Genomic DNA, 143,511 nt, shown 5'->3' on the forward strand with positions numbered 1-143,511 from the left:
GTCATCGGTCTCTTTCCAGCGGTCCCTGAACGCCTGGTGAGCGGCTTTGTACTCGAAGCTGTTCGATGAGCTGCCGCCGTTGTCTTCAAGTGAAATCTCCATTTCGGCTGAACGTGTGGCCTCGTGCTGTGGCACCTCACCGAGCCGTGCTGGTGTCCTGAAGCTGTCTGACTGAGCGGTGACCAAAAGAAAAAGAACACCCCGGTGGTTGTGGCGCCCGTTTGGGACTGTGTTTCTCCAGCTGCTGCTATATCTGTCTAGCTGAGTGTTCAGCACGTCTGTGACAGCGTTAAAGTGATCGGCAGAGATCTTTTTCACGGGGCGGCGCTCGGGACGTCCCGCCAGACTTACAGATCACCTGCTCGTGGACTCTGAATTTGGCGGAGTGAGAGAGGGGGAGGCTGTAAATTCCAACCGGGTCCATACGTCCGACCTCGGGGCCTGGCAGCCGTCTGATGTGGGCCTAAAATTAGCAGCATCTTCTCGTGTTTGTATACATGGCTCCTGTTTTGTTCTGGCACAGCTCGGCACACATCAGAGAACCGTTTAGGTTTACCACAAGTCACCGATTTCTCTTAAAACACAAAAACCAAATGTGTGGGATTTTCTGTTCTCTCTTGTATAGAGACAATGTAGAATGAACTTAACATGTGCACAAGTTTTTCCTCAAGAGGATATTAAAAGACTGACACCTTCCAAAACAAGACCAAGTCCCAAGTCAAGTCACAAGTCGAGTCACAAGTCCCAAGTCAAGTTTGAGTCAAGATCAACAGGTCGCAAGTCAAGACTAAACCACTTCCAAGTCAAGGCTCAAGTAAAGACCCAAAAGTCTCAAATCAAGTTCAAGTCAAGACCAACAAGTCCCAAGTCAAGACTAATAAGTCCCAAGGAAAAGGCCAACAAGTCCGAATGTCAGGGCCAACAAGTTCCAAGTCAAGTTTGAGTCAAGACCAACACCTTCCAAGACAAGTCCAAGTCCCAAGTCCTAAGTCAAGACTAATAAATCCTATGGCCCTGCATGCCAGGGCCAACAAGTTCCAAGTCCTAAATTATGGCAAGCAAGTCCCAAGTCAAGTTTGAGTCAAGGCCAACAGGTCCCAAATCAAGACCAACAAGTTTCAGATCAAGACTAAACCACTTCCAAGTCAAGTCACAAGTCCTAAATTTGAGTCAAGACTAACCATTTGCAAGTCAAGACCAACATGTCTCAAGTCAAGACTAATAAGTCCCAAGTAAAGGCCAACAAGTTCCAAGTCAAGACCATTAACTTCCAAGACAAGACCAAGTCCCAAGTCAAGTCACAAGTCCCAAGTTTGAGTCAAGACTAACCGTTTCCAAGTCAAGGACACTATGTCTCAAGTCAAGACTAGCAAGTCCCAAGTCAAAACCATTAACTCCCAAGACAAGACCAAGTCCCAAGTGAAGGCCAAGAAAACCAAAGTCAATCAAGTCAGGGCCAACAAGTTCCTTGTCTTAAATTATGGCGAGCAAGTCTCAGGTCACATCCAAGTCTTAAACTTTGTCAGTATCCACCCTTCACCTGATTCAAACAGGGTAAAACTTGAGAAGTAATGATTTAATATAAGATAAGAGTGATTCATACATCTGACTTCAAATATGAAACTGGATTTTAAACTCAAAGTTTAGTTTTAGTCTTTACGTCTGAATGTGACAATCAGTCACGAGAAGTTTAGTTCGGTGTGATCTGGTTAAACGACTCTCTGGGTTTTCAAAAGATCTTCAGGGTTTTATCTTTCAGGGAAATAGATGCTTGGCTCAGACTAAAATATAATCATAGCACATGAGAGGCATGACTTTTATTATAGTTTATATTATGTTGACACTCAGTTATGTTATCTCTACTCTCCTCTGCACACCAGCTCTGAGTGTGTCCGGCTGACTGACCTCTTTAGGTTGACACCTTGAAATGTGACCTCGGGATGAGTTACAGTAGTTCTGTGATTTATGGAGCTGTAAGCTGTTCCCTTTCTTGGCTTAAAGAGGTGTTCTGCGCTGGTCTTTTCATAAAACTGCGCTGGTCTATGCAGGAGAAGGACACAAATATTCTTGAAATTGGCGCTTTTGTGAGAAAACAGAGACAGGGGGCTGTGATAGTCAGTTTTGCTTCAAAAGGTAGAAAACCTACAACAACCAGAATGCATTGCTCCGCTATCCTCGCTTCCTCACTTCCTGCATACGCTTTAATTCCTCCACACTGTGCTCTATATTCAAACTGTTGTCTTACAGCGGGCAGACAGAAAACGAGGAAGTACAATCTGTAGTAAGGACAGACATTAAGACGTGCATCCCTAAATCTGCATGCAAATCTTATACTGTCAAACTAAAACAAGTGATCTATATGTGTTAATAATAATCCAGTTACCGCCGTATGTGTTTGACCCCTAACATAAATGATATTCTGATATATCCATCACGAGCCTCAGGTTAAATTTAGAGCGGTGACATCAGCTGTCACAAAGGTGAGGATTGACGGGCGCTCACACATGCAGATACTCTCTGCAGAGAAGATCCACCATGTTACAGTATTAATGACACACGCTTGTCTTTTATCTGTCGCTTGATTAACTAGAACTGCTGTGGAGTTCATATGAGAAGTTGTTGTCTCAGACGTGTCATTTCATTAAAACAAGTATATTTCTGTTAGATACTCATATTATTTTTTAGTAAAATCTTGAAAAATGTGATCACATTGTTTTGGAAACAAGCTTTTGTCTTGTTTTAGGGACACAAAACCTGTCAGAATGAATAAGACGGAGGTTTTAAAGGCGTTTTTTTGCAACTTCCTCAGGTTTAAACACTTTTCCTGGTGAAAATCTCAACATAAAAACCTGGAATGGACACTAATATATACAATAATACATACATATATTAGAAGACACTATGCTTGCCTCCCTTCTGGTTTTATCTCATCTATAAAACTGCATTGATTGTGTCATTGCTGTTTTGTATTATTTACCTGCTCTGTTCATGTCCTATTCTGCACTGGTTTTATCAGCTAATTTAACTTCTGGCCAAGAAACAAACAGTTAAAATTATGTTTTTGATTTGACTAAACTGAAGCTCTCTCTCGCTTCACTCTCCTCAAAGCCACCAGACTCCACTGAGAAAAACAGTGATTTTACTTATCAGTACGTGCGAGTTGCTGATCTACCGCTACCTCGATCTGTTAGCTTGTTTGTGCTGTTGCAGGACTTTGGGGTCTTAATTGCTTAGTTCTGATCCAAATTAATGTGTTAGTTCATTGATCAAGGCAGCAGTCGACCGGCAACTCTGATATTCTGCAGAGTAAAATTACTGTTTTTGTTAAAGGAGTCTGGCGGCTTTCAGGAGAGCAAATGCCCTCATTCCTCCTTGGAAAAGTCTGTCTAACACTTAAACTGATGTTGATTATCCACAACTATCCTTTTAAGCTAAACAAGTCATACAAATTTAAAGAGAATCCTCTCGTAGGACTGAACACACAGCACGTCGTATAAATAGAAAAGAAAGTTAAAGCCAGTATCAGGTTGCATGATGAGCAGTGAGACAAACCCCACGTCCTTTTTTTTACCTGACTTCAGGTCATGTTCAGAGTTATCTAACCCGGACTCCAGACCATCCATCACACCTGCAGATACATACCTTTCTAAAAGAGGAAGAACTGTTCGATGCTCGTAGTAACACTGAAGAGGAGTCTCCAGCCTGTACTGTGACAGGAATATCAGTCACACGCTGAGCATTTTATGTACTTTGAGGAAACAAAAAGCACAAGTGAAGGAATGCAAAATTTATTACGAGGGAGTGCAAAAAAATTTCATGGAAAGCATTCCCACCGTGACCTTTAGCTCCGTAGGACGTAAGGGGTTGTAAATATTTGTGCCTCCTTAAATCCATTACAGTGCAGTGCAACAATCACACCAGTAAGTACAGAATTACTTTTTGCTTACCATGTTAGTAACCTAACTCTAAGGATGGAAGGCCGGGCAAAGGTCAGTGGGTTAAAGTTAAGGATAAAGTTAGTTATATAAGTCAAGATAACTAACTACCAGCAGGGCAAAGTTTTCACTTACCCAATAAAATACCTTCACGTACTTGGTGGGATGGCACAGACATTAATAGTAATAATAATAAGAAGAAGAATACATTTTATTTATAGGGGACTTTTCTAAAGACTCTAAGACACTTTACAAAAGGTAAAATACATGTTACACATTTAATAATCCCCTGATTATTCATCTCGCTGCACCATGAGGATCACTGTTTTTAGTCTTCTGAGTGAAATATCTCAACAACTTTTGGATGGACTGACATGAATTCTGGCTCAGACATTCATGTTTCCCTTAAGTTGAACTGTAATAACTTTGGTGACTATTCAAGTTAATTAGAATATCTAAAAATGTGTTTTTGTTGACTATTCAAATTTGTCTTTTAGCGAGTGGATGATCTCTGAAGTCCTGGATACAACCCTGCTGCTGCTGCTATCGAGCTTCAGACAGTCATGGAGGACGTATTTAGATCCTTTACTCAAATAAAACTACTAATATCACATTTTAAAAATGCAAGAAACAAGTCACTGAAAAATGTGCTGCAGAAAAACATTCCCTCAGACTGTTGTACTGTTATATATGTTATATGGGCTCACATTAGATTATTACTACTCATGCATTAATGTAAAATGAGCATTTTAGTGCTGGGGCAGGTTGTTAAAGTCAATCCTAAGTGATAATATCCTGCCTGTTTAGCACACAATTCAAAGCTAAGCTGCAGCTTCGCCCTCCGTGGCTACAGGGGGCAGCAGGGCTCATTTGCCTCCTGTTGCATGCTGGGAGCTGTGCCGCCGCCCTGGCAACAAGCCGAAGAGATAAATAACATCCGCCCTGCCTGTATCAGCATCAGCTGGTCGTGTTTGGGAAGAAAAGAATCCGATGTGCTTGTCTTTTTTCTAAAATGGACAATTTGCAAGCAGGGGATCCGCGCTATCTGAAAAGGTAAGAACCGCTAGCTTGTTTGTGCCGTTAGCGGAGAGGTTAGCGAAGTAGCAGCTGCAGGATGCTGAGGTGCTCATTCAAAACATGGCAGGCCATTTAAATGACTGACTAACAGTCTAAATATAATCTAATAGTCATAATAAAGTCAGAATACATCCATAGTGGCTGTGCCACCAGCCTAAAGTAGCTAAAGGTGGAAACCGTTAGCTTAATGCTATCTGAACTACACGTCAGTGAAGCGTGTGCTCGTTAAAAAAAATCAATAATTCACGATGCATCATTTTGAGGAGTGAAAAAAACAACAGTTGTCACCAATTAAAGGATTTGGGAAGCAATGACAACTATTAGTGTTCAATTCGGCCTTACTGTGGTGCCGGTATCAGTTTACACTGCTGTTAAAATACCGTAAACGTGTCTGCTTTGAGGAGAAATGGCTGTAAAAATATAAAGGCATACAGATACACAGCAGCTGTTGATGTTTGAGGTTTTAATTTTTCCTCATAAGGTTTAGTTTAGCTTCAAGCTGTCTTAAAAAAAAAAAAAAAACACACACAATCAGTAAAAGTTCTTTAGTGGTCTGGCCTGCGCTAAATCCTTATAATAAACAAATAGCTGTGTGTTTCATATTTATAATTGGATGCTTTCACTGAACTTTGACTATGCTTGGTGTTACACCTGCAGGTGTCCCTCTGCCATATACTCCTGTGTGCACATGTCCTGCTGCTACACTAAACTTTTAAATTTTTAGTGTTTTCTGACTCAATTTAGTTTAATTGTACAGTCTATACTTGCAGGACTGTTCTGCACCGTATCTCAATTAGACACATTGAATTTAATCAAACCACAATGAGCATTAAATCCATTAATCTTGCTTTCTTTGGCTCCGTTTGACCCACAGGAGAATGAAGGGCTGCACCCTGGATGTCCACCCCACCGAGAGAGCGCTTGTCGTTCAGTATGAGGTGGAGGCAACTATCCTGGGAGAGCTGGGCGACCCGATGGTTGGAGAACGCAAAGAGTGTCAGAAGATGTGAGATTTATACATGAAGTTCAGGATTCATAACGTACTGTCATTCTGAGTTTCTTTTAATTTTTTCCAGCTTGATTAAAGGGATTGTTTGGATTATTTGTGTGAGGTTTATGAGGAATTTTATTGCTGCTTTAACTTGCTGTCAGACAGCCTGAAGCCGTTCCTTTAAAGCCACCAGACTCCATTGAAAAAAACAGTAATTTTACTTCGCAGAACATGGGAGATGCTTGCCCTACTGCTGCTTCAATCGACGCAGTAACACGTTGGTTCAGATCCGAACTAACTCTTTAAAGCACCAAACTCACACCATAACATAAACAAACTAACAGATCAAGGTAGCGGAAGACCAGCAACTCTTGTGTACTGCGAGGCAAAATTACTGTTTTTGACAATGGAGTCTGGTGACTTTGAAAAAACAAGAACAGCAGCTTTACCTCGCAGAACGCAGGAGTTGCTGGGCCACCGCTGCCTCAGCTGCTTAGTTTGTTTGTGTCAAGGAGTCTGGTGTCTTTGAGGAGAGTGAACAGAGAGAAAGAGGGGGGATTTAAAGCAGTGAAAATATTCTAAATGTAGCGTACAATTAAACTGACTTTTGTTGTTGTAGATGGGCCTTTTTTAGGAAGGGATTCTGAAGTATCCCGATTTAAGGAATGAGATTTACACCATAATGAAAAAATACCTCGATATTGCCTCAAACAAAATCTCTTTCTGTATCATTTTGTCACTTCAATCAGAAAACCAGGTCTGAAAAGCTGTAATTTCACTGATCTGTGTGTTTTCTTCGGTCAGTATTCGCCTGAAAAGCTTGAACGCCCACACGGACACGTCCTCTCTGGCCCGGAAGGTCGTGGAGGAATGCCGTCTGATTCACCCGTCTAAACTCCGCGAGGTGGAACAGCTGCTCTTCTACTTGCAAAACCGCAAACAGTCAAATGGTACCGAAGCGCTCAGAGAGACTATTTCACAAACAGTGTTTTAATTTTATTTATTTTAAAGTCTTCATCGAGCTAAACTAAATCGTCCTCTTAACAGACAACCAGGAGAAGAAACACGTCTCACCGCGAGACTTCAGGCCGTACGCAGGAGTGGAGGTAGGACCTGTGTGTGTGTGTGTTTATATATATTATATACTATATATATATATATATATATATATATATTATATTTATATCCTCCTGCTTCCCTCCAGCTGGACGAGGAGGCGAGCATCAACAGCATCGACGAGTACGTGGAGCTGCTGTACGAGGACATCCAGGACAAGATCAGAGGAGCCACGCTCATCTTCCAGCTGGCCCGAAACCCGGACAACCTGGAGGAGCTCATACAAAACGGTACCTCAGGAAATTTAAGAAAGCTTTGGGCCAAGTTACGGAAAATCAGGCAAATTCTGTCCGTTAAATCGATGGATAAACCTACGAAATGTTAATTACAAGGATGAATGGATGACAGAAATGCTTCGACGCTACTGGTGTCGTGATAGTCTCAGGACGCAGAGAGCAAAGAAACAAAAACCTCACATTATAACGTGACTTCTGCTCTTTTTCAAGTTCATATTTGTGTCTGCAGGTCATTCTAGAGCCGATTTAATGTTCAAAAACATCAGATTTCTCTTTCTGCTGCAGCTGCTTTCCTTCTTCCTTCTTCTCCCTCGTTACCGGGAGCCGAGCTTACAGGAAGTGCCCCAGTGACATAGTGGTCAAACGGTCCAATTACAACAATGCCGTTGGTCACATGATGCCTTTTTTCCATAGACACCTATGAAATGACTTGTTTTACCATCAGAATTTGATGCATTCAGTCCCATAACATTTGGAAAGTCAAGTAGAGCTGCAAGATTGAGGTTAGCGTCGTGCTAACAGGAAGCTAGCCGGCTGGTCAGGCCAGAGACGGGTGCGTTTAAACCCGGGAAGTCAAACTTTTTTGGCTTCATGCTTCCATAAGAATTAACCAAACCTCCAACGCTGCATCCTGTAGTCTTTATACATCCATACTGGGATGTACTGCTGGTGTGAGTGAGGGGAAGAATGGACTTTTCCTCATAGTTTAGGGGTCTCTGGTCACACTGGTGAAATGACATATAAAAACTATATTTTACATAATAATGGACCTTTTTTAAATCAGTACGACCACTCACATCACAGTTAATGATGACTGAACGTTGAGTTAAACACATTTATAGTTTCCACGTCCACATGACATTAATGTGCTCATCTTCTCGTGTCTGTCAGGGGCCACAAGTGCACCGTATGTGCAGACAAGCATGCGTGAACATGTAGTATGAACGGACGCATGTGTTCGTCCCTTCATACTTTATCTGCTCGACAAAACGTTGGTGTAGCTTGATCTCCAAAACCTTTAAGTCTGCTTAGCAGGGAGGTTTTCCTGGGGAGTTTTTCCTCATCTGGATCTAGTGGGTTGTTTACTTTACAGAATTTAAAGCCCCTTGAGGCAAATTTTGTGATTTGGGCTGCGTTATTAGACTTTAGACTTTGGAGCCTTCAGCAGCGGCTCACGGTCGTCCTCAGCCGATGGAGTTCGCTCAGGTGGTCGTGGATGGAGGCAGGACGGTAGCTTCTGTCGTGTAAACGGCCTCCTTGAACTCTTTCTGGGCGTTCAATAACCAAACTCCATCTGAGAGGTGGCTGACAGCTCTGGAAAGGCCAAGGATGGACTTTCACGCTCAATTATGATCAGAATGTATTGATTTACTGAAAACAATATTTTTCCTGGCAAAAGGGGCTCAGCCGTACTCCAGACATTCAAACTAAAACTGTATTTGGATGAAAAAGGAGTTCTTTTTTTGTTGTTGTTTTAATAGAACGGCTCAGAAAACTAAAATCCCGTTGACTTTTATCAGCTCCCCTCTTAAAGAAAACACAGCTCAGCTTTAGCTCCGCTCCCTTCCGTGACAACCGGCCTGTTTCCTCCACAACAGCACGGAGCCGTCATCCTCTGCAGCCGTCCTGCGATGGCACGGCTTCATTTGTATCTGTCACAATGCGTCGTCAGCTCGCTCCGTCTGCCGCGCCGCATCAGCCGGTCCGGAGCTGATAAGAGCCGAGCGTTCGTGTGAACCGAGAGGCCTCGGGTCGGCGTGGAAACAGGAGACGAGCCCTGGGACGCACGTCGCTACGCTGAGAAGCTCCCATAGCTCAAAATCCTCAGGAGCCTCCAGCCGCCTCATCACGTGTTTTAAATGAACCTCCAGCTGCACCAGCAGTGATTCTTTCTCATCTGTAGCCTTTTGTTTCTGTCTCACCTCCACATCTGGAGTGTACGACCACTATCTTTGCTCTCCTGCGTGCAGAACGTTCACCTCTTGTTCTTCTATTCGGCAGTAAGAGGGCAGAACATAGACATAGAAACTCGGATACCTCGTTGGCTGCTGCTGTTTGTCTTCCTGTCCGCCATATTGGGGAAATTAAGATCCACCAGAAAACAAACACAAGGTGTACTGAGACTCCAAAGTCAACTATAACTCTGTAAATACTGATTTTCATGAATTTGGGTTTGTTGTTAGCATAAGAAATGGAACATGAGTCAAGTCTGCATCTCAGTATTTGTTTGCTAGTGGATCTTGATTTCCCCAATATGGCAGACAGCAGCAGCTTCTATGTCTATGGTTCGCCCACTTCCTGAGCAGGAGACCGTTTGCATGCACTCCTTTTTGATTCAGTGCGCGCTGTGTCTTTGCAGGCTGCAGTAATAATAGTACAAGCAGAGAAACTGTGTGCACGTGCTGTGAAAACACTCGCAAAAATAATACATGTGTGTATGCAGCTGTTTGAGCTGCACACACACACACGTGATACACCGTCATGTTTCTGTATCTGTGTGAGTGTGTGTGTGTGTGTTTGTGCATCATATTAATGATGTGTGTTTGTGTGTCAGAGGCGGCGCTCGGAGCCTTGGCCAGAGTTTTGAGAGAGGACTGGAAGCAGAGCATGGACCTGGCAACCACCATCACTTATATCTTCTTCTGCTTCTCCAGGTAAACCAGCATTGTCAGTTTTATATCAGGTGTATTTTGGAGCCTTTGCTTTAGTTTCCAGGTGTCGTTCTCAGAAACACACGGAGGGAATTTCTTCAGCTTGGGCACTAACTTTCACTTGGACTCGAGGATGAACTGATTAAAAAAATTCAGTCAAAGGGCTTAAAACACGTTTCTGACCACAGCTCCATGGCTTATTATGACACAGGGTAAGAAGAAAGGGCTAAAGGTCAAGGCAAAAGAGGTGTGACGGGCGTGGAGTGTGTTATTATATGTCAGGCAGTGACTTTGCATGTTCAGGTAAAGTTGAGGTAGTTGTCTCCCCATTTGCAGACAGTTTTGGTTGCTGTTGTGTTTCTTAGCTGGAGGGTCGCACATACACAACACAACACGTCATCACAACGTCACCTGCTGTCCTTTCAGAAGTTAGTATTTCCACTGCCGGCTTAAAGATGTGTCTCGTTCTGTATACACACCTTTCATACAGATCAGCGAGGCAGAACAACGGTGTAGTTCATACCTGGCTGTGGAAAAGAGGGAGAGTGTCTCCCTTTCTCGCCCTCTGCAGGCCTGCAAGGACCGTCCACATGCAGCCCAACATTTTATGCTTGTGTGGACCAAAGCGTTAATCCATAAGGCCTGAACACACGTCTGTGATCCAGTTTGAGGTCTGGGCTCCGTGCAGATTCTTTAACACCTAACTGGGGAAAAAAAACCATTAAAAAGTTCAAACAGTACTGTCTAAAATATCTTATCGTAGGCTGCAGCTTTATGATTTCTCTCCACTGGAATGAAGCGGCCTAAAACAGATCGAATTATACAAAATATTTCACAGATGCATGTGTACTTTTGGTCCTATAGAGTGGGCCCAGTTCACCAGCCGTGTGTTTGCCTGCTTGTGTGCAGCGCTTCTATATTTCAGTTTTAACAGCACTGACCCCCACAGTCAGTCGGCCCTGCTCTCCCCCTCTCTTACAGTAGTCATCCACCTTTGGCAGCGTAGCTCGGACTGAAGTTTCGCCCTCCAACTGGGGGCTAGGAAACACTAAAATTAGCCCTCGCTAGAATAATACATAAACGTCTGTCAGAGCTGATTTAGGCCGCGAGAGGACGTGTACGTCTGAAAACTGATCGTCACTCTTGGCTCGTGTCCATCGCCGTGTTATACTGTTTGGATTGTGAAACGGTTCAAGTTGGACTGATTACGAGCCGGACCAGGACATACTGTTTAACTGAATATGTTTTGACTTTGACAGTTTACTTTGTAAACTACTTCAGGGGTGACGGATTGGGTCATTTTAATGACAGCTCCCAGCTGGAATCCCAAATCTACCCCCCCACCCCTCCAAAAAAAAGTGTATTTTGACTTTTGAAAATCCACTTTTGGATAAATGGAAGTCTTTTTCTTTTTCTCTCTTATTTTCTCCTCAAGTTTCTCCCAGTTCCACGGCCTGGTCACACATTTCAAGATCGGGGCCCTGTGCATGAACATCATTGAGCACGAGCTGAAGAGGTACGACCTCTGGCAAGAGGAGCTACAGAAGAAGAAGAAGGCCTATATCCTTTTCCAAGAAGAATCTGTCATCAGCAGACTGTTTCTACTGAATAAAATGGATGACGTTGGTGTGGAAAGTATGTTTTTTGTCTATAACTCATAGTCATAGTTGACATGAAAGCTGCATTCGTGGTGCAGAATAAAAAGAACAGAGTTCCTTGACTGGTTTTCACGTGAAGAATTCTCTGACAACCAAAATCTGAAGAGAGAGCATGAGAAGTCTCTCAGAAAGTACCAGAGCCTCCTGACCAAGCAGGAGCAGCTTCTCAGAGGTACCGCTGAACCCTTTTCCTCCTCCATCATGTCACACTCAGCTTACCTGGCTGCAGGTGTTACCTTTCACACAAATTCACACTTGTGTATTTGCATGTAATTGCCTGTATTTATCAGGGCTCGGTGCTGTTCACATTTGATATGCTGCTACAGTTATGTTCATTATCCATTAATCTGTCGTTCTTTAGTCCAAAAAAATGGTGATCAGTGTTTCCCAAAGCCCAAAATGACGTCCTGAAATATCTTTCTTTGGCCACAACCCAAAAATATTCAGTTTGATGTCACAGAGAAGGAAAGAAACCAGAAAATATTCACATTTGAGGTGCTGCAATCAGAAATTTTTTTTTCTTATAAGACGGCTCAAAATGAATAATTGATGATCAGAATAAGTGGCAACTGTAATAATAAATGTATTACTGCTAGTACCTGGAATTCAGCACTGGCACCAAACCACCTTTACCCTCCAAACTAACCCTTTTGAAGCAGGTCCGTCTCTGCAGGGATCCTTTCCATCATGTTGTCAGACTCATCAAGGCCAGTAACTTGATGGTTGTCTGTTGGTTTCGGACAAAAACAGCATTTTCTAATGAGCATTTCCAGGTTGTGAGGGTCAGTGTAGTCGCTCTGGAAGACCAGGCCGGCTCTGTGCTGCAGACTTAATTGAATGTGGCGTGCTCTCAGACTGCCGTTGAATACGGTGCTATGAGAAAACAGCAGTTTACTCTCTGCGACTCCAGGTATGTTTGTTTAACCTCTCCAGCCCCTCTGTGCCACCGGTGGGGCAACCAACACACTCAAAAGAAGAAAAAATGAAAAAAAATTAGTGGAGATATCAGATATGTTTGGTTAAACCTCAGTGTTGATGGTTTCACAGTAAATGTGATATCGAACAGTGTTAACAGTGAAAGTTGCTCTGCTGACTTTGTGAGTAAAGGTTTAGGCGTGCAGCACTTTTCAGAACAAAAGTACAAGTAAATCTCTCAATTAGAAACATTTGAGCAGAAAATATCCTGTAAAAACTGTAAGAAATCAATATTAGAAGTAGTTCGACCAAACGAACTGATGCCTTAACCTTAACCGCCGCCGTTTCCATGGTAATATTGTGACTTGTAACTACGGGAACGGGAGCAAAAGCCGCCAACACTGATCCAAAGTGGCTGGTTTTGGTGTTAATGTTGATTTCTATGACTTTGATAGTAGAAATCAATTAATTAATTTATTCTTTGAAGAATATTTCACCACCAAAGCTCATTAGTTTCCTTCAGCTCTCTGAACTGTTTAGCAGCAGCTCATATTTCAGGTTCCTCTGCGCCCCCGCTGCTAACCGCCGCTGCTCGCTTACAGCTCCGCGTGAGGCTGGTGGACGTAGCGGATGAATCTGTGGATGTCAGTGATGTTTTCCAGCAGATTTCTGAGCTCCAGCAAGGAGCTTCAGTGTTTCTACCTGTGGTTTTTATTCAGTTTGGGAAATCCCTCCATCTCTAGAGAGCATCAGCTCAGCAGGGATTAGTTACCATCTCTGTTACTAGGGGTGTTACTAAGGGCCGGCCTACTAACTGGAGCGATAAACTACTGACAGGACGGATCGCAGTTATAAGTTTCCATGGAGAGCATGTTGCCCCACAATATGAGCACGTTTTACTTTGGTAACTGTTGTATAATGGTATTATAACACTTGAGTGTGAGCTTTATTGGCACAACAGTGATGCAGTCAGTGAAGTAAAGCACATCCTCCTGTTTCTGTGGTTATAGAGTCTAAAGGTATAATTTAACAGGTACCTGACAGATTGATAATTGGCACAAGATAAACAAAATTAGATGAGGGAATAAAGGTGATTTCCAGCTAAATGATTTCAATAGAAACTATAATCTCTGTGATGTATCTCACCCTGCAGTCGCTCTGTGTCTGCTGCTCAACCTGGCTGAAGACACCCGCACGGAGCTGAAGATGAGGAACAAGAACATCGTCCACATGCTGGTGAAGATCCTGGACCGGGAAGATGAGGAGCTGCTGCTGGTGGTGGTGTCCTTCCTCAAGAAGCTCTCCATCTTCCTGGAGAACAAGAACGACATGGTGAGACAGGGAGGGTCAAACATACATATGCATGGTATTCATTTTTCACTCCAACACACTGTTCAAACACTTTGTGCCTCTTAGTTTCCTCAGAGTCTTAGTTCAGCACGTCCTCTAGGAATTAACGCAGCACGTCTGCAGGATGAGATTTATCTGCTGAAGTTACAACAGAGATGTTTCGGTCTCAGTCAGGGATGAATATGTGCCTTTGGTGTTTTAACCTAAACGAACTCCTGTGTCCTGTTCTCTAAAATCCCTGTTTTAGTGAATGTAGTCTGGTGTGTGTGCAGAGAGCGATATAACGGCTGTTTGTGGTTAAACCAAAAGGATCTTCCAGGTCTCTCTCTGTAGGGATCCTTTCCATGATGCTGTCACACACTTAGAAAAACACTCTGAGCCTGTCAGTGGATCAAACATACAAAAAAACACTCTCTTAAAAGTCACCAGACTCCATTGACAAAAATAGTAATTTTAACTCACAGAACACAGGAGCTGCTGGTCTGCTGCTGCCTCCATCAGTTAGTTTGTTTGTGTTATTGTGTGACTTTGGTAATTTAAAGGGTTAGTTTGGATCCAACATAATAACTGTGTAACACACAATAACACAAACAAACTAACTGATTAAGGCAGCGGTAGACCAACAACTATCTTGTAAAATCCCTGTTTTAGTGAATGTAGTCTGGTGTGTGTGCAGAGAGCGATATAACGACTGTTTGTGGTTAAACCAAAAGGATCTTCCAGGTCTCTCTCTGTAGGGATCCTTTCCATGATGCTGTCACACACTTAGAATAACACTCTGAGCCTGTCAGTGGATCAAACAAGCTCTTTTAGTGGACCTACTGTGATCAGGTGCAGTTGTCCCAAAGGATCACGTTGCAGCCATTGCAGCCCGTTTGGTGTCTGCTGGCTGAGGTGATCTACTGGACCAGTTCCAACACTTTTACTACCTACTAGTCATTCAGACACATTCAGGATATGTGGGGGAAAAAATAGGGCCCCTTTTTAACCCTTTATGACCCACCATAGAACAAGTCCGCCAGAGCATATCTTTACATTTTTACATGCTGTAGTGCCATTTTCTATACAGCAATACAACCCTTATATCTCAAATTTTAATAATATGTACAGACTTCTGTCCAGACTGACTAAACAAATTGCTAAAAAGTGCAATAAACCATAAAAGAATATGTTTCTAAATACAGAAATGTCACAGCTGTATCCCTCTAAATTGTAAATGTGACGTGTATTCCAGCGTAGGAATACTGGATTTCTGCAAACACATTAGTGGAAGGAACACGTTGGATGTGTGATATGAAAGTTTAACTCCTCGGGTTTTATATGCAAAAAGAATTATTGCTCCGTCTTATTTGGTTGCATTGGAAAAATAGACTGATATCGACGGGTGCTCCCGTCGGGAATAAAGGGTTAAAAACACTGGAATTGGCCCTTTAATGTCTGTGGTGTTTTAATCATATGTTAAACTATCACACATGGGCAAGTGTCCACATACTTTTGGCCATGTAATGTCTATTTTTTTTGTTTTTTAATATTATTAGTATTTCCTTTGTATTTATTCCACAGCTCTGGTGCTCAGATCATATTTATGATCGATTATTAATCATGGATTTGTTAAAATAAAGAAATGATCATGCAGTGACGTTAGAAGTAAAACTACTCTTGGATCAACAAATTTTGGGCTTAATTAATTAACTGTTTGTTGGAGCGGCTCATTGTTTTGAAATTCATACTTCACGTGTCTAATTAATGCGTTCTTTATCAGCAGTGTTTAGTGACATTTAAACTCAATCAGTCAAAGTTAGAGGAAGCGATCCTTCTTTATTTGCTCTGTAAAACACTCCCAGGGTCACTTTGACAAATAGCTGTTATCCTGTAGAAATGCCAGTCGGAAAAAAACCCACGCTCATCAAATTTCAATTGAATAAATGCTCAGAGGGTCCGCTTTCGGCCACGCGTCCCACGGCGCTCATACAGGAACCCTCGCCGCTCCGACTTTCCCTAATCCAGCTCCACCTGGTTCCAATCTCACTGGGTTTGTGGGTCTTTATCAAAGCCAGACCCCCGTCAGGAACTGGTTTTATCTCCTTGTTTCCCCTTCGGTGTATCTTTGATTCAGATTGAAGAGCTCGTCAGGGAGGGGGGTGTGTGTGTGTGTGTGTGTGTGTGTGTGTGTGTGTGTGTGTGTGTGTGTGTGTGTGTGTGTGTGTGCAGCAGGAAAATGGTGGTTTCAACACTTTTGGCTTAGTAGTTGTGTGTATCCGTTTAGCCAGAGGAGAGGGTTTCCATTTAAGGACGTGTAATTCATAAAAAAAGAACACTTAATGCTGCTGTGCTGACTGCCATCAGGTTTTATTTACTCAGCAAATATGTTGTGACTTTTTCCTAATCAGATAAGACTTCACCACAGTCTGATACGTTTTGTTTTTTTTTATTATTTGTGCTGCTGTCACTAATGGAGGGGGAACGTCAGCAGTAATTGACACAGGCTGCAGTTGATTAGGCGGCTCGAGGTCTGGTCTGTGATGGTGCGACTGGAGCTGGTTTTGCACACAGTAGCAGCCAGTGCGTTTTTAACTGGGAACAGGTTGCGTCACCACCGTGGTGTCTGGCTGTGGGGAGACCGCAGGAGAGGGAAGCGGAGCATGTTAACACAGGCGGCACCGGACCGACTGTAACGCTGCTGCGTCACACCGACGGTCACAGCGACACACACTCTTTACACACACACACACACACACACCAGTGATGACTGTGTGTGTCGGGGTCGTGCTTGTAGTCATCAGCTCAACACCTCCACCTGCCTGCAGGTCGTGTGAACCTTCTGCAACACCAGGCTTAAGAAAACAGTGTTATAATTCATACTTCTTTCATATAATCATGACTTTTTATTTAAATACAGGGGTGTTACAAGGTGGTAGGACTATGTAATTTAATTTTAATTATGTAATTTAATGCAAATTTAATGCTCATCTTTTGTAGGCCAGTGGAAAATAAAATAAAAATGATTATAATATAATTATGCCATTACTTTACATTATCTTTGTTTATTTAAGTTTAAAATGGAAATAAGATATTTTGATCCTTCACTTAAGGGAAAATCCAGTGTCATTATGTAAAACTACAAATTTAAGTAAAAGTCATGTGTTTATATTTTATCTTAAGTTGAAAAATAGAAGTATAAAATGTACCTAAAGTACCAGAGGTAAAAGTATTCATTATGTAGAAGCTGGAGGTCATTTCAGTGCTATTAGCTACTTTAATCTTCATACACTGCACACAGAAAAAGTAATACTGGTCCAGTAGATCACCAGTAGATCGCCTCAGCCAGCAGCCACCAAACGGGCTGCAATGGCTGCAACGTGATCCTTTGGGACAACTGCACCTGATCACAGTAGGTCCACTAAAAGAGCTTGTTTGATCCACTGACAGGCTCAGAGTGTTATTCTAAGTGTGTGACAGCATCATGGAAAGGATCCCTACAGAGAGAGACCTGGAAGATCCTTTTGGTTTAACCACAAACAGCACACACACCAGACTACATTCACTAAAACAGGGATTTTAGAGAACAGGACACAGGAGCTGCTGGTCTGCTGCTGCCTCCATCAGTCAGTGCATTTGCTTTATTGTGTGTCCAACAAATATTGTTTTGCGTTACCTACCAGTTATTTCAAGCTTATAAATCCATAAAAAATAGGCTGCAGGTTTAAAACTACTTGAGTTGTCCCTTTTTAATAAGCAAAACAACAGTTAAGCTGCTTCTGCTGGAAATCTTTACAGCATGAATATCGTACATCACCTGAAACGATTCTCCAAACGTCAAATGTTTTAGCTCTAACTCCTGCAACAACCTCTCACCGCCTGGTGTCCCCTTAAGGCTGCAAAAAGGCAGAAATGGTAAATAAACAACAACATTGCTTTGTTTTGTACAAAAGATACAACTCCTGTCTAGACGAACGTGCTGGGCCACACAGCATGCTGCTTATTTCTAATAATTTGCGTTATTACAGATTCAGTTTCACCTCTAGAGCAGAATCCAGAAGATTTGGTTCCACGTGTTCTCTCCGCTCTCTGCAGGCTGAAGCCTTCGCCGTGGAGAAGCTGGCTCGGCTGGTTCCCTGCGAGCACGAGGAGCTCCTGAGCACCACCACTCGTCTGCTGCTCAACCTCTCCTTCGACACGGCTTTGCGCAGCCACATGGTCCAGGCGGGACTCATCGGCAAACTCTCCTCGCTGCTCGGTAATGAATCTGACTGCTTTGGTGTTCCTGCCTGTTTGTGTGTCTTCTTGTTGTTTACACCGGCTCGTTGTGTTTGCCTCTGCATCAGGGGGAAACATTATTTCAGCTTATTTCACCGACAGAAACAGACACATGTCACAGACACATCCAGCGCTGGAGCCTCTGATTTGTTATTACGGAGGCGTGTGTGCAGGTGCAGCTTTCACTCAGACCTCTGGCGACCATTAGAGCAGTGACCTCCTGAAAGGTCCGGAGCGTGCGATTGGTGCGGCGTCTCATCCGTGGGGCGTGTGACACGGTCAGAGGCATCTCTGACAGGCCTTTTGAAGCCTCTCAGGGGGAGGCTCGGGTAACGGCGCATAATTAATATAATATATTTGTTAGAATAACATGCCAGAGCCTCTGCACAAATGTTGTTTTTGTAGCAGCAGACTGGAGAGGTGGAGAGAGGTCTTCGGAGATTTAGGGAGGGCTGTTTTTTGGGAAGTGGCGGGTGGGGGTTGCTCATTCAGGAAGCGAGGCGCACACATAATATAACTTAACGCTGAAATATTACGCCTGCTCACAGTTTTGACACCGTTAAGTTCGCCTGTGTTTGTGTGTTTGCGCGTACGTGTAATTCGCTCTATATGTGAGCCGAGGCGCGTCATTAATCATCCGCTTTCACTGCCGACTGTCCTCTTTTCGACTGACACACTCCACACAGCCTTATCTCTGCAGAGAGAGGACGGAGGGGGTCCGACGGCCTCCTCTCCCCATCCAGACCTGACCTGAGGTCGTGACCCCTGCCGATAAGATGAAAGTATCATGGCCGCCTCCCACTCGATCCATCCCACCAACACCTGAACTCAGCAGAGAGGAGAACATTCCTCTTTGTCTGCTGCGTCTTCGTCGTTTCTTTTCTGTTTTCCAGCTGCTGCTGAAACATTTAATTGTTAAGTGGGTCATCGGCACTGAATCACTTCAGTGAAGTTCACTTCACGCTCTGGTTTCATCGCTTACACGCACAAAACATTCCTTCTAGGCTGTTAACATGGCTGAAGAAAGTAATTATTCCTACATGCAGCCGTGAATACTCTTGATTAACCCGCCCCCCGTGACGTATGCTGTACGGCTACATGCCTGATATCCAAGTAGGTGCGTGCAGGGCTGTCACAATATCAGATTTTCACTGCATGGTTGTCATGGCCAAAAGAATTAACAATAACACTATTAATGTGATATCTGGAGGAAACTTTAGAGGAAAAATATTATATTAATTAACCATGTTTATTGTGTGTTTTCTCTTTTAATAAATTACAAGAGTAATACAATGTCTGCTGAAACAAAAGCACCTGTTGGGTAGGAATGGGCCCTGATTTTTAAATATTTGAATAGTTAAATTCTGGTATTACACCTGTCAGCTGATTGATTTGGGGGCGATGAGATGAAGCCAGCTCTCTGTGAAGATGTGGAAACGAAGCGTCTCTGATTCTTCGTCGTTCATCCAGCACATCTTCCCCTCGACCGACGTTAGCTAGAAGCAGCCTTGACTCTTTAATCCAAACGTGTAACTCTGCTCTCAGTAAAAATCTGATGATGATGACAGTCCAGTCAGTGTCGAACAGTATTTTTGCTTGAAATCTTCTGCTCTTCATGGGGGGTCGTTGTGTGTGAGACCACAGGCTGAGAACTGATCATAAACTGTGATTTAATGTCCTCAGCTAGTTTGTGATGAACAAAGATGAGTCTGTCTGGAGGGAAACACTCTCTGAATGTGTTTTTACCACGACATCAATATTCCATTTGTAAATATCGTGGTTATCGTTAAAACCAGTACACATGGCAGCACCTGCAGGTGTGTTTGCCCCTTCCAACCAGAAATGTGGGCAGCATCTCTACCTGCAGCCCTGCAGAGTGTTGTTGGCTGGTTGGTTTGTTTCCAACACACAGAGCTGGAGGAGAGAGGGCGTGTTTCACAAGCTGTTCTGAATGTACTGCGTGCATGTCCAAAAGCTGAATAATATAATATGTGTATTAATCTGAAAACGCTGCGTATCAAATTAAGAAGTAAGCGTGTTTTTATTTTAACCTTTTCCTCATGTTTTATACTCTTGTGGCTCCAAACCTCCGTAACCTGTCACCATTTACGGCCTTAAACTGAAATCATACTTTCACCATCCGCAGAGTCTGTGTGATACATGACACTTTAAAAACAGGCAAACATAAGTAAGATCCAAAAGTTAATATATAAACAAGATGAAATGACACAAAACAGATGCCAACCGTGAGATAAAAGTCTGCATGTAGCCGCACACGTCCACTCTGGGCTGTAAACGAGGACCATGAGCTCCGTCTGTAGTGTGGATACATCCAGTGTGTAAGTGTCAAACAATATGTTTGTCTGCGACGGACGGACGGACAGACGGACGACCTCTGACGGCTGCTGTGATTCACACGTTTTAGAGAAACCTGTTTTTATCCCGTCACTCACTGCCGACCCCTCGCTCCTCTTAACAGGCCTCCTCTCGTCCGCTCAGGACTCATTCTGGGCTTCGTCGTGGCTCAAAAAGTGACATCCAGAGAAAAGTTTGGTCTCCCTTTGAAGAAAAGCCTCTGCAGATGAACTCTGTACCTCCAGTTAGGCACCATAATGCAGGAGTTAATCCACGTTTCTATTCGTTATTATGGCTTTTAGCAGTGACAGTCCATGATTACAAACACAACAGGACACCAATAGTCTGAAATAAAAAAGATTAAAACTAAAGATGTTGGATATCTTGTAAATAAGTGGTTCTAGCTTTACTGTTAGGTTTTTTTTTAGGCTGCAGTCTACAGACTAAAACAAGGAATTAACAAATAGTGATAATAACTGTTTGTATCAGTTGTATATAAAAAGAAATGATTGGATGGACAGATAACTGATCACTTATTTTCCCAGCTTTTGCTCGCTAGCAAACAGATTCTGGCCTCACATGTGAGGATCTGTTGGTTTTGTCTGTTTTATATCATCGTAAACTGAACTTTATAGTTTGTGTTTGAGTATTAGTTCACCTAGGGATTACTTTTGAATAACAGAATAGTCAGAAAAATAGTGAAAATGCTTCTTCAGTCATTGTTCGCGGCCTTCTGTCCGGTAACGTGTCTCTCCTCAGCTTTCTCTCGTCTGCGATGCAGCATGTTTGCTGTCATTATGCTGTATAAACAAATTAGTGGACGTGAATGGGGGTGTGAATGGGGGTGGGGACCTCTTTAAGAGCGTTTCAGCCTGTCATGTGGTCTGTGATGTCTCCGAGGACCAAACCCAGCTTGCTTATTTATCCCGAAAACCCCCCAATAACAACGGAGCAGTGCTGTCCGCAAACCCCAGCCCAGACGCCCCTTAATGTGTGCGGGTGTAATTTTACGAAGGTTAGGCGGTTTTAAATCAGGCTGGGGTGTAATTGGAGTTTAGCTCTCCCACTAACTGCCCATGAACAGTCTAGTTAATTCTTAACAGCTCCCCCTCACCTTTTTTTTTTTCCTCCTCTCTCTCTCTCTCTCTCTCTTGCCCCAACCCTACCAGTGTTTTGAACATTTAATGGGATCTCTCTGTTCGCCCATAAAGGATCCTCCAAGCTTCTACCAGCAAAGTGAGGGAGTTCGCCAGGTCTGGAGGAGCTTATTGCCTCTGTGTGTGTGTGTGTGTGTGTGTGTGTGTGTGTGTGTGTGTGTGTGTGTGTGTGTGTGTGTGTGTGTGTGTGTGTGTGTGTGTGTGTGTGTGTGTGTGTGTGTGTGTGTGTGTGTGTGTGTGTGTGTGTGTGCTTGTTTTCATGTGCATTTTAAGGTACTGGTTGAGGTAAAGGAGCGCTAATGAGAAGCACATGTTCTGGCCAATCGCTGGCTGCGCTGGAAGGGCCGGAGCGGCGTAGCAGCAGCGTAGCTTTAACTTATTAAAGGCAGTAAAATTGATGCTTCCTCCTGTTTTGCCAATTAAAGCTCGAGGCCGCCTCTCCTCGGCCCTCTCTCCCTCCTGTGATTCCAGGGGTTCACCGAGCACATCTGGAGCTAATCCTCGGCGATGTGGCTCGCCGTACGGCCAGCCGACCCAACGCGGCCGGGACCAGTTTTAACTGGACCTGCTCGGGGCTTCGGAGGCTGGTGGGCGTCACAGGAGGTCTGTCGCTGGTTCTGGTCCAGTGAAGAGCCTCTGCCTTAACACTTTTCTTAATGAAAAGTTCCCAGGTCAAACTCTGGTCTGAACTCTGTTAATCCTCCTCCTCCAGACCGCCACCCCCCCCCTCAACCCTCAACCCTCAGCTCTGGTCAGAGGTCAAACTCATAAAGGTCCTGGGCTCCCTGACAGTCTAACACTCAATCTATCCTGCCTGTATCTCCATCTCAGGCCTGATAAGCTCTCTTAGCTGCAGAGACAGGGACCGCTTTTATTGGACAAATACATTAAAGGGTCAGTTCACCCAAATTACAAAACAGAAACAGTCACAGCTGTCCGTGCAGATTCACGAAACCTTCTTATGGAGCAAAAAACTTCTTATTAGTGCCGTTTTCTTCTTCTTAAGACAAAAGTTAAGGGTTTTTTTTATATTCATGAACATCAAATCCTCTTAAGAGTAAATGAGATTATTGAAAGCAAACATTAAGATGACCCTACACCTCTAATAAACCTCTAAATATATTTATTTAAACACATTTTAGATCACCAGTTAGGATTTTCTTTACATTTATCCAAACATGTATTTAATGTCAACTGAAAACAAGCCTGCAGATATAATGGTGAACATTTAAAACCAAAGATAACTACAGTCTAAATATGTTCCTTTATTTGAAATTACTTTTATAAGTATACTTTATTCCTTCAATGTAATGTTACAGGCTGTTAATAGCATCTGTTAACCATTACTGTTTTTAAAGTAACGTTTCTAATAATGCAGCAATAATGTTGACAGAGAAATTTAAAAAATAATAATGTTCTTAAGAAAGAAGATAAAGAAGTTCTTATGACTGATTTGTGAATTTAACTTGAGAACAAGTTCCAGGTTTTGATGCATTTGTCTCTTATATCGTTGTCCTCAACGCAGGAGAATAGGATTTAATTAATGATATAATAATAATAACCACCAGAATCTGGATTCTCCTTCAGCTCTGCAGCAGCTTTTAGCCTCTTTTGGCTCCTAGTTTTGGTTTTGCAGCACATTTCTTATCGTTTTTATCCAACCAGCTCTGATAAACCCACAGTTCACCGTCCAGAGCGGTAACTGTGTTGCTCAGTATTATCTAAAGGTGCACTTACTTATTACACTTATCACAACTTTTCTGGAGCTTTCAGCTTGTATATTATATACAAATATATTAATGCAGCTTTAAAAAAAAAAAAACATCCAACGTGAATGTGTCTTTCCACAAACGTTGTCCCGGATAATCCGCAGACTTCGCTGTCCACAGTTTTCATTGGAACTGATTTCAGTGTGTATGTGAAGGGCTCACAGTGAGGTCTGTGTTTAGAGGGAGAAGGTACGTGTTTCCACATGATTTCATAGTTTGGTTTTTAAGGAAAGGCTCAGTAATTCCCTGAAGCAGCTGCTGCAGCAAACAGGAGGAAGTGCATATTGTTGGGGACTATTTTCAGCGGGGATGTGGTGCTCTGGTGTCTGATGTGATGATTCACAAACATCACGTTCTCCAAACAAGAGCAGCCGCAGAATAAAGGAGCGTGTTCTGAAAGATAAGTCTGGTGTTGTACTGTCCGACTTCCTGTCTGTGACTCAAAGCCCTTCGGTTCCTGCTGAAGACGGAAAATATTTGTTGGGGACTATTTTCACTGGCGGATGAATCCACATTTGGTGCTCTAGTGAGTGTTTGGCAGCAGGACGTGTTTGATTGGGACTGAGCCGACAAACACTGGACCAACACACACTGACGTACCGCAGTTTATCAGTGAGTGAATAGTTTAGTTAAAACACACAATACAAATATTGAATATCACCAGACTTCTCCCTGCTTAAACTGAATTCTATTCATTTCCATAATTTTGTGGTGAATCCAGAAATCTGGACAAATGAGACAATAAATCTTTTGTGATTTTGGGATAACGGTCTCTTTAAGCAGCATGAAGCTCCTGTAGCCTGCTGCAAGTCCACATTTACACCTTTTAAATATTGTTTTTTCCTCTGGTTTCTGCCTCTGAGACACGACAAACTGAGAAACTGCAGCCGACCGGTGCTGATTCTGCACTGGATGCCGTTCGGCCTCAAACAGGAATCGCTGTTAAAAAGGCCATTCAGCCCATTAATATTTTCAAAAAACACACGGCTCTCCCTGATGTGGTCATTGCCATCCTGCGGAGCGTTGCGGCACAACCGGTCATTCATCCATTGACTTTCCTCCTCCTCCTCTGTTTATGTTGCAGCTGACGAGGGCCAGAGACAGCTCAGCATGTGCATTCTGTACCACATCAGCATGGACGACAGATTCAAGTCCATGTTTGCCGGCACAGACTGCATACCGCAGGTAAGGCTGGCTAATGTACGCCGCCAGCAGACCACGACAGACACATTAACATCGGCAGCTAACAGCGCCCGCGAATTAATGCATGAGAAACGGAGGGAGAGGGCGGGACGCACGCCACATCTGGAGCCAAAACCCACCAGAGGACAACTTGGCTTTTCTGCCTCTTTCTCCTTCCACTGAAAAGATTCTTTTACTGCGTGTTGTGATGGTGAAAGTCTAGTTTTAACTCCCCCCCCCAGGCTGATTTTCCTCCATCTATCTCGTTCCTAACATGTCTTCTGTGGAGGTTCGTCCCTCCTGATTGAGCTGACCCGGTCAGTGGCTCCTCTCATCAGCGATTAGCTAAGTGTGCGTCGTGTTTGTTTGCTGAGATTGGGTGTAAACGCCGGCCAGATGTGGCCGCGAGAGTCAGAAGGTCACGTCAGCAGCCGATCTAACCCCCAGGCCCCCACCCACCCACCACCCTCACCCCGTGGTAGAAAGGGTGCTGGCGAGTGGCATGACCAGGAAGTGACCTCTGACCCCGCCCCGAGGGCCCACTCGCTCTCCCTCCTCCACCTCCGTCTCTCTGATGTCGTCCATCCATCCCTCCACAATTACATCTTTTTGTTAACGTGAATGTTGGAGCTACTTTCGTCACCAAGCTGATGTCCTCGGTCGTATTTGTAGGAATTCAATGAGCATTTCACATTTATTCACCTGTTAAACATGTTTTTTAGGGCTGATTCTGAAGTCCTTTTTTAGGAAAAATAAATAAATAAGTTTAAATAAAAGCAGAATTACACACTGTACCTAGTTCACACTATAACACAGAGAGCCAACATTGATTTTAATTACAAATGTTTTTTTTCTTTTAAACTAACTTTGGGAATTTGATTGATGGCTGGTCAACACAGGTTAACACTGTTTCTAAAATGTCAGTAGTTAATTTTCCTCAGAGGCGTATGTCCCATATAACATCTACACGTCCCTCCATCTGTAACATTTGTAAAAAATACATCCTCAACAAACTGCTTCACCCAGTTTCCCACCTTTTATCCTCTCTCACCTATTTTGCACTTTTAGACCCCTCTCTTTTATCACTTTCCCAGGCTGGTGGCTGACCTGCCCCTTTCCCTTCTCCGGCTTTTAATGGGGTCACCGCTTGTATGCTGGATGTGGGCTTTCCAGCGCGGGGATGTCAGGAGTGAGAGAGGTGGAGGTGGAGGTGGAGGTGGGGGTGCGTTGGACGGACTGCAGCGTGGCGCTGCGGCCCTGACTGGGCCTCCGGTGGCTGTCTGTGGTAAATAAGCAGAGGCAGGTGCCAGAGAGTCTAGACGGGGCTGATTTGGGGTCCGGGGCCCCTGGTATGTGATACCTAACCCAGGCCCGGCCCGGCCTTTCTCTCCCTCTTTCTCTCTCTGATTCCTGACTCCTCACAGTGAAGCAGTGCACCCCCGCCACCACCACCACCCCCCTCAGCTCAAAGCTTTTCCTGTTTAATGTTAAATCAGTGCAGGAGAGACGGACAGACAGACGAACGAAGGGAGGGAGGAGGGAGGAGGGTGAGGTGTGGGGTGTTAAGGAGGTTAAATGGTCGCCTTCCTTTTATCTCTAACACACTATTTCTCTTCCTAACCACAGAATGCATTAAAAAAGTGGACGTAACCTCCGGGTGTGAAAAGTAAAACATGCTGAAGAGCCTTAAAGCTGCGTTCTCTCTAATGTCCAGCAGGGGGCGACTCCACTGGCTCCAAACAGGAGTCTGATTGGATGGAAGTCAATGAGGAAATGAGCCGACTTCCTGCTTGAATTGTTTTCCTGATGAGTTTATGATCTCAGTTGGTAGTTTCAAGTCTTTTTCAGTAAATTATCGTCCCATTTAGAGGAAAATAGACCAGAAAGAGGGGGGGCTTTAGGCCATGACACTGGGCTGACTGTGTTTTTATCTGAGATCTTTAACCCTTTCACAGCATGTTTTTACTTGCTTCACTTTACTTTTTACTTTGAAAATGTCTTGTTCAGCATTAGGTGGTACTAAAAGGTCTTCTTAGGTCACTGCTGTTCAGTTTTTCCAGAAAGTACTTACCTAAAACAGCCCTCACATCATGTTCTTCAAAGCTACCAGACTCCATTGACAAAAACTGTAATTTTAACCTCACAGAATGCGTAGTTGATGTTCTACTGCTGTCAGTTTGTTTGTGTTCTTGTATGTTACACAAATATTGTGTTGGATCTGAACTAACCAATAGCACAATAATAAATAACCCAAACTAACTAGTAGAGGCAGCAGCAGAGCAGCAACTCCAGTGTTCTGCAAGGTAAAATCCCTGTTTTAGTGAATGTAGTCTGGTGTGTGTGCTGTTTGTGGTTAAACCAAAAGGATCTTCCAGGTCTCTCTCTGTAGGGATCCTTTCCATGATGCTGTCACACACTTAGAATAACACTCTGAGCCTGTCAGTGGATCAAACAAGCTCTTTTAGTGGACCTACTGTGATCAGGTGCAGTTGTCCCAAAGGATCACGTTGCAGCCATTGCAGCCCGTTTGGTGTCTGCTGGCTGAGGTGATCTACTGGATCAGTTCCAACACTGTTACTGCCTACCAGTCACTCAGACACCAGGATGTGGACACAGAGAGGAACTAGGTTTAAAAGTACCAAACATTCCTTTAACTGACTTTGGAACTTGTGATCGACAGCTGATGAGGATGGTGTTCGACTGTGGCGAGGAGAAGATGGACGTGGAGCTCAACTCGCTCTGCATCAACCTGGCGGCGAACAAGAGTAACGCCCAGGTCATCTGTGAAGGTCTGCGCTCCATTTAAAGGGACATTTTATCCAAATTTATGCTGTTAAAGTCTAAAATGAGCTTCCTTCCTTTCTCCCTGCTGCTCCAGGAAACGGCCTGAAGATGCTGATGAAGCGTGCCGTGAAGATGAAGGACGTTCTGGTGATGAAGATGATCAGAAACTTATCTCAGCACAACGGACCGACGAAGAGCCTCTTCCTGGTCAGTAAGCTTGATGTATTGAGCTCAGGTTTTATTAATCTGTTTGTTTTTCTATTCTCATCAGACACTGTTGTGGTGCAGAAGCAGGATCAGTTGATTGATGAGTGTTTTGATGTAAAGAGTTAATCATTTTAATGGATTACTGTCAGGCTCCGACACACAAGCTGCTGGAATCAGCAAAAAAATGACTGTACATACATTTCCTTATAACTTTGTATGCTAATGTATTTATTTTTATTTATTTACATTTAATTTTTTAAGGATTTTATTGTCTTTTACTTCTTTTATTGTTTATTGATCTTCTATCGTCCGTCGCTCTTCTTCCTGCTACGTTTTCACTTTATCTTAACTCGACCTTAACAACGCGTTAAGTATTATTATTATCATCATTATTATTAGTGTCATTTCTAGTGTTATTGTAAATTTATTTTTCTTTTTTTAATGTATTTACTATTTTCCTGAGAGCGAAATCCCAAAATGCATTCGTTTGATTAGAAAAGAAAAACAAATTTGTGACAAAATCAATAGAAATTCGCTTTTCTGTTTTACTTTTTCAGTGTTTTTTCAGTGTTTGTTTGTACTGAGGCTCAGAATATTCAGTCAGCTCAGGCCTCAGACCTGGAGTGATGACTGCTCTCCTCTATCCATTCATACGTGGAGGTTTACTGTGTTGTGAACACCTGTAGATCATGTGGTGACACACCACGAGCCTCTGAATGAAGGTAAAGAGTGTGAAAACCGACCGAAATAGCTGTGGGTTCTAGTTGAATTATGTTTTCCAGTATCAGGTTTGTCCGTTTCAGGCCTGGTTTAAAAAAAAAAACTCATCGATCTAAATGTTTCTCTGTGTGCCCGTAGGACCACGTCGGTGACCTGGCGGCGCAGATCAGCGAGGAGGAGGCTGAGGAGTTCGTCATCGAGTGTCTGGGCACGCTGGCCAATCTGACCATCCCCGACCTGGACTGGGCACTGGTCCTCAAGGAGTACAACCTGGTGCCCTACCTGAAGGACAGACTCAAACCAGGTGTGTGTGACGGTCATCTGATGCAGCCCTCTCATCTGTATCCCTTTGAAACCAGCGGCCAGGCCTCTCCCGTGCCTTAACCTCTCTCTGCTCCCCCTAAATCACGCTATCAGTGCGGTGTCACTGGTCATGGATGATGTGAGGACAGAGCCCCCTCATTAGGGAATGGCCCTTATCTTTACCTTTCATAACCACTGACCTCCCAACCCTCCGTTTCCCTTTTTTGTCTTCATCAAAGCAAAACTGAAAGTCTAGCGCAACATTTCTGGTTATTTAATTGACTTTGTCTGATAGTAAATAGAGAAGAATGACCCAAAAGTTGGAGAAACTAAATGATAACTTGGGTGTTTTCAAACCTAGGCCCTATATTTTTTATATTTTGGGTTTAAAATGATAAAGTACGTTGACCAAAAGTGCGTGTTCTGTGTGATTTTGTTGTTAAAGTGATCCAACAATATATTTATTGTATAACACAAACAAGCTAACAGATTGAGGCAGCAGCAGATCAGTAGCTCCTGTGGTCTGTGAGCTAAAATCCCTGTTTTAGTGAATGGAGTCTGGTGTGTGTTCATGCTGTAAAGATTTCACAGCAGCAGCAGCTTAACTGTTGTTTTGCTCAGTAAAAAGGGACAACTTAAGTAGTTTTAAACCTGCAGCCTATTTTTTTATGTATTTATAGGCTTGAAATAACTGGTAGGTAACCCAAAACAATATTTGTGTAACACATAATAACACAAACTAACTAATGAAAGCAGCGATAAACCAGCAGCTCCTGTGTCCTGTTCTCTAAAATCCTTGTTTTAGTGAATGTAGTCTGGTGTGTGTGCAGAGAGCGATATAACGGCTGTTTGTGGTTAAACCAAAAGGATCTTCCAGCACTCCTGTCCTCAGAGGCCCAACATTTTACAGCATCAATGAGGTTTCTTTGCCCGATAGCCACTCAGCGTTGTACTTTTCCCTGATGTCAGGCTCTGCAGAGGACGACCTCATTCTGGAGGTGGTGATCATGATTGGCACCGTGTCCATGGATGACTCTTGCGCAGCCTTGTTGGCCAAGTCCGGCATCATTCCTGCTCTCATCGACCTGCTCAACGGTAAGAAAACGGCTTAAATATTAATAGTGAAATACAGGACAGTGATGGAGAATTGATTGTGAATGACTTAATTACTTGTGTGTGCAGAGAGCGATATAACGACTGTTTGTGGTTAAACCAAAAGGATCTTCCAGGTCTCTCTCTGTAGGGATCCTTTCCATGATGCTGTCACACACTTAGAATAACACTCTGAGCCTGTCAGTGGATCAAACAAGCTCTTTTAGTGGACCTACTGTGATCAGGTGCAGTTGTCCCAAAGGATCACGTTGCAGCCATTGCAGCCCGTTTGGTGGCTGCTGGCTGAGGTGATCTACTGGACCAGTTCCAACACTTTTACTACCTACCAGTCACTCACACACCAGGATGTGGACAGAGAGGATTTAAAAACGCCAGTCACCCTCTAAGTTGCTGTCAGTGGCAGAGCTCGTCAAAACTTTGTTGTTCACCAGAACGGATGAATCATTTTTAATTCTTCTTCCTCTCCGACTGTTTCCTTCGCAGCCCAACAAGAGGATGATGAGTTTGTGTGTCAGATTGTCTACGTTTTCTACCAGATGGTCTTTCACAAAGCTACCAGGGACGTCATCATCAAAGACACACGTATCCTTGTGCTTATTTGTAGACATTTCCGATCTCAGGAGATGTGAGACATCAGCAGGAATGTTACGAGCAGTTTCTGTGCTCGTAGCCTCATTCTGTGTGTATCTCTAATCGTGGTTTATTCCCATCTACATCTCCACACGCTTTTTTTTTTTAACCTTCTGCAGTCGTTCCTTCCCTCAGCACCACCACATCCCCGTCTGTCCCCTTTTCCACTCATTTAAAGACAGGCAAGTGACAGAGGACCAAATGTTTTCTTTTCCTTGAGTCATGATCTCAGAGGCCCCGGCTTACCTCATCGACCTGATGCACGATAACAACGCAGAGATCCGCAAAGTCTGCGACAACACGCTCGATATCGTCGCAGTGAGTATCCGAGATATTTCAACTCTTCAGCTGTAGGAACTCAGGTGTCGCTCACTTTTCCAGCAGGTACTTGGGGGGAAAAGTTTGTTTTAATTAAACTCCAAGGTCGCAAGACTTGAGGAAATAGATTAAAATAAGAGAGTAATTATCTAAACAGTGGCATGACAGTGTTTTTGGTTTTAAATGGCCGACACAATACCAGAGTTATTCAGTGTTTTAGAAGAGGAAGAAATAAATAATCTGGCTGGAATAACGAGAACTTTTTCACAGATTCCTCCCGTCTATAACAAAAGAAACTCAAACCGCAAAAAAGAGAAACAACAACAACGACGAATGCAGAAAAGCGAAATCCATATAAATTTGTTTTTAATGTCGATTTAAAGGAAATATAGAAGTTATCAGATGAGTTTTGGGGTCTTGAATGCTTTACATCATACACACATACTCTGCTGTAGTTTTACTGGAGCTTCAGGGCAGTTTTACACTTTGTCCGGTTGGCAGTCCGGCCCTGGACACGAAGCTACTTGTTCCTGGAATGATGTGAAGAGAAAGTGATGCTGCTGCAACGTGAGACAAGTAAAACAAAAGTCAAGACGTTTAAACATTTTCATTCAGATGATTAAAACACAATCCCACAGGTGAGAGCGGCTCGCAGGGCCGGTTATGTCTCCGGTATTCTCCTGTTTGCTCAAGTCAAATTTGACATCAGCGATTAGCTAAACGATGAATTCCTGACTCACCTTGTGACTGACAGGTGTGGTCAGCTCCCAGTCAGTGCGTGATCGCTGCCAGACCTCAGATCAGCGTAATTAGCGGTAGATTATAACCAGGCAGCGTAGCGGGGAGGAGGAAGTGTTTCATTGAAATTATCAGTGAGACCTATTAAGCTGTGAACCACATGAAAGGCGGCCGGCGGGCTCTGGAGTGTGTCAGCGGCCGGACAGCAGAGGTGGGAGAGAAAGCAGAGCTGAGGACACACACACACACACACACACACACACACACACACACACACACACACACACACACACACACACACACACACACACAATCCTTATGACTTGGCTCCTTTTGGCAGCACACGCCATAACTGTGCAGTCCTGAAATGTTCGCCTTTGATCATCGTGGCCCTGCTCATGTACAAACACACACACTGAGACACACACACACACTGAGAGATACACACACACACACACACACACACACACACACACACACACACAGGGCTTCACAGGGAACTTTGTAGATGCTCCAAGTGGGACAGAGGCCTAATTCACAGTGATATTCTTAGCCCGGCCATATTTTCCTGAGGAATATGTTGAAAAGCTCCCAAAACTTCAGTGCGCTTCCTCCCCCTGCTGCGATGAGCTCATCCTGTCGTGAGCTCAGCTGCTAATAACTGATTAGTCATATTAAACTAATACGAGACCCTAATTGCCGACTCATGACGCCATTTCGGCCCGTGATGGTCGGCGTGCGGCGGAGGGCGGCGGCCGGTCAATAGGCCCGATTGAGTCCGGGGCCTCGGGTGGCTGTCGAGGCCCGCGGGGCTCTGCTTTGCATCTGAATGATTAATCTTTTCGGCCGGGGGAGTCGCAGTCTCAAAGGCCGCCTTTATCCCCCCCCGCCCTCCCCCTACTCACCCACCACCTCTCTCCCGACTCACCCCTTCAGGCCCTGCAGGGAAAAGAAAACAGAGCGCTGTGGTCGTCCTCCTCCGGACAGACAGGAGGACGGAGGTTTTTATTAGCTGTGGGGGAAGAGGACACGCATACATCTACCTGCACACACACTTCCTCTCTTCACACACACACACACACACACACACACACACACACACACACACACACACACACACACACACACACACACACTCTCAGCGTGAATCAGAGCAGTTTCTATTTCAAATTCAACAATTTATACATTAATATTCACAATTCTTCAATTTTTTTTTGTTTACAGCTGTATCTATACGTGTACAAGGATAGGCACAGTAATAGAATAAATTAAAAAGGAAACCCAACAAGACAGATATAACTTAACTCTATCATAGGAAAAAAAAAATATATATATATATATATATATATATATATATATATATATATATAAGAGGTGTATAGAAGTCCAGATAAATAATAATAAAAAAGGAGGCAAGAGTCAGGGAGAGAATTCGTGTGTGTGTGTGTGTGTGTGTGTGCGTATACGTGTGTGTGTGTGTGTGTGTATAAGTATTTGGTAGCGTAAAGGACTTTTCAAACACACAAGACGTTTCACAAAGTGCTTTACGGCATGAAACGATAACCGCGCTCACACATAAAGCAGTAAATGAGTTTGTAATGAATAAAACTCTCTGAGGAAACTGAGGAAACGCTGCTGTTAATGTCATAAATCTGCAGTGAGGAAACTCCAGAGGTAGGAAATAAAAGATCATTTAAGATGAAATGATGAAGGAGAGGAGATAAAACCAGAAATAAAAGATAGCATGTTTAAAAAGAAAAGACTAAAATACATCAATAATAACCAAAGTAAGTTCAGTTAAAAGCCGGGCTGTCCCACACAAACTTAAAAACTGATTTACTTATTCTGAATTGTACATATGTGTGTCGCATTAATTGTTTTTAATTCTTCTTCTTTAATTCTTCTTCTTCTCTGTATTTAATGTTACGTACCAACATACCAAGTCAGGCTCTTCGTGCTGTGAATCCTTCAGCTAAACTCGTCTTGCGTCTCGTTTCGACTGCAGTTTGGTTTTGTTTCACCTGGTTTGGTTAACTTGTCTGCACTCGGTGTTATAATTTGATAACTGATCAGATGCAACTTGGCAATAAAACCTCAGCTAAAAGCTTGTAGAAGTCAAACCATAGTCGTTTATAAGAGTAGTGATATTGGGTCATAAACTGAGCCCACTGCTGAACTAAAAGCTTAAATACAAATGAATCTGCAGCTTTTCCTCCTACCTGCTGTGCATTTTGACAATGATTTGTGGGCTAATCTGTCTGGTTTTTCTGCCTCCCTCCACCCGACCCTCTCCATGACTGCAGGAGTATGATGAGGAGTGGGGAAAGAAGATCCAGACCGAGAAGTTCCGCTGGTACAACGGTCAGTGGCTGGAGATGGTGGAGAACCGTCTGATGGACGAGGCCGGAGAGCCGTTCCTGTACGGGGAGGACGGAGAATCCTTCATCGGGGACGGAGACATCCTGGAAAGACCTGACCTGTTCTACAGCGCTGGTACGAAGGGCTTTAAAGGAGGACTCCAGGAGTTTTAAACTTAGGGCCTCTTAGCACCAACCAGTCATTTAGACACCAGGATATGTAATAAAAGTGTTGGAACTGGTCCAGTAGATCACCTCAGCCAGCAGCCACCAAACGGGCTGCAATGGCTGCAACGTGATCCTTTGGGACAACTGTACCTGATCACAGTAGGTCCACTAAAAGAGCTTGTTTGATCCACTGACAGGCTCAGAGTGTTATTCTAAGTGTGTGACAGCATCATGGAAAGGATCCCTACAGAGAGAGACCTGGAAGATCCTTTTGGTTTAACCACAAACAGCACACACACCAGACTACATTCACTAAAACAGGGATTTTACCCCACAGAACACTGGACTTTGTGTGACTTTTTGTTTGTGTTTTTGTGTGACGTTGGTGTTTTAAAGGGTCAGTTTGGCTCCAACACAGTATTTATTTAACACAATAACACAAGCTAACTAACTGATTCTGGCAGTGGGAGACAATAAACTCATTTGTTCTGTGAGGTAAAATTACTATCTTTGTCAATGGAGTCTGGTGGTTTTGAAGAAAGATAGATAGATATAGTGCAAACACACCAGACTACATCCACAAAAACAGTAACTTTGCTTAGCACCAGAAGGGAGTTGCTGGTCTGCCACTGCCTCCTCCTGTGCTCTGTTCTCTAAAATCCCTGTTTTAGTGAATGTAGTCTGGTGTGTGTGCAGAGAGCGATATAACGGCTGTTTGTGGTTAAACCAAAAGGATCTTCCAGTTGCCCCAAAGGATTACGTTGCAGCCCTGATATCAGCGCTGAGTTGTTAACGTAGAGTATCCAGTTTGTTTAACCTCTATGTGTATATTAACCTGTGTTTGTAATGTTTCATCCAGATGGGATCATCTCAGCGGACGGAGCCATCAGTCCCGAGTTCTACACGGACTTCCAGAACGGAGAACTGGGTCAGACCGGATACATGAGCAGGTATGGAGATCTGTTTTCACCTGAACCTGCACCAGAGCCACGTGATTTTTAGAATGAATTAAACTACCATCAAAGCCATCTGCTGAATCATGGAGGCGGCCAAACAAGTGATGCCCGTATTTAATTTTCAGAAAGTTAAGTTCAGATAGATGCGTGTCGTGTGTTTTAACACCTCTTCCTCTTCCTCCATCTGTATTTTTTCCAAAATATCTTTATTATCAGGTGTTTTGTAATTTCTTATAACATAATACATACATATAAACACATTGCACCGTCATGGATCATGATGTTTATCAAATATTTCTTAAAATAAGCTAAAAAATAAATAAATATGTAAAAAATATATATATAATTAAAAATTAAATAAGTAAATTATAATAATAATTATAATAATAAAATAGATAAATATGTAAATATATATATATATATATATATATATATATAATCAAAAATTAAATAAGTAAATTATAATAATAATTCTAATAAAAAAATAGATAAATATGTAAAAAAAAAGATCATTAAAAATTAAATAAGTAAATGATAATAATTATAATATAAAAAAGGAGTAAATAAAATACAAATTAATAATAAAAATGAATATACAGCAACTTTTAGCGATGAAAATGAGACCTTTTGAGAACATTATCAAGTTCTGTTTGTCTTTTTTAAGTTCATATTTGTATTTGACACAATCTGCTGCTTCGCTCTCACCTTCCACGTCTTCGTGTTCCCAGAAGCCGACGTTAGTGAGGGAAAAACAACAACAACGGCGGACAGCGAGGTGGATTTAGGAGGTTGTCAGGGCGGCCTGCTGAAGGGCCGCCGGAGGTCACATGATCAGCAGAGCCCCCTTATGACGTCATAAAGGGAGCAAAATCTAAACGGACACATTTACTGAAAGATGTTCAGGAGAAAAGGAGAATCTCAGAATCTGAGGGTCAGTGCATTGTGGGATTTGTAGTATGAGAGGTGGGAGTGCTGTTGAGTTTGAGACGTCTGGTTTAGCGAGATAAAGTTTGGGTTTTTCCACGGTGCGTTCATGAGTTGTTTTTGGCCGACGGCTTCACACGAGCTTCTGTGATATCAGTTTAATAAAGTTCTGCAGAGCGACAGGCGGCCGTTAGACGAGTCTGCTGAGCTGAAATATAACGTGAGAAGAGATCTGGTGGTTCTGTTTGTCTTCTTTATCAGTAAAAGTCGGATCACAGAGTCGACGCTGGGGCTCGCCTCCCCACCTGCAAGTGTTTCACCAAAACAGCTCCCCTCCTCCCCCAGCAGCGTTCGCACGATCACCGTATCTGCCTCAGCGTCACCCAAACAAACAAACCAGAGGGTTCTGCCCCTGCACCGGAGTGGTAACGGGTTCGGCCGGACCTCAGACCTCCAGAGCACATAAACCAGACAACAGATGAGTTTCATTCTGCCGTTGTTGTTCTGGCAGCGGTCAGCGCCGGGTAAAAAGGAACCCTGAATGTTTTGTTTGTTGCTCTTTGCTAATGAAACGTGGAGACATTTTTAAGTTAGCTTTGGAACGTGGGACTGGATGCAGATCCGAGCCAACGCTGCCCTCTCACACACACACACACACACACACACACACACACACACACAAAAACAAGTGGTTGTGAGTGTGTTTTGCCGGCTGTCAGCAGGGCAGGTTGTCTTTGTCCAGAAACGCCGGCCGTGTCAGAGAGGAAACACTAAACTGTGAGTGTTTACCCTCAGCTCCGTGTGTGTCGTCCACCTCTCCTCTCCTACTGTTATTCTGAATCACTATTCGCTGATCTGTGTTATTGAACCAGGCCCGGCCTGAGTCAACAGGCCTCGCCAGTCCCTGAAGGCATCGCTCCACCCTCAACAGCAATACTCCAGCTTTGAGAACAAACACTCTCCGGCTGTCTCTCTGTCTCCACGTCCTTGTTTCTCTCTCTCTCTCTCTCTCTCTCTGTCCAATACATCAACTGCTTCAGTCCCAATACGGCGCTGACATTCCACAGCGAAACATGAAGCTGAAGCCTGGGAATTAAAAAATCAATCCTGTTATCACCAAGATGGACTTGAGTTTCTTCTGAATCCTTTTTTTTTTTTTTTTTCTTTTGCCGCAATTTCAAGCAGCAGCTAATTCGATACGCCGCTGAGATGATGAATAGTCGAGGAAATAGAGAGTTTATTGGGAGCAATTTGTCTTATTTATTATCAAACTTCTCTTTCCGTGCGATAAAGCTCGTGTCGACGGATTTTTATTTTTTATTTTTTCTTTCTCCCTCCCTCTCGCTGGCGGGAATGTTTAGTTTGGCCGCCGTTGAGAGGCTGACTGTGACTGGCTGAGTCGACACCGACCCAGAGAAACCCCGATCTGTGTTCCCCTCACTCATTTCTTTATTGTCTGTTTTTGCCCTCCCTCTCTCTCTCTCTCTCTCTCTCTCTCAGCTTTGTAACCGATACCTTCTGAATATACGAGAGCGCCGGGGGAATTGGCGTCTGTGAGACTGTTTTAATTTGGCCGCTGTACTCTGAGTGATCCAGGTTAACATAATAATCAAAGCCAGCTCCACTGCTTATTTTAAACTATGTGTGAAACATGGTGTGAATGGAGCCCAGAATGAGCCTCCATACCAAATATATAAAATAGTAGAGCCTGACCAGTGACACTGACCGAAACAGTATCGTCGTATTGATCTGATATGTGAAGAGTCCAAAGAGAGCAATAAAATTAAAGGATAACTTTATAACCAGATTGCAAAACAGATTATTTTTCAACAAAATTGCTCATTAATTTGTGTTATTGTGTGGCTTTTCGGATCCAACACATCCAAGACATCGCTGTCTTCAAAGCCACCAGACTCCATTGAGAAAAACAGTAATTTTACCTTGCAGAACACAGGAGCTGCTGGTCTGCTGCTGCTTTGATTGGTCAGTTTGTTTGTGTTACTGTGTGGCACAAAGTCTTTTTCTGGGAGGTAAAATTACTACAGAGACAGACCTGGAAGATCATTTTTGTTTAACCACAAACACACCAGACTCCATTGACAAAAACGGCAATTTTATCTCACAGGACAAAGGGGTTGCTGGTCTAGTTTCTGTGATTTTGGTTTTAAGTTGTTTTAAGATATTTGTACAATTTCCATGATGCAGTCACACACTTAGAATAACAAGCTCTTTTAGTGGACCTACTGTGATCAGGTGCAGTTGTCCCAAAGGATCACGTTGCAGCCATTCATCGACAAGTCGCTTCGAGCCCAAAATATGTTATAAAAGATTTTAAAATAGGACCCAGGATTAAGTTTGAACGAATACATGAAGACAAATTAGTAATTTCTGACCAGAAAGTTCAGCTAATAGAAACAACACTGATGCTACAAAGAGGAGATTTTGTATTTTATTGCTCAGAGGTGTTTGAAACTTTAATTAAATTTTTATTCAATTTAGCAAAGTGATTCCCCAAAACCACTAAAATATTAATCCAGGTCACTGTAGGTGCACTTCAACTAACATTTACAGCCTAATACTGCATCCACCGTGTGTCTGCATGCCCGCTATGACGTCAGAGTCGGCAAGTCGTGTCCCAAAACGTTCACCGAGCTGCTGTTGTTGTCAACTTGAGGGGATCTTCACGTGACTTTTCCCAGTTGGAAGCTCGTTTTCCCGACGATTCCGACTCCACATGAATGCACGCTCAGTCCTCACAGCGAAGGATGTGGAGCAGGACCGAGGTGTTTAATAGTGCTCCAGTCGGGTTTAGACGGGGGTCCAATAGAAATAGGCGTGATGGACGGACGGCGTGTGAGTGGAGGACTGTGAACACGCCAACGGGGGGAATCAATGAGCGCTTTGAGGGGCTGTCAGGATGTGACTGGGCGCTGGGGGGGTGACGTGAGGTAGAAAATAAAGGAAGAGAAGAAAAAGCAGAACGCCGTCACAATCAGGTGAGACGTGGGGATCAGCGGGGGCGAGACCTGGTTCTTTACTGGGGCCGGCGTGTTGGTTAGCTGTAACCTGAGCAGTGACAGCGCCGGGAGATCAAAGCGGGGGCCGGCTGGGGGCCCTGGAAGAGACGGACCCAGGGTCACGCCAAAGAAGGAACAAGGCCTGATTCCCTTTCCTGTTCACCTCCGAGGAATGTTCTCTGCAGGATGGGACGCGTCCCGCCGCCCCGCTCAGCCTGCCGCCTCCTGCAGCCTCCTGCGGCCGCTCCTCTGGGGCCAAACTGGCAGTAGTGGGAACACTGGTGCCCTTGTCTCCGTCGGCGTGTCACGGCTCACACTGACTTACATGTTTCATAATGAGACGTATGACAGCAGCTGCGTCAGGCGTCATTTCTGCTTCCAAAATACTCAGAACCGAGTTTCTAATGACGCTTTTTCAGTTGACAGTTGACAGAGTCTTTGTAAATTTCACTTAAAATCACTTATTATCATTTTATTACATGATTCTGGTTCATTACGGTCCGTTATTTCAGTATAAGAGGCCGTTGGAAGCAATAAAATTTTAATTTTAAAGCAGCAGAATTATTTTGAAATCAATATTTAATGCTGCATAATAACCACCAGCTCTGTTACCTGATCGATCGGTGTTCGTTTTCAGTGAGACTTGATTCCCTTTTTGGTAAATTGTTGGTGCAGGTTTAGGACTTCAGTTTAGCTCTATTGCTTGTTGTCTGTTTTACATAAGAACATACGAGAAATAACACAAGATATTCATTTATTAGTCCCACGGCAGAGAGATTTACAGAGTTCCAGCAGCAAAAGTAGAGCATCAATAAAACAATAGATAATAATAAAAACTAGTAGGCAAACAAGAGGAAGAATACAAATAGGAACAATATAAACGGGGAAATATAAAAAAAAGTATGTGAACAACTGGCTGAAATACTGACTGATGAAGAGATGATCAGAAATATTGATGCTGCACATTTCACAAATCACAAAAACAATAAACAACAAAACTTAAAAAAGTGAAAATATTTGTCGAAATTGATGATAAATCGAGCTTCTAGAGTCACCTGGAGTCAGACTGACAGAGTTCAGGAAAAGTTATTATAATAATGATGATATATAATAATAATAATATGTTTTTCTGACACTGACTTTTTATTATGTTTGATTTCACCAGAGCTGATGGATGAAAACGGGTCATTGTATTGATCCATTCATGAGTTAATTGCTTTAACGTTGCAGCTGGAGCTCATTTATATATTGTGATTTATTTATTCTTTAATTCTTTATTTAACCTGGCAGAGACGTCACAGTTTAAATTACAGATAAAGATAAAAACCATCAGACAGAGAACACAAACAAATCAGTTTCACTTAAAAAAAAACAACTGTAGCTTCATCTCAACTTATAATAAGACATCGTACGTGATGTTTTATAGGATTAATCTGAATCTGCAGACTAACTAAAGCTTTTAAATAAATGTAGGAAGTACTTGTGTACTTGTCTTCTGTTTGCAAGTTAAAGTTGAATTAACTAAAATTCAAATTTCATTATCAGAAAACCATTAATAAATAAAGAATAATGTGCAAATATCACCAGTCATTTCCAATATTATAATATCATCAAAGACACAATGTGATAATATGAGCATTAACATTCAGATTCATTCATTTTAAGTTTAATTCCAATATACTGTTTATTATTATTATTATTATAATATAATACTAATGTGTGGCTGCAGTGAGGTCGGCTTCCTGTTTTTAATTCATGAAGCTCATTTGACTTGTTAAAGTCAAACTTCCTGGTTCAGTTGAATGTTTTGCATTGTCGGACTCACTTTTAGCCAATCAGACGACTCGTTTGTCGATTACTCCAGAGGTTCCCGCTCAGGCGTCAGGAAAGGACCAACGAGATGATTAACAGGACGGGGAGGCTGGAAAAAACACACTTAAGTTACAGAAAATGATGTTTTCAGCCTCGTTTTTAATCTCTAATTCTTTCTCTTTGATTATTGCAGTATTTAGCTCTTTATTCCTTTTTTTAAAACATTAAAATAAAACCTGTCGACTACAAATTCAGTTCAGTTCGACCCTTTTGTTGCCGTGAACGCAGAGAAAAACAAGTTCTCTCTTTCAGTGTTGTTTAAAAGACTAAAACTAGATGAATACATGGAAAAAGAAAGGGAGATAAATATCAACAACAGCTGTACAGTTCACACACACAAGAGGAAATCTATATACATTCGACCTTATTCTTTGACACTTTACATACAAAAACCCATATATTTGTTGTCAGTAATATAATAATAACACATTCAAAGTCGAGTTAAATGTTATTTTGCACCATCAGAGTTTGTGGCTGAAGATCAGGACTCGTGCAGGACGTCCAGACTCAGAGCTCCACTGTTCCTCCTTTAGCTCGGCTCTCAAATCCCCCCTGACAGCCGTAGCGTGCAGAGAGGAAAAAGACATATTTCTGCCCAGGGAGGGAGGGGGGTAAAGGCAAAACAGAGAGGAGGAGGAAGAGGAGGAGGAGGAGGAGGAGGAGTGGGGTTATGCTGTAAGCTGTATAACTGATCGCTGGAAGTGATTTGGCTAAAAACAACACGTCATTATAGGCGCTTGCAGGGGCAAAGCAAACAGCTCGTATTTTAGAGGGCCGGAGAGAGAGAGAGGGAGAGGGAGAGAGAGAGAGAGAGAGAGAGAGAGAGAGAAAGGGAGGGACACGTGTGAGATGTGGCGTCGTCCATCACACCCCACTTTGTCCATCTCCCGGCCCGGCACCGGCACCGTGACCCCAGCAGCTGGTCAGAAGATGTGAAATCAGGCCCCGTCCTCCGCATCCACATCTCCATAGCAACTGATTTATACGGTGCAGATACAGGCCTCCCTCCCTCGTCGGGCCCCTGTTGCCGGGCGGAGGACGGCCGGGTTGTCCAGATCTGGCCGTCAGCCCCCCGCCCTCGTCACGCCGCTGTGTTTTGACATCACTCCGGTTTTTATGGCTTGGCCGCTCTGCTGTTTACCCCTCCAGCCATGAGCAGCCTGTAACTCACACACTGTGGACGTCCGACACCTGCACCGATGAATATTACATTAACTTTTCATGGGGTTTTTATTCTTTATTCCTCCATCCAGCACCATGAGTGGGTGAGTGGTCCAGCCCTCAGGTGAGGGGGTTTCCAGAGACATGCCTGGTGTCAGAGCTCCACCTGCTGGTTTGGTGCTGGACTATTAAGGTTGGAGGAAAGTAGACTAGTCGACCTCGCTGGGAGATGAGAACATCTGACCGCTCGTAGTTTTTGTGTTTCCACTTTCTTTATTCTGCACACGTTCGTACGCAGAGATCCAAACACAGACGAGAGAAAACCAGACAAGAACAAAGAGAAAAGATCACATTTATCACGTTTATTTCATTGATTGAGACGACGTGTGTGAAATTACTAAATTGAAGCAGCACGACCACAATTTGGTCTTAGAACGGTTGATTAGTAGCTCTGCATAGTTAAATGACTTTAAATAAACACATAAATATAACAATATGTTAGATTAAGATGCAATAAAGTATAAATATTGTTGATTTTTAAATGCTTTTGGAAAATCTGCATATTTTCTGTTATTTACATTTATTTGCACTAGTTTATTTACTTTATATAGTTTGTTTTGCTAATGAACTAATCTGCTGAACGTTGGAAAATAAAAGGGAGAAAGAAGGAAAAGCTGTTTGGTCGAATCAAGCTGCACGTATTTGGAAGATAACTCGACAGTTTGCGTTATATTCAGCAGTATTTATTCTCTTGTGAACTTTCTAGGTCTATTTTTGTGTTTAAATCTCAGATAAAATGGTGCCAAGTTGTTTAAATTCATTAATAAAGAGCAGAAAAGTAACTCAGAAGGTAACTTTAATTCATATATTTGTGCTATTTTGCAAAGATATATGTATTTACAACATTTAAACGGCTATAGTTTGCATATTTACGTGTTTTAATATTTACATCAGCGTCTTTAAAACTTTAAAATGTTATTTACCTCAGTCTGAGTCACTCTGGTCTCTGATTGGTTAGCACAGTCACATGTGACTTAGAAACCAGGAAGTGTTGTTGTTGTGAAGCAGATGAAAGTGTGTAGATCAGTAACACCGTTATCGATCCCTCACGTTAAAATAAAAGATATTTTTCTGATGTTTTGTCTTGTTTAAATGTAGTAAAACAACAGATGTGGTTATAAAGGTGGTTTTTGTGGACTAGAAAGAGGTTTTACCAGATCATTTCTCTGCTCTGATGCCTTTAAAGACACGTCTGTAAACTTATTATTGTCCCATCACTGCAGATTAACTAGACGTGGCCAAAAGTAAGCGGACATCCGGTCATTCCACCCAATTAAAGCCTCCCAGAGTAATTAAAAGGGTTCATCTGCCTCCTCCACATCTCTTTCTTTGTATTGTGTCAGATTATATTCATTTCTTTTCCCCATCTCTCCCTCCTTCTGTCCCATCAGTGTGTCGGAGCAGTTCGTCCCAGCAGATCGGCCCGTCAGCGCCTACGGCTTCCGTCCAGATGAGCAGTTTTTCTACAACTACACCACCTCGTCTCGGTAAAGCTGGAGCCCCCCCCCCCAGCTGCCTCAAGATGTTGGAGCAATGGTATGAACACGTGTTTTTTGTTTTTTGTTTTTTGTTTTTTTTTTTTGCATCTGTCAGCGCTGTGATGTGTCTTATTTGAATATACTGACACTCATTCAGGGAAAAGTCTAAAAGTAATTTTTTCCTTTTTTAAAAATGCTAAATCTTTTAAAGATACCTCAGGTATGTTTAAACCTGGGTCCTATGATTCTAAATGACTAGTGGGTACAAAAAGTTTTGGAATTGGTTCAGCTGTTAAATTGCTTTCTTCAAACACACCAGACTCCATTCACAAAAATGGTCATTTTACCTCTCAGCTCATGGTAGCTGCTGGTCTACAGTTTCATCAACTGGTTAGTTTTTTTTAAGTTATTGAGTCATTTTTGTGTTTTAACACATCAATTTAGATCTGAATTAATGTGTTAAAACACCAAAGTCACAGAAACTAGAGCAGCAGCTCCTGTGTCCTGTGAGCTAAAATCCCTGTTTTAGTGAATGTAGTCTGGTGTGTGTGCTGTTTGTGGTTAAACCAAAAGGATCTTCCAGGTCTCTCTCTGTAGGGATCCTTTCCATGATGCTGTCACACACTTAGAATAACACTCTGAGCCTGTCAGTGGATCAAACAAGCTCTTTTAGTGGACCTACTGTGATCAGGTGCAGTTGTCCCAAAGGATCACGTTGCAGCCATTGCAGCCCGTTTGGTGGCTGCTGGCTGAGGTGATCTACTGGACCAGTTCCAACACTTTTACTACCTACCAGTCACTCACACACCAGGATGTGAGCAAATAGAGTCTTGAAGGCTTCTGTAAACCAGCCGGGTGTCACAAGTCATTGTTGTTGTTTTTTTCTTTTCTCAGATTGTTGAAGAGGTGGAAAAATCTTATCCCTTTAATCAGCTTGTCCACCTCTCAGATTCACCCTGGGGGGGGGCTCCTACCCACAGGTTGGTTGTGCATCAAGCAACATGTCGTCACATCAGATATTTTGGTACCTTTTTATGTCACGGGTCTTTTTTTTTATCAATATTTCCAAGGACTTTTGTTGAAAATAACTACGGAGTAACTCATAATTTGGTTCATATTCTGGGGAAAATACTGTAGAAGATGTTCAGCTGTTAGACTTTAAATTCAATTAACGCCAATTAAGTCGTCAGTCAGTTCACAGCAGATCAGCTGAAGCATTAAAAACTGAATATACTGCATGTGAATAATACAGTTTCCAGAAAGAGACATTTATTTTGGCAGAAATTGAGCTTTTCTTTGAAAGAAAACTTGTGTAACTGCGCCAGGATGGCTTTTAATTTCCCTTTTAATAAGAACCAAATGACACATTACAGTTTGTTAAGAAAATTACGAGCCGTAAAATAAAGAGTGACCATTATTTCCTTGTTTTGCCTTCACACACACACACACACACACACACACACACACACACACACACACACACACACACACACACTCACTGGCAGCACTGCAGGCGACTGTATAAAATCAGCATTAGGATGTGACTTATCTTTATTTCTGTGAATGTAATTTAAGAACAAATGTTAATGGCTTTTATCGTGTTATCTTGACAAATGTGTTTTTAAATTTGAACAAAATGTGAAAGAATCTGCTGCTTTTTCTTGTTTTGTTTTTTTTATGAAGTCTTGTCCTTGACGTGCCTGGAGCGCTATTCAACTGCTTTTTCTCTTTCTGTGGTGCGATTTATCAAATAAATGGAAGGAATATTATTGTAGTCAAACTGTATTTAGCATTTAATCCGTCTCAGATGTTGGATGACCTGCAGGTTCTCAGTACAGTGCGTCTGTGATTGGTTAAAAAAAAAATGTTGTGGACCATAAATAAATAATTAAAGCATCATGCTGGATTTGTTTTACTGGCAAATAAAACTATTTATTGTTTATGTTTTTTTCCCAGCATTGAAACCAGAGCGTGGAGCAGAAATAGTTTGAGGGCATGTTTGTTTTATAGACTTATTTTATTATTGATATTTCCACACAATGTTTCCATGAAGCAACGTTCATCTGGTGGACACTTCCTGGTCACATGTTCCTCCCTGTAAACTGTCTGTGTGAGATGCTCTAAAACAGGTTAAAAACAAAAGGCACTCGGCGGAGTCGATGCACAGGCTCAGACCCGTCTCCACGGCAACCGCATCCACAGGACAGAGGCTGGTTCCCGCCGTCATGTGACCTAAGGCACGTGGAGGTTCTGTAAAGGCACTTTGATGAGCTACTTCTTCAGTTTCCTTGTGAGTTCAACACAAATCCTTCAGTAGGTCAAAGAATAATCACATTGAGGAGAAAAAAGTGAATTAGTGGTGCTGATCCGTGCATGTGGTCTCAATATATTAAAATATCTGTAGTTCAACATTTTGGTGAGGAGGGGAGGGGGTTACTTTTTCTTTTTTTTAACTTTTTCTGGGAGCAACAGGAGTTCAGGTGGATCTCACGTCTGTGTGCTCAGTGCTGGCTGCGGTTAGCCTAGCTTAGCATAAAGACTGGAAGCAGGGGGAAAGTGCTAGCCTTGCTCTGTCCACGTCAACACCTCTGAACGTGTTCGGAATTTGTTTTCTTCTTCTTCGTTAGTGGTTTCAGGTGCGGTTTATATGCTGGACCGAGTGGAAAGTAACTACTGAGTACATTTACTCACGTTATTGTACTGAAGTATTTAGTAACTATAAGAAAATAGTTTGTTTTCAGAGAAGGATTTTACTTGTAAAACGTGATTAGTTTATAAAAACTGATGCTTTGTAACAGAGTGACAACATGCTGCATCATTAATATCCCAGTAAAATATAATGCTCATGATAAATAGAACACTTTGAGCTATCTATAGATAGATAAATAGTATTTTATCCTGTGGTATTTCTACTTTTACTTTAATTCTTAATACTTCTTCCATCACTAATATAAATTGTTTGCCAAGAAATAGTTCCAACACATAACTTCCTCTTTACATCTATTTGTAATCAGAGTAGAACAAGTGAATTAATGAGATTTTGAGGTGTTGGCAGGTTTATTTCTGACTGTCGGACTGTTTCTTTCCCCTGCTTCCAGCCACTGAGCAACAGGTGCCACGAAACACAGCGACGTGCCAACAAAGGCAGAGAGGAGGAGGACTGCTAGCTAGTCAACACTGTGGTTCTCATCTGAACACTTTGTCTGCCTCTGAGGTCTAAACCTGCGTTGTTTGTATTCACATTTTCTAGCTAAGGGTGGTTTTGTCCAGAGGAGAGGTGTAAAACAACAGGAATGTGCATCAACGTTCACAAGACAAACAAAGATCTGCTCCGTAGTGCTGCTGGTGAAGATCTTCTCTTTCTCTCAGGAAGAAAGAAAAAAGGATGGATTCCTAATCTACCACAGTGATAATCCTTCACTCTCCTCTAACGTGTAATAAAATAGCTCTAAATCTGAAGTTTTTCTGAAGTAATTTGGCGGTAAAATCATTTTGAAGGAGGTTTCCTGTGAGTGAAACAGACCAGTTGGCTTCATAAACCCGACACAGCTGATGTAATGATTTGTGGATATGATTTGTATAAATAATTTACCATCTTTTCATGCATATGTGTGTTTTAAAAAAGTTCATGGAAGCTTTAGTGAAAATGTTTCGCCTCCTGTTCCTGTTCCTGCTCTGAGGTCGGCTGCAGGCGCTTCTTGTCCAAAGCTCCTGTTAACGCCCCGCAGGAGAACATCCTCACGGTGCCGCTTCACTCCTCTTTGGGGTAACGCTGCACCATCTCCTCCACCTCGAACACCTCCACCACCAGGTCCCGGATCTCCTTGATGCTGTCCAGGGGCGGGGCTTCAGGGCTGGAGGGGGTCTCCTCTATGGCGGGCTCCTCCACGCTCACGCTCGCACCTGCCTCCACCTCGCCGCCTGCGCTCACAGCTCGTGTCTCGGCCTGTGGGGACGGCTCGTCGCTCGTGGTCTGCATCGGCTCGGCGGCGTCATCCGAGCTCTCGGGGGACCCGCTGAGGCCGTCGTCCAGGACGTCTGAGGTCGTAGAGACGTCGTCCTCGCTGCTCTGCGTTGCTCTGACTTCCTCTGACGACTCCACACCCGACGGAGCCGACTCGCTTCCCGTCGACGTGTCCGGAGGTCGTGGGTCTGAGACGGCGACCGGTTCTGCTTCCTCTGTCTCCAGGTGCAGGTTGACGTCTGCAGGTGTGACTGCCGGCGTTTCACCACCAGAGGGAGCCTCTAACTTGATTTCTGAACTTCCACAGAGTGTCTCTTCCTCGCTGGCGGCTACAGTTTGTGAAGCTTCTGCTGAAGAGTGTGTGGGACCATTTGTAGGATCAGGAGCTTCTACTTCTGCTGCTGCCTGGAAACGTTCCACCTCAGCGGGGATCTCTGACAAAGTGATTCCTGCCTCTTCTGGAGCGTCGGCGCTCTGCGTCTGAGGCTCAGCCACCGTCTGGGCTTCTTCTGCTCCGTCAGACTTCACCTCCTCCTGGACGTCAGTCTCTCTCTCTGTGTTCACTTCCTGCGTCTCGCTCTCATTGGTCGTATCCTCTAAAGCAGGGGTCTCCGGGGCAACAGGGGCGCCTGCTTCTGCCGCCACGGTTTGGGCGTCATCTTCTGCTTTGGGTGCCTCCTCCACCACCTTTACCTCCTCCACCACCTTTACCTCCTCCACCGCCTGTACCTCCTCCTGTACCTCCTCCACCGCCTGTACCTCTACCTCCTCCTGTACCTCCTCCACCGCCTGTACCTCCTCCTGTACCTCCTCCACCGCATGTACCTCTACCTCCGCCTCCTGACTGACGGCGACGACACTCTGAGCTGCCTCCACTTGTTCCACTCTCCCCAGAGGCGTCTCTATGACGCCGTGCAGCACGCCGTCCCCTCCCTCCTGCTGGCCCGTCTTCTGGGGGCTCGACGACAGACCGTTGAGCGCGAGAGGAGACGGGGGCTGCGGCTCGTGGCAGGTTTTGGACGGGGAGGAGAGCGCCATGGCGGGGCTGCTGGGGGTGGAGACGGACGGGGAGGAGAGGCTGGAGCGGCTGGACTGGCTGAGCAGGTCTCTGCTGTCTGTGAACAGGTTGTACTTCTTCAGGCTCGCCGCCTCCTTCACCACTGCAGGAGAACACGGGACGGGTTAGAGCAGCTACAGCGTCTCATTCATCGGCATCGTGTTTCGTTATAAACGCCGCCGTACCTTTGGTGACCTCCTTGTCCAGCGTCTGCAGGAGGATGCTCTCATAAACGTTCTCAACGTGGATGAAGTTGGAGTGGTCGGCGTCCACGAAGGTTTCCAGACCCTGAAGCTCCTGCAGACAGACGGACAAACATTTTAGACTTTTAACGCTTCTCTAAACTTAGAAAACTAAATGAAAATAAGAATAAACATGAGCACAACATAATGTCTCAACACATTTGCTCTCAGCTGATTATCTGTTATTATTATTTCCAGTTCTTAGTCCTTCCCACCATGTTTGTTTAACCACAAACAGATTTTAAGTCGCTCTCTTCAAACGCACCAGACTCCACTGACAAAAACAATAATTTTACCTCACAGAACAGTTTGTGTGTTTTTAGTTTTATACTTTATCTGTATTTTCTCTTCTTTCAATGAATGTTAGCAACAGTTCAGAGAGATTTTAGCACCTTTGTGTAAATGACTGCTGTGTGTGTATGTGTATGTGTGTGTGTGTGTGTGTGTGTGTGTGTGTGTGTGTGTGTGTGTGTGAGGCTCACAGTTTTGCAGGTGGGGGCCAGGCTCTTCTTGATGAAGGGCAGAGTGATGGAGACGAGCGCCTCCCTGGAGATCCTCTTCCTCACCGTGCTGCTGTCATAATCATATTGCTGCGGGACACACAGAGGAGACACAACTCATCCATCATCTCTCTCAGGTAGGGAGGGAGGGTGTTTTTAATATTGATCAGGTCTGTAGAAAATATCTCCGGTATTGAGGAGCTGCGTTCCTGCTTCACCTGTGACTAAAACTCTAATTACAACTCATTTTTACAGTAGGATGGTGTCACACTATCTGTGCAGACCTTTAGCATGTGACACGGTTGAAAGTACTTCACAGTATTTCTGCCAAAAAACCTTTCACAGCCGTTATATCGCTCTCAGCACACACACCAGACTACATTCACAAAAACAGGGATTTTATGTCAGAAAACACAGGACTTTGTGTGACCTAACCCTCTTTGTGTTAGTGTGTGACTTTGGTGGTTTAAATTATGATCAACACAATATTATAATAATAATACACACAAAAACACAAACAAATTAACTGGTCGAGGCAGCTGTAGAAAACGAACTCCTGTGTCCTGTTCTCTAAAATCCCTGTTTTAGTGAATGTAGTCTGGTGTGTGTGCTGTTTGTGGTTAAACCAAAAGGATCTTCCAGGTCTCTCTCTGTAGGGATCCTTTCCATGATGCTGTCACACACTTAGAATAACACTCTGAGCCTGTCAGTGGATCAAACAAGCTCTTTTAGTGGACCTACTGTGATCAGGTGCAGTTGTCCCAAAGGATCACGTTGCAGCCATTGCAGCCCGTTTGGTGTCTGCTGGCTGAGGTGATCTACTGGACCAGTTCCAACACTTTTACTACCTACCAGTCACTCACACACCAGGATGTGGACACAGAGGACCCAGGTTCAGGAATACCTTCTTTAAAGTCTCTAAAATCTGACCTTGAGCACTCTGTGTTTGGCCTTTTCGATGGCGGAGCTGGCGTTGTCTGGGTTGTCCTGGACGGCTTTGTACAGGAGCTGCTCGAATGTGTACGCTGTGTTTTCAATCAGCTGGAAGACACACACACACACACACACAGACACACACACACAGGGTGAGATCAGACAGCTGTTTAATGCCCCAAACACAGAGCGGAGAAAAGCAGCTGGAAATCCCATCAGTGTGAATCCTCCCACGTGTGATCCATCGTGTGTTCACTGTTTCAGCTCTGAGCTGCTGAGTCAGCTGACAGGTTCCAGTCAGAAGTGTGTCAGAAACACTGGCTAATAAAATAAGATGAGTCAGAAAGATCCCCCTGTGTGTGTGTGTGTGTGTGTGTGTGTGTGTGTGTGTGTGTCTGTGTGTGTGTGTGTGTCTGTGTCTGTGTGTGTGTGTGTCTGTGTGTGTGTGTGTGTGTGTCTGTGTGTGTGTGTGTTTGTCTGTGTGTGTCTGTGTCTGTGTCTGTGTGTGTGTGTGTCTGTGTGTTTGTCTGTGTGTGTGTGTGTTTGTCTGTGTGTGTGTGTGTCTGTGTGTGTGTGTGTGTGTGTGTGTGTGTGTGTGTGTGTGTGTGTGTGTGTGTGTGTGTCTGTGTCTGTGTCTGTGTGTGTGTGTGTGTGTCTGTGTGTGTGTGTGTGTGTGTGTGTGTGTCTGTGTGTGTGTGTGTGTCTCTGTGTGTGTGTGTGTGTGTGTGTGTCTCTGTGTGTGTGTGTGTGTGTGTGTGTGTGTGTGTGTGTGTGTCTCTGTGTGTGTGTGTGTGTGTGTGTCTCTGTGTGTGTGTGTGTGTGTGTGTCTGTGTGTACCTGCTGCAGGTCGATCTGAGCGCTGTGGATCACACCTGTGATGTGGGAGAAACCAAATCTGTCCTGCAGGTGTTGCAGCTTCTCCTGCAAGGAGCCGATGTTCTGGTAGCAGCTCAGCAGGTTGGGCCGCGCCATGTCAGCGAGAGCCTGGAGGGGAGGGGGGGAGGGAGGAGAAGAGAGAGAGAGGAAGGAGGAGGAGGAGGAGGAGGAGGAGGAGGAGGAGGAGGAGGAGGAGGAGGAGGAGGAGGAGGAGGAAGAGAGAGAGAGAGAGGAAGGAGGAGGAGGAGGAAGAGAGAGAGAGGAAGGAGGAGGAGGATAAACTAGTATTAATAACCTGTTTCATTCCAGTTACTTTATTTTAGTTTTACTAGAAATATAAAATGTTTGACTGAACACGTCACTTGACCAGGAAGTCACCACATTTAGTAAAAGTGACAAAGTAATTGATCCCTCATGACAACAGAGGAGGAAAAGGATCTTCCAGGTCCGTCTCTGCAGGGATCCTCCATACTGAGGTGATCTCCCGGATCACGTTTAGGAGACGATTTGATCTACAAACCTTCTTCAGCTGCTCGTTGTTCCCCTGCAGCAGGACGTCCTGACACACCTGGTCCATGGTCCTCTCGCTCAGCTGCCGTCCCTCCTGGAAGCCGGAGCTGATGGGCTCCATCAGCTCCTCCAGCACCGAGCCCAGGTACGGCTGCACCGACTCGGAGCACAGCTTCTCCGCCGGCTCCGACACTTTGGCTGCAGGAGGGAATAAAGAAGAAGATTTAAAGTCGGGAAAAGAAGCTTCTCACGCGAGGCCGAAGGAGAAGAGTGAAAGCGGCACCTCGGACTCGGTCCTCCAGCTGCCGCCTGGAGCCGAGGATCTGGTCCATGTCGGAGTGGATCAGCACCTCCTGCTGCCGCACGGACGCTCGACACTCGTCCTTCAGCGCCGTGAGTCCCTGCAGCAGGTGCTCCTGCACCAGGACGTACGCCGCCTCCACCGTCTGCAGCACAGACACAGTGACAGAGGAGATTCAGGTTCACAGCCACAGGATTATTGATCACTTCTTTTTATTTGGTTTAACTCATTTTAACCATTTTGTCTGGTTTGGTTTTAATTTAATCCACTTTTGTGATGCTGTCAAGAAAAGTGTTTAATAAATAAGTTTATTATTATTATTATTATAATTATTATTATTAGAACACATCATGTCCTGGTTCAGGGAGAGAGGAGGAGAGAGTTTATGTTTATGTTTATTTGAATGTTTTTCAATAAAGATTTGAGAAAAATAGTTGTTTGTTCTGTAATATTAATTCTAAACTCTCTAAATCTGCCCCTGACAAACCAACCTACCCCCCCATTATAAAAATAGAACAAAAACTAGAATTAAGACTGAAACTAAACAATTTTTTAAAGATTTTTAAACAATAAAAACAAACTGAAACCAGAAAACCTGCTGAAACAAAACAACCCTGAAAACACAAAGAATAAAATCTGTGAGGATATAATATATTTATAATATAATATATTTATAATATAATATATTTATAATATAATATATTTGCTGGAGCTGGAGCCTATCCCAGCTGACATTGGGCGAGAGGCGGGGTCACCCTGGACTGGTCGCCAGCCAATCACAGGGCCACATACAGAGACGGACAACCACTCACACTCACACCTACAGACAATTTACAGTTACCAGTTAACCTAATGTGCATGTCTTTGGATTGTGGGAGGAAGCCGGAGAGAATATGCAAACTCCACACAGAAAGACCCCGAGTTCAAACCGGGATTCGAACCCTGGACCTTCTTGCTGTGAGGCAACAGTGCTAACCACAGCACCACCATGCTGCCCTGTAATATATTTATAATATAATATAATATTTATTCATATAACATAAAGAACAGCTCAGAACAAACTCTTTAAGCATTCAAGAATCCAAACATGAGCAGAGAAGATGTTATATTATCAAGAGGAGGAGAGAGGAGGATGAAGAAGAAGAAGAAGAGGAGGGAAGAAGAAGAGGAGGGAAGAAGAAGAAGAGCATCACGTCTCTGAAACACTCACAGCGAACCAAACCCTCTTCCTCTCCGTCTTCTTGGCTTTGAGGCGAGGCAGCATGTCTTTCTCCAGAGACGGCAGCAGCTGCTCCATCACCAGGTTGGCCAGAACCTGCACACACACACACACACACAGAGATTAGACACACACACACACACACACAGAGATTAGACACACACACACACACACACACACACACAGAGATTAGACACACACACACACAGATTAGACACACCTGGGTGTAAACACCATCTGCCTTAAATGTTATTTGCTCATTAGCAGAAACATTTGGACCCACTGAAGGCAAAAGTTTCCGTGTGCTCGCTGCGTTTAAAACCTTTGAAATACTGAAGTTATAAAACCCAAACTAGGACGAGTTCTGGACCAGCATCAAAATACCCGTCCAGACTGACAGGAGCGGGAAACACGGAGCACATTTTCCAGATTTTCCTCCAAAACCGCAGCGAGAAAACAGCAAATCGTATCTGAGATGAGGAACACGCTGCGTGGGGGACCGTGCTGCTGCGCTGGGGGGTGTTTTTTGGTCACATTTAGAGCTGAAACTATTAATATCAGTCAATCCATTCATCAGATGGCATCAAATAAATCAAAAACAACAATAAGAAATCTGTTTCCAGCTCCTTAAAATGTGAGAATTTGCTGCTGCTGCTCTGTTTCATATCATTCGATCCTCCGGTGTGAGCGATTAGTTTAATGCTTCAGCGCTTTGAGAGGTCAAAAAGACTAGAAAGGAGATATAAAGAGCATGTTTGAGTTTCTGCTCATCGAACAAAACAAAACAGGCAAACAAAAAAAAAAATCAGCAGATGAATTTATGATGAAAATAATCAACTTGAGTCACATTTACTGTTTTAAAAAGTCACTTTGTACAAACTAAAGTGTGTTTTCTAACCAAACAGGACAAAAAAAACACTGAACTCACACTGAAGAAGCTTCCTGGGAATATTTGTGGTGAGTAATCATTGATTAAAAGCACAATAGCAAACATGATGATTGATTAATGAGCGGTCTGAACACACACACACACACACACACACACACACACACACACACACACACACACACACACACACACACACACACACACACACACACACACACACACACACACACACACACACAGCTGCACTGATCTATGATTTATTTTTGCAGTGAAACTGTTGGAGACATTTCATTCATTCCTCTCCTGTCTCAGCCCTGACTGGTGGGCGTGGATCTGTGTGTGTGTGTGTGTGTGTGTGTGTGTGTGTGTGTGTGTGTGTGTGTGTGTGTGTGTGCAAGAGAAAAAAAAATGCTGATGAGTGAGTGTGAGAGCGTGTGGTATGTATTTTTACCACACGTGTATGAACAGCACGCTGAGAGCAGCAAAAACAGGAAATGTCTGACCTATTGCTAAAACAAATTGACTTTAAATGTGTGTGTGTGTGTGTGTGTGTGTGTGTGTGTGTGTGTGTGTGTGTGTGTGTGTGTGTGTGTGTGTGTGTGTGTGTGTGTGTGTGTGTGTGTGTGTGTGTTGTCTTCCTGCTGCGACTCAAACTTCCTTTCACCTCCAGCTAATTTTGAACGAGCACAATGTGAGCAAACAGCAGCACAATGGAGCGTTTAAACCATCATCATGTGGTGGTGGGAGGAGGGTGAGGGGGTGAGGGTGAGGGTGGGGGGGCAGAGAGGAAGATGAGGGGGGAGGAAAGAGAGAAAGAGAGGGTGAGGATGACGGTGTCTGCTGCTGGAGGCTGAAGATCAAAGCGAACGCAGTGAGAGGATGCAAAAGAAACAGAAACATCCAAACACAAGCGCTGGGGCGGATGGATACGCTGCTGCTCAACAAGAAATAGTTCCAGCACATTACTCCCCCCTAAACCCACAAACTGCTCTCAGTCTCTAGTTTACAGTCTTCTTCAGCACAGCAGGATGTTCATTTAGTAGATTATGGTCCATTTAGAGGAAGATACACCAGGAGGGGGGGGGGAGCTTTGGGGGCGGGGCTACCTGCTCACTGACCAATCAGAGGAGGGTCCTGACTAAACCTGACCAATCAGAGTCAAAATGCCAAACTTGAGGCCTTCAAACAAACTGAAGATGCACACGAGTCTGTAACAACCAGCTTGGAAAACAAATCAAAACCCACAAATTTTCCATAGTAGCAGCTATGCTAGCTAGCTTTAGCGTTAGCGCTTTGTGACGCCAAGCCTGAATTATCAGCTCCTTCATTGACCAGCGATGCTCGTCTCCTTCGATTTGATTGGCCAAAGCCAGGTGGTGTCATAACCCCCTGCACAAAGGTGTGAGAGCCACCTTAGAGCTGTTTCCCCCTGCTTGACAGTCTTTATGCTAAGCTAGGCTAACAGCATCCAAATGACTCAGACACGAGCTCCTAATCTTTATTGGAAGTATTGTTCCCAAAATGTTGAACTACTCCTTTAAGACAGTGTCACTACAAGCCCACAAAGTGACATCAAAATGAAACTAAGTTGTTCTATAGAAAGGATTTAAAGATGGAAATAATTATACTTCTTCCATCTTTATTTTCTCCTCTCCCTCATTTCATCTTCCTCCTCTGCTGCAGTTCTGCTCTTGTTTTTAAATTCTGTCAAAGCGATGAACTCGATCCTGGAGACGACTTGTAAAAATTTCATGAAGCAGATATTCAGCAGTGAGACATTTGTCTGCAGAGCAGCAGAGCGTCGAGGCTGAGCTGTGTCTCAGTGATAAAAGTGATGATGGTGATGATGGTGATGATGATGAGCCTCAATTGGCGTCACTGAACGTTTACGACTGAATATTAGCCACTGACAGGCTCAGAGTGTTATTCTAAGTGTGTGACAGCATCATGGAAAGGATCCCTACAGAGAGAGACCTGGAAGATCCTTTTGGTTTAACCACAAACAGCACACACACCAGACTACATTCACTAAAACACTAATTTTACACAGTAGTTGCTGGTCTACTGCCGCCTTGATCAGTTAGTTTGTTTCTGTTCTTGTGTGATTTTGATGTTTTAAAGAGTTAGTTTGGATCCCACACAATATTTGTATAACACACAATAACACAAACAAACTAACTGATTAAGGTCGGGGTATTCCAGCAACTCCTGTTTTCTGTGGGTTAAAATTAGTGTTTTAGTGAATGTAGTCTGGTGTGTGTGCAGAGAGCGATATAACGGCTGTTTGTGGTTAAACCAAAAGGATCTTCCAGGTCTCTCTCTGTAGGGATCCTTTCCATGATGCTGTCACACACTTAGAATAACACTCTGAGCCTGTCAGTGGATCAAACAAGCTCTTTTAGTGGACCTACTGTGATCAGGTGCAGTTGTCCCAAAGGATCACGTTGCAGCCATTGCAGCCCGTTTGGTGGCTGCTGGCTGAGGTGATCTACTGGACCAGTTCCAACACTTTCAGTCATGTCTTTTAAGTCATTCAAACACCAAAATGTGTGTAAAAAGAAGAGCAGAGAGTGAGTGCAGGACATACCCGGACATCACTTCCTATCAGCATGTCCCAGGCCTCGTATTGGCCTTTGTCCTGCCTGTAGAGCTGGATGGCTTTGAGGAAGGCCTGCACCTCACACGTCTTCTTCTTCAGGAAGTCTGACAGGGAGGGAAGACCACGCACACACACACACACACACACACGCACACACACACACACACACACACACACACAGAGGGATTATGGTTAAAGAGCCCTTGGGATTCATCTGCGGCCGGATCACTGTGACAAAGAGCATCCGTCAGCCAACATTAAAACGTACAGCTTCATCAGTGCACTCGGCTGCACGGAGACAACAGCAGGCGACTTTTCATGCGATTAAAAAATGACCTTCACCGCTGCTCGGGAGCCGGTGTGGCAAGCCTGTTGCCGTGGCAACTGTGGAGAGAGAGGCAGCTCGAGTGATGCTACGCAGCCTAAATCCATCTTGCGAGCATCAAACGCTCGGTCGCAGAGGGCTTTGTCAGTATGAAGAACTCACTTGGAATATTTCTATAACATCGTGTTGGAGCCAAATGCTTCTTCAGCCACTGATTATATGATATTAACTGGCATATTTATAGACTAAACAATGAATCAGTGAAATATTAAGAATAAAAAATGCCTTAATGTCTTGAAGAGGGAGTCTTCAAGTATTCTGCTGGGTAAAATTATTGGTTTTGTCAATGGAGTCTGGTGAAAAGACAGAAGCTCTCTTCAAATCCACCAGACTCCATTGAGAAAAACAGTTATTTTACCTCACAGGGATCTCTGTCCCAGTAAGTTAGTGTTTTTTGTGTGTTATTATGTGACTGTGTAGACCTGGAAGATCCTTTTGGTTTAACCACAAACAGCCGTTATATCGCTCTCTGCACACACACCAGACTACATTCACTAAAACAGGGATTTTACCTCACAGAACACAGGAGCTGCTGGTCTACCACTGTCTAAACTGTCAGTATGAAGAACTTACGAATGAATATAATAGGAATATTTTTACATTGTTCTTCCACCACTGATTAAATAATAATAAACTGAACATTTTGGGGGGGGGTTGATTGTTGGATCTTGGGCAGTTTCACTTTTATCTGAAATATTTATAGACTAAACGATGAATCAGAGCTGAAACAATCATTATTATAGTGTAAATACTAATTAATCAGACATTTTTTATTCTTAATATCTGACAGGGCTGGGTAACAAAATGTGTGTGTAAAGCACTGAAAGCTGCCGGTGAATAAATAATCTCCTTAGATTCCTGATTCAAGCCGAACTTCTGTTGATTTTACAGCGATTTAATCTAGACGGAGTTCTTGTACGGTGGCTTGTGGTCGCACTGAAAGTGTCCTAAAAAGAGTTGAGGCAGAGGACGGTGAAGCTGCTGTATCTCCTCTACGCCTGAGGCCTCACCTTGGTTCTGATGTCTGATGCAGTCGGACAGGATGGAGAGGAAGGCGGCCTGCTTGGCCTGCTGTCTGAAGCAGAAGTAGGAGTCTCTCCTGTACGGCAGACGCAGGTAGACGGGAAACTGTCCAGGCATCCCCGACAGAGGAGGAGCAAAGTCCTCCTTCACATCTGAAACAGGAAACATCAGCGTCTGTTAGTGTAGAGTCCTGATAACTTTAGTTACCTGGCAACATTATGGAAAGGATCCCTGCAGAGAGAGACCTCGAAGATCCTTCTGGTTTGGTCTGCACACACACCAGGCTCCATTCACAAAAACACTAATTTTACCTTGCATGGGACAGGTGCTGCTGGTCTGCTGCTGCCTCAGTGGGTTATTTATTGTGTTCTTTATTTGTGTTGTTGGTTATTTGTCTGTGTGTGACTTTGGTGTTTTAAACAGTTCGTCTGGATTCAAACTAACGTGTGAAAGCACCAGAGTCACAGCAGGAGACCAGCAACTCTTGTCTTCTGTAAGATAAAATCACTGTTTTTGTCAATGGAGTCTGGTGAAAAGACGAAAAGACACATAACCTGCTAATGTGTCCAATACTTTGGTTCTTATATCGTTTCTTCAAGGCTACCAGACTCCATTCACAAAAACAGTAATTTTGCTTCACAGAACAGGAGAGTTGCTGGTCAACTGCTGTGACTCTGGTGCTTTAACACGTTAGTTCAGATCCAAATGAAGTCTTTAAAAATACCAAAATCACACAATAAACACAAACAAACTATCTGATCAAGGCAGCAGTAGACCAGCAACTCCTGTGTTCTGCAAGGTAGAATAACTGTTTTTGTCTATGGAGTCTGGTGGGTGTTCAAACATGCTCATTGGTGGAGCTTAATGCATCCTAAGATTTCCTGTTTATGTATATGTGTGTGTGTGTGTGTGTGTGTGTGTGTGTGTCCTAAACAATGTTCCTACCAAATTCCTTCAGTCCTCTTTGCCCCCCAAACTCCCACCTGAGCTGCTTTTAGCTTCGCTGAGCAGCACCTGTGGGTGGGAGTTTATTGTTCGAAACCACAGTGGGAATCACAGCGAGTTTGTCTTCTCGTGGGGCGAGGATTAAACACGGATAAAGGTGTAAACAAAACGTCCGAGCTTTTAATCCCAGTGGATTAAATACAACAAAATGAATGAATGAAAAGTAGCTCATAGAGTCTGTAAATGTAAATCTGTATTTGGAGTCATTCTAAAGGACCTTAAATTTATTCTTACATGACACATTTCTGCAGGTTAATCTGTAAGAAATGCATCAGAGAGTTATGAGTGTGAAGCATCCCTGCTTTTTCTTTCATGAATCTGTAACAAACGGGTGAACAAAGACACTCGGCGCTTCCCTTCATGAGAGATCGTGTTTGTGTGCAAACAGCCAAACGACAGCGTTACATAAGAGGCTCATCGTCTGCAGAGTTTATGTCTCCACATCAGCCAGCGGAGGCCGAGATGAGCCTGACGACTGGCAGCGGGTCAAATACCTGCAGGAACACTGTGTCCCGAGACAGAAAATACCCTCTGCAGGACACACACCTCTTATCTTAAGCCTTAATCTAATATAGGAAGAGTCTGAGATACAGAAACAAACCCGACTAACTTCAGGAATCCTGGTTTATCACAGGTTGAATATCAGTTATCAACCTTTGTGTGTGTTGTCTTGCAAACTGATGCGACTTTTCTCATGTCGCTGACTGTGGAACCGTTATATTTTTCTCTTTTGATATATTGAAACACACGTTTTAACAGTTCAAGATGATAAAGAAATCCAAAAAGAAGATTTACAACAACACTAAATCAATTTTAAGTCTCTTAAGACTCAGACTGTATCTTAACATACAAGAATATATGTTTTGTAAATGTAAAAAGTAAGTATGAGTGACGAATGCCTGTTTTGGCCCTATTCTTACATATTTTGCTGTCTAAATGACTTGTAGAAACAACCACTATATCGCTCTCTTCAAAGCCACCAGACAAAAACACTAATTTTATTTTATAGAACACGGGACTTGCTGATCTACTGCTGCGACTCTGGTGCTTTAACACATTAGCTCAGATACAAACTAAGTTTTTAAAAACACTAAAGTCACACAATTACTCGAACAAACATACCAATTGATGCAGCAGTAGACCAGCAACTACCATCATCTGGGAGCTAAAATCAGTGTTTTTGTGAATGGAGTCTGGTGTGTGTGCAGAGAGCTCTTTTTTGGTGCTATTACTATTGTCTGTTACTCACTGGTGTCATCAGGGAAGCACTTGTCCACCATGGCCATGTACTTCTCCTCTGTGGTCAGGACAGTGCCCCCTGTTGGCAGTAGCTTCTGGCGGGGGGGAACTCCTTTGACAAAAGTCTGATGAAACAGAAAAAGAGCAGAGGGTGAGAGGAGGGCAGCTCCTTTTGGGTGGCAGCGTATCGATCAGCGCCGGTGCTCTGGTTTCCTGCTCACCTCCAGACTGTCGTGACACTCCAGGCAGTAGTTGGCTCTCACCACCACGTACCTGTCCCTCCACTTCCTGGTTTCGTCAAAGTAAAGGACGCAGTCCTCATACAGCACCTCGGCTTCCTCAGGAGCCTCCTGGTCAACACACAAAACGACAGACGGCTGAAAATGTGGCAGGAATTTGAGTTTTTCCTCTGAATTCTCTCTGCAAGGAAAAAGCTTAAATCCACCCATTGACAAAACCAATTTTTAAAATATGAGAAACCCTGCTAAAAACACAGACATACCAAATAACAAAAAAGACATTTCTTCCAGGAATCAGTGTACCTAGTACTCTCAATAACTCTTGCAACTCCCTTTGCTCTGTGAGGTAACATTACTGTTTTTAATCAACAGGGTCTGGTGGGTGTACAAACGTGCTCATCGGTGCAGTTAATCTTCCCCACCAGTAGCCAAATCCTCCTCCTATCGTTTGACCACTTTTAAAGTATCTGTTACTCCCAATGAATCAAACAAACTAACCGATCAAGTCAGTGCTAGCCCAGCGAATCACGAGTTCTGCAAGGTAAAATCACTGTTTTTTTCAATGGAGTCTGGTGGGGGTGCAAACGTGTGGTAGTTGGTGCGGTTTGTCCTCTCAACCAGTAACCGAAAGCTCTCATTTGTTCTCCATTTTTAAGGTATCTCTAACTCCTTAAAACTCAAATGAACTAACCAATCAAGGCAGCAGTAGAAAAGTAAATCCTGTGTTCTGCAAGGTAGAATTACTGTTTTTGTGAATGGAGTCTGGTGGGTGTGCAAAAGCGCAAGTCGGTGCTGTTTATCAGCCCCACCTGCAACCAAATCCTATCATTCATTTCAGTACTTGTAAAGCACCAGTTTCTCCCAATAACTTAAGTAAACTCAAGGCAGCAGTAAACCTGCAACTCTTGAGTTCTGCAAGGTAAAATTACTGCTTTTGTGAATGGAGTCTGGTGTGTGTGCTCGTTGGTGCTGTTTATCCACCCTGCCTGTAACCAAATCCTCTGGCGGCTGCTGATTGAGGACATTGAGGACACGTACCCTCTGTTTGAGCAGCTGCGTGATCTTCTCCTTGTGCTGCTCCAGATCATCTTCAACCTCTGAGAAACGAGCCACGGAGAACTGCCTCCTGTAGTACGGGCTGAACTCCTTCAGTTTAGCCTCGGCCTGGCCTGCAGGGAAGAAAGAGCAACAAAAAAAAAAGCAGAGATTAATCTCGACACCAAACACTGAAGCTGGAATTCTGGTCAGATTTCAGCCCAACAATAAGAAAAGGAGTGTTCAGGTGGAGGAGGGGCGAGCTGTTACAGGTAGACGATGACATACGAACCAGGAAGTCCAGTATGAGGGCGCCTCAAACACAAATAATAATAGAAATATGAAGCTGTCAGTGTAACAGTAGAGATGTGAGTCTTTTCTGTGTAAAAACTCAAAAGTTTAAAGAACAAGTCAGTTGAAACAGCCGTTAGATTGTTCGGTTCACTGCCACCAAACTCCATTGACAAAAACAGCAGTTTTACCCAGGAGCTGTTGCTCTCCTGCTGCCTCGATTGGTGGGTTTGTTTATGTTACTGTGGGACTTTGGTGGTTTAAAGGGTCAGTTTGGATCCAGCCCAATAATTAATAAAACACACAATAACACAAAACAACTAGCTGTTCAGGGCAGCAGTAGACCAGCCACTCTCATGTTCTGTCAGGCAAAAATTACTGTTTTTCTCAATGGAGTCTGGTCCCAGAGTTCTCCTTTGACTTAAAGTTTTTATTGAACTGAACCTAATGAGAAACATTTTGGAAAAAACACGCACAATTCACATTCTTACGTTCCTATATAGTGTCATCACGGATATGCTTCATGTTATTTATATTCTCTGGTTCCAGCTTCTCCAGTGAAATGAATTTCTTCTGTCTTCTGAGTGTTTTTTGCACAAAACAGAACATCTGGAGGCGTCGTTTTCGACTGTTCTTCACAATTATCTGTCTACTTTAAGTAATTAATAAATCAATTACTAATTCATAAATTGCAGCCCTGAATTTGACCTCATTTGACCCTAAACTGTTTCTCCCAAAATGTTGTGACTTTGTCTTTAAGACTCATTTGCATAAAGAGAACTCACACTCAACCACAATGAAGCTGCAGCTGCTCAAAACTTTCTGGACGTCTGTGCAAAGTCACGGCTGCCAAAAAGGCCTCACACGCCACAAAATCTCATCTTTTCTAACACTCATTTTCCATCTCTTCCTCCCTTGCTGAGACGAGCCAAGAAGTCCTCCTTCTCCGGCCGGGATAACAAACACCAGATGATATCACACTGTACCCGAGCTGATCTCTTGGTGGATCGTATGAGTAATCTACAAGTGTCCAATCAGAGTGTCCGAGGTCACTCTGACTGGTGGTCCCTCCTGTGGTCCCTCAGCCTCCGACTGCTGGCAGCAGATTCACATGATTAGTGCGAGACAAGAAAAACCTCTCAGATTTCGCCCCGTCGCTGCTGAACCGGGCCAGATTCCCCACGCGGAGGAGTTCGGTTTCTTAGGAAAAACCAAACAAAGATCAGGCCACGTAGAAACTGAAGAAAGAAGAGTTTTCCCTTTTTTTTTTTATTTCCTCACTGTTTTCTGTCTTTTTCTCTCTCCTGCACGGCTGCAAACCACATCACCGGGAAAGAGAGAGAGAGAGAAACCCCTTAAAGGAACATTACGCAGCTTTAAAATGCTCAATATCCACAAACTATTACGGGTAATTCCCGGTGACACATCCTCCACTTAGCGGGCAAACACGCCCGAGCGTGCGGCTGCTGTTTATTCTCAGCGTTATGATATGTCGGGGGGGGCTGGGGCTGATGGCTCTGTCATTATCCCGCCGGGCAGGAGATGTGCCACGACCGCCGGCGGCATGTTGCCATGGTGACGTAAACCGGCGGCGCAGCATCACACACACACACACACACACACAGTCCAGGACTGAAAAAACATGGGTTACAGGGCGGAGAGACGGGGAGAAAGTAGTCCCCTTATTTTTTACCTTAGAATTGACCCAACAACAATAACGGTGGAATTAAGGGGACATTTTTTTTGTGTGTATTTGTGGACAATAAAGTTTTTTTTAAATTGGATTGTGAGAGGATAATTAGTAGATTGGATATCAATTAAATAACATTTTTGTAAATGCATTTAATGGCCTTAAATGTTCAGATAAGGTGGATTTTTACCTTAAAATTACATTTATTTTCCTGCTAAATGCTGATTAACAGATATTAATTACCTTAAAGTTCATTGATGGAAGTTTCTATTGACTGTATACTGTAACCCAAAGCCTTCTCTTAATTTAGAAAATAAAAAAAAGCCTTTAATTTTCTGTTAATGTGAAAATTTTTACCTTAAAATCACTTTAAATGTATTTTCCTAACATAATTAGGGTTGTAATTTGATTTTAAGGAGATAATAATCAATAGATACATTCATGGACTGTAATATAATTACTGTGGGTATCTTTTAATGAATTAAGGGCCTTAAACATTTAATGGAATTAAATCTTTCTACCCCTCAAAAAAACCTTAAATATTAACTTAGGATCTTCTTAAGATCCAAAGTTGAGGCAGCTATATGTTGTATGTTATTTTGTTGTTATTAAACTCCTTAATTGATCCATTAAAGAGGCTTTAATACATCTCTACAATCTATTAGCTAGTTCTACCTTAAATCTGGGTTAACTGAAGGCTCACTAATAACCCCTTACTGTATTTCAGGGCCCTAATTTAAACCAACTTAAATCAAACCTTAAGGTGTTTTTAAGATGTTTATCTGGCTGAATTAAGAGATGAGGGAGTCTGGTGTGTTTTAAGGGAAAAGCTGAGGATGAGTTTTACAGGGATGTTGTTGTTTCAGGCTGTGAGTCAGCGAGAGGCTTTTCTGTTTCTGCTCTCGGGGGACGACCTTGTTTTTTCCTCCGTCGTGAACAATACAAGGAGAGTTCGTTAGTACAGAGCATTTTAAAGTGAAATGGGAGACAAAGTGCAAAAGAAACCCCCCGAAAATAAGCAAATAAGAACAAGATCAGTAGAGATATCTCCAGATATTGACGACCCCACCTGACCCCCACTGTTATACTGTCTGTTTTCATTGTGTCACCTCGTGTCTTTGTGACACCTGGACAGAAAAGTGTCGTATAACACGAGTAAAGTCCTGCTCGCTCACTCGCTCACTCGCTTCGTCCTGCTCAGAGCCGATTTGCGTGTCGTGGCCCTCGTTTATGCAAAATGTCTCCGGCCGCTGTTTGATTAATGTATTCCCTTTTTGGGTTAAATGGATATGCAAATACAGGAAGGTGGCCGGAGGAGAGATGAACTATTCAGACACAGCTTCAGACAATGAAGTTTAAATATGGAGGATTTGTTTGCTATGGCTTCTTAGATGCTGGTAAAGTAAATATCTTTTATCTCACCTGTTATCGGGCCATTAAGTAACCTGCTATCAGGTGTTATCACTACAATAAACATGTGGATAAAGATGTGAAAACTCCGAACTCTGGTATTTTTAATCCTGGAAACTATTTCTACATATTTTGGTGTCTAAATTACTTGTAGGTGCAAAAATTTCCGGAATTTCAGCAGATCGCTTCCACTTGTACTGGTAGTAATGGCTGTAATGTAAATCCATGCATCAAGTAGGTCCACTAAAAGTGCTTGTTTGATCCACTGACAGGCTCAGAGTATTAATCTAAGTGTGTGACAGCATCATGGAAAGGATCCCTACAGAGAGAGACCTGGAAGATCCTTTTGGTTTAACCACAAACAGCCGTTATATCGCTCTCTGCACACAAACCAGACTACATTCACTAAAACAGGGATTTAACGCAGGAGATACTGGTCTACTGCTGCCTCGATCGGTTAGATTGTTTGAGTTATTGTGCGACTTCTGTGTTTTAAACAGTTAGTTCAGATCCAACATAATACTTCTGTAACACTCATTAACACAAACAAACTCACCAATGGAGGCAGCAGAAAACCAGCAAACTCCTGTGTTCTGTGAGGTAAAATTACTGTTTTTCTCAATGGAGTCTGGTGTGTGTTTCTGCTTAAACAAAAAAGGGTCTTATCTTGAATGGATGGAGTTGCCCCAAAGGATCATGTTGCTGCCATTTGCTGCCAGCAGAGATGACCAAAGGTTTTAATACCAACTAGTTATTTCAAAAGTGCGGCCAAAGCTTTCACCGTTTTGTTCCTTTGCCATAATCCAATTTCTCTTGGTGAAAATTATAATTATTATCAATTTTTATTGAGTTTTAAAGTGTGGCGGTGAATTCTTTATGCTTCTTTAAAAAAGTTTTTAATGTAGAAACTGGGCTTTTGCTTTTTTTTATAAATCAAGGGGAGAGTTTGAAGTAAATCTGGGGGCAGTGTTGCTTTTTTAAAATCTTCCCCACCCAAATAATGTTCCTACAGTCCCTCAGAAATCAGTTTGGGCTCGGACAACTTGATATTTTACATCCAAAACAAATAATTACACCTGAAAATGACCACAGATCGCTCACAGTTACTGGTTTCTTTTTTTTTTTTTGTTTTCCAAGAGGAAGTTCGGATTAATCAGCATTTCTGTAAACAAGCCAGTGCGAGCCATCTGCCCACTTCTCATTTTCTGTCCTCTGGCACGAGGAGCGACACGAGCGTCAATTTAAAACTGAATCCTGAGCAAAGCGGAGAACACGTGATTGTGTGGAGCCACGTTAGCAGCAGACTCTCCTTCAGCTCAGGACGTCTCTTTACTGAGGGGCGTCCCAGCGTTTTGTTCCCCGGTGGAGACAATTTAGTCCAATGCGAGTTTCTCACCCACGCTTTGCTTCAATCTGCCAACACACACTTAACAACTTTTCTGGGCTTTAAGAAAGTTTTGTCATGAATTAATCTCTGTGGTGTAAAAGTTTGGGTGGATGCAAAAAAAAGCTATTAAAAAGCTTTGATTTCTCAGCATCAAATGTGCGCCACCTGACAACCGGTCCAAGCCAGAGTCCAACCAAGAACGTGCTGCAATGGCTGCAAAGAAATCCTTCTGGGACAACTGCACCTGATCAAAATACGTCCACTAAAACTGCTTATTTTTGCCACAGAGTGTTATTCTAAGTGTGTGACAGCATCATGGACAGGATCCCTACAGAGAGAGACCTGGAAGATCCTTTTGGTTTAACCACAAACAGCACACACACCAGACTACATTCACTAAAACAGGGATTTTACCTCACAGGACACAGGAGCTGCTGGTCTAATGTTGCCTCAAACAATTACTTTGTTTGTGTTATTGTGTGTTACACAGGTATAGTGTTGAAGCCAAACTAAGCCATTAAAACACCAAAGTCACACATTAGCACAAGCAAACTCACCGATCAAGGCAGTGGTGGACCAGCAACTCACATGTAAAATCACTGTTTTTGTGAATGCAGTCTGGTGTGAGCAATATAACGGCTGTTTGTGGTTAAACCAAAAGGATCTTCCAGGTCTCTCTCTGTAGGGATCCTTTCCATGATGCTGTCACACACTTAGAATAACAATGAGTGGCAAAAGTTTTTGGGTGTAACCTACCAGTTATTTCGAAACCAAATTATGTAAAAAGTCCAGGAGTCCTGGTTTACAAATACCAGAGTTAATCTTTACAAAGCAGGAGGTAATACACTGTAATACTCTATGAAACTAAAACAGTATAACAACATATAAAACACTGCTGCAGGAAAACATCTCACACCTGTTGCACACAGACAAGAGCACGAGAGCCACACCTGTGGACTAATCCGTGCTGTAGGTGTATCTCAGCTGTAAACACACACATCTAGCCTGTGAGTATTGTATTCAGACAAACTTGAAAAGATGCCAGCCTTTCCTTTAACTAGAACTGAGGCTGGTATGTGAGTGTTTGGTATGTGAACTATGAGTCAGAGCCTGTGTGCAGGACGAGTGATGCAACAGCTCGACTACAACACCTCCCCGTTTCACTGGAGAGACCTGTTCATCCACATACATATTCATCTGTGCACAAAAGGGCTTTAATGCAGGTATCGTTTGGCTGGAGAAGTTCTGATTCTACTTGGTAGTGGGACATTATATCGCTCTCTTCAAAGCCACCAAACTCCATTGACGAAAACAGTAATTTAACACGGCAGAACATGAGAGTTGCTTGTCTACCGCTGCCTCGGTTGGTTGGCTTGTTTTTGTGTTATTCTGTGACTCTGCTGTTTCAAAGGGTTACTGCAGATCCTACACAATATTTGTGTAACACACAATGACACAAATAAACTGACGATCAAGGAAGCAATAGACCAGCAACTCCTGTGTTTTGTGAGGTAAAATCCCTGTTTTTGTGAATGGAGTCTGGTGTGTTTGAAGAGAGCGATATAACGGCTGTTTGTGGTTGTCACAAAGGGTAAAGTTTTAGTACCTACTAATCATCTTGAACCCTAAATATGTAAAGTTAGGGCCCAGGCTTGAAAATACTGTGGTTATCCATAAAAATTTATTGTGCACCAATATCCAGCTCTATTTTTGGAACATCCTACAAGCAGAAAACAGGAGACTAAGAACAAAACCTCCTCAGCAGAAGAAGCATAAACTAAATCAAAGGTTCCCAGCAGTGTTTTATCTCAGCTAACAGGAAAAGGCTGTTACATCTACTAACTAAACTAATCTCCACATCTCTGCTAAAAACACACCTAGCAGAAAGATGGAGTTAAGAAGTTTTACTCCACAAACAGCATGTTGTCACAGGTCTCATTTCCTCATGAAACAGGATACTGAGGCACAACGATCTCTACAGGTGGAAAGATTTACACACATGAAACAGCGCTTCACGATGAAGCCAGAATAAAGTTGGTTCATGTTTTCTGGAAGTGTCCCTCTGTCCTGAAAACATCCCCTCTCTGTTTCTCCGTCCTCAGCGTGAACACCAGGTTAGCCCTTGGAAAAATAATAATATTTGCAGGTTTAACTGCAGCCAAGAGGACGATAACAGACTCTGAGAAACGTTGAGTCACTTTGGGATCATAGAAAGATTGTTAGATATAATACAGCATAATTAATATAATTCAATAATCACAGGAATCCACTGTAGCTGGTTCTCAGATAAACTTTGATATAAAGTAATCAAGCCAAAACACACATTACACTTTATCATACTTCTTCTTTTCTTTCCTGTTGCTATGGTGACATGTATGTAGTTTGTTTGTATGTGATTAGAAAATGAAAAAGTGAATTTCTGCATAATGAAAAGGTGGATTTGAATTGTCCAACAGGTAAATCATGTGAGAACAACAGATTATCTTTGTGGTGGTCTGAGGGTGTGTGTGTGTGTGTGTGTGTGTGTGTGTGTGTTGACATGACAACACACGTCATTTGTGTTTTCACACACACACACACACAAGCACAGAGACACTGCTGACGTCCACACGTCGAGTCAGAGCTCATCAATTAAAAAAAAATATGATTAATGAAGAAGTTAAACGTAGAAACAGACTCAGAAATGATGAATGTCAGTTTGTACATGTGTGACCTGTGAAGTCGTCTTTGTGTCGTCAGTCAGGAAATACCTGCCACACCGAGCAAGTCAGAGCACGGCAGAAAAATGTTGGTCAGAATATACAACGAGAGAGTGTGTGTGTGTGTGTGTGTGTGTGTGTGTGTGTGTGTGTGTGTGTGTGTGTGTGTGTGTGTGTGTGTGTGCATTTGTGGGTTTTGGCCTCTTTTTATTTTGAGAACACAACCACTGCGTTTTCACTTTTCTTTTACATATAAGCCATCACTGCTTCTCTTCTGTTTATTATTTCTTACTATTTTTCTTGATTTTATTAATTGTACCATTTTCTTTTTCTTTTTACAATGATCTCATTATTATTTGACACTTTATGTTTGTTATATTCATATTTTTGTCAGTTAGCACAAGCATTAACACAGGCTTTAGCTCCAATTGGCAGGAGCATTAGCCTCAGTTAGCACGAGCAGCACGAGCATTAGCCCCAGCTAGCACGAGCAGCACGAGCTTTAGCCCCAGTTAGCACGAGCAGCACTAGCGTTAGCCTCAGTTAGCACAAGATGCACAAGCATTAGCCCCAGTTAGCACGAGCAGCACATGCGTTAGCCTCAGTTAGCTCCAGTTAGCACGAGCAGCACAAGCGTTAGCCTCAGTTAGCACGAGCAGCACAAGCGTTAGCCCCAGTTAGCATGAGCAGCACGAGCGTTAGCCGTATTTTGTATATTTATGTATTTTCACAGACAAACTCAGACTTTACTGACTTTTGGCTCAAAAAACTAAAATAAAAAAGGTAAAGGACGACACAGACAATATAACTTAAACTTAACCGGTGGTCCAAGTTCATATCCGATGGGAGAAAGCTTAAAAATCTTTGTTATAGTGCAGAACTTTTATCCAGATGATAGATGATGATATAAGACACAGGAAGTTACGTCAATAAATATCTGGTTTTACTGCTCCGATGTCATTTCACTGACATTAAAGATGCTCAGAGCTCCGTCTGACTTTCACGCCTCGATCGCCAAACTGGAGGAGCTGCTTCAGACGCGTGTCACCATATGAGAGCTTTACTGACACAATAAATAAACTCATCTGTCCATCAGCGACTTTGACAGGCGGCGGAGCCTGTTCGACTCGCCATCGTGCCCTCAAACCATCATACCTGGATGATGTTAAGTAGGAAACCTCAAGGTCTCCACCCTAGCTGAATTTCTGCTGACGTCTTTACCTCCATTCCTCATGTTTACACTCAAAATATCTACTGCAAGCGGAAAGCGCCGAACATTGTGACTTTTTCTACTCTCAGGACGCCATTTTTAACAGCGTGTAGCGTCAAATGATGCCTTAAAAAGCCGTAAAACCCTGATTAACGTTAAAATGCTGCTTTAAATGCCATGAAACTCTGACAAAACAACACTTTTTATGGTGTTTTTCATGCCGTAATCAGACCTTTTTGCACGGCCAGTTAGCTCCAACTTTCTGTCAAAGTTTGAACGCTGCCCTGACAATATTTGGCACTTTCCACTTGGCATAAATAACCTGCATGCAGGCGTGAACTTTCAGCCATCAAGACTCAAACTCTGACTCAGAGGAGCGTCGAATGTGGCCAAAAGTATGTGGAAACCCGTCGTGGTTGGGCGGCGCCCCGTTGGTTCCAATGAATGAATGGTGTTCTTTAACTTTGTGTCAACAGTTTGTTTTTGTCCCTTTCTTGTTTCAACATGACAGCGCCCCCCCACCCCCACCCCCCCACTCCTCCATGCACGGAGCCACCGTCATAAAAAACCAGTTTCCCCAGTTTGGTGTGAAAGGCCCTGACTGGTCTGCAGGGTTTAGTGTCGTCTGGATTTTATTGATTCTGTGTTGTGTTGGGTTTATTCTGATTCTTCGACAGCTCTGCTTATTTCACAGGGGAAAATCATCTAAAAACTTGAACTCTAGAAGGTAAAAACAGTTTTAAACTGTTTATTTAAAACCCTCTGCTCTCTGAACGCTGCGTCTGCGTCCTCGCTGCTGTTTCTTCTTCTGGTGACGTCGTTTCTTGGAGGACCTTCTTCTTCTTCATGTCCCTAAAATGTGTCCAACCTCAGCTAGAAGGTTCCAGAAGTCACGGAAGCAGAATGAGTGAGAAAAGACTTCAGACTGGGAGAAACATGGAGAAAATCCAGGAATCAGACATGTTGTTCATCAGAGGAGACTAAAGAAAGACAGAGAACATGTTGATCCAGAACAACAGTGGATCTAAAGATCTGTGAACCTCCAGAGGAGATCTGAACTGTTTCAGGTTTTACTTTCTGAGCGACGGAGATCTGATAGAACAGAAAGATTTCAGAGCCTCCACTGGTGTTTGGTGTTTCTGCTTATTGTCCTCATTGTGGCTTCCATAGGCCATAAGAGAATCTGCTCAGTTTTCAAAATAAAAGCCCCCCTGCAGACTGTCAGTGGTATATTCCAGCAGCACATCAGTATTATTCTCTAATGGGGGGGCACCAGGCCAGACGTCAGCCGCTCAGAGGGTTTTTAACACCATGACGACCAGAAGTTCATCTGGGATGGAGAAACACTCTGACTGTGACTTTAGCTGCTGTCTGTAGCTGCAGCACAACAAAGCAGGAAGTACATCCAAGAAACACATTTAAAGCAGCAGAAGAAGAAACGAGGCCTGTTTGATCCTGTTGGAAACACATTTAAAGCAGCAGAAGAAGAAACGCGGCCTGTTTGATCCTATTAGAAACACATTTAAAGCAGCAGAAGAAGAAGAAACGCAGCCTGTTTGATCCCGTTAGAAACACATTTAAAGCAGAAGAAGAAGAAGAAACGCAGCCTGTTTGATCCCGTTAGAAACACATTCAAAGCAGCAGAAGAAGAAACGCGGCCTGTCTGATCCCGTTAGAAACACATTTAAAGCAGCAGAAGAAGAAACGCGGCCTGTTTGATCCCGTTAGAAACACATTTAAAGCAGAAGAAGAAGAAGAAACGCAGCCTGTTTGATCCCGTTAGAAACACATTTAAAGCAGAAGAAGAAGAAGAAACGCAGCCTGTTTGATCCCGTTAGAAACACATTTAAAGCAGAAGAAGAAGAAGAAACGCAGCCTGTTTGATCCCGTTAGAAACACATTTAAAGCAGCAGAAGAAGAAACGCAGCCTGTCTGATCCCGTTAGAAACACATTTAAAGCAGCAGCAGAAGAAGAAACGTAGCCTGTCTGATCCCGTTAGAAACACATTTAAAGCAGCAGAAGAAGAAACGCAGCCTGTTTGATCCACTAGGACTACGTTAGGACTCTGGGTGCAGAGAGACTGAAACCAGAGGAGTGGAGGAGGCTGTTACAGCGGCACATTAACGACCAGCGTTCAGCTGTCCACACACTTTTGGCCGTGTGGTGCAGAGGAGCAGCTCGCCTGCAGACAAAATTCTCCCAACGTGTCGTCACAGCAGAGAGTGAATTTAAATCAGTCACAGATGATTCTGCTCGATCTGAACATCTCACTCTGGAGGAAAGCCTAAAAATATGTTGACTAAACTGATGAACTATTCCTTTGGGCCAGAAAATACACTTTTTTTTCCATCGTAGGTGAACAAGCCTTTTATTGCAGTCTCCAGTTACCAGCCCGTCTTGCTGTCCTTTCCCTTCGTGCATATTCAGTGACATAAATACACACTTCCTCGGCAATGATTCTACGTTTTATGGTGAAACGTTTTTTGAACGGCGGCGGGCTTTGCAGCATTTGCACCGTGTTGTGTTCGGTCAGTCGGTCTGAGTAAACAACAGGTGGATGTCCGGCAGAGAGCCTGAGCAGCAGCATCAGTTTCCTCTCTTTGTGGAGAGGATTCACATCTGAAAAAAAGGGGGGGAAGGTTTCACAGACTCGCAGCTCCTCTGAATATCTGAGGGGTTGTGTAATGGCAGCTGGAGGCAGAGTGACACAGCATGAAGAATGGCAGACCGACAGAAAAAACAAAGAGTGGGAACGCCAGAATCTCCACAACAGCTACAGCTGTGTTAAGGAAACTTGAGTTACACTAACGCTTTGTAACTGGGAGTAACTGTGCTGCATTTTAATGACACACACACATAATGATGAGTGACATGCTGCTTTAATGGATGATGTCATGCTGCATTTTGAAGGAGGAGACTTGCAAAGACACACTGGTGTACATATTCTGGTGTATAAATGACTAGTAGGTACTAAAAGTGTTGGGATTGGTCCAGTAGATCCTTTGGGACAACTGCAACTGATCACAGTAGGTCCACTAAAAGAGCTTGTTTGATCCACTGACAGGCTCAGAGTGTTATTCTAAGTGTGTGACAGCATCATGGAAAGGATCCCTACAGAGAGAGACCTGGAAGATCCTTTTGGTTTAACCACAAACAGCACACACACCAGACTACATTCACTAAAACAGGGATTTTACCATACAGGACACAGGACCTGCTGGTCTGCTGCTGCCTTGATTGGTTAGTTTGCTTGTGTTATTGTGTGTTATACAAATATTGTGTGGGATCTGAACTAAACCTTTAAAAACACCAAAGTCACACAATAATATAAACAAACGGACCAATTAAGACAGCAGCAGACCAGCAGCTCCTGTGTTCCTGTTCTCTAAAATCCCTGTTTTAGTGAATGTAGTCTGGTGTGTGTGCAGAGAGCGATATAACGGCTGTTTGTGGTTAAACCAAAAGGATCTTCCAGGTCTCTCTCTGTAGGGATCCTTTCCATGATGCTGTCACACACTTAGAATAACACTCTGAGCCTGTCAGTGGATCAAACAAGCTCTTTTAGTGGACCTACTGTGATCAGGTGCAGTTGTCCCAAAGGATCACGTTGCAGCCATTGCAGCCCGTTTGGTGGCTGCTGGCTGAGGTGATCTACTGGACCAGTTCTGGCTGAGGTGATCTACTGGACCAGTTCCAACACTCCAAAATATGTAAAAACAGGTATGTATGTATGTATAAGTGAGGATGCACATGCACACACTGGTCACGAGTCGCCGAGCGTTCATGGCGAGCTGAGCGACGGTGTGACGGGAAACCCTGCAGAGCCTCCGCAGAGCTGACAGCAGAGCAGATGTTGCACCCTGCTGAGCTCCTCTGCTCGTCCTCTTGTGATAAACATGGATCACATTTCCACACTCCAGATGTTAACGATGCACATCAACGTCACAAACATCATCACTGTAAATAACAAGCGGTCACAGAGCCAAACTACGTCTCACAAACTCTGCTGTGGCTGGTTTTTCTCGTCTGGAAAATATTCCCTGTGAATCCATAAAGCCCGACAGACACATGCTGGAGCAATTAGCCAAATATGGCCTCCGCAACCTCGTTATCAAGTATTCAAAGTGGGAGCTGCAGAATAAACTTTTCTCCTCACATTTATTCAGAAAACAAAACCAGTGACAAACCAGATTTGTGCTTTACAGGGTTTAACATCCAGAAGAAGCGTTTCCACGCTGGCAGCCGTGTTTTCCAGACTGAAAACTAGAAGCAAAGACCAGAGAGAGGAGCGTCTGTCCGGCTGGATGGAGGAAAATCCATCCAAAGCTGAAGTGCACAGACGGAGGGAATAAAAAAACAAGATGGCTGCTTCCTGGAGCATCAGTTTTAGGTTTGAAAACGGAAAAATAGATCAATAAATGTTCCAACTGATTAAAATCAAACCATTTGTCCGTCACTTTTTTCCAAACTACTAAAGGTTGTCAAGTCAAGTCAAGACAACAAAAATAAGCCGTTATTGTGAGATTATCCTTGGTTTTTATAATCAATAGGGCCGCAACTAATCATCTTTATTATCGATCAGTCTGCTGATAAGTTTGATTGAGTAACGATTCACCTGATTCGGAAGAGAATAGTGAAAAATGGCTCAAAAGCATCACAAACAAAAACAGTAAATTGTTAAATTCACTGAGGGATCAAAGAAACGATGGTTTGCTGGACACGTTTCTGCTTATTGATCAAAGTTATATTTCTCAGCTAATCGGTTAATCCGGCTGATCAGCGAGGAAACGGAAGATAAAACAATCAATCAGGCAACAGAAGCTTTAATTCGTTCTTGTCCAGGCTGAGCTGATTCCTGCGTTAGAACCAGAGACACACAAATCTAACGATCCGATATTTGCCTTGTTGATCGGTGATCTTTTATCATTATTGGTTTACTGACTTCTGGAACCTTCTAGCTGAGGTTGGACACAATTTAAGGGACATGAAGAAGAAGAAGGTCCTCCAAGAAACGACGTCACCAGAAGAAGAAACAGCAGCGAGGACGCAGCGTTCAGAGAGTTCAGAGGGTTTTAAATAAACTGTTTTTACCTTCTAGAGTTCAAGTTTTTAGATTTTTTTCCCCTGTGAAATAAGCAGATCTGTCAAAGAATCACAATAATCCCAACACAGCACAGAATCAATAAAATCCAGACGTCAGGGCCTTTCACACCAAACTGGGGGAACTGGTTCTCTATGGACGTTTAGACCCCAAAGGGTTAAAACACTTTGGTTATTATTCACGAAGACGTGAGAATAAATGACATCAAAGTAAAACGAACAAGAACAAACTTAGTAAATTTATCTAAAAGCGTCCAAACATGAAGGACACCGAGAGGACGGATGACATCAGGCTGAAGAACCGCCTCAGCGCCGAGGGATCGAGCTGGACTGCCGTCAAAACCATGAATCAGACTGAGAAGTCACTTCAACACACACACACACACACACACACACACACACACACACACACACACACACACACACACACACACACACACACACACACACACACACACACACTCTCTTCACCGCTGCAGACTGAGGAATGTTTTCACCAGGAGAAACGGTGCACGGTGTCACCAGCTCTCAGCTCGCCAGGAAAAACTGACATGAAAGCACACACACACACACACACACACACACACACACACACACACAGACAGACAGACAGACAGACAGACAGACAGACAGACAGACACACTCACAACATCAACATTTCCACCATCTCCCCACTTCAGAGGCACTTTGCCGGATCAACATGGTCACTTTTGGTCGCTCCCATTTTTCCCCAACTCACTCTGTGTGTGTGTGTGTGTGTGTGTGTGTGCCTTGTTGCCACGGCAACAGCAGCGCCGACGCTAACCGGCCGGCGTCAATTTGATAAAAACGCAGAGGAGATTTCGGAAAAGCAGTAAAATAGTTTTAGGTTCAATGGTTTTCTCTCGTTTTCCAGTTTGTGAGACAGTTTGAGCCTTAAGAGCTAAAAGTTAATAAATACACAGCGTTCGGCTAGACTTTCAAAATAAAGCTTACAGTTAGTAATAAATACACCGCGTTCGGCTAGACTTTCAAAATAAAGCTTACAGTTAGTAATAAATACACAGCGTTCGCCTAGTCTTTCAAAATAGAGCTTACAGTTAGTAATAAATACACAGCGTTCGCCTAGTCTTTCAAAATAGAGCTTACAGTTAGTAATAAATAAACAATGTTCTGCTAGACTTTCAAAATAAAGCTTGCAGTTAGTAGTAATAAATACACAGCGTTCAGTTAGACTTTCAACATAAAGCTTACAGTTATTAATAAATACACGGCATTCAGCTAGACTTTCAAAATAAAGCTTACAGTTAGTAATAAATACACAGCATTCGCCTAGACTTTCAAAATAGAGCTTACAGTTAGTAATAAATACACAGGGTTCAGCTAGACTTTCAAAATAAAGCTTACAGTTAGTAATAAATACACAGCGCTCGGCTAGACTTTCAAAATAAAGCTTACAGTTAGTAGTAATAAATACACAGCGTTCAGCTAGACTTTCAAAATAAAGGCAAAAGTTAACTGTAATAAATTCGCAATGTCTGGTTAGACTTTCAAAATAAAGCTGAAAATTTGCAGTAATAAAGATTCTTCTACTCTAAATGCTTTGTGACATGTAAACGCACATCTTTTCCAGCTGTTTCCACGTCTGTAATCAGAATAATTTCAGTCCGACTGAGGAAGTGTCGTCTATGTGACGCCAACAAACTACTTCGGTTTGTTCCGTCATCCGTTTCCTGCTGCTCTGATTACTCCCACAAAGTGAACATAAAATGTGATTGATCGCTGGTGTAACCCCAAAGATAAAAGGTCCAGACAGTCAGCTCACTCCTTAAATATGCACCCTTTTTTTTTTAAAGCTTAATGAACCAAATATTAGGTTTCATATGACTGTAACAGAGCAGCTGCGGGTCCTTAGAAAGTCTTAAAGTAATATTTACTACATTTTTTTCACATTAATGAATGTTTTTGCAACAATTTCCTTTAACTGAACCATTTATTGTCATTTTGCTGCACTTAAACTGTTGAACTGTCTATTTTTATTGCAAAATTGGCCTTAAATGCAATAAAATCTTAAATTCAACCTGCTGATGCTCGTAGACGCCCTGTGTGATCATTTCCTGTGATGTTCCTCCACAATAAAACGCTGCAGGACCTGACAAACAGACTTTACTGAGCCCAAGAGGGAAATTTACCTCCACAGCTACTGCATTACCAGGACATAGACACATCCATTTAAGAGCTGCAGCAATTAGGCGACTTAGTCGTTTAGTCGATGAAATGAAAATTTAACCGCCGACTGCGCTGACAATCGATTAAGACATCCGGTCGCTTTTCCTTCTCTTACGTTTCAGTAAATGTAACATCTTTGGGTTTTGGATGGTTGGTTTGAAGACGTCACCTTGAACTCTGGGATGAACACGTCTCTGGTTTTTAAAGATTCATGACAGATTAAAGGAAAAGGAAAAAGCAATCAGGTCAAGTTGTGTTTATGTTTCGACTTTTCTAAGCTACTAAAGTAGGAAAAAGTGACGGATTAAAAACATTTTGCAAAATCTGGATGGTTGGAAACGTCTTTGAGAGGTGCGGAGACACGCAGGAGGTTTTCAGACATCAGAACAAACTCCAGGTTTAATCAAAATCACTGCCTTCATGTGGGTGAAGCACGTTTTTACTCCCGATTCGTCTCGTTCGTTCGTCCACACCAGAAATACAGCAGAAGCATAAAAAAAAACCTTCCTGCTCGGATATCTCTGATTCAGCTGGTCTCTTAAAGGGAAATTTCTCCTATTTTTTCTTTTCTGTTTGTTTGACGTGTACGGAGACTATTGCTGGTGCTGAGGTGGTTATGCCGCTGCTAGGCAACATGACGCCAAAAGACTCCCTGCTGTCAGTTAGCTAGCTAGCTAGCTAGCGAGCGAGCAATGCAACGCTAATGCAGGAAATGCAACGTCGTGAGGAACATCCACATTTTCCTCAGACATAAAATTACTATGAAAAAACTACAATATACCTCTGAAAACACCACCAGAAGCACCAGAGAGCAGATGAGGCAGGAAGTCAGACAAATGGCAAAACCAATCCCATTAGTTTTCAAAATAAAAGACCAGATAATTTCTGCCTTTTAAAAATCACTACTGCCATTTTTCTCTTGGTTCTCTGGTGTTTAAACTTCCTCAGACGTTTGTTCAGGTTGGTTTTCCAGAGCGCTGAAACAAACAAGCAGCAAAGAGAATCCCACCAGTTTTCAAAATAAAAGACCCCCTGCAGACCATGCCTCGACAGCAGAGAAACGCTTTGACCTGCTGTCTGTCAGTTAGCAGAGTGGGAACACCGACAATAAACACGACTACAACAGATAAAATAAGAAACATAGCCTGTTTTTTTTTTCCCTAAGCGCTCCAGGAGGGGAGATGCAGACGAGCCGGTGGGGGTTTTGATCGCGGTGAACACGACCCTAAGAACTACAGGCCACCTCAGCTTGGATTTCTCCTCTCCAACAACAAAGAAGGCGGAAAAAGGTGAGGATGTTACGGACGAGGAGGCGTGCCGCAGTGTTTACCCGAGCCAGGAAATGTAAAAGTGAGGTTGGGGGTCAAAGGCCGTCATGCGCACCCTGAGGTGTTTGCTGCGGACTACATTCACCACCAACGCTGATTGAAACGTGGCCAAAATCTCCTTTCAACGCTGCCTGACACCTGTTGGCTCTGCAGCTGCTACACACACACACACAATAACACCAGCAGAAGCATCTTTTGTCCGCCCAGGGACACACCCAGCTGACAAAAGGGGAAAGATCTCACCTTTCCTTCCCCCTGCAGGACTGGAAAGGCAGGAGCGACCCGATCACAGAGATAACTGAAGCTGAAAAGCCCTGAAGAACCGCATTAGTGTGCAGATCTGTCAGACAAAGTGTCCGGAGGGAGGCGGGCTGGGAATAATCCTGCAGGAAAGTGGAGTGACAGCTTTCTGGGAGCAAGTTCAGCTGCTTTTTCTTTTGGGTCCTCCTTTGCAAATTTGAGGACAAGACTTCAGCTCAGACACTCAAATCCATTAAATTCACTGATTGCCCTGATGCGTAAAGGAGAGAGAGAGAAAGAGAAAGAGAGGGGAGAGAAGAGAGGAGAGAGGGGAGAGAAGAGCGCGTCTCTTTGGCTGATTTACCGATTTCCACGTATCACCACCAACCACATGTTCAGCTCAGAGGAGGAAGTTTCCGTGTGAGGATCAGAGGAAAAGACGTGTGTGTGTGTGTGTGTGTGTGTGTGTGTGTGTGTGTGTGTGTGTGTGTGTGTGTGTGTGTGTGTGTGTTTCCTCTGTGTTGGATGAAACGCGGCGCCACAGTGTGAATATTCTCGCGTGTGTTTTTACCTTTGATGTACTCGGATTTGGTCTCATCCAGCAGGCTGGACGCGGAGATCCCCATGGTGCTGCTGCTGCTGCTGCTGCTGCTGGAGAGGATCCACAGGTAGGGCTCAGTCCTCAGGTACAGACGCCGTCACATCGATCTGCAGCGGCGGCACTGAGGGAGGAGGAAGGAAGGAGGAAGGAGGAGGAACACGCCCTCCTCCTCCTCCTCCTCCTCCTCCTCCTGTGAACACTGTGTCATTCAGGGACGCTCATACAGAAAAACCAGCTCACTGGTGATCCCCAGAGACCGACTTGATCTCAACTAAAACACAAAATAAGTGTTTTGCAATGTGTATTTTTGCTGTAAAAGAATTATTTTTTTGCAAAATTTGCAAAGATGCATGATTTAATGTCATTTTATTCTTAAATAAAACATTTTATAAGACATGAAACAGTTTAACAGCAAACTGGACTCATGAAATGTGATGATATCAGTTTGTGTTAAATGTGTTTTTGTATTTTCACATGAAAAAAGATGCTTTTTGTTGCATTTGTTGATCAGGACTGAAGTATTCAGAGCCTTTACTTCAGTAAAAAACAGGCCCACAGACAGAATACCAAAAGTTACTGGGTACATTTACTCTACATTTAGTGTATTTCAGTGCTGAAGTCGTGTCACTACGGGCAAAAACACGTCCTGTTTCAGACAAGTTGGAGGAAAACATCCAAATTACACATTTAGGTGTGTCATTGACTTCACTTTGTCTGTCTGCATCTGTAGATTTCTTCATATTGTGATCAAATCAAAACACAAGAGGCTTAAAAACACATCTGAGCAACGTTTGTTTCTCTTAATAAGTCCAGTAAAGAAACACAGGATGTCACATTCAGGCCTCGCAGAAAGATTTTATTGTGTTTTTATAACACAAGAGGAACAGAAAAAGGTAATAAAAGCTAAAAAAAAAAAGAAAAGAAAACTTTTCAGGAGAGATCTGAAATAAATAGACAAACAGTGGATTAACTGGGCTCATCTGTGCTGCAGGGTCAGTCTGGTTTGGAGTTTGTTCTGGTAAAAGCGCGTCCGGATCGATCGGTCGGTGGGTCAGTGCAGTCAGAACTGTGTCTATGTCAGTAGAAACAGCAGAGGTGGAGAAGAAATGATGCTTGTTTTTCCCCCCATCACGCCGTTTTCTCTGCGCTCACGCTCGTCTGAGTGGCGGTGGCGTTGGGGACGCTGTACTTGGTGAGGACGGACTTGAACTGCTCCAGCGTGGCGTCAGTTCGAACTCCAGTGGGGTCAAAGTGAGTCCGACTCACCCTGAAACTGGCCTCCGTCAGGTACTGAAGGAACTTATTCAACCTGTGCAGAGAAATAACAAACTAAACAAGATCCCAACAGAGAGAGAGAGACCTGGAAGATCCTTTTGGTTTAACCACAAACAGCCGTTATATCGCTCTCTGCACACACACCAGACTACATTCACTAAAATGGTAATTTTACATTGAAGAACATGGCAGCTGCTGGTCTGCTGCTGCCTCCATTGGTCGATTTGTTTGTTTTATTGTGTGAAAGACAAATATTGTGTTAGATAACAACTAACCATTTAAAACGCCAAAGTCACACAATATCACAAATAAACCACCCAATTGAGGCAGCAGCAGACCAGCAGCTCCTGTGTCCTGTTCTCTAAAATCCCTGTTTTAGTGAATGTAGTCTGGTGTGTGTGCAGAGAGCGATATAACGGCTGTTTGTGGTTAAACCAAAAGGATCTTCCAGGTCTCTCTCTGTAGGGATCCTTTCCATAATGCTGTCACACACTTAGAATAACACTCTGAGCCTGTCAGTGGATCAAACAAGCTCTTTTGGTGGACGGCTGCGGTGATCTACTGGACCAATGCCAACACTTTCAGTACCAATATGTAGAAGAAAACAAAAAGACCCAGGTTTAAAAATACCAGAAATATTAATTAAACTACCTGAAGTTTTGTTTCAAATCTCTCTAATGTTAAAGGATCAGCCTGGTTTCTTCTATACTGTTCATTACAGTGCATTCTGGGAGTTTGGGCACCTATAAAGAGGGGTCAGAGGTCACCTACTTGGGCATGTTCATGCCTCGGATGCTGTGGCGGTGGATGCTGTAGTAGAACGGCGGGTGCTCCAGAGAGGCATCGGACTTCAGCTTCTTCACCACATTCCCCGGCTCGTCGCCCGTCTTCCTCTTCCCTGCAGCAAAACTGGAAATTAGATCTGAACAGCAGACACATTTGAATTTCTAGCATCGGTGAAGTGTTTGAATGTGCAGATACAGACAGCCTGTGAATCTTACAGTGCGGGGAAAAGGCTTTTCTGGAGTAAAAGAAACTTAATCTAAGGGGAAAAATTTAAGTTTAAGAGGTTAAAAAATGTTTCTCTTGCAGAGCCTCCTCTTTGCATTTTCAACCCTGTTGAGGGGACATAATAGTTGAGCTACACTGCCCCCTGCAGGGCTCGTTTAGGCACAGATAGAGCTACAGTAGCAGCAAAGGTTCGTCCTCTTTACCTCAGTTTCCTTGTTACTCTGTGATTGGTCGTGGCAGACCAGTAACTCCTGTGCTCTGCGAGGTGAAAAGGTAATATATCACTTTCTTCAAAACCACCAGACTCCATTGACAAAGACTGTGTTTTTACCTCACAGAACAAGGGAGTTTACTGTCTACCACTGCTGTAATTAGATTGTTTGTTTGTGTTATTGTGTGTTAAATAAATATTGTGTTGGAGCCGAACTAAGCCTTTACAGCACCAAAGTCACACAAAAATACAAATAAAATGTCACACAAAGTCCTGTGTTCTGTGAGCTAAAATGACTGTTTTTGTGAATGGAGTCTGGTGTGTGTGCAGAGAGCGATATAACGGCTGTTTGTGGTTAAACCAAAAGCATCTTCCAGGTCTCTCTCTGTAGGGATCCTTTCCATAACGCCTACCAGCCATTTAGACACCACAAGCTGGTTTTGAGTAAAAGAAATGTGATCTAATTCACCTGTAAGTCCACCTGAATAGAGCCTCAGGTGATCACAGAAGTTTCTAAAGAGCAACTCACCGGTCTGATCAGCACGACCCGACTCCTCTCCGCCTTGTAAGGTCTTAATGACGACGCCGCACTCCACTGCAGAGAGGAAACACAGTTACCTGTGAGCACGTGTCTCGTGGTACACCTGGTACAGGTGAGAGGTGGCGTGTCGGACGTTTACCCTGGTTGGTGAGGGCGGGCGGCCCGTGGACGAAAGACTTGAGGGTGGTGCACTCGGACTCGCAGATCAGAGTTTTCACCAGCGGCTGGATGTCGTCCATGCTGTGCTGCACCGCCGCAGAGAGCATCCTCCTCAGGAAGCCCGTGTTAAACAGAGCGCCACACCTGCACGCACGCACACGCACACACACACACACACACACACACACACACACACACACACACACACACACACCTGTAATTCTAACCTGAACCCAAAGTCTCAAAGTCAGCGTGTGGTGTGACTGACGCTGCTGTGTGTGTGTGTGTGTGTGACGCCGAGAGCGTTACCATAACGGTCCCAGCTGCACGGCGGTCTTTCCCGGCAGACTTCCGTGACAGTTACAGGGTAGCGTGTCTGGAGGAAACACACAAGGAGACATGACCGACTGTCCAAGTCGACTGCAGCTTCACCGACACCAACTTCGTACGGAGAGAAAAGTGACGACAACGACTTCTTCTTCTATGTTCTTCTTACTCTGTGACTGGTCAACACACGGCTCAGAGTGTTATTCTAAGTGCGTGACAGCATCCTGTAAGTGTGTGACAGCATCATGGAAAGGATCCCTACAGAGAGAGACCTGGAAGATCCTTTTGGTTTAACCACAAACAGCCGTTATATCGCTCTCTGCACACACACCAGACTACATTCACTAAAACAGGGATTTTAGAGAACAGGACACAGGAGCTGCTGGTCAAGTTGCTGTGACGTTGGTGCTTTAACGTGTTGGTTCAGATCCAAATTAAGTTAAAACACTAAAGTCACACAATAACACAAACAAACTAACTGATCGAGGCAGCAGTAGACCAGCAAGTCCTGTGAACTGTGATGTAAAATTAGTGTTTTAGTGAAACTAACCAGGAACTCCCTTGTTTTGTGGCATAAAATTACTATTTTTGTGAATGTAGTCTGGTGTGTGTGCAGAGAGCGATATAACGGCTGTTTGTGGTTAAATAAAAAGGATCTTCCAGGTCTCTCTCTGTAGGGATCTGAGCCTCTCTGCAGACACACCAGACTCCATTCACAAAAACAGGGATTTTATGTGAACTATGGGTTTGCTTCCTTTGCATCAGTATGACGGAGGTGCGAACTGACCGTCCACCATGTTTCCTTGTTTGAGGAAGACTCTCTCCTCACACCACTGACAGTGGACCAGCTTCCGCAACTTCTTCACCGACTCGTCTGCCTGCGTCGGACCTCGGAGGACCCTCACCACCACCAGGACAAAATGCTCCAACGCCACCGCCAGTAGCACCTCAATGCCTTTGTTACAGCGAGCCGCCGCTCTGCAACAGAAGGTGAGAAGTCAGCCTCGGCGTCACATGAGGAAGGACACAGGTGGCGGTCAGAGGACCTACCTGGCCACGGTGGCGACGACCATGCGTGCCGCCAGCTCTTTGTAGTACTCGGTGCGTACGATGTGGCAGCCGTAGTGACGCAGCGTGACGTTGGGGGACTTGGAGTAGAGAGAGCCTGTGTCTGTGGACGTCACCGAGATGATGCCCAGGTTCCGGACGTTTCTGAAGGCGGAGTCCAGGTAGTTCACTGCCGTCCCGAACGGATCCAGGTGACTGAAAAAAAATACAATAATAAATATACAAATGCTATATTAAAATATTTCATTGTTGAAACAAGTACATCAAAATCAAGCCACAAAACTCACAGTGACATTAAATTGACAGTTCTGATTATTCATCTCAAAGCCACCAGACTCCATCCCCAAAAACAATAATTTTACCTCGCAGAACAAAGGAGCTCTCGTGGTCTAGTTGCTGTGACTTTGTTGTTTTAACCTGTTAGTTTGGGTCAAAAGTAGCCGTTTGAAACCCCAAAGTCACACAATAATATAAACAAATTAACTAACTGAGGCAGAAGTAGACCAGCATCTTCTGAGTTGTGCGAGGTAAAATTACTGCTTTTGTCAATGGAGTCTGGTGGCTTGGAAGAGCTTCAGTTCCCTGCAGGTAAAGTATCTGACAGCAAGGAAAACGATGAAAATATTCTAAAAATAGCACACACTTGAACTGATATTGATATCTTTAGAGGCTAAAATCCTTTTTTCCAGTTACAGACTTACATATAGTCGAAGGGCCGCAGATGCATGATGACGTTGGCGTCCATCTTGGCGACCTCCACGGTGGCAACGGGCGCTCCCTTGACCTCACCGCCGGTCCCATCGGGGCCCCGGGGGCCTCGCGAGCCTCCGTCCACCCGGATGTGGTTGAGCTCACAGTTCTCTTTGATCATTTTGACGCATGTGTCGCTGATGTCTGTTATGGTCACTTTGACGGCGTTACGAAGGTGCTTCGCCCACTGGAGGCCCATAATCCCTGAGAGACGGACAGGAAGCAGACAGCAGACAGAAGACGGAGGTTTAAAGATGGTGAAAACTCTGGAAGCGTGTCCTCAAACAATACCTCCAAGGCATTATGTCGGTTTAGACGTTCTGCCTATATTCTCTGAGATTATAAACTGGCTTCACTTTGCAAGGTTGGATCGACCTCATCCCACAATTTTTTCCACTAAAAGAGCTTGTTTGATCCACTGACAGGCTCAGAGTGTTATTCTAAGTGTGTGACAGCATCATGGAAAGGATCCCTACAGAGAGAGACCTGGAAGATCCTTTTGGTTTAACCACAAACAGCCGTTATATCACTCTCTGCACACACACCAGACTACATTCACAAAAATAGTAATTTTATGTCACAAAACAAGGGAGTTGCTGGTTAGTTTTTTTTAGTGTTATTGTGTGTTACACAAATATTGTGTTGCAGCCAAATGGACCCTTTAAAACACCAAAGTCAGTAAACACCAAACACCTCTAAAACACCAAAGGCAGTAGACCAGCAACTCCTGTGTTCTGAGATTTAAAATGACCGTTTTTGTCAATGGAGTCTGGTGTGTGTGCAGAGAGCGATATAACAGCTGTTTGTGGTTACATCAAAAGGATCTTCCAGGTCTATCTTTGAATTAGAATAATAATCTGGACCAATTCCAACACTTTTTGTGCATACCAGTCACTCAGACACCAGAATATGTACAGTTAGGGGCCCAAATAGGGTTTAAAAGTCTCACCTGTGGCTCCAAAGGCATCCAGACACTCAAGCGGGTTCCTCTCCTCCGCCAGAACAGCCAGCGAACAAAACACCAGCTGCCTGAAAACACACACACACACTGTTTAAATGGATGTTTGTAGTTGTACATTTTATTTTTTTAGTAAAAACCCGCCACACAGCTGTTGTCATGTGACCTGTTGGTCTTCATCTTGCGGTTGAAGTAGGTGTCGCTCTTCTGCGGCGTGGTGTGGTTCGGGAGGAGCTGGACGTTGGTTCCAAGTTCCTTCATGATTTTACACGCCTGACCGGACGGAGCTGCTGACACACGAAACACGTTAAAAAAACACCCGGGAGGATCAATAACAGCAATCAAACACACATTTATGTGTGAAAGTGGATTTTATAACTGAAAAAATACACATTTAGCTCACATGACATAACATATTAAAGGGCTATTCCACCTACTGCACTCATTTCAAGTGTAGTTTTTACAGGATGTGATGTAAAACGCATCATAAAAAGACATAAAACCGGCCGCGTTTTGCAGCGTGTGAAATGGGTTAGTGTGTAAAAAGTTTTTGTTTTTGTAACACAAATTTACACACTGTAAAAAATTACATTACACGCTGTAAAAAACCACATCCTGACAGTTTGAGCGCTGCTTGTACAGCAACTTGAAGCAAACAGATCATGAATATACGACAATATTTAACACTTTCTCTGCTCAAGTGCGACTTTTCACGACCTAAAAAATGGCGTTTAGCATTACATGCTGTGAAATCGGCACCCTGACAAGTTTGAACGCTGTTTTTTTACAACATTTCTTTAAGTAAAAAGAGTAGTTTGTGACGATGTTTGGCACTTTGTGCTTGCCGTAGCTCGTCAATCTATTAAAAGACGCCGTAAAAAGGTGTGTTTTTACGGTGTTTTTCCTCTACAGCGCCATAAAAAACAGTTTTTGTGACTTTTAAAAAGTAGCGTTTCACTTTACACACTGTACTCTTACAGTGTTCTCTTTCCACTTTGCCATGATGAGCCCCTTCTTCTGTTTTATAACCAATCAATCAATCAATCAATCAGTGGCGTTTTTTTGTCTTTTTACTGCATTTTAATGTTAATCACTAAAGCGCTGTAAAAAGTGTCCTGTCAGTTTAAACGCCACTTTTTACAGTGTCTTTTTCAAACAAATGAAGTATGAAAAGTGCTGATATTTGACACTTCCTGCTTGCCGTAGGAGTCGGCGTTCATTACCCGGCTCCTCAAACGGCACGTCGGAGCTGCCGGAGTAGCTGGCCTCGGTCTCTCCTTTGTTGACGTGCCGCTTCAGGTGGCTGATCATGTCCGTCTTCCTGGCGATGGTGACCGAGCACACGATGCAGTGGTAGTGGGCCACGTGTCTCCCCGACGCCTGGAGGGGTTCATACGGAAAATACCGGTGACGGAAAGTACATTTTAACAACTGCTGCTGCTGCTTCACAGTAATGACACATGATTTAGTCCAGTTGTTTTCCAGTGTAGCTGATGTTTCTCATGAAAATCTACATTTTGTTTCAGCGTGGTGACAAATTACAGGCGAACTTTCCAATAATAAGATATTTACTCCTAAAACATAAATAAATTAGTGGGATCCTACTAAGACACCATCTCATTTTCTTTTAAATACACAAATTGAGAATTTGTACCAAACTCCATTGTAAATTCTTCAGAAAATACAGTTCAATAAAGAACAGGAGGCTCCCTGTGGGGGAAAAGTTGTTTTTTCCATTTTCATTGAGTGAAATTAAGTATATTTAAATTAAAATAATAGTTAAATGCATAATTGAAATTTGTACTTTCTCTCAGAATTGTTTTTATTTTTTATCTCTAAGAAAGAACATTTTGGAAAATGGGCTGCTTTACAATACGGATGTTACATTTCAAAATAAAAGTTTAAAGTTAAAAAAAAAAAAGGAGTAAAGCCTCATTTCTGGGTCTGTGCTGGATGTGGCATTAGCTAGCATTAGCTAACATTAGCTAGCATTGAGTCAATCGAGTTGATTTGAATCCAGTCCTCGGCTCATATTTTTCACCCCTCTACTCTGCTGTAGCTAATGCAACGTTATACTTGTTTGAAATCAGTTTTTAGCTGATTTCTTTTAACATTTGGGCAGATTGATGCTATTAAAAGTGTGCCGGATTAGCTATTAGCTGCTCCTGTTTGCGGTGGATCCATGGATGTAAAGACAACAATCACTGGATGAGTTTGATACTAAAGAAAACGTAAAAATGTGATGATTCCCGGGCAAGTTCTGCGTGGTGTCTTTCAGTGTGTTTTACTTCGTTGCAGAAATTTCAGTAAAAGTAAAAAGTTTCAGTCACGGTTGTTTGAAGCTGATGAAGAAAACAGGAAACTCAACACAGTGTTTAGTTCCTCACCTGGTCTCCGCTGAGGCTGGGCTTCAGGTTTCTACAGGGCAGGTGGCAGATGCACATCCTCTGGCCTGTTTAAGGTCAAAGATCAACAGTTACGTTGTTTAAAATCAGGGGTTAATAAGCGTTTTTCTGTATGTTTACTCTTTATCTTTGCTTAGCATCTGGCTATTCTATAACCAACCGTCTTAAACATTTATGAATTATTTAAAATCATCATGTGGTACAAATCAGCCTGCGATCCAGGTCACCCGTGGCAGACGTGACACACTTTAAACTAAACAAAACAACCCATAAAAGTGCCGTTAGTTTGATTATTTTAGAGAAAACAAGTCGATTAATCGATGCATTATACAACCACGGGAAGCTGGAAGAGCTGTTTAGTCATATATAAACCCAGCATCACTAGAACAACGTAACAAGCTGCAGGTGTAAAACATCCCACTCTGTAAAAAGCAGCATCCTCACAGTTTGAATGCAACTTTTAACACCATTTTTTAAGCAAACAGAGTCTGAAAAGAGGGAATATTAGGAATTTTCTGCTTGCCATAGCTCATTACGCTATGAAAAATGTAATAAAAAGCATGTTTTGGGGAGTTTTTGTGGCATACAAGGCTGCGTATTCATGTTAATCTGTAGAGCGCCGTGAAAAGCTGTGGGTTTTACAAGTTTTTGCTGCTTTATGCACACTGTAAAAAGCAGCAAATCTTAAAACTTCAGCAGCTTTATTGTATTTTCACAGCAGAAAATCCTAACTTTGTTTTTAAAAGCTGCAAACCAGTGAATCTGCTCCTACCTTCAAACTCCACGTAGACTTTCCAGTGGAGGTTCTGCAGGTGTCGGCGGAGCTTGTGGCTGTAGCAGGCTTTAAACTTCTCCTCAGGACACAGAGGACACGACTTACGTCCCGCTGAGGAGCCAACATGCAAAATCACCAAGCTCATTTTCATTATTGATTCATTTGCTAATTGTTTTCTTGATCAATCATTTGGTCTGAAAAAATGCCCTACAGAGAGAGACCTGGAAGAGCCTTTTGGTTTAACCACAAACAGCTGTTATATCGCTCTCTGCACACACACCAGACTACATTCACAAAAACAGGGATTTTAAATCTCAGAACACAGGAGCTGCTGGTCTGCTGCCTTTGATGTTTTAGCGGTGTTTGGTATTTACTGACTTTAGTATTTTTAAAGGGTCAGTTTGGCTTCAACACAATATTTGTGCAACACACAATAACACTAAAAAAAAGTACTAGCAACTCCCTTGTTTTGCGATGTAGAATTCCTGTTTTTGTGAATGGAGTCTGGTGTGTTGTATCGCTCTCTGCAAACACACCAACCTCCATTCACAAAAACAGAAATTTAACAATGCAGAACTTCAAAATGGCCGTTCAACTGCTGCCTCAGTAAGGTAGCATAGTTGTGTTAGTGTGTGACTTTGGTTAGTTTAGCTCCAAGACAATATTTGCGTAACACACAATAACACAGTCAAACTAACCAATCGAGGCAGCGACAGGCCAGAAACTGAAGTGCTCTGTGAGGTAAAATCCCTGTTTTAGTGAATGTAGTCTGGTGTGTGTGCAGAGAGCGCTATAACGGCTGTTTGTGGTTAAACCAAAAGGATCTTCCAGGTCTCTCTCTGTAGGGATCCTTTCCATAAAATATTAGTTATCCTTTAAACGTCTTGCTTTCTCTGACCAACATTCATAAAATCTAAGATATGTTGTTCAGTATCTACTATAAATGTCTTGTAATTCCACGTCAATAGTAAATATTATAGAGGAAAAGAGAAGAATGATGATCAGAGAACTAAACTTACCACCATTAAGGTCCAGCAGCATCTCCAGACCCTCCAGTTTAGTTTGGATGGAGATGTGTCTGTCTGTTGGGGGAAAACAAGAATACTTTAGTTTAGTTTTTCTATAAAGGCATAAAACGTGTATCTGGCACTGAAGGAGAACCCTGGTATTTCTTAAACTTGGAACCCCATTCTTACATATTTTTGGGTTTGAAATTAATAATAGATTTCAAATTGAACCAAACAGCCAAGAAATTATCCTCTACGGGAACTGCTATACACCAGACTCCATTCACAAAAACACTAATTTTACACAGTAGTTGCTGGTCTACTGCTGCCTCAATTATTTGACTTGTTTGTGTTCCTGTTTGACTCTGTTGTTTCAAATGCTTAGTTCAGGACCAACACAATATTTGTGTAACACACCATAACTCAAATAAACAAACCAATCAAGACAGTGGTAGACCAGCCACACTTTTGTTCTGTGAGCTAAAATCCCTGTTTTAGTGAATGTAGTCTGGTGTGTATGCAGAGAGCGATATAACGGCTGTTTGTGGTTAAACCAAAAGGATCTTCCAGGTCTCTCTCTGTAGGGATCCTTTCCATGATGCTGTCACACACTTAGAATAACACTCTGAGCCTGTCAGTGGATCAAACAAGCTCTTTTAGTGGACCTACTGTGATCAGGTGCAGTTGTCCCAAAGGATCACGTTGCAGCCATTGCAGCCCGTTTGGTGGCTGCTGGCTGAGGTGATCTACTGGACCAGTTCCAACACTTTTAGTCATTTCTAACTCCAAATACATAAAAAAATAGGGCCCTTTACACTCCTTTACAGTTTCCTCCCTAAATCTGTGAACACAGATGTATGAAAGTGGCAGACATCACTGACGTCAACACACTGAAACACAGAAGAAGCTGTTATTAAATCACCAGTAGTAGTTGTTGAAGGTTTGGCATCGTTGTCTGCAGCTGCTTCGCTCCTGGCCGCCTGCTCTGCAGCTTGGTCACCAGATGAAGGTGCATCTCCACCATCTCCACCTTCTCACACATACACACAGTAAAGAAAACATTATTCTTTTTCTTTTTAGCTTTTAAGATTACTGAGAACTGCAGCTGCCAAGTTTACAGAGAAGAAACATGAACAGAACTCAGGAGCTGCTGGTCTGCTGCTGCTTCAATCGGTTAGTTTGTCTGTGTTATTGTGTGAATTTGGTGTTTTAAAGGGTTAGTTCAGATACAACACAATATTTGTTTAACACACAATAAATCAAACAAACGGACTGAGCTGATCAGCCACTCCAAGGTTCTGCAATGTAAAATCCCTGTTTTAGTGAATGTAGTCTGGTGTGTGTGCTGTTTGTGGTTAAACCAAAAGGATCTTCCAGGTCTCTCTCTGTAGGGATCCTTTCCATGATGCTGTCACACACTTAGAATAACACTCTGAGCCTGTCAGTGGATCAAACAAGCTCTTTTAGTGGACCTACTGTGATCAGATGCATCAATTAGCTTTTATAACCCACCATGTCTGATTTATAAGAGATTGTAAAATGTAAACTCGTCACTGTTGTTAAAACCAACAAATTCCCAGAAATAACAAAATGAGGACATGTATCATCTGTAGCAGCGTGTTTTAGCAGTTAACCAACACTTAAAATGTGAAGATAAGAGGGAATTAACACTGAAATATGGTGTCGTGACAATATTTCTAATATTCTGTCATGTCATGTTAATTAGAAACAATACTAATGATAATTTATGTGGGTTTTTTTTTATTCATCAGGAGTAAAAAGCTCCGAGAGGTGCAGCTTTGTGGAGTAGAAGTAAAGTACAGGTGCCTCAAAAGGTGCAGCGGCTGAGTAAATGTACTTTCCATCACTAGTTAATAGTTAAGTCACTAAGTTATTTGCTGCTTTTTATCTGAAGCTGAAACCAACGGCTCCGTTAACCAGTTATTAACCAGTTATTGACTGTAATTAGTTGGTGTCCAACCGGAGCGGCCCTGTAGTGCAGCTCCGTGGTGAGGCCGTGTCACCACAGAGCCCAGTCTGGACACTGTGGTGAAGCCTCTGGGAGGAGGAACACCAGCTAAAGCTAACTGCTAACAATCCACGGCTGGCTAATGCTAGCTAATGCTGGCTACTGCTGGCTAATGCTAGCTAACGTTAGCTCCAGCCCCCTTTGGCCGCTGCTGTTGTAGTTGGTTGTTTAGGTCCCATGGCGGAGCTCCGTGGTGAGGCCCTCGTTTAGTTCAGCAGTTACAAACTCGGGTCGTCCGTGAATTCGCAGCGCAGCACCGACTGCGACTAAAGCGCGATTTATTCCGCACTTTACGGCGCCAAATTCGGCGTTCAAGCAGCAAACGGGCGCAGTTTACTCACGTTTGATATGGACGTCCTCCTGGTGAAGCTGGGCAGCGTCCGCCTCCGTGAGCTCCGCCATTACGAACTACGGGGACGTACGCAGGAAACGCTCTGCCGTGCGTGCCTTACGTAAACTGCGTAGGCTTTAAACGTACAGGAAGTAGCCGCTGAGCGTCACCTGGTCTCACTCTCACACACACACACACACACACACACACACACACACACACACACACACACACACACACACACACACACACACACACACTCACACACACACACCAGTTTATTCATATGTTTTCCATACAATTTATAGCTCGTGTTCTGTTTTCATATTTAAATGACTTATATGTACTTTATAAAATGCATATATTTTAATTATTTTATTCATCTTATATCTGTATTTAGGGAGGATTTATGTTTTAGTGTATTTATGTCCTTCATTTATCTTTTTTCCTTTTTTCTGATATAACTTTTATATTATATTATATCATATTATATTATATCACATCATATCATAGTCACTTTTAAAGAAAATCTACATTTGAGTGTATTTAAATTTACTTATAATCCTAATATCATTACACAGAAACTTATCAATGATATTCAAGTACAGTATTACAAATGAAACAACATTACAAGTGTAGAAAAGCAGAAAAAGTAGACACTGATGTACGAATAACACTTTATTCACTGTATGGATAAATGTGATATTATAGCTACAAGAAGAGTTGGGAAGAAAAAGTATTTTCTGACTTCAGATAAAATTTAAGGATTTAAACATTTGATGAAGTCACGTTGGTTTCGTTTTTTACTCAGTTTGAAAGTCAAAAGTTGCTGTAGGTTTCTATTCCTCAGAAGTAAAAGTAAGTGAGCAAAAGGAGGAAGCGAAATCTGTTCGCTTTGCTCAAAACTCACCAGGACGTGGAGTTTTTTCCAGTTATTTTATCAGTTATTTTCTCCCACTTTCTCTCGTGTTTCGCAGCGTCTCTCTGGACGTCGATGAAGAGGAGCTCCTGCAGCTGTTTGACTTCGTCTGCGATCAACCGCGCTGCAGCGAACTCGCGTCTGTTCGCTTCTCGTTTGTTCGAGCGAAGTCTGTTCGCTTGGGTCAAAAGTCACCAGGAAATAGACTTTTTCTTTTTTCTGTTACTCTCTTTAACTTTCTTTTATATGTCCTCTCGTCTCTCTGAGGGTCGAAAGAGGAGCTCCTGCAGCTGCTAAACTTCGCCTCCAGTCCTCCTGTTCGCTTCTTAGATTTGTTAAACAAAAGTTAATCTTGACTTCTGCGTGAACATTTAGATAATTTAATCTCCAGTTTCAGGATCCAGCTAAATCCAGGAGCAAAATCCAGCCCCACTGACTGACATTTAGGGAACATTGAGTGAAAGAAACAGCAGAATTATGAGGTGAGCATCTTATTCTCCACTTAATTTCATTGTAGAAGTAAATAATGATCATTAAGATTTATTTAATGTCTTCCTACTTCCCTTTAAAAGGGATTTACAAGGTACAATGTACAATTCATTTATTGCTCTAACACTGGGTTGCACAATGAAATCCAAGTTGTATTCCCAGTTGTTATGTAAGCAGTCTTCTCTCTTTTAACATTTCTTAGTGATTATTACTGAAAGTTTCCTCCAACATTGGCAGGAATTCAGTTTGTTTTAATTTAATGAATGAAATACCATTTTTACTTCCTCTCTTTTGGTGTTAAAGAGAAATATTGGTGGAGGTTCTTTATTCATTTCTTCCTTCTTTCTCTCCTTTTCTCTTCCAGTATTCTGTCCTTCATCACTCCATCTGATTCAATAGGCTGGTTTGAAAACAAGCTAGACATGTTGTTGTTCTCCTGTCTCGCTCATTTCTTTCTTTTTCCTTCCATCCTTCCTTACATACTGTCCTCTCCTCCTCCTTCTTTTCCTCCTTTTCCTTTTTCATTAACTTACGGTTATCTTTAATAGCTAGTTAACAGGATTTAGTAGCAATACAGAGAAGCTAGCATTAACTAGCATAGTGTCAGCTAGCTAAATAACACACCAGCACGACTTACCATTGTGATTTAAAAATGTACGTTTACATGAACGTGTCTGCTGCTGTAGGCTGCCTCCTTCTGCCTCCTTCTGCCAAGCTGCAGAGGGTTTTTTTGCTAGTGTTGGTAAATAAAACATTATGGTTAAATAGGACAGGGAGTTGGCTAACGGCAACGGTTTAATAGAAATATATGATTGGTCGACGCTTCACCGTGTCACTGGAGTGCTGACAAACATTGAGACCAGTTAAACAAGTGTCAGGCGTCAGTTTGTGGCTTTGTGTCGCCGACTTCGTTGAAAATAACTTGTGTGACAACACCTCATTACATTCCTCATCCAATCACTCCCTCATTCAGTGTTTTAGATTTCACTTTCACGCTCATTATGGCTCCACTCCCTTTCCCTTTTTTGCTTCTTGATTCTTTCCTTTGGCCTCCTGTTTCTCAGTTGTTCCTTCCTTCTTCACCAGCTTTACCTTCTGACCTTTAACCCAACTTTTTATGACTGGTAGATCTAGTAGATCCAAACCTAAACGTCAAAGGTCACATTAGGACATCAGCCCACTTTCACCAAATGATTATATCCAGGATTAAAGGACTAAATTCTCAGCAGGAATTAGAAAACAGTCGTTTTTTTAGCAAACTCAGTATGAAAAGTGACATTAATGACCAGTTGCCAATCCAGTCGTTTGCTAGGTTGGACAACTGAGTTGCCAACTTGGTCGAATTAATAGTCGGCTTCCCATCTCCCACCACCAGCCTCTCAGTTACCTGTGCAGGTTCATCATTGGCCAGATCAGCAGCTGCTTTTAGCAATGAGTCTTAGTTTTTTCGCTCCTTATGTTGTTGCTGCCATCTCTATGTTCCTTCCTCCACAGTGGTTATCACACAGGGTGTCGTACGAAGCTGCTGCTGATGTGTTTTAACATTTGTTCCTTTCACTCTCCATCAGTGCTGCTCAGAGTCAAACCGCCCCGAAGTCCAAACTGGGGGCCCTGCAGTGCCACTTCACCTGGGATCTGGACTCCAGCAGGACCAGACTTTTACGTCTCATGGACAAGCTGGAGGACATCGGCACCGAGGAGGGAAACAGCTGGCTGGGTCACATTTACAACCTGCAGGGGTTCATCCAGTACAAACTGGGGTGCACCGAAGACGCCCAGAGCTTCTTCAACAAGGCTGCAGAGGCCTTCAGCCAGACAAGAGGAGCAGATGAGGGTCCCTGGTTGGTGGTGAACTATGGGAACCTGGCTTGGCTGTACCATCACCTGGGAGAAGAAGCAGAGAGTCAGGCTTACCTGTCAAAGGTCGACGCCCTGATGAGTAAACACCCGCCTCCATCCCAGGACGAGATCCATCCAGAGGTCTACGCTGAGAAGGCCTGGACCCTGATGAAGTTCAGCGCAGAAAAGAAGCAGCTCGCTACAGATTACTTTGATAGAGCCATCAAGATGCAGCCGGACATGGTGCAGTGGCGTATCAGCCAAGTCATAGGATTAGTGCATTCCTACAACGAGAGCAACGCAGGGCTGGATGACGACATCTTGGAGAAAATGAGAATCCTCAAGGAAGAGGATCCGGAGAACTTGTACCTCGCTGCTCACTACCTCGAGCAGCGTGCCAAGAAAGAAAACAGAATTGATGAAGACGAAGTGCGTGAGTTAGCCAGAAAGGTTTCGAGAAATCCCATCAGCAGTTACAGCGGCATGAACGCAATATTATGGATTTACAGAAAGTATATATCTGTCGACGAGGCCATTGATTTGGCAGAGGAGGCTCTGAGAAGACATCCAGATGACCGTTATCTGAAGAGATCTGTGGCACTTTGCTACAAGTGGAAGATCATTCATGTCAAAGACCGTCGCCCAAACCAAAGCATGATCGACAGAGCGATCGGCCTCTACAAGGAGGTCATTGCTCTTTACCCTCATTCTTCAATTCTGAAGAAAATCGAGCTGGCCAATATTTACGCAAAGTCAAACCACAGTCAGGGTGAAGCTGAGCAGATATACCAGGAACTGCTGGAACAAAGTGATCTGGAAACTTCAGACAAGCAGATGCTGTTCAACAACTACGCAAACTATTTAAATTTTAATCGACACGACCGCAACAAGTCAATACAATATCACAAGGAGGCTGCAAAGATTCCCTACCAGTCGTTCTTCCGTGACAGCAGCATCAAAATCCTGGAGCAGATTAAAGAGAGAAGCAGGATCCAGTATGAAGAAATGGAGGAGTTTCTGAAGAGCCTGAAAGAGCCGCAGTCCTGAAAAAAGGGTTTCCATCACCTAAAAGAATCAGAGAAAAGTGCATGAAATGATTTGTGGAAATTGTATTGTAGAGATTACCTTTTAAACCTGCAGAAAAAGACAATTATTGCCAAGTTTCTTGCTCTGTTTGCCAAAAAAGTGCTGTAAAAAGCTTCACTCTGACTTTCAGGAGTCTGTTTTTTACAGTGTGAAATGTTAAACGCTATTTTTAAATCGTAGAAATGTTGTAAAACCCGTCTGTTTTCATGGCACTCTAGTTATTAACATTAAAACACTGCTGTCAGGGCGCCACCTGTTGTCACACATTTGTTTATGATTGACATTAAAGTGCTGCTTTATATACTGTAAGAAAAAAAATCCACCAAAAACGCCACTGATGTGAACTTTGAACTTACTAAAGGGCTCATTACTTTATAAAATATGGCACATCAAGTGGGGTCTTTGGTGGATTATTCTTACCTGATGGGCCACTTGGCTAAAATAATGCTGTAAAAAGCTGCGTTCAAACTGTCAGGATGCCGTAAAACCCATAAAACCTGTAAAACTCACCTCTTCTCATGGTGCTCCAGTGATCAACATTAAAAGGCTGATTTATACGCAGTAAAATCCCACTAACACGCTGAATTTTACTGCCTTTTTCACAGAGTAATGAGCCTCATGTTTTGTACAGCCAGTAATATAATATAATATAATATAATATAATATAATATAGCAGCATTGAAACTGTCAGGACGCCACTTTTTACAGCGCTGTAGTGATTTACATTAAAACAGCTTTATACACTGTAAAAATGCTCATTACTCGGTGAAATACAGAGTATTTTTGGCAGGTTATACTTATATTCTGTTATATTCTCTTTATTGCTTCCCTGTTGTGTTGATTTTCTTTTTTTTTCTATATTTTAAGGGGATAAAAGAACATAATTCACTCTATTAAATGTGCTTTTCTCTGAGCTTTGAACAATCAAACTCATTTGTTATTTAGCAGTTATTTTGATGTCTTAACTGAATATTATCACAGTACGACTGTATGCACACAGTTTGTCACGCTGTCTAAACACAATACTATTAAATATAATTACAGAAATCTTCTTTATCGTGTGATTTCTGATAAGTTTCTTGGAAATGACTATTAAATGTGGTGCTAATTACAGGGGAAAGAAGGAATTTCCCTAAAAGCGGACTGTAAACCCAAGTGAAGGTTAAATTATTAGTGAAAACTTTATTGGAGAAATATAAAGAAACCCACCATCCTGCTGTAAAGAACGGTCTTATCATGTTTCTGCTGGTTTCAGACGGCGTGAGGTTGAAAGTTTCTGTTCCTGCCAAAACGAAAGTCCTCAGTTGACCCCACACACAATTAAGAGCGACACATCAGTCCGAGCGACACACCAGCAGCAGAAACCACTGACTCGTTCCTAGAAAACTACTGAGAGGAAACAGCTGGAGGATGAGGTGAGCAGCATATTCTCTCCTTATCATTGTCTTCATTTCATCCTGTCGCTCTTTCCTCTCTGTCTATGAGGGGTTTCTATATTTCCGCTGTATTGTTTTTTTAAAATGTTCCCCGCGGTCCGGGATCATCCAGAATTCATTTGGAATTAAAAAAAACAAAAACACGTCAATCTGTTTTTTGTTTTTTTTAAATGAGGACAACTGAAAAAAAGTCTGTTTTTTGGTTGTTCCTTGTTTAAACTTCAAAACAATAATTAAAAAAAAAAAAAAAAAAACTCTGATTTGAGGCGGACAATCAAGGGGAGAGAACATCGTGACGTCATCGGGGCAGCGTTCCAGCGCCGCGGCTCCACTTCCGTCCGGAGCGTTCTGGAATTCCGCAAAGTTCTAAAACGGAGCGAAGGAACGTTCCAGAACCGCCAGGGAAGCTTTCTCGTAGCTGCTGTAACAAACATGGAGCATGTCCACGTCTTCATGCAGGAGTCCTTCCCAGATGTCCTGAAGCCAACAGGAGCTCCAACACCGGAAACTGAGTCACTTCCGTGGCTGGAAGCAACATTTCCACAAGTGCTGGAGGCTGATTTCTGTCAAACACAGTGAAATCACCACAAAACTTGAACTTAAAAGATATTAATTCACTGTTGTGGGCCCCTGTGTCTGTAGGAGCTTATATATATATTATGACCATTATCGGCCTCCCACAGCTTTTTGCACTCTGACTTAATAATGATGGGGGGGGCTGGGCCGGCAGCTCTAATGAATTAAAAGAGCAGTGTCACATTAATTGAAGTCATTCTTACCAACAGAGCACTTTATTTCCTGCCTGTGGAGATGTTAGTGATCACTGTCCCGTCGCCTGGAGACACCAAAACCCCCAAATCTCAATCCACCACAAACATTTTAATCTGCAGGACTTTTTAAACTGGTTTGTCAGTCCCCACCTGTACTGATATTTGTGTATTGTAATAATATTTAGTCGTGTGGGAGCTGACCAATCTAGTAGAACCCCAAATAAAGAACAACCCTCTCCTTTAAAGAAAAGGTCGCTCTCTCCGTCCTTACACTGACATTTATTGTGCAGTAATTCACTCACATGCAGCAGGGAAACGGACGTAGAGATGATATGAGTAGTAAATAACCTAGCTAGCGAATGTGAAGCTACTGATGATGCGTTTTAACATTTGTTCCTTTCACTCTCCATTAGTGCTGCTCAGAGTCAAACTGCCCTGGAGTCCAAACTGGGGGCCCTGCAGTGCCACTTCACCTGGGATCTGGACTTCAGCAGGGCCAGACTTTTACATCTCATGGACAAGCTGGAGGACATCGGCACCGAGGAGGGAAACAGCTGGCTGGGTCACATTTACAACCTGCAGGGGTTCATCCAGTACAAGCTGGGGTGCACCGAAGACGCCCGGAGCTTCTTCAACAAGGCTGCAGAGGCCTTCAGCCAGACAAGAGGAGCAGATGAGGGTCCCTGGTTGGTGGTGAACTATGGGAATCTGGCTTGGCTGCACCATCACCTGGGAGAAGAAGCAGAGAGTCAGGCTTACCTGTCAAAGGTCGACGCCCTGATGAGTAAACACCCGCCTCCATCCCAGGACGAGCTCCATCCAGAGGTCTACGCTGAAAAGGCCTGGACTCTGATGAAGTTCAGCGCAGAAAAGAAGCAGCTCGCTACATATTACTTCGAGAAAGCCATCAGGATGCAGCCGGACAAGGTGCAGTGGCGTAACAGCCAAGTCATAGGATTGTTGCATTCCTACAGAAAAAGCAACGTAGGGCTGGATGATGACACCTTGGAGAAAATGAGATTCGCCACAAATCAGGATCCGGAGAACATGTACCTGGCTGTTCACTACCTCGAGCAGCGTGCCAAGAAAGAAAAAAGAATTGATGAAGACGAAGTGCGCGAGTTAGCCAGAAAGGTTTTGAGGAATCCCGTCAGCAGCTACAGCGGCATGAACGCAATATTGTGGGTTTACAAAAGGCATATATCTGTCGACGAGGCCATTGATTTGGCAGAGGAGGCTCTGAGAAGACATCCAGATGTACGTTATCTGAAGAGATGTGTGGCACTTTGCTACAGGTGGAAGATCATTTATGTCAAAGACTGTCACCCAAACCAAAGCACGATCGACCGAGCGATCGGGCTCTACAAGGAGGTCATTGCTCTTTACTCTCATTCTTCATTTCTGAAGAAGATCCAGCTGGCTAATATTTACGCAAAGTCAAACCACAGTCAGGGTGAAGCTGAGCAGATATACCAGGAACTGCTGGAAGAAAGTGATCTGGAAGCTTCAGACAAGCAGATGCTGTACAACAACTACGCAAACTATTTAATGTTTGATCGACATGACCACAACAAGTCAATACAATATCACAAGAAGGCTGCAGAGATTCCGTACCAGTCCTTCTGCCGTGAGAACAGCATCAAAATCCTGGAGAAGATTAAAAAAAGAAGCAGGATCCAGCATGAATAAATGGAGGAGTTTCTGGAGAGCCTGAAAGAGCCACTGAAGCCGCTCAATCAGGGTCACCAATGACCTGCTGATGGCAGCAGACGCCGGCTCAACCTCCCTCCTCGTCCTCCTCGAACTGTCTGTGGCCTTTGACACCGTCGACCACAACATCCCCCTCAACTGCCTCCGCCACACCATTGGACTCTGTGACACCGCTCTTGGCCGGTTCCAGTCCTACCTCACTAACAGGACTGAATATATCTCCATCGTTGAAGCCAAATCAAGGACTCAAACTGTCACCTGCGGGGTGCCACAAGGGTCGGTCCTTGGCCCCACCCTCTTCACACTGTACATGCTTCCCCTTGGCCAGGTCATCAGCCGCTATGGAATATTCTTCCACTGCTACGCTGACGACACCCAACTTTACATAAAAATGGACCCTCACCCCTCGTCTGCTTCACCATCCACCTTGCCCCCATCATCACTTTCCTCGCTCAACCTCTGCCTGGAGGAGATAAAGGCTTGGATGAACCAGAACTTTCTCCAACCCACGCTGGACTTCTGCAATTCACTCCTCTTTGGTATTTAAAACAAAAACCTCTTGAAGCTCCAGTCCATCCAGAACAGTGCTGCCAGACTACTGACAAAAACCAAACAACACGACCACATCACACCAGTCCTGCGTTCCCTCCATTGGCTCCCTGTCCCTGCCAGAATACAACCCACCCTTACCCACAATCCACCAGTGCATCCACGATAACGCCCCCGTTATGTATAATAATACAATATATTATTATTGTTATATTGTTATATTCCGTTTATTACTTTGTGTTGATTTTCTTTTCTTTTTTCTGTATTTTATGGTGATACAAGAACGTAATTCACTCAGTATTAAATGTGTATTTCTGTGAGCTTTGAACAATCAAACTCATTTGTTATTTAGCAGTTATTTTGATGTATTAACCTGAATATTATCACAGTACGACTGTATGCACACATAGTTTGTCACGCTGTGTCTCATTTATACACAAGACAATTAAATATAATTACAGAAATCTTCTTTATCGTGTTTTTTGAAAGAAGCAATGCTTTATGTCTGAGATTTCCGATAAGTTTCTTAGAAATAACTATTAAATGTGGTGCTAATTACAGGGGAAAGAAGGAATTTCCCTAAAAGCTGACTGTAAACCCAAGTGAAGGTTAAATTATAATTTAAAACTTTATTGGGGCCATATAAAGAAAACAAAAACTGTGATAACTGATGAACACAATGATAGTTTAAGTCTGTGATTGTTGGTCGATGTAGCTTGGAAAGTGTAGAAGAAGATGGTGGTCAAAGATTCATACACACATCAGCATCACCCAGCTATCCTTTGGGACAACTGCACCTGATCACAGTAGGTCCACTAAAAGAGCTTGTTTGATCCACTGACAGGCTCAGAGTGTTATTCTAAGTGTGTGACAGCATCATGGAAAGGATCCCTACAGAGAGAGACCTGGAAGATCCTTTTGGTTTAACCACAAACAGCACACACACCAGACTACATTCACTAAAACAGGGATTTTACACAGGAGTTGCCATTTTACTTCTGTCTCAATCAGTTAGTTTGTGTTATTGTATTTCTTGCATGTTTTAAAGGGTTAGTTTGGATCCAGCACAATACTTGTGTAATACACAACAACACAAACAAGAAGGCCTGGACCCTGATGAAGTTCAGTGCAGAAAAGAAGCAGCTCGCTGCAGATTACTTCGAGAAAGCCATCAGGATGCAGCCGGACATGGTGCAGTGGCGTATCAGCCTAGTCATAGGATTGTTGCATTCCTACAACGAAAGCAATGCAGGGCTGGAGGATGACATCTAGGAGAAAATGAGAATCGCCACAAAACAGGATCCGGAGAACTTGTACCTCGCTGCTCACTACCTCGAGCAGCGTGCCAAGAAAGAAAAAAGAATTGATGAAGACGAAGTGCGCGAGTTAGCCAGAAAGGTTTTGAGAAATCCCGTTAGCAGCTACAGTGGCATGAACACAATATTGTGGATTTACAGAAAGTATATATCTGTCGACAAGGCCATTGATTTGGCAGAGGAGGCTCTGAGAAGACATCCAGATGTACGTTATCTGAAGAGATCTGTGGCACTTTGCTACAAGTGGAAGATCGTTTTTCCATGTGACGAACGCCTGAACCAAAGCATGATCGACCGAGCGATCGGCCTCTACAAGGAGGTGATTGCTCTTTACCCTCATTCTTCATTTCTGAAGAAAATCGAGCTGGCAAAAATTTACGCAAAGTCAAACCACAGTCAGGGTGAAGCTGAGCAGATATTCCAGGAACTGCTGGAAGAAAGTGATCTGGAAGCTTCAGACAAGCAGATGCTGTACAACAACTATGCAAACTATTTAATGTTTGATCGACACGACCGCAACAAGTCAATGCAATATCACAAGAAGGCGGCAGCGATTCCATACCAGTCCTTCTGCCGTGAGAACAGCATCAGAATCCTGGAACAGATTAAAAAAAGAAGCAGGATCCAGCATGAATAAATGGAGGAGTTTCTGGAGAGCCTGAAAGAGCTGCAGTCCTGAAAAAAGGGTTTCCATCACCTAAAAGAATCTGTACCTACTCAGTGACATTAATTTGATTACAATCACATTAGCGAAAAGTGCATGAAATTATTTGTGGAAATTGTATTGTAGAGATTACTTCTTAAACCTGTAGTAGTGCATGCTAGTAGTGCATAGAAATGTCGTAAAACATTTATTCTCATCTATTTAAACCTAATCCAAACTTCATTCCAGACTTATCCAACCTACTATCTACATTCTGTCCCACATCTGTAAACATCATGATGAACATCCACGTCAACTCCCCTTCCTGCCGTTAAGCAGCAGAATACTTCCATCTTTTGGACTGCTTTAACCTCAGACAGCATGTTGACGTCCCCCACATACTCTGGACCACTTCATCACTGACTCCGCCCCTCCCAGCAACCTTCTAGTGTACAACCTGGGTGTTTCTGACCATATGGCCGTCTCTCTGCCATCTCCAACATCGTCCGGAGCAGCCCAGGCAACTCCAAGCAGCTCTTCTCCACAGTTCACCATCTCCTCAGGCCACAAACCCCCCCCGAACTCTGACTCTGTTTTGACCAGAGCAAAGGGAAAGGGGTCAAGGGCGCACATGGTGGGCTTCATCTTCCAGAATCTCCTGCTAGGAGACAGGGAGGAAGGAGCAGAGAGGCTGGGAGGTCCCAAACTGTGGCTCAGCAGACTTGTGAGGTGGAGTAGGTACAGAACACAAACATCTCCACTTTTGTCCCTTTGATCATCACCTTGATCAATCAGTCCCTCCAGTCCGGCTCTATTCCATCCCCACTGAAAATTGCCACAATGGAGCCACTACTGAAAAAACCCATCCTCGACCCAGAGATCCTCACAAATTATAGACCCATGGCAAACCTCCATTTCCTTTCAAAGGTTCTGGAAAAGTTGTTACCTTATAATCACCTCAAATCAAACCACCTGTTTGAAAAGTTTCAGTCTGGGTTCCGGCCTGCTCACTCCACTGAAACAGCTGCGATCAGGGTCACCAATGACCTGCTGATGGCAGCAGACGCCGGCTCACCCTCCCTCCTCGTCCTCCTCAATCTGTCTGCAGCCTTTGACACCATCGACCACTTGCAGGGTGCCACAAGGGTCTGTCCTTGTGGCACCACGCTCTTCACACTGTACATGCTTCCCCTTGGCCAGGTCATCAGCCGCTATGGAATATTCTTCCACTGCTACGCTGACGACACCCAACTTTACATAAAAATGGACCCTGACCCCACGTCTACTTCACCATCCACCTCGCCCCCATCATCACTTTCCTCAATCACCCTCTGCCTGGAGGTGATAAGGGCATCGGATGAACCAGAACTTTCTTCAACTCAACAGCTCCAAAACTGAGGCCATATTAGTTGGCAGCTCCAGTCATAACAATCATAACCTTTTCTGGTCATGACATCCCACTCTCCTCTGCTGTCACCAAACTTGGTGTCTGGTTTGACCCCCACATTAAACACCTGTGGAAAACCTCATTTCCTCATCTCAAAAACATTGCAATTGTCCTTTATCTCATCCAGGCTGGACTCCTGGATTCACTCCTCTTTGGCATTTAAAACAAAAACCTCCAGAAGCTCCAGTCCATCCAGAACAGTGCTGCCAGACTACTGACAAAAAACACACCAGTCCTACGTTCCCTCCATTGGTTCCCTGTCCCTGCCAGAATACAACCCACCCCCACCCACAATCCACCAGTGCAGCCACGATAACACCCCCCCCCCCAAAATCCACCAGTGCAGCCACGATAGCGCCCCCCCCCCCCCCCCCCCCCCCCTTTGCTAATGTAAAGTGCACTACAAATACAATGCACTATTATTATTATTATATTGTTATATTCTGTTTATTACTTTGTGGTGATTTTTCTTTTCTTTTTTTCTGTATTTTAAGGTGATATAAGAACATAATTCACTCTGTATTAACAGTTATTTTGATGTATTAACTGAATATTATCACAGTACAACTGTATGCACACAGTTTGTCACGCTGTGTCTCACTTAAACACAATACTATTAAATATAATTACAGAAATCTTCTTTATTGTGTGATTTCTGCTAAGTTTCTTGGAAATGACTATTATATGTGTTGCTAATTACAGGGGAAAGAAGGAATTTGAGTGTTACTCAAATATTGTGTAACACACCACCACCACCCTACAGGAAAAACTGCCTCATCATGTTTCTGCTATTTTCAGACGGCGTGAGTCTGTAAGTTTCTGTTCCTGGGAAACGAAAGTCATCTGTTCACCCCAAACACATAAATAAGAGCGACAGTCTGAGCATCACATCAGTCTGAGCATCACATCAGTCCGAGCATCACATCAGTCCGAGCATCTGCAGCAGAAACCAGCTTCACTGACTCGTTTCTGGAAAACTACTGAGAGGAAACAGCTGGAGGATGAGGTGAGCAGCTTTCATTCTCTCCTTTCGCTCTTTATTCCAAGTTTTCTCCCTTTCTTTTAGGGGTTTTAATATTTCTGCTGTCTTTTTTTTTTTAATGTTCCCTGCGGTCCGCGTATCATCGGATCATCCGTAATTAATTTAGAATAAAAAGAAAAAAAAAAGAAAAACACGTAAATCTGTTTTTTGTTTTTTTAAATGAGGACAACTGAAAAAAAGTCTGTTTTTGGTTGTTCCTTTTTTAAACTTCAAACCAATAATTAAAGAAAAAAGAAGAACTGTCTCGGACAGTGAAGGGGAGAGAACGTTGTGACGTCATCGGGGCAGCGTTCCACCGCCACGGCTCCACTTCCGTCTGGAGCGTTTTGGAATTCCACTGAGTTCTAGAACGGAGCGAAGGAACGTTCCAGAACCGCCGGGGAAGTTTTCCCGTCGCTGCTGTAACAAACATGGAGCATGTCCACGTCTTCATGCTGGAGGCTGATTTCTGTCAAACAGTGAAATCACCACAAAACCTGAACTTAAAAGATATTAATTCACTGTTGTGTTCCTTATATATATATATATATATATATATATATATCGCCAAAACACCCAAACACCTCAATCCACCACAAACATTTTAATCTGCAGGAGTTTTTAAACTGTCAGTCCCCACCTGTACTAGCTAATAACCAAGCTAGCGAGTGTGAAGCTACTGATGATGTGTTTTAACATTTGTTCCTTTCACTCTCCATCAGTGCTGCTCAGAGTCAAACCGCCCTGAAGTCCAAACTGGGGGCCCTGCAGTGCCACTTCACCTGGGATCTGGACTCCAGCAGGGCCAGACTTTTACGTCTCATGGACAAGCTGGAGGACATCGGCACCGAGGAGGGAAACAGCTGGCTGGGTCACATTTACAACCTGCAGGGGTTCATCCAGTACAAGCTGGGGTGCACCGAAGATGCCCGGAGCTTCTTCAACAAGGCTGCAGAGGCCTTCAGCCAGACAAGAGGAGCAGATGAGGGTCCCTGGTTGGTGGTGAACTATGGGAACCTGGCTTGGCTGCACCATCACCTGGGAGAAGAAGCAGAGAGTCAGGCTTACCTGTCAAAGGTCGACGCCCTGATGAGTAAACACCCGCCTCCATCCCAGGACGAGCTCCATCCAGAGGTCTACGCTGAGAAGGCCTGGACCCTGATGAAGTTCAGTGCAGAAAAGAAGCAGCTCGCTGCAGATTACTTTGATAGAGCCATCAGGATGCAGCCGGACATGGTGCAGTGGCGCACCAGCCAAGTCATCGGGATAGTGAACGCTGCGAAGCACAGTGAGGCAGGGCTGGACGACGACATCTTGGAGAAGATGAGAATCGCCAGAGAACAGGATCCAGAGAACTTGTACCTCTGTGTTCACGACCTCGAGCAGCGTGCTAAGAGAGGAGAAAGAATTGACAAAGACGAAGCCCGTGAATTAGCCACAAAGGTTTTGAGGAACCCCGTCAGCAGCTACAGCGGCATGAAAGCAGTGCTCAGGCTTTACAGACAGCATGTGTCTGTCGACGAGGCCATTGATTTGGCAGAGGAGGCTCTGAAAAACCATCCAGATGTCCGTTATCTGAAGAGATGTGTGGCACTTTGCTACAAGTGGAAGATCGTTTTTTCCAGAGACGGACCCCCAAACCAACGCAAGATCGACCGAGCGATCAGCCTCTACAAGGAGGTGATTGCTCTTTACCCTCATTCTTCTCTGGTGAAGAGAGTAGACCTGGCAAATATTTACGCAAAGTCAAACCACAGCAAGGGTGAAGCTGGGCAGATATACCAGGACCTGCTGCTAAGAAGTGACCTGGAAGCTGCAGACAAGCAGATGCTGTACAACAGCTACGCAAAGTATTTGAACTTCGACCGGGGCGACCGCGACGGGTCGGTAAGATATCACATGAAGGCGGCAGTGATACCGCAACAGTCCTTCTTCCGTGATAACAGCATCGCAGCTCTGAAGAGGATCAGAGACAGAGGGAGGAACCGGAGGTGCAGCGAGATACGTTTGTTTCTGGAAAACCTGCCGGAGCCACAGTGACTTCAGCAGCACTGGCTCTAAATCCACCACAAAAAATTCATTTAATTAGATACACATTAGGTAAAGATTTATGGACCTTGTGGAACAAAGATAACATAAATGTCTGCATGATTAGCGATAATAAACTGCTCTGAGCACTGCAGCCACAGTGCTCGTCACATGATTTGTGCTCAAACTTGGCAGGAAGATAAGAAGAAAAAAAAAAAAAAGGAGCTGCTTCCTGCCTTTCTTCCTTGTTTAGGTCTTGTTGCTGCTTTCGCCCTGTCCTGGTTTATTTTTGTCCAGTGCTCTGAGTTGCAGGTGGAGGCTGCTGCTGATTGGTCGAAGCCCCGCTGAGACCGACTCGCTGCTGCGCCACCTCGTGTCTTTGAGCTTACTTAGGATCAGCTGCTTTCTAGAGTGATGATTGTAAACCGTGTGAGAAGCCTTTTTCTTTTAATCCCTTTTGTGTTTTTTGGTCAGAGCTGTGTTTTTGTTTTCATCTGTCAGGAAATCTAGCTGGTGTTTTTCATCAGAGGTTTTCTTTATTGTTTTTGGCCTTTTCTCACCCTGAAGCTGAAAAATAAACCTGATAATAATGAATAAATTCTGTTTGGACTGATCTGCTGTGGCTACGGCTCGTCTTTCTGATATCCAAAAGTGTATATATTTGATTTAAATGCTTAATTTGTATGAGACTGAATCGTTATTAGCAATATGAGCAGCCTGGTCCTTTAAATGACATCCACTGAGCACAAGATTAGATGTCGTTAACATAGATTTTGATCAGACGTTGTTTTCTTAACTCACCTGTAACCGCAGTGTTTCTTATTATTGTTCCTGTTTAAATAAGAACAGAATTCACTCTAGGGGAAATGTTGAGCTGCAGTAATAATAATAGTAAAAATGATTTGAGCTGAAAAAATAAAAAATATTCAGTTAGAACATGAGCTAATAAAAGGATATTTAAAAAAAAAGATTTATCTACAACCAATTACGTCTGCTTTTAAAGACATGATTCAGAAAGAGTGGCATGGTCCTTTAAATCAGATCATGTAACATGAAATATTCTTTCTCTTTATATGCTTCTGCATTATATCTATTGTTCCGTATTTCAATCAATCGATCAATCAGACCTCCAAAACCAGACGACTGATGAAACAGGATCTTTATTTCTGACAAATATCAAACGTCACGTGTGTGAAACTCATTTTCTAGTTTTTACGCTTCAAAAACAAACCAACAATGAACCAAATAATATCTGAAGACACGGAGGATTTTTTTTACAAGATCTCTGAAGGTTTGGAGGTAAAAAAGAAAAAAGAAAAGATATTTAAAAAAAGAAAAGGTAAAATCACTCGTTTCCTCTTCGACTCTTCTTGTGGCTCTTTTTTGAACTCCTGCAGTGTGAAAGAAACAAAATGAGGTCAAATGCAAATAATTCAATAAATAAATTCACATGTGATAATTAATAATAACTCGACTGGAGAGACACAAAAGACTTTTAAAGCAGCATTGGCGAGAAAACAAAGGACATGTTAATATTTAAAAATTGTCTCCCTGATTGAAGCGACTTTAAGTTTTGTATTTTCAGTCCAAATAAAATAAAGTTTTCAGCAGAACTTCCTCAGTTTCATTTCCAAACCTTTCCACTTTAGAGGTCACATTACATAAAACAATAATAAAAAATACATTTAAAAAAGATAAAAATAAATGTATTGTAAATGTCAATAGCAAATAAACAAATTAAATTAAACATAAAATTAAAAGAAAAAAGAAAAATCATTAAAATAGCATTAAGATAATTTTCTGTTATTGATGAGGAAGAGAAAAATGTTTATTTTTTATCAAAATATTTATGTAAAATAAGTAAGTTGCACATTAACAATCACAATAAATGTGCTGTAATAATCAATATATATTAAAGATGCCTCTGAAAAAATCTACCGTCACAGCACAAAACTTTGAAGGATTTTACTAAATCTGACTTTTCCAGGGCTCATAAAGCAGGATGATGCAGTCCCATGACTTTTTCCAGGTTTTTCCGACTGTGGGAACCCTGGTTTAGACATTTTTTAGTAACTTTGGCTTTGACGTAATTTTGTAGAAACAATAGAGAAAAAAAAGGACTAATAATAATTCAGAAGTGTCGGAGCGTCCCTCACCTCTCCGGGGACTTCGAGTGGCTGCGATGTCTGTGGCTTCTGTGGTGACCTTCAAAATAAAGGAACAACAAATCATCAAATACATAAATAAGAAAAAAAGAAAATTAAATCATACAGAAAGAATAAAATAACGTCCCAGGAGCTTCATTTAGACACACCTTTCCTAAAATAAGCTCCAGATTCAGGGTTCTTACACCACTTCAAGCACTTTCCAGGGTTTTCCAGCACCTCACAGCTGTGGTAAACTGTTTACACTCAATCAGCTCGGCGCTCTTTGATTTATTTATTCATCTAAGCAGCAAAATACTCAGACAGACGGCGATTTATTACATTAATGCAGTCAGAGTTTTATTCCGTGTGGTTACCTGGAGATTTGGAGCGGTGGCGTCGGTCTCTGGAGCGGCTGCGATGGCGGCGGGGGCTCTTGCTGCGATGGCGGTCTCTCCGCGGCGACGGGCTGCGAGCGTGCAACAACAAAAATAAAAAAGGACGACCATGAGAGGAGGAAGCCGCGGCGGATAAATTCACAAGACGATTTCAGCAAATAGAAAAAAAAACAAAACACCTACCTTCTCCTCTTCGGGGATCGGCTCCTCCTGGAGGGGAAAACACACACAGGAAGTGATTAACGCTCGTAAACACTTTCTACTCTCAGACACAAACTGAAGGGCGGGTGAAGCACACACACCGTCGGGGCGAGCGGCTGCGTCTGTAGCGAGGTGACGGAGAGCGCCGGGGTCTGTCGTTGTCACGGTAACTGCGTCTGTGGGGTTCGGGCGTCTGGAGTCTCTCCGGCTGCAGGCGGGAAAAAATAACATTTAAGAAAACCCCACAACAATCAGCGTTTCTCAGTCGATGTTCGTTTCACCTGCTGTTCTGTGTTTTTTGATGTGTGGGGGTGTTTTTTTTTTGTTTTAATGCCTGAATGTGGGTTTTTAAACCTTGTTTTTAGAGCCGTGACAAAAGAAAAATTTCTGTTTTCACCTGAACAGACAATAAAGTTGAATTGAATTGAATGAGTTATTAAAAACACCAATCTGTGCCACGTGTGTCCTGTTCTTCAAATAAAATGGAGCCGTTTTGGTCGTTTTCCAGATTATTTAAACCCGTTTTGCCTCCACACCTTCAGGCACTTTGTATTTGAATCTGTATTTGATCATTTCGAGGTGGAAAACTGATTTCATATCACCACACAGGCTCCTTAAAGAGACTCACAGAAAACTGAATCTGCTGCTGCCTCAATTCAATCAATCAATCAATCAATCAATCAATCAGTCTTTATTTACAGAGCTTAACAAATGTATCAGACCTCCACCCAGTGGAAGGTGTTTGCCTCCCTGCCCTAAAATACCAGAATATTTCTTTAGTTCCTGTGATGGTTAACCCTCCAGTATGTGCAGCTCTTTAATCACAATGATGGATCTGAAATGACGGAAAAGGAATCTGGAGTAGAGGAACTGATGGACTGGACAAGTCAGAGTCCAGTCTGTGGGAACAGCTGGGAACTATTTGGAGCTCAATAACAAAAGAGACGGTGGAAAAGTCCATGAAAACAATCAGGGAGGTCAAACTAGATATTAAGATTTCTGGTTCAAACATGTGAAGAAGGACTATTTAGTTGTTCCACTTTGTTTTTTGCCTAATAAATAATAATACAATGTTTAATTTGTTAAGCACTGTATATATTTATATTTTTACTCTTGTGTTTGACGTTTATTCTTCTTCTTTTGGAGCTGTGTGTGACAGCAATTTCGCCCTGGGATTATTAAAGGACTTCTGATTGTGATAAAGAGCAGGTCTAGACCAAACTCCATTCATTTCTGTTGTGCAAATCTACGGCTCTGCTGCTGTTCTTTCTCAAAAATGTCTCTAGGAGTCTCTGCAGGGAATATATGAGTACATCTCTACTTCCTGGATCACTTCCCTACTCATTGATCGGACCTGATGTGGGATTCAAACCCAAGACCCAGCGCACCCTCCCTCTTTGTTAAACCGCCGTCTGTCTGTTTTTACCTTCTCTTCTTCCTCGTCTTCTTCTTCACTGCTCTCCACCTCATCCAGATCTTCCTCCAGAGCGCTGATACGAGGGTCCAACATCTCAGCCTCCTCCAGGACGTGTCTCTTCTGTAACACACACACACACACACAGATGTCAGCGGCGTGGACGCCTGAGTCGAGCGGCGTGCGATGATGATGATGATGATGATGATGATGATGATGGGGCTGTACCTGGAGGCGGGGCAGAATGATGTCACACATCCTCTCCGCGTGAAGCAGCCCGTCGATGAACTCGTCCACGTGCATCAACTCAAACTCTGAAACAGGAAAAAAGGAAAACGTGAATCATGTCGTGGCTCAAAAAGACCGACGGACTTTAACTCGATGTTGTTGTGTTATTCACAACTGTCAGAGCACTAATTCATTAATTAAAGAGCAGTAGTGATGGGTCCAGCAACACCGATGCTTCGGCGCATGTGTCGAGCTCACAGAGCGAAACCCCGTGTCGGTATCCCACCGTTTTTATGGGAGTTCTCCAAAGCTGGAGAATTTGCCTCCAAGAAACTGAATCGATTGAATGCCAAGACACTGGAAAAACTTGTTTTTTTGAATGAATTCATGAAGATAAAGATATTTTACACTTAGATTAAGATATAAAATAATAAAATACAAATAATATTATTGTGTATATACTAGGTCTTTTAATCAGTTTGTCAGTGGAGTCTCTCAACCAGGTTGCCTGCAATAATGTTTACGATCCAGCAGGTGTCGCTATGGGTAACAGTAACACAGTACCAACACAGTTTAGGTGCCGCAACGGTTCACGAGGCCTCATCTACCATCACTTAAGAGCAGGTTAAGACCAAACTCTGCACTTCAGAGCCACGACTGAAAGATTCAAGATTAAGGATTCGATAATCCATCATCTATGACGCTTATCCGATCCGTCAGGGGGAGCTGGAGCCAATCCCAGCTGACTTTGGTCGCCAGCCAATCACAGGGCCGACACACAGAGACAGACAACCGCTCGCTCTCACACCTACGGGCAACTTCAGAGTCACCAATTAACCTAAACCTGTGTGGCTTTGGATCGTGGGAGGAAGCCACAATCCAAAGAATTCCTAATGCCTGGTGGGAAAAATGCGTGTCAAGCGCTGCACCGTGGGCTGAATAGGCCGAATCCCCACCTGGATGCTGTCCAGGTCGCCGTGGCAACGGGATGCTGCAGTTCGTGCTACTGTAGCAGCTCGACAATTTCAATTCAATTCAATTTATTTGTGTAGCCCAATATCACAACAGAGTGTCTCACAGTGCTTTACAGAGTTCACTGAAATAAACAAGAAGTGTAAGTGAACAAACAATCTAATAAAGAGTCCAGCAGTCGATGAGGCCAATGGATCAGTCCGGTGGATCAGTCCGATGGATCAGTCCGAGGCATCACCTGCCCTTTATGACCCTCCTTCTTCGGGAAGGAAAAACTCAAAAAACCCAGTGGGAAAAGAGAAACCTCCGGGAGCACCACAAGCCTGCAGGTAAAACCTCCTCTGGTGCATGTTAGGATGTGCAGCATCAGTTACCACAGCGATGCAGCCGGGTTAAAAGAGAGCCACAAAAGCTCTGCTGTTATTCAGGCCGAGCGTCACGGGTCGGTCACAGCGGTCCGCTCTACTTTATTTTCATTAAGTGAACACATGAACAACACGAAGCAGCTCGCCGAGGACATGCAACTGATTCTCTTTCTTATATTCTGATTGTAGTAAAGAAAATAAAAAAGGTTAAAGAAAAGAAAAACACAAAAAACAAACCTACATGAAGGAGATCAAAACTATCAATTTTTTAAAAAATATTATATTAGAACGGTATAATGATTATATTTTTAATCACTTAACGCTCTTAACTTCATTTAATCAACTTGAAACACGTCCGTACGACACCAAGAGCGAAGTCTGAAGGTTTTATTTCAGATCGATTTAAAACGGGAACACGTCCCTCCTGCAGTAACACACAGGTGACACGGCCGTGCAAATGTTTCACAATAAAAGCCTGTGAAAGTTTAACAAAACTCCGCCTTCACACTAAAATAAAGGCCTGTTGAGCTGATTGGAGTAATTACTGTGTTACTCCCGTAAAATCCTCCAGATACAACGCACACAGCACTCAGGTGATAATGAACAGGAAGCTCGTGGTGCAAAACAACGACTTTGACGCTGATTTTTTGTTGCTGTGTTACACTACGGACACAAATCTGTTTTTTTTGCGTGTTAACAGGTTGGAGCAGCCACACAGATCAGGATATATATATATATATATAAACACATACATGGAAACAATACATGTATATATTTCTTAAATAAACACTTCCTGCCTCCCTTTCAAAGTAAAAGGGACAGGACCCCTTCATTTGTTCTTATTATTATCTTTTTATGTGACATTTATAATGAAATGATGTGAAATAATTGATTATTTATGACTGTTATCAACACGCCGTCTGTGTGGACGCCACACGCATGCGAGGCGCAGCAGTCTGAGCAGTAGTAGGCTCGGAGACGCTCAAAACGACCCCATCGGCCTTTAAGACTCACCGCCGTTTCTGTTCTGACCCTTGATCTTCCTGTAGTCGTTGTAGAGCGGCTCCAGGTATTTGTAGCAGTCCACGGCGGTGCCCGTCAGCCTCATGTACATCGCTCCGAGCAAACGGACATACCTGGTGAAACAGAGAGGAGAGAGAGCAGAGAGTGTGTGTGGTGAGATGAGTGAGCAGATCTCATTTATACAAACAGTACTATTTACTAGTGATGGGTCCAGCAACACCGATGCATCGGCGCATGTGTCGAGCTCACAGAGCGAAACCCCGTTCAGAAAAAGTCACGTGACCGATGCCGATGCTGTTTCGTCTGTCACTGAGTCGCCAAACTGTGTTTATAAGGAAGCGCATCTATCAACGGGATGCGTCTCTTCCGGCTTCCCTACAGTTTTGATGCACGTCAGCTTCATCAGTGCCTTCGAAGGCCAAGACACTGGAAAAACTTGTTTTTTTGAATGAAAATTTGTAAAAAAAAGAAGAATTCACTTTGATTTTCACATTATGACACACGTTCACTTTACTTATTGACCGTACATTTTAAAGATAAAGATATTTTACACTTAGATTAAGATATAAAATAATAAAATGCAAATAATATTATTGTGTGTATACTAGGTCATTTAATCAGTAGGTCAGTGGAGTCTCTCAACCAGGTTGCCTGCAATAATGTTTACGATCCAGCAGGTGTCGCTATGAGTAACAGTAACACACTATCAATACAGTTTAGGTCATGTGCCGCAATGGTTCACGAGGCCTCATCTACCATCACTACTATTTACAGGGTTCACAAAAAGTTAGGGATATTCGCCTTTCAGGTGAAATTTATGGAAAATGTAAAAAGTGAATGCTACAGTGATATTATATCATGAAAGTAGGACATTTAAGTATCAGCATGCACTGGTAGTTTCTTCATCTTAAACAAATTATTGAAAGAAAATCTAACAACAGTGGAGGGTAAACGAGGGTAAAGGTAAAATTGGGATGTGGCCAAAGGACGTCCACTCCTCTCCTTTCTGTGACTCTTCCAGTCTCTGTATCACTGTTCCAACCTCCTGATGACACTCTGTGACCCTCTAAGCTCAGTGAACACCTCCGTCTGAGGACTTCCTGTTTGAAGCCTCCAGTGTTGAGGTGCTGCTGATCAACTGTTAGGTGTCGTCTTGGTCTCATGATGTCAGAATGTGAACAGCAGGATGAGGAGGACTGTTTAAATACCAATTCTAACTGAAGCAGGAAATGTATTGGTGGTGGTTCATCCTGAAATTTCACCTGAAAGCCAAATATCCCAAACTTTTTGTGAGTAGTGTACATACTATCAGGTTTTAGCGTGTTTCTGAAATGTCTTTATTCCCTCGATAAACTGAAACTCACTTGAAGTCCTCGTTTTTGATGAACTCGACGATGATGTCCTTTTCGGGCTGAATCTGCAGCAGCTTCAGGGTGAGGCAGAGGAACGGGGTGGGCTTGATGTTCCCACCGTAAACTCCACCGACGTACTTCAGCTCCATGGCTTTGTCCACAACCAGCTCAGCTGTGGAACACACACACATACACACATCTCATTATAAACACTCACTGTAAAGCAGAGAAAACACACAAACACACACACCGGTGACACAAAGCTGTTATCTGACGTGTAATTGTGAGATTTCTTTCACTGTAACAGAGAAAAGTGACACAAAAGGTGTCTGCATGTATCAGGAAGCTGAATTTAAGACTTTTTAGAGCCACTTTTAGTTAAATTTTAGGCCAATTTTGCAATAAAATCAAACATCCTGCGTGAACACAGTCGTACAAATACACACGAGAGGATAAGTACTGAATAATGACAATAACTGATTCAGTTAAAGAGCATCTGTCCTCAGATGTCCTCCTCAGTGATATATTCATTCAAAGATAAAATCAAACCCTGGCACCACTTCAGAAAATAATCCACCACAGGACCATGAGAGGTTTCAGTACTGAGCCTGTTCAACAGTACTGAATGTATCAAAAACAAAGGACGTGTATTGATTTTAGACGCTGACAGCACAGTGATCGATGGGCAGGATGTAGAAATTGTAGAGTCCTATAAGTATTTAGGAACTTTAATAGACAATAAACTGACATTTGTGAGTAACACTAACACAATTTACAAGAAAAGTCAGCAGCAGCGTCTATTCTGTCTAACAAAACTGATGTTTTATCTCTCTTTTATTGAGCCTGTGCCGACCTTTTCCTTCATTTGTTGGTTCTCGTCACTCAAAGTAAAGCAGAAAAAGATCCTCAACAAGGTGGTTAATGTCTGTAATGTAAAATAACTGGCAAGAAACCCTACAGGACCTGTACGACAATCAGCTTTACAAGGAAGCAAAATCCATCCTGTCTGACTGTTCTCATGATTTTCTATTTATTCTATTGTTTCATGTATGTTATGTTATGTTACGCTTCCACTGCTGCGCAACCAATTGCCATTATAATCAATAATCAGAGGTGAGAATTGAAACAAGAGCATTTAAACTACAAGAAATTGAGCATCATAGTTGTGAGATTACAGAATATGTGTAAACAGCAGAATGATGTATAACATGATTAATGATGCTTAGTGACTGTCTGCATCAGTAATAATGATATCAAATTCATGTTAGCACAGAAATTACATGTAAATTATTAGTTATTTACATGTAATAACGTTATTTTGACATATTATAAGTCATGATTTCAGTGGGAATTGATTTCACTTGCTCTCTTTTCATTTTCACTGGAAAAAAAATATTGTAGTGTCACAATACTTCATTTCTAACATTATATCGTGACACATTTTAGGTTTTATTTTTTTAAAAACAGAGTGATTGAGGATATTGCATTTACTGCAAAAATATTCAGATTTATTCGTCAACCCTCTTTGTTCAGTCATGATTTTATTTCAGTTGCACATTTGTAGTTCAGTTTTAAGTTAAAGAAAATACAATATGCTGACTAACACTGATTTGTACTGTAATAACTTACATGAATTACTTACTTGAATTATTGGACTTTTCATCCAATAAATTAAGATTTTTCTTAAGTTTTATACAAGAAAAACAACTCAATGACTAAATAACAGAGGAAATAATCAACAGCTTTATGAAAATAGTCAGCTGGAAAGTTAAAGTTTAAGCTTTTGGGGAGACAAAATAAACAGTTACTAACTTTACTTAGCTTCACTTGTTATATTTACTGTTTCCAAACGTGTTTAGCTGTTAGCAGCTCTGTCCTGGTTTAAAAACGGCAGCTTTAAATAGTATATTTCACGGTAAAATGCCGCGAAAGTGACATTTATTTCCGTAAACGTGAGATAAAGATTTACTCCACATTTCACGTGAATTTAATGAGTTAACGTTAGCTTGCTGTTGGCGTTATTAGTCGACGGGAAGCTATGGCTAGCTCGCTAGCATGCTAACATGCTACCCACCGGTCAGACCGAAGCACTCCTCCTTCCAGTATTTAGACTCGTAGATTCGAGTCCGCGTGATTTTCTCTACCAGGTACTGCGGGTTGGTCCCGTGTATGCTGTTGGCATCTTTGACGGTTCTGTTCGCCATCGGAATCGGTGGATGAAAACGGGTTTCCTCGCTAGCATGAGCACATTAGCAATGGCAGCCTGTGAGCCGAGTAGCGGAAGTCACCGCCTTACACTTCCGGGTCGTGTGTCTTCAGAATAAAAGCCGAAATATTCTTTTAAAATTAAAATTCTTCATTTTATTTTTAATAATAATTATAATCATCATCATCGCCATTATTACTATTTTTCTTTAATTATTATTATTCATTATTATTATTGATGAGGGATGATATCCAAACATTCAGGTAAATGATATCACCACAAACAAAATAAGATTTTTTTTTAAAAGGTGGGAGTGCGAATACACACAAACACAAACCAATTTAATTTATTATCATTGCTGTTTTGTATTATCATTGTTATTGACGAATGATAACATACACACACATTCAGGTAATCGAGTATCAATACAAACAAAATGAGATATTTTAGTAGCATAAATATAAACCATTTTATTTATCTATTTGTTTGCTTGTTTGTGTTCTTTTTGGTAGAGCTCCATGTTTATTATTATTATTATTATACATTAATATAACCTGCTTGATTGTGAACATCTGACGTGACGGGACATCCCAAGTGGGCGGACCGGGGGGGGGGGGGGGGGGGGGGGTGTTCTATATAAACTACTAACACGGAAGTTCCATAACCAAAACGTACCAGCGCAGGAAGAGTGAACACCTGAACAAAGTCATGTCAGCTATCGTGGACCCGATGCAGACTTACAGGAGGTGTTGGAAATTTCTGAAACTACTAATGATGATCGGTGAGTTTATTGACCGACCGAACCCCATTGTGAATTTGTGTGTTTTTAGGTTAATACAGGAGTGGAAACAGCAAAGTCAACAAAGTGACATTACTGAGTGTTCAGAAGATAAAACAATAATCCATCAAAGGATCTATGTCAGACAGAGTTTTATCATCCTTTATTCTCCATTTATGGACCATCATCGTTTAACTTCACACTCACAGATGGGCAAATTAAAGTGCGCAGTTTTTGACTGAGGTTCGGTGGGGAATTCCACTGGCAGCAGGGAGCTTAATGGCTCCTGATAATATGAGCTCAGATACATGGATGCGGACCTAATTTGCATATGATTTGTGGTTTGTTTTACATGTTCATGACACATTTGTAGATTATTATCAGGCTCAATATTCCCTGTAGCAGTAGCAGCATGTAAATGGTCTGTATTAGTATAGCGCCTTTCTAGTGATTTCAACTACACATTCACACACTGAAGCCAGCATCAGGAGCAAGTTGGGGTTCAGTGTCTTGCCCAAGGACCCTGGGGATCGAATCCCCGACCTTCTGATTGAGGGATGACCCACTCTACCACTGAGCCACAGCCGCCCAATCCACATGTAATGCTGCATGTAATCCTGTGTTCCTGTGATCCTTTATTGCTTTATTGCCGTGTCACTGTAAATCAGTGCAATCAAGTAATTAGAGTATTTAGTATGAAACAGAGAACGACTCCTTAAACCTCTGTGTACACATCCTGGTGTGTGAGTGACTGGTGGGTAGTAAAAGTGTTGGAACTGGTCCAGTAGATCACCTCAGCTAATGCAAAGGGTCACGTTGCAATACAATGGTTACAACGTGATCCTTTGGGACAACTGCACCTGAGCACAGAGCAGATCACCAGACTCCACTGACTCATCTGTAAACTGTGACACTGACACGCTTTAAGAGGAGCTCGACATGCTCACCTGATGTCACCTGATGTTTAGTGGATCTGCTGTTTATAAAAGATTTGACTGACCGACACACAAATTAAAATACTCAAGTAGTAAAAATAGTAGTAAACGTTTCTCATTTGACTGTAAAACAAACCCATTTTTAGTTTCCACCTGGTTCTTTGTAAATCCCCTGCATACGGTTCGGCTGCATTCCTGCACGTAGTGTTCGGTGTTACGCCATGACTTCAAATGACGTCAACACAAGAGGAGCCAGCAAAGGACAAACAGGAAGGAGGAATAAATCTAAGATCTAGATCCTGTGTGAAAATCACATCCAACAACCCCAAAGACTGGGATTTTTTTGATAATACAAGAGACAGAGTGGGGCCGTCTTGTATTTTCCCCTTTCTACTGATGTACTTATCTGTCAACGGTCACACTGACACTGTCACACACTGAGAATAACGCTCTGAGCCTGTCAGTGGATCAAACTCTGAAGGCATCTTCACTTTTGTTTTCCTTGAATGGAAACCTGCAGCCTCGTATCAGTGGCGTTTGGCTGGTTCACCTTAGCAGGTACTGACCCTCTCTGTCATCCCAGATGATGACGCCATTTTACCCCCATTATTGTTTTTGTTAAAGAAAGGGTAATCTACGGAAGAGGATTAGGGTCACTTGTGAAAAATGTATTTGAGTTCTGATATAAACCTCAGAATTCTAAGAACACCCCCCAACATTCTAAGAACACCCCCCAACATTCTAAGAACACCCCCCAACATTCTAAGGACACCCTCAGAATTCTAAGAACAGAATAAACTCATCGTCTTCCATAGTCGGATTTATTTTTGTTCCATAGTTCTGTTTTATTTCACAGTAAAAGGTTCGTCACGTTATATGAATATCTACTTACAACTTACTTAACAACTGAAGTTCCTAGAAAGTGTGTGTGTTGTGGTGTGTTGTGGTGTGTGTGTGTGTGTGTGTGAGAGTGTAATGTAAAACCAATCTGTGTCTGTGGTTCACAGTATAACAGAGATGATGAAATGAAAAGGTGGGTGAGTGTGACTCTCTGTCCATAAAGCGTCCTTCTATGATGGTTTCACTCTCTCTCTCTTTCATTTTGAGACTCTTTAATGCAATTCTCAATCTGACACCGCCTTTCCAGCACAGGCCTCACTGCACATTCCACTTTATAGCCTGGCCCATTGCTTTTTGCACACATCCTTATTTATCACTGTTAAAAGCTTGTTTTCATAGTAATTTGTTGTTTCCTATGGTGCTCCTGTTTCATTTCTAATGTTCTTGTTTTACGAGTGCTTCATTTCATGCCATCTCGTGTGGAAATGTTTGCTAGTGTGACAATAAAGATCCTCGAAAGCTTGAAATGTCAACAGTCAGACAATTGAAGCAGAATTGATTTACTGACTGTAGTTAATGTGTAAAAACACCCCACAGGTCCTCAAACAAAGAGGAATTAGTGTGTCTGTCAGGGACTATTTTCAGTGGCGGATTAATCCACATGTGGTTCTCTAGTCAGTATTTGAGGCATCAGGATGTTGTGTGTGTCAGTTGAAGTGAAACACACACACACACACACACAGATAGATGTTAGTAGATACACTGAAAGCTGTCGAGTACCACCAGACCTCATAGAGTGAGTTCTTAAATTTCACCTCATGCGATCATCTGATGTGAGAGGGACAGTCCCAGGGCGGGGCAGGGAAAAGCCAGGTTTCCTTTTTGGTTTCCACCTTTGAGAAGCAAAGCTGCTTTGCTAAAAGATAAAACATTAAATTAGTAACTACTTTCCCACCAGCACCTACTCGGCTCACAGCTGGAACTGTGTCCTCAAAAATAAGATCTTAAGTTTATTTAAAGTTGACGTCGTCTGTACAAACAGAAACTACTTCAACCCTTAAATCTCATATCTACATTGTGGTGTCGTAAAGTGTTTATCACCTGTTTTATATTCTACAAACACTAAATGCCTTTATGATGAAGTTAATAGAAGCAGCCAGAGAATAATTACTCTCTACTGTTGTGTTACCGTAGGAGGTTTGTTAGGGATCAAATAAACCCTTTTTCTGTTTATTTAAAGGAAATTATTCAAGTTTGAAGAGCGAGCCGGCTGTGTTGAACTGATCTGAACTCTGGCTGATCAGTTCCATCTAAACCAAAGTTTATCTCTGAGAAACCACAGTTTATCTCAGCACTGACTGGAGCTCTTATCTCCACACACACAGCTCTGCTTATATTAGAGCTCATTCATACTGTTTGTGCAGGGATCTGTTTAAATATTGGATCATAAAATCACCTTTTAATCTGTAACTTTACACTTCTGACCGACTTCCTGTCATCATCCCTCCTTTGCTGCAGATTTCCTTCCATCTTTAAGTCATTCAGGATTTACGACATCAGACTTTAAGTCCTGTCTGTTTCCTGAAAAGTCCACATCCCTTTGTCTTCATGTCTGGACCCTGTGACCCCCCGAGACCTGCCGGGACGAATAGAATAAGTCACCTGTTGTTGGTAGAAGTGATTTTTATCAACACGAAGCAGCAGAGCAGGTGGATGACCTCGCTGGGACGCATGGGGAGCAGCCACAAGCCAACAGATAACTTATTTATATAAATAAATAAAGTTACGTGACGTGAGTTAACGTTGTGAAATGGGTGCAGCTTGGTTAGGTTGAGGCATAAGAACCCTTTGAAAAGACGTGTCTGAAATGTTGAAGATGTCACAGCTTTATTTTTAGGAGCTGTTTCACCTCAGCTTTTTCCTAAAACACAGTCAGGACAGGTTCATGTAATCTAGGACAGGATTGGAGCTGCTAAACTGCCGGAAACTCACCTTTTAATGACAAAATCCAGCTGCTGGCTGACCAGGTTGACCGCCATCTTGGAAATGGTCACATGACTGCACCAGGAAGTGTAGTCGCCGTCACTGGGGGACTTCTGGAGTTAAGGATGAAGCTGTAAAGGGGCATTTCCAGATTATTTGACAGATCTGAGTCACTTCTTATGAGTTAAGGCAGCAAAACTGCTTGGTTAGGTTTAGGAGAAGATCCTGGTTTGGAGTCGAATATTTAAATAAGATACATAAACACTTTCTCACTCTTCATATTACATCACCTGACCTCCACCTTCACTCCCTTCATAGCTGCTGCGTAATACTTCATCAATTTAACCCCCCTTGTTTTTATTTTATTGTATATGGGACAGTAAAGGAGTCTTAGATTAGCATGTTAGCATGCTAACATACACTAACAAGTGTGTGTGTCTGATGCCGTCTGTCCTTCTGTGTCGTGTGAATACAGTCCAGACTCCATTGACATAACGCCTGTTTTTATTTTTGTCTTGCTGTGGCTGCTGTGTAGTTCTACAGTAACGCACTGTTGCCTTTTTTCATCTTCAGCTGTGAGATGTTTCTTTGGTTTGGCTACAGATTCAGTGACCTGTGTGGTTTTTTTGTGTGCTTATTTTCAGGTGTTGCAGTCCAGCAGTTGCCGTCAGCAACAGCCGAGTCTCTGCAGCCTCTCACCTGCAGTGTTACACGACAAACCAATGGCTCGTTCAAGTACCTGCTGTCCCGTCCGCCCTGGTCATCCAGCTGTCAGTTCAGAGACACATTCTGGGAGTACAAGAACGTGAGTGCAGCAGGTCACTGGGTCGGATTAGGTGATCAGATTAGAGTCATAAATACAACAGAAGAAGTGTTTTTGCTCACCTCCTTGGCTTGTGAGACCTCAGAGACCCTGAGAGCTGTGGCTGTGGGTTGAAAATATAGATAAGATAAGATAAAATAATCCCTTATTGATCTCCATGGGGGGAAATTCAGGTGTTGCAACAGCCAGTGTTCAGGTATACAACATTAAATTACGAAATCAGAAGCACAATAGAAAAAAAGTAACACAGGTTAAAAAGAAAGTCATATACAAGCAGCAGCAGGTGCAAATAGTGCAAATGTGGAAAAAGTATGATGTAGTGCAGTATGACAATATAAGAGAAAGAGTTAGTATGTGCAAGATTAAAGATGTAAAAAATAAAGTGTTAAATGTGAAAAAGAGAAATAAATAGGTGTTTGTTGCCTCAGCAGAGTTACATACATTACATTGCACAAAATAATGGTGGTGGTTTGTTTCTAATTAATTGATTAATTAAGGAAGTGCAGAGACTGTTGTTTATATTTACAATATTACATGAATGATTAATTTAAGTAATTAATTATGCTTAAAGTTCAATCTCCAGCTCTGAGTCTGCTGAATCCTGCTGGTACTGATTAGATGGTGTCAGATTTTTTTCTTTTTCCTTATATTTATTGGATTTGATGTGGTTTTTTAAAACAGTAACCACAAACAGTAACCACCATCTCAACGTTACCACACCGGCAGAAAGCTTTGCCGTCAAAATTGGGGTCGCTTTCCCTTCTTTTCTCTATTTGTGGTGGTTTCTATGCTTTTTTACTTGTTCCCTGTTCCATCACTTTGCCTCTCGTCTCCTCTAGAAGCAGAAGCACCTCAGTGCTTTTATTTAGAGCTGCTGTAGTCCTTCAGAGCAGGTTGCTCAATCAGATCACCTGACAGAGAGGAAGTCACATTTAATATTACTGAGTCACGCCACCCCAGGCACTGTTTCCCACCCATCAGTGCCGAAGCACCAACTCAGAAAATGACTTGCTGAAGCCCAAACAACCACTTAGCAACAATGTGGTGAATAATTAATGTGGAAACAACTATTCCCATAATTAATCCACACAAAGTGTTCACGGCTCACGGGGACGTAGTGACTGCTAACGTTGCCGCTGAGTATAATGCTGCCCTACTAGCACAAGTGAGTCATTAATGAGAGATGACTTCCCCTCTGTCAGGTGATCGGATTGAGCAATCGTCTCTGCCAGCGAACGTCGTCGGAAAACACCTGCAACTCCTTTTGTGTCTCTGCTTCTGAAAAGAGATTGTCGTGATCATTTTTGGAAAAACCCCACCCGATCCCCAATTTATCATTGTCAAGGAATGAATCTGTTATCTTCCCTGAAGTAATCGTTCCTGCCTGTGTTTGTCTTCCAGAAAACCGTCGTGGCCCAAAACTCTAAACTGGATTTCCCACGAGCCCTGAGTCTGACGGAGCTTTCCATCATCCTGGGGCACTGCGAGGACTGCCTGCACTACACAGACGATTGTGACGGGGTAAAGAACGACTTCATATCATCTAATAACCAGCTCAAGATTCAAGAGTCTTTATTTGTCACACACACAGTTATACACAGTTTAATGTGCAGTGAAATGTTCCAGACTGAAACAAACAAAAAGGAGAAAACACAAATATTTTAGAAATCTGTCAAAAACTTGTTTCAAATTAAACATTGTATTATTATTTATTAGGCAAATAACAAAGTGGAACAACTAAATAGTCCTTCTTCACATGTTTGAACCAGAAATCTTAATATCTAGTTTGACCTCCCTGATTGTTTTCATGGACTTTTCCACCGTCTCTTTTGTTATTGAGCTCCAAATAGTTCCCAGCTGTTCCCTCAGACTTGTTTAGGATTAAATTAGTGTGTGATCTATTTTTTAATCCAATAAATCCCAGATCTGTTCGATAGGATTCAAGTCTGGACTCTGACTTGTCCAGTCCATCAGTTCCTCTACTCCAGATTCCTTTTCCATCATTTCAAATCCATCATTGTGATTAAAGAGCTGCACATACTGGAGGGTTAACCATCACAGGAACTAAAGAAATATTCTGGTGATCAGTAATACTGTTAATTTAGGGCAGGGGAGGGAAACACCTTCCACTGGGTGGAGGTCTGATACATCTGTTAAACTCTGTATATATACACGCATAAGTAAATATAAATCAAAGTCTAATAAGAAGCTCCATCCTGGAAATGTGAAAGGATTTAATTTTCCAGATTTCTATGTGGTGAGAGACCAGAATAAGATAAGATGACATATCACATATACACAACAGCTGCATCAGAAATCAAACAGTTTTCAATTCCAGTGAAAAGAAATAAAAAAATAAAATACAATACAGATATACAAAATATAATGCAAATGTACAAAATGATGAATATTTTACCTCAGATCCACAGATGAGTCCAAACCTGAAATAATCAGTATCCACTCGCCAAGACGAGCTAAAAGGATCCCATGTGAAATTTAATGTTTATCTCCCCCTTTGTTCACATGAGGATGTTTAACCCTTTCATGCACAGAGGTCAGTGCACATCAGCCGCTACAGTGAAGCTGCTGCATCACCTCATCCACTCAGAGTGAAGCCAAGATGGCCGACAGACAGACAGAAACACCAAGCTGCTCATTTCTTTCTATTCAAACCTTCCATGTTTTATATTGGGAGGAAATTATGATTAACCACATGTCCACTGAAGTGAACATCATGCATCAGTAGCTAGATTGCAACTACTGAACATGTAAATATATCTTTAGGAAATATGGATTGAAAAAAAAAATAAAGTTCAAATTTAGTTTTTCAGCCTAAAGAGGAATAAAAACACTTGAGTAAATAAATCCTGACTGAGGTAAGGATCATAGTTCATGCATGAAAGGTTTAACCAGAGCTGGTGGACCGGCACAGAGAACAATGTGTGAGCAGCCCGAAAGATAAACATACACACAATAGTAATAAAATGGTGAAAAAGTCCTGCTGCAGGGGCATCTGGGGACATCATGGTCCTCCTCAGGGCTCCTCCTCCGCCCTCAGACATGTCTGGGCTTGTTCACTCTGACTGCACTTCCTGTGTCTGAACTCCAGGGTCTTCATCTGCAAAGCAAATCCTGGAAAACCTTTTTTAAAAGATCATTCCTAACCCAAAAAAACCTTTTAAACTGTCAGTAACCCAAATCCTCCACAGTATTAATATAATATATATATATATAGAATAGAATAGAATAGAATCAGAATCAGAACTCCTTTAATAATCCCCAGGGGGAAATTGCTTTTTGTTACACACAGCTCCAAAAGAATAAGAATAAGAATACACTTCAAACACAATGTAAAATCTGATATATATATATATATATATATATATATATATACACACATACATATAATAATCCTTTAATGGTCAATTTTTGTACAGCATACTTCACAGAACACTTTACAACTTGAAATTAGTTCTCTGTATTTAACCCATCATATGTACAAACACATGCCCCACACTCATGCACATGCATATGAACAGAGGGCAGCCATACAAGGCGCCCGGGGAGCGATCTTAGGGGGGGGGTTAAGGGCCTTGCTCAAGGGCCCAAGTGGCGCCGGCGACGCTGATGTGATGGCGGTGCTACACCTGTCGTCCTCTTGGTCACCACACCAAGTCTTCTTTCCTTTGGGGGGTTCTCTCAGTCCATGCCGGTCTAGGGGTACGAACCAGCGACCTCCCGGTCACGAACTCGTCTCTCGAACCACTCGGCCACCACTCCCCAATATACATATATACACATACACACACACACACACACACACACACATACATACATACATACACACACACACACACACACACATACATACATACATACATACACACACACACACATACATACATACATACATACATACACACACACATACATATATGTATATATATGTGTGTGTATATATATATATATATATATATACATACACACACACACACACACACACACATATATGTATATATATGTGTGTGTATATATACTAGGCCTGCACTTTATGTAAAGCGTCTTGAGATAACGCTGTTGTGAATTGGCGCTGTATAAATAAAGATTGATTGATTGATTGATATTAGCAGTAGGTTTTGTACGTGTATTTAAAGAAGCAGACTTTGATTTATTTATCTTTATATGACAAATAAAGGATCTTGAATCTAAAGGTTAACGCCACATTTCACTAGTTTGAGTCCACTTTAAGCTGTAACCCCTCTGTGTTTTCTCCTTCCTTTATCAGGAGTTTGTGGAAGTTCACTGCACAGGTGAGTGCTGCTGAATTCTGAATATCTGTGATTAAACTGATTTTGCAAAGGATTTTAATGAATGAATCTGCTGATCTTCTGTTTTTCAGTCAACTGCAGCCTTCTCTCAAACGTGACTCATTTCCCAACCACAGGTGAGCTCCACACTCTCACTCTCCCACCTACTATTGTCTCACTGATGCATGTGGGCAATTTTATTGCACCACAGACTCCAAATGATCATATTTTGGGGTAAATTATCGCCCACATGTTACAGTGAGTGCTGCTGAATTCTGAATATTTGTGATTAAACTGATTTTGCAAAGGATTTTAATGAATGAATCTGCTGATCTTCTGTTTTTCAGTCAACTACAGCCTTCTCTCAAACGTGACTCATTTCCCAACCACAGGTGAGCTCCACACTCTCACTCTCCCACCTACTGTTGTCTCACTGATGCATGTGGGCAATTTTATTGCACCACAGACTCCAAATGATCATATTTTGGGGTAAATTATCGCCCACACGTTGTAACCAAAATAACAAGCTTACTGTTGTGATGTTTAAAAGCGTCCAGGACGGTTGGATCATTCACAGCAGCTCCAACTTAGTTGTGTTACACTAATATGTGTCCCCCAGAAACAAATGACAAACAGTGTTCAGAATAACTGAGAAGAAAATAAAGAGTAAATCTGGCTTCACTTAGTGAAATTTATTTTCTATTTTCCAACATTTGAATACTATTTGAATTACTTATATGAACAATCTTTCAAAGAATAATTCAGGACATTCAGACATCTTTGTCCTAAAAAATGACAAATAACTGCACATCTTCAAGCTTAAAAAGTTCCTGCTGCCAACTATGACTCAATAATAAAACAAATAAATAAATTAAATTAAACAGGGAACACATTGTTTTCAGAGTTCATGCTAGAATAAATCCCTGTTTTTGTGATAAGAATATATGTTTTGTAAATGTAAAAACTAAGTATGAGAGACAAATACATGTAACTCCTGTATTTTGGCCCTGTTTTTGCGTATTTTGCTGTCTAAATGACAGCCACTAATCGCTCTCTTCCAAGCCACCAGACTCCATTGACAAAAACGCTAATTTTATTTCATAGAATACGGGACTTGCTGATCTACTGCTGCGACTCCGGTGCTTTAACACGTTAGTTCAGATACAAACTAAGTGTTCAGAAACACCAAAGTCACACAATTACACAAACAAACTAAACGGTCAAGGCAGCAGTAGACCAGCAAAGCCTGCGTCGTGCAAGGTAAAATTACCATTTTTTTTTAATGGAGTCTGGTGTGTGTGCAGAGATATAACGGTGTGGCATAGTTTACAGATGAGTACATCGGTTGAAAGGGGAAAAAACAAGACGTCACCACCCTCTATTTCTTGTAATTGTCAGCGCTGTAAAAAATCCCCTCTTTGCGATTGCCAGTGATCAAAACCACATGAAGGCGACTGTAGAGTGTCAGTCAGTGAATGTGGTTTTCACACGGGGGCCAAATTTTAGATTTATTCCTCCCTCCCGTTGCTTAATGCATCTGCCCTGGTAAGTTAGAAGGTAATAAGAATAAGAAAGAAATAAGAAAATGGTTTCGTTTTACGGTCAGATCAGAAACGTTTACTTCTATTTTTACTACTTGAGTATTTCAATTTGATGCCACTGGGGTTAAATTCACAATCTGACAGCAGCTCAGTTCAATTCTATTAACTTTATTGGCATCAAAGTTTTGAGAATATGCTTGTTATGCTTTCAAAGCATCAAACAATGCAGTATTATACATACAATCAAAATTGATTAGTTATATATTAAGATTCAAGATGGACCTTTATTTATCCCCTAAAGGCGAAATTCACATATAAACCCAGCTCCATTCAGATACAAATCTGCAGTGAAATAAAAAGGAAAATAAAAAATAAAATAATACCAATATACAAAATATAATACAAATGTACAAATAATACAAAATAAAAGAATGTGCAAGAATAAAATATAGTGCAAATCTTACAAAATGTACACAGGTGAATCGTGGATATTTCCAAAGTGAGCTATTGTGGTTATGATAGTGATAAAACGTTGCTTAATCCATAATATCATATAGAAGTTATTATTCTTAAACTGTGGTGTCTTTACCTTAAGATCTTCTGAAAGAAATTAAAATGGGAAAACACCCGAAAAGTTTCCAGTCTTCTTAGTAAATTATGGTCCATTTGGAGGAAGACACACCAGGAAGAAGGGGGAGGGGCTTTAGGGCGGGACTACCTGCTCACTGACCAATCAGAGGAGGTCTTTAGAAACTAAAGTCACTTCTGGCTCCAAAAAACCAAGATGGCGACGGTCATAGAGCCAAACTCAAGGCTTCAAAATGGCAGTCCTACGTAAACAGTGATGGAGGTTCATGCTAGCAGCAGTGCCGTGAGCGAAATGCTAACATCAGCTATCGGCTATAGTGCTAACGGGCTGATGTTGAGCAGGAACAATGTTTAGCCAGTTAGCATGCTAGCATTAGCTAGTTAGCGCACTGATGGCATTGTGATGGTGTCATTAGTCCAGCACATGATGGCGCGAGATGGAAAGCCAGAGGATTAGTTAATACAGTTCATCCTGAGGGGAACATGAATGAATGTCTGACCCACATTTAATCACAATCCATCCATCAAAACATCCATAACTCATTGACAGCATGATCTGACCTGTTTCTTGTCTCCTTTCAGTGAACTCCACCTCTATCTGCCTCGTCGGGAATTGGTGTATGTCCCATTTGGCCTTTGGTCTTCTTATCGGTGGCGTCCTCCTTCTTGTTGTTGCCTTTGGCTGCTGGAAGTTGATCTCCTACTGTCAAAGAAGAAGAAACAGAAGAAACGGACCTGCGGTGAATGCAGTGTCATACTCTCCTGTCAAGGAGCAGATTCAGCCTGTAGTGTAGATTGGAAAATCTACTCCAGGCCAAACCTTTGAGAGGGTCTCATGCTCATCAAGGGAAGTAAAGGGAAAATTATGTTTTTTGGAAGCTGAGCCACCTGAGTGATGAGTTCAGACTTTTTCCATTAAAATGTTTTTCTTTCAGATCAAAAGAAATATAACGTGTTAATTAGTGAGCTTCAGAGGGACCAACGGGTGGATTTTGGGTTAAGCTGTAGGACCAACTCAAACATTGTTCAGAAATGTTCAGAATTATGTTTGTGGAGGTTTTCACTTCGCCCCCCAAACAGACTTCATGCCCAATGAACACACAATGAAATCTATTTGCCTTCCCCTCGAAAAATTAGTGATGCTGTGCGATGTTGTAGCAACAATAGCTTCCTCCATTTTTATGTCTCCGGATATCCGTTTCCTCAAAGGTCAGGACTGTTTAAACAGTGTCTAAAGCTCAGGGAGTCCATCCACCCATGATTTCATCCTGAGGCTTTGTTCTCATAAATCCTGGTGGGACTGGACACTTTTGGAGTCCATTAATTGGTTTAAGCTGTCTTGTCATTAGAAACATAGAGCTGCGTATCATCTGTGTAAAAGTTATGGTATTTATCTATTACCACAGATTATCTATTACAGATGAGGACCAAAGTATATGAAGAAGTCTGGTTTAATATTGAAAATGCCGTCTTGCAATATCCGCCTACTGATTCTTGTTTTTTTCGTTGTGGTTTTGCTAACAAGTCATGAGTGAAGTTCATTCAGAAACGTCCTGTCTTACTTCCTGCCGGCACTAAGTCATGAGTGCAGTTCAGTGAGAAACTTTTCTGAGCAGTTTTATTCATTTGAATCTCGATGATCAGGCTGCTCACACGTTACTTCGTACGCAGTATCTTTACTTCGTACGATATGAAAATATTCAGCCAGTGCTCACGTCATGCCCGTCATGTGCATCAAAACTGGCTGCAGTTTCTCCCAATGTATCCACAAGTCAAGCCTTTTATTTTTTTATAAATGAAAGGCTGCGCTGTTGCAGAATTGTATTTTTCCAGACACAAATCTCCCGCCGATAACTGAGTTCGTGGGATGAGATAGTCTGGTTATAAAGGAGCTGGTCTGGTCACCAGTTTGTCTGGTGTTGTATGGATCTCAGCTATATGCTGATTTTCTCGTCCAGATTCGGTGCCCCGACACACCAAGCCGACCTCAAAGAGCCGATGCAGCGCTGATACGACGCATTAGTGGACACTTCTGCTCCGACACACAATAGAAATCAGCGAAAACTCGTTGTTTTTCAAATTAAAAGTTAAATTGTTCTCATGTCAGACAGCAGATTTAATCATTACACCATTAGTCGTGTCCAAGCTGCTGCATCTTACACCTCTAATCCAATCTTTTGTTTGAGAAGCTAAAATCTTGACTCTAACAACCCAAATGAGTGTATGTGGAGAACATTTTCAGCTTCTCCACATCACGTCAGCTCCAGTTGTTGAGTCAACAAGAAAAATCTGTTTACTTCCATTTGTTAAAAAGCTAAATCAGGAATCAGATGAGACCACGTCCCCAATAATAACCGACGGTTGTCTTGGTGTATCGGGGCTTTCAGCTCCAGAAACTGCAACAGTTCAAACACGTTTCGAATCCTAAATCCCAGATGTCACCAGCCTCTCAGAGGTCAAAGGTCACACTTCCTATAATATGGGATGAATGACCCAGGAAGTGGAAACTGACCCATGGTGGACACACGAGGGAATGGATGTTCGTGTGAATACGGATCTCCTGACAAGTTTACCCTTCCACGAGATGTGGACTGGGACCGTCGGGACACATGGATCACGTTATTGATCTTCCTCTGTGGAAGTTGGGAGATTTATTTATTATGGTTAATAATAAATAATTATTTTATATTATCTGATAGAGATTCTCTGTCACACAGAGCGTTCGATGTGTGATAATGACTCTAATGCACAACCATGAAGGTTGTGCACAACTATGACGTTTGTGCACAAGCATTTGTGCACAGTTCAGCTCAGGGCTCCTCGACTTAATCAAGATTAATGATTGATCGTGATTGATGTCAATGTAGGGACCAAGTTTTTGCCTTTTTTTATGCCTTTTCATATCTTTTGGATTTATTTTGTTTCTGTTTTGGTATCTTTTCCATCTTTTTATGCAAATTTTATAGGTGTGAAAATCAGTAAAATCATGTTTTCTGTCAAATATGTGAAAAAAAAAAAAAGAGAAGTTTTAATCTTGTGGGTTTCTGCAATTTAAAGCTGCATTAATTGTTGTTTACTCGCTTGGGGGCAGCAAAAGCACCTGAAAATACAACATTGACATTTGGGCTGCAACTAATTTTGACCTTTCATTTGTAGTTTTCAAAGCTCAGTTTACTGTCAAATACGATAACGAACATTTGACAAGCTAATACTCGATAAATGACGATTAATCGGTTGATTTGTGATTAAAATGGCGACTAAAACTTAAAACTACTAGCTAAAATAGGCTAAAAGCTTTTGTGTGTTTACTCCCCCAGCTTTTAATAAGCGATTAATTTTTAAATACAGTTTTATTCGCTGTAAAAATATTGATTCATGCAGCTTTAACTTTGACAGTGAAGCACAGGTCATGTTATTGATAAACTTGCTGTCTGTATCATCATCCTGAGGTTTTTAATTATTATTCATCCTGTTTTTAACTGATGAAAACACAAGGTTTACTTTTTTAAACAATTAACAAAAATCAGAATTATAACCGTTTCTTTTAATCATTATCATTATAATTATTAATAATTGTTTTAAATTTGATAAATATAACTCCATTTGTTGGGTATTTTGTGTATTGAAATGAAGAATGATGTGTTTTGAAGAGCAACTTGCAGGTTGGAGACGTTCCATCCAACCAATGAGCAGGAAAATGATCGAGGAACTAAATTTAAATATAGAAATATACTCATTTATGTCAGAGAATTTAACTTTCTCATCTGAAAAAGCCAAAAAGAAGTCCTGTCTCCTCACCAATGGCCATCAAATAACAATAAAAATAATGTAAATGTGAGAAGAATTAACCTGCAGGTTGCTCTTTAAAGATTATTATTTCTACTTTGGTGTTTTCTGTTAAATAAAATGACTTAAATCGTCCGTGTCGGCTCTTCAGTGGTGAATGAACTATTTAAATATTTATTGTCATCACCTTCACACTCTGCAGATGTGTTTTAATGTCTTCACCAAGCGTCTTTAACCAGTTCCTGTTCACAGTCACTGGTCTGGTAAATAGTTCCTCTTTTAATATGTGACAGGAAATGTTTTTGTGAATGATTGATCCTTTGAGACACCATGAAATAGTTTCAATCAGATATTTTCACTTACAATCAAACACCAAAAGCAAGAAAAAGATTTGTCGTCTGCATTAAACAAAAAAAAACCTGTTTGTTGCCGGTGAAGTATTATTGTTGTAATTTACTGAAGTACTTCAAGTGATTCAGGGTGAATTTAAAATACTTTAATTCAGCAGGTCCTCTTGTTTTTACTGCACTTTAACTGATATGATAAAAACATTATAACCTCAGTCAGGTGTTTTTATTCCTCTTTAGGCATGAAAAGCTGAAATCTAGCTACATGCTGCATGATGTAAATCAGTGGACACGTGATTCATCATCATTTCCTCCCAGTATAAAATCAATACTTGGAAAATTTAGCAGTTGCATGACTCCTTAGATGTTACTTGATGTCCCCATATGTTTCTTACCTGTAAGGGTTTCTTTTTCTAGAAGGTTTGAACAGAAGAAAAATGAGCAGCTTGGTGTTTCTGTCTGTCTGTCGGCCATCTTGGCTTCACTCTGAGTGGATGAGATGATGCAGCAGCTTCACTGTAGCGGCTGATGTGCAGCTACGCCATCAAAACTCATGCATATAGAAGAAAACAGCTTCTGAAGAGCTGCAGTGACCTATGCATGAAAGGGTTAATGTGCCAGACTTACAGGCTCATTTTTAAGTAAAAATAAAGTGTAAAAGTACCAATAAAAGTACCAATACGTCACGTTTTAACCTTGTGATCTTCATTCAGAGACCATCACAATGTGCGAGAGGTGAGTGAGAAGGTGATGAAGTGGTTCAACAAACACTAAAGTCACACTGCAGCACTTTAAGGGGTTTTATTTAAAGGGTTAAAAAGGTCACACTGGACCAAGATTTGTGACGGAGTGTTCCCAAAATGTACTTCCATCTCAATACATGAACAAAATTTCAATTTTTTTCATAGGACTTACTTCACCCCTGTTCGCCTCCAAAGGATGTTCCCCAACAGCTCAAACCTTTGTTATAAATGTAAAGTTCATAAGGGGTCATTTATCCATTTGTTCTGGTCATGTGATCACATCAAAATGTTTTGGAAAGGTGTACACTCTGTTATCCAGGAAGTGACTGGTAAACGTTTCACAATGTCATCCTCTCTCTATTTGTTAAACCATCTACCTGGTAATCTTTTTGACACAGATACAAGGTCTCTATTGACAATCCTGTTATTCCTTGCTAAGAAATGCATATTACTGCGATGGTCGGCCCCCCAGGTCCCTACGGTCAATATGTGGATGTCTCAGATATCGGCCCTTCTTCCTTTGGAAAAACTGACCCACGATCTGAATCACAAATCAGAAAAATTTTGGAGACTCTGGACCCCTCTGCATACTTTTTTACAAAAAACTCTGACCGTAGCTCCATAGCATAATAACTCAATATCTCACTGAAGGACGCAATTTTTTTTTTTGTTTTTTTTAAATCTGTCTGATAAGTATATGTGGTTGCATTTATTTCTGTAAAATTCTGTATATTGTATTGCAGTGCATGAAGTTAGTTTTGTAGTGGGTGGGATTGTTTTGTTTTTGTTCTTGCCTTCTTGTTTGCTTGTTTATTATTATTTGCACATACCATAAAACTCAATAAAAAGAATATAAAAAAAAAAAGGTCACACTGCTCTACTTGTGTTTGTGGGTCCTGACAGCAGAGCAAAGGTCAAGGGTCAAACAACATTAAAAAACATTTTTTATTTATCGGAAGGAATATGTGCATTTATTCTTCCTTACAGTACATAGATAGCATTATTGCTGGCTTGAGGTCACATGATCAACGGATCCCGTTATGGCCGTTTGCTGCAGTAACGTCTCCATGTGCAGTAGAGGTAGATGTATGAGTAGGGGACATCGGGATGGCTGCCTCGTCTTCACGGCCGATCTCTGCATCGTTCCTGTGGGAGGAGAAGAGTCGCAGCGCTGAAGCTCATGTTGGTGATTTCACACAGTTAAGCAGAGCTAATAACTGTTACAGGAAGTGTAGAGGTGAGAATTACTATTACTATAATATGGAAAGGATCCCTACAGAGAGAGACCTGGAAGATCCTTTTGGTTTAACCACAAACAGCCCACACACCAGACTACATTCACTAAAATGGTAATTTAACATCACAGCACAAGAGAGTTGCTTTTCTACTGCTGCCTCAACTGGGTGGTTTATTTGTGTTATTTTGTGACTTTGGTGTTTTAAAAAGTTACTTCACACACAACACAATATTTGTGCATTAAATAATAACACAAACAAAGTAACTGATGGAGGCAGCAGCAGAACAGCAACTCCTATATTCTGTGAGCTAAAATCCCTATTTTTGTGAATGGAGTCTGGTGTGTTTGCAGAGAAAAACTGTTGTGGTTAAACCAACAAGGATCTTCCAGGTCATTTAATATGATCATTTAAATGAGTAATAATGAGCTCCCACTACATTTAAAGTTGATTTTGTGTGAATATAGGGAATTACAGCTCCACCTACCCACTCTGCTTCTGTGGATTTCTGCAGCATTTCCAGTAGACAAACGCCGCGATGCCGATGATAACCAGGATGGAGATGATGAGAAGCCACAGCCACAGTAGATCGTCTTGAGTTGTCTGAATTGGTGCTATATATAAATAAAGATTGATTTATTGATTGAGAAGGAACAGACCAAATATTCCCCAAAAAATGAACAACAAGATAAAACAAACAAAACAGGCACAGAATCAAACATGGACTTCACTATAAACCTAAGAACAGCTCAGAAAACAAAACTTGACCGGATTAAAAAACTAAACTGACTTTTTCATGTGATGTTTTTACACCAGTTTGTAAAATTTTAACTTAAATTTGCCCTGAAATTCACATTAAATCTTAAAACAGCCTGTAATTTTCAGACTAGTTAATATTTACACAGACAATCTTGTAGAAAAGATAAAACATACAATAACTACTGACTGATTTCCTCAAGTTTCTTATTTTTTGACACTAATAAAAACATCTGTGTTCATATAAATCGTAACGTATAAAAAAACATGGAGGGTTTGATTAATATTCAACCAATTACAGGCTGCCAGTGACATTATATGACCACTAAATGGACAGAGAGGATTGTTAAACCTGGACCCTGTTACATACCAGACTCCATTGAAAAAAACAGCAATTTTACCTCACAGAACAAGGCAGTTGCTGCTCTGCCGCTACAGTGATCAATTAGTTTGTTTGTGCTATTATGTGTCACACGAATATTATGTTGGATTGAAAGTAACCCTAAAAACACTAAAGTCACACAATAATACAAACAAAGTAATCGATCAAGGCAGCAATAAACCAGCAACTCCTGTGTAAAATTACAGTTTTTGTCAGTGGAGTCTGGTGGAAGCAGGTCTACAGCAATAGAGGTGGAAGACCCTTTTGGTTTAACCACAAACAGCCGCTCTCTGCGCACACACACCAGACTCCATTCACAAAAACAGTGATTTTACCTCACAGACCACAGGAGCTGTGGGGTTGAGCTGCCTCAATGAATTTATTTTTTACTCTTACTGTGTGTTACACAATAACACAAACAACATACTGGATCCAAACTAACCTTTTAAAAACACCCAAAGTCACACAAACTATCTAACTGATCACAGCAGCAGCACAGCAGCAGCTCCTGTGTCCTGTTCTCTAAAATCCCTGTTTTAGTGAATGTAGTCTGGTGTGTGTGCTGTTTGTGGTTAAACCAAAAGGATCTTCCAGGTCTCTCTCTGTAGGGATCCTTTCCATGATGCTGTCACACACTTAGAATAACACTCTGAGCCTGTCAGTGGATCAAACAAGATCTTTTAGTGGACGTACTACATTGTATTGCTCTGTTCAAAACCACCAGACTCTATTGACAAAAATACTAATTTTATCTTGCAGAACACAGAGAGCTGCTGGTCTACCGCTGCCTCCATCATTTAGTTTGCTTTTTGTTATAGTTTGAATTTGGTGTTTCAAAGGGTTAGTTTGGATCTAATACAGTATTGATGTAACACATAATAACACAAACATACTAACGAATTAAGTCATAATTCCCATGTCCTCTTCTCTAAAATCCCTGTTTTAGTGAATGTAGTCTGGTGTGTGTGCAGAGAGCGATAGAACGGCTGTTTGTGGTTAAACCAAAAGGATCTTCCAGGTCTCTCTCTGTAGGGATCCTTTCCATGATGCTAGAATAACTCTGAGCCTGTCAGTGAAAGTACTTCTGCATTGTGGTATTTGTACTCGTTCATCTGTAAGTGTGAGGAATAAATCTGAGTGACATTCACAGTCAGAAGCTGAGTCTTCTGAAATAAAACAGAGAAACATGAAACCACAGTTTCTACTGCCAACAAAACTATTACTACTATTACTATTACTTCTGCTACCTCTGTCTAGTAGTACATAGGAGTACTACTACTGCAGTATAAGTACTGTTAAACTAAACACAGGGTGTAGAGGGATGAAAGCAGACTCACCGTCAGACCGAAGTTTGGGGCATCCTGTGATAAAACAGAGATCACGGTTAGTCGTCATGGTAACCTGCTTTGTGGTGTCATCAATGGAGACGTGATCAATAAAGAGCCGTGACATCACAGCCAAACAACCCTGTTTTCACTGATAATACTACTAACTACTAACTAGTACTAGTCCTACTACTGGACTCTGGAGCTTCTCACCTGAGATCTGTGACATGTCGACATGGCCTGATGTGGCCTCCAAGATCAGTCGGACTGCGGCCGTCAGGTTGTTGCACGCGACGTTGACGGCTTCACCAAGACAGACCAGGCAGCGGGAGGGTAGAGGGGGTGAGGAGGAGGAGCAGGGAGGAAGGGGGACGTCCAGGCTGCTGCGGTTCCAGAAGTTTCCATCATCTTTATTGAAGTCGAACAGCAGGGAGGCGTTGAGTGCAGCAGGATCAGAGGAGTTGAAGCAGGTAAAGACCATCTATACACACACACACACACACACACACACACACACACACACAGGTGAGGTGAGACACACACCTTCAGGAAGAATTACAGTGAAAGAAAAGGAAATTTATAGAAAAGTTAAGTTAACATAAAAGATAATACCAATATACAAAGAATGTAATGCAAAAAGTACAGAACAAGAAAATCTCCGTTCATTAAGAAGACGGCGTTGGCGTGTTGTGTCAGGAGGTGGATGACGTCACGAGCGTGTGTCATACTGCAGAGTGAGGAATGTAAACTACAGCAGCGAGTTCAACATCAGGCTTTCACAGTCACGTCCTGGGTCACCTGTCACCTGTCACCTGTCACCTGTCACCTGTCCGCACTAACTAGCGTGAAGCCGGCTAACTCCACGGCACAGTCTGGTGCCTTCCTGTTCAGCCGTGTCTCTGTAAAGAACAATAAGCTGAAGAGCATAAAAGACACATTTTGAGTAATTACTATCTATTTTAAGGTTAATTAACACATCATACTCCGATGCCTCCTTATCTGATCCGTCATAATCAATGTAATTAATATCAATAGAACCAGTAAATCAATATTTAGCACCTTGCAGGTTGGTTTTCTTGAGCACAACACTCGTCTCGTTGTAAATTTACACCACAACATTACACCACCTTTTGTGGGGAGCAGCTTGGACCGGAGAGATCAAGAGAGACAGGTTCTGCTTTTCAAGATCCAACTTCAGTTGGCAGAGCTTTTTCCTTTACCTTGATAGTAGTTTTATTGATTTAACCTTTATTTTACCAGGAAAAATCAATTGAGAACAGCTTCTCATTTACATTTAGTTTATTTAGTTTCTCAAAGTCTTTAGAGCTTCTCTCCCGTCATCGGCTGCACACTTTTTGACACATGCTAATTGAAAGAGGATTGCCAAAACAATTGTGGACTTCAGCAGTCCAGACTGCAGGTGTAGTAAGGAACAGGTGTTGACGGCCCAACCTGCCCAGGATGCAACCATTTGGATCAGAGTGTTTTGTTTCTAAGCAAGACAAGAGAAAACCGGATCCAAGGTGTGCAAAGTGTGTTTTTATCTGCATACATCGTCTACTTCCCTCTCAGTAAGAAAGTGCAGAAGCACAGGTTGGTGAAGTTTGTAGCTAGAACAGGTGTAGAGCAGCAGAGACACCTGAGGACGATGACATCATACAGTACAGGTCCAGTAGTCGGAGCCACCATGTTACAGCAGAACATGAACCTGAAGACAGTTCAAGTCAAGTGTGAGTCTAAAAGATATCCCTCTAGAGCAGGGGACCGGTCGATTGGGGGGGTAGTGTCGGTAGGTCGCCTGACATTAAACATAAATAAATTGACTGACGTGCAGGGCGGCCTACCAGCTACAAGCTAGCCCTCCAATTTATATCTACTAAAGAAGGGATATTCAGACCATTTCTCACATGGTGGGTAAGAATGTTCCCCTGCAAGCCAAACTCTGTATCCTGGGTATGTACCCTGAAAATGTAGGTGTCAATTCAAATCAATCAGTAGTGATTGATTTGGGGCTTTTACAGGCTAGAAGACTGATCGCTCTTTTCTGGAAAAATATACAATTGCCCTCTGTAAAGTTATGGTTGAAGGAGGTTGCAACATATGTTGTGTTGGGAAGACTTACATGTATTGTTAGAGGAAAAAGAAAACAGTTTATTGAAGTATGGAAAACTTTTTTGAATTTCTGGAGGATGAGAACGTTGTTATAACTTGAGCTGCTGCTTTTTCAGTTGTTTGTTTTTATTTACTTCCGTTACTACTGTTTATTTGTATTATTATTATAATTATTATTCTTTTTATCTTTATCTTTGGAATTATTGTATAGTACACTTATACATTATAACTATTGCTGTGGTTATTGATTTTTGAATGTTCTTATTTGTAAGACTAAATATTGTTTAAAAAAAAAAAAAAAGAAGGGATATTCTGGGATATTTGACTCCATTCAGTGCAGGTCATCAGAGGAAGGTAGTGACCATACATGGACTGAATGTTCCAGTTACTCATATATATAAAGTATACTCAGTATATTTAGAAATAAATATATGTTTAGCATTTTAAATGTTAGTAGATCATTTTGACCTGGACATTTTAAAAGTAGCTCGCAAGCCGAAAAAGTGTGGCCCCCCCAGGTCTAGAGAGAGGAGGCAGCCGGACAGATACACAGATTGCAGTGTGTCTAAATATAATCCAAGGAGGAGAATGAGTAAGTCCAGAGTAACATAGATTACTGCCATCGAGTGATGAGTAACATACCTGTTTGGTTCACAGACCACAGACCTCAGATAAATCAAAGGAGTGTGAGGTGAGGAAATTCACACATTCAACACATTCACCCTAACCATGTTGACAGATCTGAGAAATACAAAGCCCGTTACGTTGCTAAGGGATACAGTCAAAACATGGGTGTGGATTATGAGGAGACATTTTCTCAGAAAGTTGATGTTGCACCACATGGATGTAAAGACAGCGTCCTTAAATGGACCCACAGACTGTGAGATCTACATGGAACAGCCAGAGTAACATGGGCTCTCAGTTGGCAGAGCTTGTTCCGATTCCATACCTTGCCTCATTCTTTCCACTGCAATATCCTTCTTGGTTTCTAATTTCACACGCAACAAAAGTTATCATCATTGTTGCTCAGAGGTTAAAACCACAGCAGGAGTGTTTGATGGTGGAGATAAACTCTCAACACTCACAGAGACAAAGTTTCACTTCAGTCTTTATTAACAGACCCTTTTGTACTCAGCACGAGAGCACAACAGGAAACAAGGGGTTGAGGCCCAAACAGCCACAACAAAGGAAGGTTTCTTTCTATCTAACTGCCGAAGCACCAGAACAAGCTGGATAACTCACCCTAATCTTCAGACGCTTATCTTGCAAACAGCCAGAACACCTGCCCACAACCACAGATGTGCTCCAGGAAGCTTTAGTGAGGGGAAATGGATGCTCTACCCACGTTACCTCACACTAACAGTGACCCTCCCCAGTGAAAAGAGGAACCGCTGCTAAACCCAAGGAGGAAGAGAAGGATGCAGAGCCAGAGTCAAGAAAAGACGGTACAAACCATCCGTCTGTGATTCGAGATTCAAGATGTTCATTTGTCACGTGCACAGTAAGAACACGGTGGTGACACTGAGCAATGACAAAAGAATAAAATAAAAAAACAATTAGAAATATAAAAAAAAAGAAAAAAGAAGGCAATGTACAGAAGAATAATTTAAAAGGGATAGTGCAAATATAATGTGCAAAAATATTCAAGTATTAATGGGTTGTGGAGGTAATGTACAGTAATCATGGGCAGCGTGAGGTCTGTTAGCAGTTGGTTTGCGGTCTTATTATCAGCGAGGGAGTTTTCACATGCCATTCCTGTGTACACCCCCCCTACCCCCCGTCAGCTCATCCACAGTGTGCAAACACACCTGAAGAGACACACCCACATTCTGCATTTCATTGCCTTGTACTGTACAGGTGTAATGACAATAAAGTTGAATCTAATCTAATCTAATCTAAATTGTTTAATGATTCACAGGTGAAATCCAACACTGGGGTTCAGGCAGCGCCGGGATCATGACTTCTGGTTCTGATCAGAGGAGCCAAGAACTGGGTTTTCCAACAGATTTTAAAGGGCAGAGCATCACAATATCACACGTAACCATTGTTTGACTGGACGCTAAGGTCCGTACGTCAGTCTCCACCAGCCGTCAGCGTTGTCTGCGTAGGCATGTGTCTATCAGGAATATGTTTCAAGATATATCAAGATATTACATCTGCTTCTTAAAACAATGGAGGAGACACAGGTCTGTCAGCTCACACTGACCTGAACAACGTCTGAGAAACACATGAGACACTTTATGATTTAAAGTTCTAATTTACATTGAAGACATTTTGCTGCAAGATCAGAGTTTATAGTTAACATACCAACACCTCTAATCTGGTGAAGAAGGCTCAGCAAAGACTCTTCTTCCTCAGAAAGCTGAGAAAGGCCAAACTCCTCAAGGAGCTGATGCTCAACTTCTACCGCAGCACCATGGAGAACATCCTCAAACTGCATCACCGTGTGGTTTGGGAGCTGCATAGCTGCGGAGAGGGCAGCCCTGCATCGAGTGTACACAAATATCCCTAAAGCATACAGATCCTCTCCCCTCCCGCACCTTGGACAGTCAGATCACCTGTCACTGTTTCTCACCCCAGCCTATCGTCCCATCATCAGACGGCTCCATTGAAACAATAAAAACCTGGCCAGAGGGAGCTGGCTTGGTACAGGAGCGTCTCAAGGATGTGCGCTCAGCCCTGTCCCGTGCTCCCTCTACACCTGGGACTGCTCACCCACGCACCCGACGAACACCATAATTAAGTTTGCGGACGATACAACTGTCGTAGGTCTCATCTCAAATAACGACGAGACCGCATGCAGGGATGAAGTCCGCAGACTGATCGGCTGGTGTGGGGAAAAAACCTGACCCTGAACATCAAAAAAACTTAAGAACTCATCCTGGACTTCAGACAGAACAAGAATGATCACCTGGTGGTGGGGAAACTGCACAGAAGCAGGCAGAGCTGCTCTCCAGAGGGTAGTTAATCATCGGCCTCCCCCTCCCCTCC

General features: G+C 42.5%; 9 protein-coding genes across 11 annotated transcripts in view; 5 read left to right on the forward strand and 4 right to left on the reverse strand.

Moving 5' to 3' along the window:
* Window positions 1–254, reverse strand: part of ntmt2 (N-terminal Xaa-Pro-Lys N-methyltransferase) — a 14,475-nt gene extending 14,221 nt beyond the window's left edge. The window contains exon 1 of the mRNA XM_070831559.1: window positions 1–254. This exon is cut by the window's left edge and continues 97 nt beyond it. Coding sequence (XP_070687660.1) covers window positions 1–102 — 102 coding nt within the window. The 5' untranslated portion in view covers window positions 103–254.
* A 4,687-nt stretch (window positions 255–4,941) lies between these two features.
* kifap3a (kinesin-associated protein 3a) lies at window positions 4,942–44,545 on the forward strand. Its single transcript, XM_070831617.1, has 21 exons — window positions 4,942–4,988; window positions 5,887–6,018; window positions 6,808–6,953; window positions 7,051–7,109; window positions 7,208–7,349; window positions 9,910–10,009; window positions 11,442–11,566; window positions 11,738–11,836; window positions 13,733–13,911; window positions 18,004–18,166; window positions 24,552–24,652; window positions 27,330–27,438; window positions 27,528–27,640; window positions 28,499–28,664; window positions 29,633–29,758; window positions 30,260–30,358; window positions 30,639–30,724; window positions 33,766–33,955; window positions 34,847–34,937; window positions 43,369–43,513; window positions 44,350–44,545. Exons 1-20 carry the CDS (start codon window positions 4,948–4,950, stop codon window positions 43,466–43,468), a joined length of 2,367 nt encoding a protein of 788 aa, XP_070687718.1. The 5' UTR covers window positions 4,942–4,947; the 3' UTR covers window positions 43,469–43,513; window positions 44,350–44,545.
* A 908-nt stretch (window positions 44,546–45,453) lies between these two features.
* niban1a (niban apoptosis regulator 1a) lies at window positions 45,454–79,731 on the reverse strand. Its single transcript, XM_070832135.1, has 15 exons — window positions 79,607–79,731; window positions 61,475–61,605; window positions 60,419–60,547; window positions 60,208–60,322; window positions 57,941–58,105; window positions 56,534–56,649; window positions 53,049–53,153; window positions 51,821–51,983; window positions 51,548–51,735; window positions 50,989–51,135; window positions 50,149–50,259; window positions 49,201–49,308; window positions 48,662–48,773; window positions 48,275–48,579; window positions 45,454–48,124 (listed from the first exon to the last, which is right to left on the reverse strand). Exons 1-15 carry the CDS (start codon window positions 79,659–79,661, stop codon window positions 47,207–47,209), a joined length of 2,868 nt encoding a protein of 955 aa, XP_070688236.1. The 5' UTR covers window positions 79,662–79,731; the 3' UTR covers window positions 45,454–47,206.
* Window positions 79,732–80,484: 753 nt separating this feature from the next.
* trmt1l (tRNA methyltransferase 1-like) lies at window positions 80,485–92,682 on the reverse strand. 2 transcript variants are annotated; one of them, XM_070832189.1, is made up of 16 exons: window positions 92,494–92,682; window positions 91,046–91,153; window positions 90,136–90,198; window positions 89,114–89,227; window positions 88,324–88,388; window positions 87,160–87,316; window positions 86,103–86,223; window positions 85,928–86,007; window positions 84,930–85,182; window positions 84,211–84,423; window positions 83,948–84,138; window positions 83,143–83,209; window positions 82,814–82,977; window positions 82,663–82,728; window positions 81,683–81,809; window positions 80,485–80,945 (listed from the first exon to the last, which is right to left on the reverse strand). In XM_070832189.1, the coding sequence occupies exons 1-16, from the start codon at window positions 92,552–92,554 to the stop codon at window positions 80,765–80,767; spliced, it is 2,031 nt and encodes a 676-aa protein (XP_070688290.1). In that variant the 5' UTR covers window positions 92,555–92,682; the 3' UTR covers window positions 80,485–80,764. The 2 variants fall into 2 exon arrangements, with proteins under 2 accessions (XP_070688290.1, XP_070688289.1); XM_070832188.1 differs by having other exon boundaries at window positions 86,103–86,226.
* Window positions 92,683–93,622: 940 nt separating this feature from the next.
* LOC139202232 (interferon-induced protein with tetratricopeptide repeats 1-like) lies at window positions 93,623–97,853 on the forward strand. Of its 2 annotated transcripts, XR_011584355.1 has the most exons (3): window positions 93,623–93,884; window positions 95,460–97,221; window positions 97,422–97,853. XR_011584355.1 is itself a non-coding variant. In XM_070831612.1 (2 exons), the coding sequence occupies exons 1-2, from the start codon at window positions 93,880–93,882 to the stop codon at window positions 96,775–96,777; spliced, it is 1,323 nt and encodes a 440-aa protein (XP_070687713.1). In that variant the 5' UTR covers window positions 93,623–93,879; the 3' UTR covers window positions 96,778–97,853. The 2 variants fall into 2 exon arrangements, 1 of the variants encoding a protein (XP_070687713.1); XM_070831612.1 differs by having other exon boundaries at window positions 95,460–97,853.
* Window positions 97,854–98,187: 334 nt separating this feature from the next.
* Window positions 98,188–101,678, forward strand: LOC139203079 (interferon-induced protein with tetratricopeptide repeats 1B-like). Its single transcript, XM_070832732.1, has 2 exons — window positions 98,188–98,231; window positions 99,436–101,678. The coding sequence occupies exons 1-2, from the start codon at window positions 98,227–98,229 to the stop codon at window positions 100,709–100,711; spliced, it is 1,281 nt and encodes a 426-aa protein (XP_070688833.1). The 5' UTR covers window positions 98,188–98,226; the 3' UTR covers window positions 100,712–101,678.
* A 708-nt stretch (window positions 101,679–102,386) lies between these two features.
* LOC139203282 (interferon-induced protein with tetratricopeptide repeats 1-like) lies at window positions 102,387–103,234 on the forward strand. The gene has a single exon (XM_070832975.1). The coding sequence runs from the start codon at window positions 102,560–102,562 to the stop codon at window positions 103,232–103,234; it is 675 nt and encodes a 224-aa protein (XP_070689076.1). The 5' UTR covers window positions 102,387–102,559.
* A 2,360-nt stretch (window positions 103,235–105,594) lies between these two features.
* On the forward strand, window positions 105,595–108,349 carry LOC139202233 (interferon-induced protein with tetratricopeptide repeats 1-like). The gene is made up of 2 exons (XM_070831613.1): window positions 105,595–105,693; window positions 106,431–108,349. The coding sequence occupies exons 1-2, from the start codon at window positions 105,689–105,691 to the stop codon at window positions 107,746–107,748; spliced, it is 1,323 nt and encodes a 440-aa protein (XP_070687714.1). The 5' UTR covers window positions 105,595–105,688; the 3' UTR covers window positions 107,749–108,349.
* A 531-nt stretch (window positions 108,350–108,880) lies between these two features.
* Window positions 108,881–118,093, reverse strand: prpf38a (pre-mRNA processing factor 38A). The gene is made up of 10 exons (XM_070832461.1): window positions 117,908–118,093; window positions 115,846–116,005; window positions 114,473–114,594; window positions 112,122–112,207; window positions 111,906–112,016; window positions 110,581–110,687; window positions 110,462–110,488; window positions 110,258–110,349; window positions 109,893–109,941; window positions 108,881–109,127 (listed from the first exon to the last, which is right to left on the reverse strand). Exons 1-10 carry the CDS (start codon window positions 118,035–118,037, stop codon window positions 109,082–109,084), a joined length of 930 nt encoding a protein of 309 aa, XP_070688562.1. The 5' UTR covers window positions 118,038–118,093; the 3' UTR covers window positions 108,881–109,081.
* Between the last annotated feature and the right edge of the window lie 25,418 nt (window positions 118,094–143,511).

This window comes from Pempheris klunzingeri, chromosome 6 (genome assembly GCF_042242105.1).
Source record: "Pempheris klunzingeri isolate RE-2024b chromosome 6, fPemKlu1.hap1, whole genome shotgun sequence".
Classification (NCBI taxonomy): domain Eukaryota; kingdom Metazoa; phylum Chordata; class Actinopteri; order Acropomatiformes; family Pempheridae; genus Pempheris; species Pempheris klunzingeri.

Coding starts and splice junctions, on each gene's coding strand:
- trmt1l (XM_070832188.1), bottom strand. CDS start 92,554: ATGGCGGAGCTCACGGAGGCGGACGCTGCCCAGCTTCACCAGGAGGAC. Junction 88,389..89,113: donor AGTCTACGTGGAGTTTGAAG/GTAGGAGCAGAT, acceptor GACCTTAAACAG/GCCAGAGGATGTGCATCTGC. Junction 84,139..84,210: donor GTCGTCGCCACCGTGGCCAG/GTAGGTCCTCTG, acceptor CTTCTGTTGCAG/AGCGGCGGCTCGCTGTAACA.
- LOC139203282 (XM_070832975.1), top strand. CDS start 102,560: ATGAGAATCGCCACAAAACAGGATCCGGAGAACTTGTACCTCGCTGCT.
- kifap3a (XM_070831617.1), top strand. CDS start 4,948: ATGGACAATTTGCAAGCAGGGGATCCGCGCTATCTGAAAAG. Junction 11,837..13,732: donor GCAGGAGCAGCTTCTCAGAG/GTACCGCTGAAC, acceptor CTCACCCTGCAG/TCGCTCTGTGTCTGCTGCTC. Junction 30,725..33,765: donor ACACGCTCGATATCGTCGCA/GTGAGTATCCGA, acceptor CCATGACTGCAG/GAGTATGATGAGGAGTGGGG.
- prpf38a (XM_070832461.1), bottom strand. CDS start 118,037: ATGGCGAACAGAACCGTCAAAGATGCCAACAGCATACACGGGACCAAC. Junction 116,006..117,907: donor GGAGTGCTTCGGTCTGACCG/GTGGGTAGCATG, acceptor TGTGTTCCACAG/CTGAGCTGGTTGTGGACAAA. Junction 110,688..111,905: donor AAGACGAGGAAGAAGAGAAG/GTAAAAACAGAC, acceptor TCCCGCCTGCAG/CCGGAGAGACTCCAGACGCC.
- niban1a (XM_070832135.1), bottom strand. CDS start 79,661: ATGGGGATCTCCGCGTCCAGCCTGCTGGATGAGACCAAATCCGAGTAC. Junction 51,736..51,820: donor GCTGGAGGACCGAGTCCGAG/GTGCCGCTTTCA, acceptor TCCCTCCTGCAG/CCAAAGTGTCGGAGCCGGCG. Junction 49,309..50,148: donor CCAAACACAGAGTGCTCAAG/GTCAGATTTTAG, acceptor TGTGTCCCGCAG/CAATATGATTATGACAGCAG.